Source organism: Nicotiana tabacum, chromosome 1 (genome assembly GCF_000715075.1).
Source record: "Nicotiana tabacum cultivar K326 chromosome 1, ASM71507v2, whole genome shotgun sequence".
NCBI lineage: Eukaryota > Viridiplantae > Streptophyta > Magnoliopsida > Solanales > Solanaceae > Nicotiana > Nicotiana tabacum.
Window position 1 is genome coordinate 139,034,869 of NC_134080.1, and position 144,179 is coordinate 139,179,047.

The 144,179-nt window shown below is 39.2% G+C and overlaps 1 protein-coding gene across 1 annotated transcript; it reads right to left on the reverse strand.

Moving 5' to 3' along the window:
- Positions 1-10,979: 10,979 nt before the first annotated feature.
- Positions 10,980-13,727, reverse strand: LOC142181184 (uncharacterized). The gene is made up of 2 exons (XM_075253759.1): positions 13,091-13,727; positions 10,980-12,028 (listed from the first exon to the last, which is right to left on the reverse strand). Exon 2 carries the CDS (start codon positions 11,984-11,986, stop codon positions 11,051-11,053), a length of 936 nt encoding a protein of 311 aa, XP_075109860.1. The 5' UTR covers positions 11,987-12,028; positions 13,091-13,727; the 3' UTR covers positions 10,980-11,050.
- Positions 13,728-144,179: the final 130,452 nt, after the last annotated feature.

Consider the following 144,179-nt stretch of genomic DNA (forward strand, 5'->3'; position numbering starts at 1 on the left):
GCGCCGGTTTGTTCAGGGCCCTAATTCCTTGATCATTAATAAAGCTTCTACGGCTGCATTGAATTCCGACATGAATTATGGGAAAATGGTAGCATTTGCTTAGGCCACAAAGAACCGTAAATTAAAGAACAGAATGGAGAGAGAGGGTAGTAGCAATGCCCCGCCTACGGGCAATATGGGAGAGTCACTAGATGGGGGAAGATCAGCTTTCAGGGGAGGATTATCAGGGCCTTCCTAGTCTATTGCACAGTCTTCACCCAGTGCACTGCCGTCAGGGCCCAACCAGCAGCAGTGGAGTCGTTTCAGGCCTGGTCAGGGCAGCAGGGTATCCCATCAGTGGGGTTAGTCAGGAGAGAGGCCCCAGCACCAACAAAGGTTCCCGTGCCCTAGGTGCGGGAAGATGCACTCAAGGACTTGCTATCTAGAGTTACCTATATGCTATGGATGTGGGATGAGGGGTCATATTCAGAGACATTGTCGTGCATCCCGCCAGGGAGCGGGTAGGGGCACAACTCAGTCATCTAGCTAGGCAGCTACTACATCTTCAACCCCTTCCACAACTGGAGGTACCCCAGCACCTGCAAGACGTGGTGCAGCTAGGGGTGGTGCGCGGAGTTCAAGAGGACCTAGCTGGTTTTATGCTACGAGTGGTCGCCAGATTGCAGAGGCTTCTCCAGATGTTGTTATAGGTATTCTGACTGTCCAATCTCATGATGTGTATGCACTTATTGACGCTGGTTCCACCTTGTCCTATATTACCCCTTTTGTTGCTATGGGATTCAGGATAGAGCCGGATCAGCTTCATGAGCCCTTTTTGGTGTCTACCCCAGTTGGTAAGTCTATTACAGCGGCTCGGGTTTATAGGGGATGTGTTGTTACAATACGGGGTAGGGATACTGCGGCCGATCTTATTGAGTTAGGGATAGTCTACTTTGATGTAATAATGGGAATGGATTGGCTTTATTCATGCTTTTCCAAACTTGATTGTCGGACTAGAACCATTAGGCTTGAATTTCCTACTGAGCCCGTTATTGAATGGAAGGGAGATAATGTAGTGCCTAGAGGTCGGTTTATTTCCTACTTTAAGGCCGCGAAGATGATCAAGAAGGGGTGTATCTAGCATCTAGTTCAGGTCACGGACACCAATGCCGAGGCGCTTAACCTTGAGTCTGTACCTGTTGTGAATGAATTTTCGGACGTCTTTCCAGATGAACTCCCTGGGATTCCACCGGACAGGGAGATTGATTTTGGGATCGATGTGAGAGCAGGCACACAACCTATATCAATTCCACTTTACAGAATGGCACTAGCAGAATTGAAAGAGCTAAAGGGACAATTGAAGGATTTGCTAGAGAAGGGTTTCATCCGGCCGAGTGTGTCGCCATGGGGCGCACTGGTCTTGTTTGTAAGAAAGAAAGATGGATCGTTGCGGATGTGTATTGACTACCGACAACTCAACAAGGTCACAATCAAAAACAAATATCCTCTGCCAAGAATAGATGACTTATTTGATCAATTGCAAGGTGCTACATGTTTCTCAAAGGTTGACTTGCGGTCCGGGTATCATCAATTGAAGATAAGGGAGCAGTATATTCCAAAGACAGCTTTCAGGACTCGGTATAGGCATTTTGAATTTCTGGTAATGTCTTTTGGGCTAACAAATGCCCCGGCATCTTTCATGGATCTTATGAATCGAGTCTTCAAGCCCTTTCTAGACTCCTTTGTGATAGTGTTTATTGATGATATCCTTGTGTATTCCCAAAGTCGGGAGGACCATGCTGCCCATCTTAGGGCAGTTTTGCAGACTCTTCAGCAACATCAATTGTATGCAAAATTTTCAAAATGTGAATTCTGGTTTGAATCTGTCGCGTTCTTGGGCCATGTCATTTCCAGGGAAGGAATTATGGTTGATCCTCAAAAGATTGTAGCAGTGAAGAATTGGCCTAGACCTACCACTCCAACTGATATTCGTAGTTTCTTAGTCTTGGCTGGGTACTATAGGAGGTTTGTGGAGGGGTTTTCTACTCTTGCCTCTCCATTGAATAAATTGATGCAGAAAGCAGATAAATTCCAGTGGTCTGATGCTTGTGAAAAGAGTTTCCAAGAATTGAAGTCAAGATTGACAACAACACCGGTGTTAGCCTTGCCAGAGGGTACAGAGGGGTTTGTAGTGTATTGCGATGCTTCGAGAGTCAGGCTTGGGTGTGTGTTAATGCAACACAACAAGGTTATAGCATATGCTTCTAGGCAACTCAAGAATCATGAGAAGAACTATCCAACCCATGACTTAGAGCTGGCAGCAATGGTATTTGCGCTAAAGATTTGGCGACATTATTTGTATGGGGTCCATGTGGATGTATTTACGGATCATAAGAGCCTTTAATATATTTTCAAGCAGAAAGAGTTATATCTGAGGCAAAGAAGATGGCTAGAGTTACTCAAGGACTATGACATTGATATTCTCTATCACCCGGGAAAGGCTAATGTTGTGGCAGATTCACTTAGTCAAAAATCCATGTGAAGTTTAGCTCATTTGGAGGCCCATCAGAGGTCGTTGGCCAGGGAGGTTCACCAGTTGGCTAGTTTGGGAGTTTTCCTTGTGGACTCTAATGAAGGAGGGGTAATTGTGCAGAATAGGGCTGAATCATCGCTTGTGGCAGAGGTGAAAGAGAAGCAATTCGTGGATCCGTTGTTAGCACAACTGAAAGAGGGGATTTTCAAACACAAAACCACATCTTTTTCCTTTGGCATGAATGATGGTACCCTACGGTACCAAGACCGCCTATGTGTTCCTGATATCGACGATCTTCAGGAAAGGATCATGGCAGAAGCTCACACTTCCAGGCATTTCGTGCACCCAGGTTCCATGAAAATGTATCATGATCTCAAGGAAATTTATTGGTGGAATAACATGAAGAAAGATGTGGCGAACTTTGTGGTAAAATGTCCGAATTGTCAGCAAGTAAAGGCCGAACACCAAAGGCCCAATGGATTGGCTCAAAGCATAGAAATTCCAATGTGAAAATGGGAGATGATCAACAAGGATTTTGTGGTAGGGTTACCATGCACTCCGCGCAAGTTCGACTCAATTTGGGTGATTGTTGATCGACTCACAAAGTCACTTCTTCCTGCCAGTCAAATCTACCGACACAGCGGAACGGTATGCTCAGTTGTATATCAAAGAAATAGTCAGGTTACATGGCACTCTAGTCTCAATCATTTTAGATCGAGGGGCTCAATTCACAGCCAACTTTTGGAAGAAGTTTCAGCAAGTTTTGGGTATGCAGGTAAATCGTAGCACAGCTTTTCATCCACAAACTGATGGTCAAGCAGAGCGGAAGATTCAGATGCTTGAAGACATGTTGCACGCTTGTACTCTTGATTTCAAGGGTAGTTGGGATGACCATTTGCCACTCATAGAATTTTCTTACAAATATCTTCCACGCTAGTATCCAGATGGCACCATTCGAAGCACTATATGGTAGGAGATGTAGGTCTCCCATTGGGTGGTTCGAGGTTGGAGAAGCCGAATTGATAGGGCCGTGCATCAGGCCATGAAGAAAGTCAAGATTATTAAGGAGAGATTGAAAACTTCTCAGAGTCGCCAAAAATCCTATTCGGATGTGCGTCGCAGAGATTTAGCTAACAACCACTGCACGATAGGAAATGAATAGTTAGTAGTTTTCCTAACACCCTATAGCCTCTCAAATATAAATACAGACGTCTCTGTATCGATCCTTAAGACTCTATTAGGTTTGCCCATGACTTGTGAGACCTACGTGAACCTAGTGCTCTGATACCATGTTGTCACGACCCAAAATCCACTAAGGATCGTGATGGCGCCCAACACCGTTGTCAGGCAAGCCAACGCGGAAGTATTAGTAAATTCTTATTTTACTTACCCAAATCGGTTACAACAATTCTTAATTTGCAATTAAAACAGGTGATGATAAGCAATATGTAATAATAATTATACAATCCAAAAGAACTGTCTACTAATGTATGTGCCAAGACCTGGTGTCATAAGTAGTGGGCAACTAGTACAATGTACAAAAGAATAATACTACCCTACTGTCCGGTATAGAATAGACAGCAAAAGTAAAAAAAGACCCCATCAAGCTGCTGAACGGCACCGGAAAGGAGCAGCTCACCATGGAAGTCTCGGTCTATGAATCAGGGGCGCGCACCAGTCTGATAGCCAGATATACCTGCCTCAGGTCCTGTACAATTAAGTACAGAAGTGTAGTATAATTATATAAACAATATGTACCCCATAAGTATCCCGTCTAATCTCAAAAAAGTAGATATGAGAGGTCGACTTGATACTTACTAAGGTCAAATAATACAATGAAGTGTTACACTAAGCATGGAAATCACAAATAATTAACAGTTTGTAGCAAAAGGTAATATGTCATGTTCTTAACAATTTTACAATTAGCCATTTACATTTCAAATATTTAGCCAGTCAAGTCATGGATAAGATTTCACATAGATATCATGCGCACACTATGCCGAGGTCGACGGCCCGATCCAAAAGAAAATAAACTGTGCACTGCCAGAGGGTCGAATGACGCGAACCATAGATGCATCTATTTATACCGAGGCGATCGACCCAATCCACAAATATCAAATAATATCAAAGAAACACACGAAGGCACATTTATATTCAATTAAATTCATACAAAGGTTCAACAAGTATATATGCTCACTTATATCCCTTTCCAAGCCTCTAGCATATCCTAAGCGATCACATTAGCAAGAAAATATAAAGACATTCACAAATATAGCATGATGTGGGTCCTAGGCTACCCGAACAACTAACCTAATAGCAGCTACGCACGGACTCTTGTCACCTCGTGCGTACGTAGCCCCCACATTTAGTAGCAAATTATTACACCTATGGGGACAATTCCCTCTTACAAGGTTAGAAAGGAGACTTACCTCGCTCTACAGTATACTTCCAATGCCAAGAACGAGCCCAAACCCTCTATTTGGAGCTGAACGATCCAAAACTAGTTAAGTGAGGTAGGAACTAATCAATATAAGCTAACAAGATCGCATTCTAGCTATTTTAGCAATTTCCCAACCCTTAACGCGAGTTTCCTAAAATCCGACCCCAGGCTCACATGCCCGGATTCCGAAATTTTTCGAAGGAAGTTGTTCTCTATAACCTAAGGATCAATAATATATTATTTCTAATTCATTTCATAACCAATTTCATGGTAAAATCTAAGTTTTATTAAAACCCTAGGTCTAGCTCTAACCCCATGATTTTACCTTAATCCTAGTGTTTAATCTACCTAAAACACAAGTGTTAAACTAAGAATAGGTGGGGTAAGCTTACCTCAAGATGCCAAGTAGAAGCCCTCTTCCAAAAGCTCCCAAAATCGCCAATGGAGGAGGGAAAAGTGTCAAAAATGACTTAGAACCCGTACTAAATGAAGCTCACTGCTTCTGCAATTTCCGCTTCTGCGGTCCCACATCTGCGAGAAAGGACCGCATCTGTGAAATGGGCTAAATGGCCTGGGACCGCTTCTGCAGTCTTGAGGCCGCGTCTGCAATTCGAGATCTGCTTCTGCGGTTTGGCCTGGCCTTCCCTGGGCCGCATCTGTGATAGATGGACCGCATCTGCGGTCCACCAACTGCAGGTGCGATTATGACAGAAGCAACAACTTCAGTACTTCTCAAAAATTTCAACTTCACTCGAGCCTCGTCCGATTGACGCTCGGGGCCTCGGGCCCCGTCCGAACATACCGACAAGTCTGAAATCACGAGACGGACTTACTCGAACCTTCGGATTGCCCGAAACAATGCTAAATCTAAGAATAACCCCCTAAAACCAAATGAATCAAACTTATGAACTTCAAGTTCTTAATTTTCCTCTAACGAGCCAAAATGCCCTAATACTACTCGGATTGACACCAAATTTTGCGGGTAAGTCTTAAATTATATTTCGGACCTGAAACCGGACTTCGGAACCAACATACAAGCCCGATAACCATGAAATCAATCATTAATTAGTTTCTTTAAATCTTTAAAACTTCAAATTAATAATTTCTAATAAAAATTTATTACTCGGGCTAGAGACCTCGAAATTCGATTCCGGGTATACGCCCAAGCCCATATTTTTCTACAGACCCTCCGGGACCGTTAAATTACGAATCTGGGTTCGTTTGCTCAGAATGTTGACCAAAGACAAACTTAGCCCTTTTTAAGAAAATCTTAAGGAATCAAATGAGCATATTTTACTCCAAACTCTTCCAAATCCCAAACCAACCACCCCCGCAAGTCATAAATTAGCTAAAACAAGCGCAAGAAGTTTTATTTAAGGAAACGAGGTTCTAAAAGGCAAAACGACCAATCGGGTCGTTACAAAAGCAAACTACGAATTTGAATGATTTTCCTGATCTTTGAGATTATTGTGAAGGCCATAGGTTATGGAAATTATTGAAAAGTATAAGGTATTAATTGATTCTAGTTCTCTGGGCCTTTGTTGCGCTGGAGTTCATTTTAGAAGTCAGATTTAACACAATGAACACTTGACTCATTTCCACTACTAGAATTGTGTTCTTATAACACCAAAAATTACTAAATCAATTAAAACAACATAGTTTCAAGTTTAGCATCACATAATGAATCAATAACAATTGAGCAGGAGGAGTCTATCACTTTAAACCCAGACGAGTACATTGGTGAAACTACAAAATACAACACAAGAGGTACACATTGTTCTTTTCCTAATCGTGTGGCAGCAGAATCACACATCCACCTCATTGAGCTGATTTCTTCATCATAAACCTCTAATAATGCATGCTGATAACGTGTTATAAAATAAAGACTATAAAGTAAAGACAAGTATAGAGAGAAACTGATATATTATTCGAATTCAAACTGATGTACATAATGAACTGAAATCTCTTCTATTTATAGAAGAAAGGAAGCTGCTCTGTAAGCTGCTACTACAAGCTGCTGTGTAAGCTGCTACTACAAGCTGCAGTGTAAGCTACTATAAGCTGTTGTGTAAGCTGCTACTACAAGCTGCTGTGTAAGCTGCTACAAGCTGCTGTGTAAGCTGCTGCTGTACCAAATATGGATAATCTTCTACTGAGAGCAATATTTATCCATAATGGAGTACTGAATGGATAAGCTTATTATACCCGGTATGGATAATCTTCTACCGAGAGCAATATTTATCCATAACGGAGTACTGAATGGATAAGCTTATTATACCCGGTATGGATAATCTTCTACCGGGGGTAATGTTTATCCATAACTGGGTACTGAAAAGATAAGCGTATTATACCCGATATGGATAAACTTCTACTAGGTATAATGTTTATCCATAACCGGGTACCGAAGTGATAAGCTTCTTCAGGAAGCTTATTTCCAATATAGTACTAAATAGATAAACATATTTACGGTGGAGTCCCATATGGATAAGCTTCTTCAGGAAGCTTATTTACAACGGAATACTAAATGAACATCCATAATATAATATATTTATAACACTCCCCCTTGGATGTTCATTAAAAGATAATGTGCCTCATTAAAACCTTACTAGGAAAAACCACGTGGGAAAAAAATCCCAGTGAAGGAAAAATAGTACACATATTTAGTAAGACGCATTGCTAGGTGCCTCATTAAAAACCTTATAAGGAAAACCCCATGGGAAAAACCTTAGTAAGGGAAAAAGAGTGCATCGCGTATTTTACTCCCCCTAATGAAAACCTTGTTTCAAATATTTGAGTCTCCGCATTCCAATCTTGTATACCATCTTCTCAAAAGTTGAAGTTGGCAAAGATTTAGTGAATAAATCTGCTGGATTATTACTTGAACGGATTTGTTGCACATCAATGTCACCACTTTTCTGAAGATCGTGTGTGTAGAACAATTTTGGTGAAATGTGCTTCGTTCTATCTCCTTTTATAAATCCTCCCTTTAATAGTGCTATGCATGAAACATTGTCTCCGTATAATATTGTGGGTCTTTTATCACATTCCAACCCACATGTTTCTCGAATGAATCATTGATCTCAATCATATGCATTCCCTGCTTGCCGGTTTGAAATCGAACTTTATGGGTATCGGATAAATAACCTGCATTACCAATATGATCTGCACCACTTTTGTTAGCATTAGCAAGATAAATAAGTGCACCATCTACACCGAGATAGAGTATTTCAGGACCAAGGAGTTCCTCGTCCTCTTCTGGAGGTCGGAACAAATCCTTATTTACTTCAAGTGATCGAACAACCATTGGTGTACTCAATGGGTGCGCTTTGTCCATGTAAAAGCATTTTAAGACCCTTTCTGTATAGGCAGATTGATGGATAAAGATCCTATCTGCTAAATATTCAATTTGCAGACCAAGACAAAGTTTTGTCTTTCCAAGATCTTTCATCTCAAATTCTTTCTTAAGATATTCAATTGCCTTTTGAAGCTCTTCTGGAGTTCCAACAAGATTTATGTCATCAACATAAACAACAAGTATAACAAATTTTGATGTCATTTTCTTTATAAAAATACATGGACAAATAACATCATTTATGTAACCTTCTTTCAGCAAATATTCACTAAGGCGATTATACCACATGCGCCCAGATTGCTTTAAACCGTACAAAGATCTTTATAATTTGATCGAGTACATTTCTCAAGACTTTGAATTATATGCTTCGGGCATTTTCAATCCTTCAAGGATCTTCATATAGATTTAGCCAAATAAGTCATATAGGTTAAGACTTGTATCTAAATGGTACGACATCTTCAAGGGTCTGGACTGCTAGTCCGATCCTCACAATCGTTTACAATATTGTGCACTATATTGTATTAAATGTATCGTCGACGATCATTTTGTGTCAGTTCCGAAGCGACATAACTTGTGGAGATCTCATCACTTTCTTTATTTTCAGGTACCTGAACTTTTCCGGGAGTTTCATGAAATGTTATGTCGTGGGCTCTTCTAGAGCATATTTCCTCCTCATTATGATCATTTTGATCATTAGCTCCTACTATTTTTCAAGGATTGTTACCTTTGGAACCGATTGGTCTACCACGCTTCATGCGTACAGTAAACTCTATCCTTCAGGGACTTTAATTTTAATAGGAGCATTTGCAGCTGAAATATGATATTTAATTTTAGATCAGCAAATGCTTCTGACATTCGACTTGAATTATCTTCTAAGTGAGGATCATGATAATTCGATTCATATAGCATATTTTTCAACTGCTTATTCCATTCCCCAAATGTTAGAAAAACTAACATATATCCCCAATCATCTTTGGAAAACATATCTTTGTGTATTATGGTAGAGAAATTAATCATATACCACGCAACAAAAGATAGTAAAAATATTTGGTTTCTGATCCTAAACCAATTGTGAAGGGAGGACTTATCATATATTGTTGATCTGATGCATACAAGTGCTGCTATATGCAATTTAGAAAATCTTAGACCAACACATGAAGCTTTGTTCTCATAAGCAATGGTTTAGACATTAATAGGAGGTATTCAATGCTAAACCAGCTTGGATATAAACCAGCATTATCAAGATGAACTGTCTTGATTTCATAATCTGAAAATTATGCTCTTAATCGAGAAAAGCAATTCCAAATGCCAAACTGCAGGTTGACAATAATTACACATGTAACCATCTCATATATGTACCTATAAGTGGTTCACATGAATAGGTGAACGGGCCCATATTCACCTTTTATATATTTCAGAATCAGGGGTCTTAGTCCCAACTTTAGCTGGTATAATCAATTCATTATGAGAACAAGCAACACATGAGAATTCCTGAAGAATCTTCTAGTTCTTTAGTATATGCTTATCTGAATTCTCAAATAGCTCATTTAAAAATGGCAAATGAAAACTTCAAGTTTATCATGTCATGTGTTATCTCTTAGTGGACTCCTGGTTTACTATGGCATAAAATTTTGCTTTAGTAAACTTCTGGTTTACTGTGATACATGATATAGTACAAATTAAAGAATAAGGCGGGTAACTTCTCACATACATATTATTTTACCCCTATGATTGTGGAAACATGAAGATTATCAATCTTCCAATCATTTGTAGTCTCAATATGATAGCCATTTGTATTAGTAAACTTTAGGTTTACTACAACATATGTTTTGACCATAATCATATAATATGAATGACATATTTGTATATAAGCTCTTCAAGAGCCTTCATTTATTATCCACAATCTAATATTTATCTGGCACTACTGATGTCATGTATTCTTTAGGCAAACATTTAGCTTTTCAGGAGTTGTTGATACATTTTGTACTATCAAATATTGCTCAGACACTGCTGGTGTCATGAGAGAAAATTATAATCAAATAAACAATTTAAAACAATTGTTTGAGCACACGAAAACTCATCTTCATAGTATTTTTCCACTTCAGGAGGCAATTTCAATTGTGTTACTTCTTCAGGAGCAAATTTAAAATACGAAATATTGAGTATATATTCTCTTAATTATATTAACTCTTCTGGAGGTGAATTGTAATGTATTCACATCAAGAGCGCGTTCATATTTACTCGACTTATTAGTATTGTCACATTCACTTCAGGGAATGGATTAATATTATCAAAAGTTCTCATCCTTCAGGAAATCGAACATAATTATCTGAATGCGCATTAATCACATCAAATTGTAATGCCTCAACCTCTTTTAAAATATTTACTACTTCAGGAGCAAATCGAGGCGTGCATTTAATATAGAGAATATTTATGTAGCTTATCTTCAATTGTAACCATAGAAAGCCTAAATTATCACTTCTGGTGATCATATGCATATACCACTTCTGGTAGTTAACAAAATATAATTACAATGAGATATACGAAATATAACCACTTCTTGTGGTTGTATATTTCTTGCAAACTCTGCTAGAGTTTAAGTTGATCTAATAATGTTATCCATATTCTTCAAAATGACATAAACAAGATATATTATAGTAAACATCATTATCAAATCATAATTTTTCTTTATGTACAACAATTATATAATCATACTATCTATTAAAAATAACAAAAATTAAAATATTTACATTTCTACAGATTCACCACCGACTACATAACTTGTTTCTCCTTCTGGGAGTGCAAGGTAATCAGTTACATCCAAATGCATGAAGTCTAAATTATCTTCAGAAATAAAATTTGCTTCAGCATTTTTCTCTGTCTTCTTTAGGGAGGCTTGATAAAGCTCAACCAGGTGCTTTGACGTACGACAGGTACATGACCAGTGCCCTTTTTCTCCACATCTATAACATGCATTTTCTGCATTTGGTGCTTGCACCGCTTCATGCTTTTGTTCCTTCCTTTTCCACTGCTGGTGGTGAGGAGTGTTCTTTGGTGCATTATTATTACCATGATTAGAGTTTCTTTCCTGATCACGACCATGACCACGACTGGGGCCACGACATTTTTCACGTTTAGCCTGGTGGAAGTTCGTCTCATTCACTTTAGGAAATGGACAAGAACCAGTAGATCTGCTTTCATGATTTTTCATTAATAGTCCATTATGTTGCTCGGCTATAAGAAGATGTGAGATAAGTTCAGAATACTTTTTAAATCCCATCTCTCGATATTGCTGCTGCAAGAGCATATTCGAGGCATGAAAAGTGGTGAAAGTTTTCTCCAACATATCATGATCAGTAATATTATCACCAAATAACTTCAATTGGGAAATAATTCTGAACATAACAAAATTATACTCACTGATAGATTTAAAATCTTGTAGCCTTAAATGAGTCCAATCATATCGTGCCTGTGGAAGAACGACCATCTTCAGGTGGTCATATCTATCTTTCAAATTATTCCACAGTATGACTGGATCTTTAACAGTAAGATATTTCATTTTCAGGCTCTCATCAAGGTGATGACGTAGGAATATCATTGCTTTGGCACGGTCTTTTTGATGCCTGATTTTTGTCTTTGATGGTGTTTGCCAGACCCATCGCATCAAGATGAATTTCAGCATCAAGCACCCAAGACATGTAGCTTTTGCCCGATATATCCAGGGCTACAAATTCAAATTTAGAAAGATTTGACATTATTTAGGAAAAGAAAGTTCTTACCTCAAATACTTTCAAAATATTTGCTCGAGATGGCAGAGTCTCATGCTGATAACGTGTTATAAAATAAAGACTATAAAGTAAAGACAAGTATAGAGAGAAACTGATATATTATTCGAATTCAAACTGATGTACATAATGAACTGAAATCTCTTCTATTTATAGAAGAAAGGAAGCTGCTCTGTAAGCTGCTACTACAAGCTGCTGTGTAAGCTGCTACTACAAGCTGCAGTGTAAGCTACTATAAGCTGCTGTGTAAGCTACTACTACCATAACGGAGTACTGAATTGATAAGCTTATTATACCCGGTATGAATAATCTTCTACCGAGAGCAATATTTATCCATAATTACTGAAAAGATAATCTTATTATACCCGATATGGATAAACTTCTACTGGGGGTAATGTTTATCTATAACCGGGTACCGAAGTGATAAGCTTCTTCAAGAAGCTTATTTCCAATATAGTACTAAATAGATAAACATATTTACGGTGGAGTCCCATATGGATAAGCTTCTTCAGGAAGCTTATTTACAACGGAGTACTAAATGAACATCCATAATATAATATATTTATAACATATTTCTAAATATTAGAAAAATAATGGAAAGACTATTTTGTCCAGTGTGAACATTATTTTAAAAGGGTAAAAAAGGCGAACGACATTATTTTTCGCAATTGTTTTGTATGATTCTAGATTTATTTAGGTTTCTGTTCTATATATTTTTCAATTTTATTTCGGGATTTTATCTGTATGATTGTAGTGGATATGAAGTCATCGTCTAGTGAGCAAAGATTGGCTTACACAATAATCAGTAATTGATGTCGCATAGCAGAAATTAACTCATATATTACTGAGTATTTGACTCATTTTAAATGAACAAATAACAACACATGATCAAATTAGACCCACTCGGTAAGCAAATAAACATGATGAAACTATGACACGGTATCAAAACAGCTGATATTCATTTATCAATTCAATTAGATGGTTTAAAATGTGAAACATACCTAGAGATGAATATACCAACAACGAATAGCCCAAATAAAGATTAGAATCAGAAGGTCAAGTTCAGTCAACAATCCCAAGCAACAACTAACAGCGAAAATCGACAAGCTGACACCGAGATTTCAATTAACTTGCTATTTGAAAATAGATGTACAAAAGGCAGCGACAGAAGCTTGAAAATGGCCGATAGCTTCCCGTCACATGAACCGAAACTGAGTGTCTGAACCTCGACGGCAAACTCGTTTCAAACTTCAACGCTCCAGACGAACTCTATATTTGAAGCAGAAAATCCGAAATAAAAATAATTTAAATATTTTGTATTTTTTTTTTCATTTATTATTTTTTGAAATTGAAACAGAACTGAAAATAAAATCATTTGTTTCCCCTCTATGAGTGTGTGTGCTCGATCTTTCGGGAGCTCGCCGGCGTCCATGGCTGTTTGGAAACGGCTCAGGGTGCTGTGGGGAGGAGAGGGTGTTTTAACGGAAGCAGCAGCGGCGGGGGTGTGTATGAGAGATGAAGATAAATTGGAGAAGAAGAAGGAACAAAAAGAAAATGGAGAAGAAGAAGAAGGGCTGGGATGCGTCGTTTCTCTGTCTATTTTAAGAGAGGAAGAGTTCTGATCTTTTCTAGGTCTATCCTTTTATTATTTAGGTCTAGGTTTTTAGACTAAAGGGGAAGTGAAAACGGGTCAGGCAGGTCGGTTTGATTTTGGGGCTGGATAGGAAAATTTGGGCTTGATTTGGGTACAAGAACTAGCCCAATATCCAATTAAACCTTTTCTTCAAATTCTTTTTTTTATTTTCTTTTCCTTTTTTTAATTAAGAAAAGCTTAAATTAAACACTAAATTAATCTAACTTATAAAGTTAAACTAATTATCTAATTATAATAATTATAAAAATTACTTGATCCTAAATCAAAAGAGAAAAATCAATAAATCTAAAAATTAAAAGGTAAAAATGTAAAATGAGCTATTTTTGTGATTTTTATTTTTAATACAACAATTAATTAAGTAATTAATCCTAAAAAGTATAAAAACAAAATATAAATGCAATACATGGTATTTTTGTACTTTTCATGATTTTAATAAGAATTAAACGTGCACAAAAATGCAAACAACTAATAAAAATCCTATAAAATGGCAAATAATTGAAAAAAATCTATTTTCTTTGATTTTTTTATAGGAGCAATTCATATAGGGCAAAAATCACGTGCTCATAGTGCTGCGGACGTCGGGCAGCTACCTTGCTAAACTCCAATGACTGTGCCTCTGCTCAACCAATACCAGATACCTGGTGCAGAAATACCTGAATCTGCACACAAGGTGCAGGGAGTAAAGTGAGTACTCCAACTCAGTGAGTAATAATCATTAATAAAGATTGGGTGATAAGAAATCACGAAAAGTGCATCAACATGCTGTATAGAAGCAGCATAAAACTAGTAAGAAAACAATGAAGCTGTGAAATCTCTTAAAGCACCTTAGCTCAGTTTAAACTTCTTAAAAAATTGACTTTTTAACAGTTAAGTAGTTGAATGCAAGGCAATTAAAACAGATAAGCACTGAAAGTTCGCTCATCGGGCACAAATACACAATTAAACAGGTAAATGATTGGCAAATAAGAAAGATAAACACATAAAGGTTTGCCCCTCGGGCACAATGTCAACAAATCCGCCCCTCGGGCACAATGTCAACAAATCCGCCCCTCGGGCAATATCTCAGAACAATACCAGCCCCTCGAGCTATATCTCACATCACAATGGGTACCCGCGCTCACTGGGAGTGTGCAGACTCCTAGAGGGGCCCCTTACGGCCCAAGCGCAATATCAAGCCATCTTGTGGCATCATCACTAGGCTCTCAGCCTCATATCAACAAGCCACCTCGTGGCGTACAAAACTCAGGCCCTCGGCCTCATAATCATAATCAGTGTATCACCGCTGCGGCATGCAGCCCGAGCCAAAAGTATTCTCACAATACAGGCCCTCGGCCTTACTAAGTCAAAATCACATAAGCCACTCGGGCAAGAGTAAAACATGATGCTCAGCCCAAAATATTATTTGAAATATCATTTCAAGTGTTAAAGTAGAGTAAACATGGCTGAGTTTTAAAAATAGTAGAATATAGCATGACTGAGTACAAGTTTAAAGTCAAAACAGTGAGAAAATATCAATAAAAATCCTCGAAGGATTCAAATAGTTGGCACGAGGCCCCAATATGGCATTCAGTCCAAAACATGATGATAGCAAATAGTTTTCAATCAAATACGCAGTAAAACAGTCATTCGGGATGGACTAAGTCGCAATTACCAACAGTGCACGGCCCCAAGATCGTCATCCAGTATGTGTGTCACCTCAATATAGCACGACGATGTGCAATCCGGGGTTTCATACTCTCAGAACATCATTTACAATCATTACTCACCTCGATCCGGTCTAAACTCTAGCTCGAGATGCCTTTTCCCTCACAAATCGACCTCTGAATGCTCCAAATCTAGCCACAATCAGTATATAACCATTAAAATATGCTAAGGGAACAAAGTCCACTCAAAATATCCAATTTACATCAAAAATTCCAAAATTGCTCAAACCCGGCCCCCGTGCCCACGTCTCGGAATCCGATAAAAATCACATAAATAAAATCTTCATTTACTCATGAGTCTACCCATATCAAATTCATCAAAATCCGACCTCAATTGCCCTTTCAAATCCCCTAAAAGAAATCTCAAACTTTTCTTCCATTTTCCCCTAATTTTCACTCTAATTTCTCAAATTAAATGATGAAATTCAAGACAAAATCATGGAATTAAACCAAATATGAGTGAAGATTACTTACCCCAATAGCTCCACTGAAAATCTCCTCAAATTCTACCTTCTCCCGAGCTCTCCAATGGTTTTTATGAAATTGGACTTAAACCCTCGTTTTCAAAATATAATCTGACTGCCCAGGCATTTCTTTATCGCGGACGCGGCATAACCCTCGCGTTCGCAAAGCACACTGCTTCACAGAGCAAAATTCCTTCTAACGAACGCAATAACCTTCTCACGAATGCGAAGCACAACAAACTCAACAGGTCGCGAATGCGACCTCTACTACGCGAACGCGTAGAACAAAAGCATTGGGGACCCAGCTATCCCCCTCCTCTATGCAAACACAACAGGAGACTCGCGAACGCGATGACCAGAGACCACACACCTTCGCGATCGCGGAACCATCTTTGCGAATGCGAAGGCCAACTCCACACCCTCACACCTTAACCCTTTACGAACTCGGGACATGCATCGCGAATGCGAAGGTCAAAAACCTGCAACACCAACAGCAAGGATTCTGTAATTTTTCACAACATGAAATGGTCCTATTGACCACCCGAAACTCACCTGAGGCCCCCGAGACCTCAACTAAAAATGCCAACATATCTCATAACCTCATTCAAACTTGTTCCAACCTTCGGAATGCTCAAAACAAAATCAAAACACCCAATTCGCATCAGATTCAAGCCTAAGAATTCCAAAATCTTCTAAATTACGCTTTTGATAAAAAAACCCAACCAAACCAAAGTCGAGTGACCTAAAAGTTTGCACACGCATAAAAAATGACACAACAAAGCTACTGCAACTTTTGGAATTCCATTCCGACCCCTATATCAAAATCTCACCTATCAACTGGAAAATGCCAAAATCTCAATTTCGCCAATTCAAGCCTAACCTTCCACGTACTTCCAAAATGCATTCCGATCACGTTCCTAAGTCCCAAATCACCTAACGGAGCTAACCAAATCATAAAAAATTCCGATCCGAGATGATATACTAACAAGTCAAATCTTGGTCAAACTTTTCAAGCTTCAAACTGAGAACTGTTCTTCCAAATTCATTCTGATTACCTTGAAAACCAAAACCAACGATTTACATAAGTCATAATCCATCACACGGGGCAAGTCATGCCCGAGAACTGATGAGAAAAGTTCAAAAGCTCAAAACGACCGGTCGGGTCATTACACATACCATAAGTTTCAATACTTAATTTATACTTATATTCCCATAATAAATCCATACATGTAAGTCTAAGAGTGTAGGATTACCTTTTTGGAAGAAGTCTTGCAAAACCCTGGTATCACCAAAATGCTATTGTAACGGTTGTAATCGTTACCATATATATTCTATAGCAACGGATTTTGAACCTTTGCTAGAATAACTGTTACCATAGGCCTATTTTCTAGTAGTGCATCCTGAAAGCTCGGGCTTATGCAAAATGTTGCGAAGGGGGGATAAGTGGCTACAACAGAAATTGGGAGACATTGAAAATATATTTTTAATTTCCTAGAGGCGCTTATTAGAGCAAGCGCTAATTTTTCTAAGTGTGGGTACCGGGTCTTTGCTTCACCTAATGTCCAGCTAACATAGTAAATAGGAAATTGCGTACATTGTTCTTCTCTAAGACACCACTTACTGCGACCTCTGAGACTGCCAAATATAAGTAGAGTTCCTCATCCGCTTTCTGAGTATGAAGCAATGCCGGGCTCGAAAGGTACCACTTTAATTCTTCCTATTAGCCTTTGTATGGCCTTAACGCTGTCCACGACTATGATGTTTTCGATTGCCTTGATTTTATCGGAGTTGATCTCGATTCCACGATTTGATACCATAAAGCCGAGTAATTTGCCTCAACCGACCCCGAATGCATATTTCTCGCGGTTGAGCTTTATGTTATATTGCCTTAATATGTCGAAGGTTTCCTGTAAATGTGTCAAATGGTCCTCTACACACAGGGACGTAACTAGCATATAATCAATATAAACCTTCATTGACTCACCTATTTGTTCTTCGTATATACGGTTCACTAGGCGTTGATAAGTAGCACCAACATTTTTTAGCCCAAAATGTCATTACATTATAGAAATAAGTACCGTACTTAGTGATAAATGAGGTCTTTTACTGATCCTCCGGGTTCATTTGTAAGTGGTTGTACCCGGAGTAGGCATTGAGAAATATGAGGATCTCGTGGTCGGCCGTGGCATCGATATGAAATCGATATTCGGCAGCGGAAAAAAGTCCTTTGGGAATGCTTGTTTAAGTCTTTGTAGTCTACACATATTCTAAGTTTATTCCCCTTCTTGGGGACTACACCTACGTTTGCTAACCACTCGGGATATTTTACTTCCCGGATGGACCTTATTTTGAAAAGTTTGGCTACTTCATCTTTGATGAATGTGTGCTTTACCTCGGACTGTGGCCTTCTCTTTTGCTTTACTGGTTTAAACTTCGGGTCAAAACTCAATAGATGAGTGGTGATCTCCGGTAGGATCCTTGTCATGTCAAGATGGGACCAAGCAAAATAATCCATATTCTTAATAAGGAATTTAACGAGTTTTTACCTAATCTCGGGAGTTAACCCCGTGCCCAGGTATACCTTTCGATTGGGCAGATGCTCAATCCGTATGACTTGCTCCAGCTCTTCGATCGTCAATTTTGTGGCGTCAGAATCATCAGGGATTACGGAGCTTCGAGGTATCATACAATCATCATCCTCGATAATTTCCTGCTATTCCGATCTGGTCGAGGCCGGCGACCGTGGTTGCAATTTCACATCCTATTTTTCCTTTGATTCCGGTCCCTTTGCCGATTTTATTATCGATACCGGTCTTACTTTATCAATTGCAAACATCTCTTTGGTTGTTGGTTGCTCGTCGTACACCATTTTGACTCCTTCCAGTGTTGGGAATTTCAAGACTTGATGAATTGTTGAAGGTACTGCCCTTATATTATGGATCCAAGGTCTTTCGAGCAACACATTGTATCTCATATCTTCTTCGATCATGTGGAACTTCATTTACTTTAACCCGTTGAGCACTCGAGTTGCAGGCACGATCTGATCCTGAAGGCCAAGTTGCTCCACGACCCTCGATCGAATAATATTCGCCGAGCTACCTGGATCAACCAACACACATTTAACTTGAATTTTATTCATAAGCATAGATATTACCAATGTGTCATTGTGAGGCTGTTCGATCCCTTTTGCATCCTTATCGTTGATGTATGTTCTGGTAAGTAGTCCCAGGTACGCTTCTCCCTTGTGATTGTGACTTTGGTGCATTTGGATGTCGGACTCTAAGGGATATCGACCCCACTAACGATCATATGAATCATGTGTTGTGGTTCCTCTTGTTTGTTTTTCCTATTTGCATCCTTATCTCTGAAGTGCTTTTTTGCTCGGTAGCTCAAGAACTCTCGAAGATGACCTTCGTTGAATAAATGAGCTACCTCCTCCCTTAATTATCTGTAGTCCTCGATTCTATGACCATGAGTCCCATGGTACTTGCGCATCTGTTTCGGATTCCTTTGAGATGGATCGGTTTGCAGGGGTTGGGGCCATCTAGTATCCTTAATTCATCCAATGGCTGACACAATAGCTGGAGCATCGATGTTGAAGTTGTATTCTAATAACCGTGGTGCTTCCTTAGGCTCAACGTGTTTATCAAAGCCATTCTTACTCATGGGCCATCGAGAATTTTGACCTTGATCATTCCTTTGATCATTTCTAACAATATTATATCCCAGTCCGTTGTTTCTTCGATCTGCGCTATATGGTTGGTATCGATCTCTGTTCGATAGGGGCTCTCAGTCGATGTCCCTTTGAATCCTTCCTTTGGACCTGTTTGGGTAAAAGAAACCGGATGGAGTTCCCAACTGATCATCCTCAACCCTGATCATTGATTGGTATCGATTATGCACATCGACCCAGGTCACTGCTGGATATTTAATCAAATTCTGCTTTAGTTAACGTGATGCTATCGAACTTCGCTCGTTCAAAGACTGAGTAAAGGCTTGGACAGCCCAATCATCGGTAACTATGGGTAGGTCCAAACATTCCATCTGAAATCGAGATATGAATTCCCTTAGCATTTCATTGTCCTTCTATCTCACTTTGAAGAGGTCCGACCTCCTAGTCGCGACCTTTATTGCTCCGACGTGTGCCTTTACGAACAAATCAGTGAGCATGGCAAAAGAATCGATTGAATTGGGAGGTAAATTGTGGTACCGTATCATTACCCCTTTGATAAAGTTTCTCCAATCTTTTTCAACAAAACGGATTAAATCTCATCATCTTCTAAGTCATTTCCCTTTATTCTGTATGTGTACGAAGTGATGTATTTATTAGGATCGGTGGTCCCGTTGTACTGGGATGTCTGGTATACGGAACTTCTTAGGAATGGGCTTCAGAGCTGCACTTTGAGGAAAAGGCTTCTACACGAACTTCTTCAAATCCAAACCCTTTAGGATCAGGGGTGCCGCCTGTATTTGGTCAACTAGTGAGTTGTACGTTTCAACCTTTTTGTCATTAGCCTCGATTTTCTATTCACCTAATTCTATCCTTTTAGTGAGTTCCTCGAGCATATTCATGTTGGCGATATTGGTTCCTGATCCATTATCATTTTCTACCTTTCATCAGCCCTTGCCGCCTTCATTAACAAGCCCTCGAGCCTCCTTTGCGCTGCCTTCTTCATAGAAGCCGTCGGGTTTACCTGGAAGTGTCTTTCTTGTGCATTTTTTAGTCTTCTTGGTCTATCTGAGTGGTCTTGGTTGGTAGGGTCAGGGTCTTTTGCATTCATATCTAAAAAATTTACGAAAGATTCAAGCTAGGGAAATAGTTGAATTTGCGTTCAATTTGTCCTGCACGGGTTGGACGCTATGTGCAACTCTATGTGATGCATCGAGTTCAATTCTGCTTGGGGCTTGATTTTGATTTTGTAGTTATGCTATCGCGGCCTACTGAGTTTGTAGCATGTCAAATATCATTCGAAGGCTAATTCCACCTTCTTCACCATTTTGTGTGTCCCGATCGACCACTCGGGAGTCTTTGCGGATGCTATTTGTAGGTCCGGTGCCTAAATCTCCACGAATGGTGACATGAGAATTGACATCAATCGGATCTATGGCCTGTGGTGCGTCGGGATTGATAGAAGGTACTCTGTTTCCCGAGGCGACTACGTGCTCGTTTCCACCATGAAGACCAAGGTTGGTGTCAGTGTGAGTGGGTACTGCTTGATAATTTGACATGTTGATTCTTGAAATCAAAAATACTCACAAGAACAAGCGTAAAAGTAGCGTGTGTTACGAAGGTTAAAATATTAAGCAATCACTATTATCCTTATCCCCACGGTGGGCGCCAAACTGTTTACCCTAAAAATCGAGTAAGAATTAAACGTGTAATGTGGTTTTAATGATACGTGATTTCACGTAATACCAATTGATCAATTTAGAGATAAGCGATGAAATTGACAAGAATATAAAACAAATTGATGTTTGGACAGTGTCCTCGAGCTGATGAACCCTCGAGAGCAGTAAATTAAAAACAGTTAAAGAACAATAGAGAATATTATATTGCTTTGATATGTATGAATGTAAGTGTTTACAAATGATGGGGTCCCCTCTTTATATACAAGAATCCTAATTATGGTACAATTCTAATTATGGAAGTAAATCCCATGATTGATACAAATAACCGCCTTTGATTTGATCCGTTCTGAGATTTTCGCCGTGATCTCTGACCGGTTATAGATATTTTGCCTTTCCGTTATTGCGTTCTGCTCGAAGCTGATCACTTATGGTCTTGATTGTCGAGGACCTTGATCTCGATAGGTACCTAGATCTCCGAACTCGCTACCTTGTCTTCGTGCTCAGGCCTGATCCATTACGAGGCTGACCCTCGATGCACTTTTCTGATCTCGAAATAATAACCAAATTAGGCAAGCCCGATTTTACCCCTATACAACCCTCTTTTGAGTTCTTGAAGAAATTTATTTAAGATCAATTATTTTATGTGTAGATTTCATCAATACTAGCGTAGAAATGATGAAATTTCACACCTAGATAATGGGGATTGCTTACCTTGAAGAAGAGAGGGGTTGGTGGTCTTAAGAGAGTGGAGAAGAGCTCCAAAATTCGTCCAAGTGAAGTGGGGAAAATGAACCCCAGAATTGATTTAAAGTAGATGAAACTAGGGCACGTCTACTCTAGCGAAGTGTCCTCACTTCGCTGTCCACTGCATGTAAGGGAATCCGTGTCTGGTCTAGCGAAGCGAGCCTTGCTTCACTGTCCGTCAAAATGACTAGGTGGTCTAACTTTAGTAACTTGATCAAAACTTTTAGTAGGAAAGTCCAAATGACGAACGACTTGATGCGTTAGACACTAGACTCAAAGGGCTACACTCTAGGGGCAAAATTCATGGAAAATATCTTCACATTATGAGAGTTATACCCGTTCAAAAAGTAGGCGTTGTGAAAATTAAGACACATTTTCCACTTAATATTTCCAACTCATTCCAAACAACTTCTTCCCACTCACAAATCTCCTTAATATGATCTGAAACACTTTCCATATGTATTTTCATGTCATAGGTTTCCCTTTGTACTCAAAAACATTATTCCAATTATCGTTGGTGCAGTATAAAGTCTTAAATTATTAGAAACTTGTTACGGGGCCTTACATTCTTCTCCACTTGGGAAAATTCTTCCTCGAATGTTGGATCTTGCCCTTTTCCATCCTTAGAGAGAGTACTTAAGTTTTCTTGCCCCTTATTCATCTTCTTTAGTTTCTCAAACCTTAATCTACTTCTTGAAAACTCCAAAGTCTTATATAATTACAAAGTCATTCTCCTTTATCCTAAACCATCATCTTAGTTATTCATGACTTACTATCAAGCCTTAGTTCTTCAAAATTTAACTAGCTTCCCAATGTTGCAAAACATTTCGGCACAGTTTCCTTTGTATATAGGTCTATCCATCTGTCATAGAGCCACATAAACCAACCCAAGAAACATATCCACATGCCATAGAAGGCATTGCAAGTATACATAGAACTAAGCACACCATTTCTTAGCATTTTATTGTTTTTAACTTGCGTAACTTCTCCAAGCCATGGAGGTGCACATACATGGGCATAAAACATAATACCCAAAAGAAGAGGGCTCCTAATAGTCTTTACATACTATTAATTTGTCCTACAAATAAGCGAGGTTATCTCCTCTTCATAACTTCTTCCGCCTCCTAAGTCGCTTCTTCCACATGTTTTTTCCACTATAACTCCTTGACGAATGAAACTTCCTTGGTTCTCAACTGTCGAAGTCTACAAAAGATGGCAACCAGAACCTCTTTATAGGTGAAACCTTCATTAATTCCAATATTTTCCACAAGGACAACTAATGACGGATCCCCAATACTTGCGACAATAAAGACACATGAAATACAGGAAGCATGGAGGACAACTCTTGACGTAATTCAACCTAATAGGCTAATTGGCAAATCTTCTTAAAGATTTATATGGCCCAATGTATCTTAGACTCAATTTCCCTTTCTTAACAAATCACATAACATTTCCATTGGAAAAATCTTTAGAAAACCCCAATCATTTTCCTCAAACATCAAATCTCTATGTCAAACATCTGAATATAACTTTTGATGACCTTCAACCTTCTTCAACCATTCCTTGACAATCTTGACTTTTTTCATAGCTTAGTGAATGATGTATGGCCCTATCAACTATGTACACCAACTCCAGGACATCCGATGGGAAATCTACATCTCTTGCTATATGAGGCACCACAGAGTGCGACAATAACCCAATATATGATAACATTCTTGACCACAACCTTCATTGGCCCTAGACCCATCAAAATACGTTACTGTAGCCACTCCTTGCCCCAATCATGATTCAATATACAAAATTACATCATTATGAACACTATATTATTTCCCCTGTCATACATGGACGTCCATATTGAAGAGGCAACATAAATATGATCTTATCAAAATATTGAGTTACAAAACATTGCATGTACATACTTTTGAACCAGACGCATAATTAGTGGAACATGTTTATCACATTTCTCTTACATGTGACCTCCTAGAAATTGAGTTCTACAATAATTTCCTTAATAGAGTTCCAACCTTTTGTTATTACGTGCAACTTGCTTATCCAATTTCTCAACGGAGGACTTTACTTGATGGGTTTCTTATAGAACCTTCTATTTCAAATGAATAACATCCTCTAGCTTGTGCACACACCCTCGTAACATTAACTTGCACGACATCATGTCAAATGTAAAGCAACATTATGCTCAAACCATTCTTAGCCACTCTCTTTCCTTGTTATGTGCCGTATAGGATTTAAGCAATCACTCTACTTCCTTTGTGAACATTCTCATGTTCCCTCTTTACTGTTACACACCTCCCAAAGCACATACCAACACCCTTTATATATATCCAATTTTAAAAGAATCACTAGCCCGAACAAGGCCTTTTCTGAAACTTGAGATTCTCCTGAATTCTTCAACAACTTCTTGTTTTCCTTCTAATTCTAAGTTAGTCCACCTGATTTCATCCACGATAAGCAACTCTCCTTATTCCCAGTATTGTAGCTACCAATAGTGTTTCCTGGTATTGCAAATTGAGAGCTATCATGTTAAACATGTCTAGTTCGTAACAACAATTCGTCCTCTCTCAATCTATTTCAAATATTTTTATTTGTCATTTCGGTAGATTGTGTTGTTTTTCCCTTTTTGATCACTCTTTTGGTCTAGACAATATGCCGGTACTGTCTTTTCTTTGTGACTAAGACATTCATTCCTATCCAATTTTGCCCTTAATGCATAATTGATAGCCTTATTGTGTCACACACCTATCTATCTCCCATGAACTTGTAGTATCATTGTGCCTGGTTTATTGAGATTACCATGAAACCACTTCACCACCAGTAGTCTCACTTTCCATTGTAATATATAGGCATGAACTCCCTCTAAATCGTTTAGTTGATATTTAGTGTCAGCCAAGTCAGTTGCATTACGGTTGATCCTTTATACCTTCTATCAACACTAGTGCTCTAGGCGAGTCCACAATTCTGGTACAAACTATTTTGCGATACCATGACCATCTCTATTTATAGATTTTTTTCCAATTCTTCTCGCCTCATTCTTCCTACTTAGTAAATAACTATGAACTCTTGGGTTATTATAGCATCACATTTATTTCTCTCATTCGTTCTACCTTTCTTAAAGCCTTGGAACTTTAGTTAAATCGCAAATCCATGATTAATCCATTATAAAAACTCGCAAACCTTTCAAATTTGATCTATAGTACTTTCTTGGGTTCCATTATCCCTGATCCTCTAATAAGTATAAACCCCTTTATAAACCTTACTCTTAGTTTCTAGGATCGTTGACCTTGTCATTTACATTGCCATGTATGATGAATTTACATTTCTCAATCTTCCCCATTCTTGGTGTTCTAGTGGTCTATCATTAGCATATCTTTTCAGAGAATCACATTATCCCTTACCACCTTTCTAGACAACACTTCTTCAACAAAATATTCAAGCATCACAACTACATCCGGCCTACTCTTTTTTTCAATGTACTTAAGTCGCCTCACCATGGTCCTTCCTTCTCCACTTGGGGTGAATGTTCCAGATTTTAACACAAGTCTTGAATTTAGCAACTTGAGGACATATGTTTCATATCTCCAGTCCTCTTGTATATGATCGACTATTAGGTATATTTAAGCCGCCATAGTATTATCCTCATAAGTGCTCTACTCTTATTCAACCACACAGGCTTAGGATCCAAATTCCTCATGCCAACATATTTTAAGAGTGTAACACAACTTCGTACATTTCTAGAATTCTTATAACATTCATAGTGTAAAGGTCTTCTCATTCCTAGTTCAATTGACCCTCCTTTCATAACTTCTTGTCTCCCCTGAGAGACTTACACTTTCATCATTACTCTCCAGGTCATTCCTTCCATATATCACATGCCTATGTAACAAATTTTCGTTTACACCTTAGGATCATATGCATGGTTCCCACACTATCCACATGTGCTATTTAAGATTAAGTCTCATTTATCAAGTCAATGTCTCTTTGGAGGTGGGTAATTACTTTTAACACTTTTCTCATATAAAGTATGCTCCTGGTACTATGTACTTATCTTATATGTTCATCGCATTCGTTCAACATGATATGTGTGCCGTACCCTTAATATTTAGGCCTTTACTCATTTGTAATGTCATATGACAATAATACTTGGATTAGACAAAAGAGCATTTGAACTTACCTTGAACCTCAATACACGAGTTAGAAGAGAATCTCATAGTCAAGCTCTATAGAACGATCTGGAGTGTTGGAGAAGGGTAACACTCCTAAATGTCCATGTAGCCTCCAACTTATAGATGTGTTCGACAACACACCGATAACAAGGACTCTACTAGATATGACTCCAAGATATCTTAGGACACTTTAAAACCTTAGGCTTTGATACCAACTTTGTCATGCCCTAAACTAGGGGAGCGCGACCGGATCTCAATCGAGATAACTCGGCCAAGCAAGACTGTTAGATTTTCTTCTATACAAACTCATCCATGAATAAAGAGAAAATATATCTCATTAAGTAAACATTGAGGGGATTTCATTAACAACCTCAATTTCCATTTCCATTATTTACACCATTTTTAAGTCTTAAAATACATAGACTTTCATAGCTGAAGTGAAAGAAGTGATTCAAATATATCATGACTAATTTGACTTTCCAAAAACCAATACCCAACCCACACTATGTCTACGGATAATAGATACAAAGAGTACAATGATAGTGCTGACAACAAGGCCCCGACCATACCTTCAACATAATACACGAGGAAAAAAAGAGACATGACCCCAAACTGAAGTGGGGCTCACCAAGTCAACTGGGAAGAGGGTGTACCGCTATCACTAATCAATGCTTCCTTCTATGGAACCAACTGCATCCATTGAAGATGCAGCGCCCCCGGCAAAAAGGACATTATTACATATGGAATAGTATTAATATGAATGAATAAACACCCTCTCAATAGAATGATTAATATTACAAGCAAGAACAATCATAATTTCAGTGAAACCCTCAAACAACATCAAACCACAAGTTAGGAGCAAGACAGTTTTCAAATAATTTTCTATATTTTAAGTTGGGAGATCTTTAGTACCGACATATCACCGTACTTTTATCACAAAGTCCGATCATGACCCGATTAGCTAGGTCGTCTCATTTGAGACATCAACCACAATCACAATCTCTATCACAATTTTAATTACAATTTCTAGAATAATCACCACCATGTATGCGGCATGGCATTCGGTCATGACCCGATCGGCTAGGCGTCTCACTACAATGTCGTGTGAATCGACATCATCCTTTTCTATCAGTCATCTCATCCCAATTAAGAGGAATAATTTCATAACTTTAATCTCATCCCAAATAAGGGGAATAATCACACTCCACTCTTACACTGACATATATAGTTTTGGGGTTAGGCTGTTTCAACCTACCCTTCCTCGGTTACTATCAATATTTCCAAAAACATTTTCTATTTGCATACAAAGGAAACATTTATACAATTAGTTACCTCATAACCTTTCATATCGTATATAGCTTTATTGGTACTTTCAACATCATTATTTCATTTTCTCTCTTGGCCATACATATGATTCTTCTTTCATGGCATAATGGTCGTATTTCATATTCCACACTTTCATTTCTTTACTGTCAAGGACCATCATCATAAACATCAACATACATAATTTTCCGAAGATCACAACTTAAATACAACATATGAACAGTTAAGAGACTTAGGAAATTGAGATTTCTTGCACAACTTGGCTTGATAGATTTCATTTCTAGAAGTCATAACATTTTAATATGCAACCCATACTTTGAACACATTTCCGAAGGAAAACATAAAATGATAAGATAATTCAGAACACATATTGAACATATCTCTTTTGGCAAAAAGCTTATTCGGAATAGTTAATTTATAATGAACAACTTGGAACTTACAAGAACATCGTGGATGTTACACCCCATTTTTTTGTACGTGAGAGTACGTCGTAAGTCAATTGATATAAGATCATAAATAAGATTATATTTGGAAGAAAATAAAGTAATTTAATCTTATTACCTTGGAGGTTACAAATATTTAAGATCATTAATAACGAGTACCAAGAGGGTTGGAAAGCCTAGAAGCTAAACCAATTGAAAAAAATAAGTTTCGTCGAAAGTCGACAAGTTTGGAATATTATAACATGTACTTTGGGGTGTGACTAGGGTTATTATTATTATAAGGAGGTTATTCTATGAGTTATTTTAGTCATATGATAGTCATTTTCTATGTTTTGAAGGCAGGCAAGTTGTGGAACAAAAGTTGGCAAAGCTCATCACAAGTTACATTCATAAATGTGCTGAAATTTAGGACAAATGTAGATGAGCTTTTATCCAAATATACTTGGATTTATGGGGCTATATGCCTACCAAATTGAAGATCTACGAGTCTAGTTTCTAACTTATTAAACCGTTCATCAATACGACATTGGAGTAGAGAGATATTCACATTTTTGCGAGACCGCACAAGCAGCTCCCAATAGGACCCACTTAGGCGGTGGTCGACCTACTTCACTTTATAAACGATTTGGATGCCTATTTTTAACTCATTTTCAACTCAACTTCGTCTACAAACTTCTACTAACCCTTCTAAACAGATAACACAAGGGTTTGAAGTGATTCCAAAGTGATTACACCGTATTTCAACATCAAAACTTAGTTCTAGTGAAGAACAACACCTCTTTGAGGTTGTGTTGTCATTGAGGATTGTTGCGGGCTATGTTTTGCTGAAATTCCAAGTTTTTGCTACTGGATAAGGTGAGTATAACAGCCTACTAATTGTGCTTAAGCTTGCTTGTATGTTGGTTAAGTTATTAGGATGATAAACTACAAGATAATATTTGGATTAGCTTAAGTCACTTCTATAGTGTTGCATTGCCATTGAGGGTTGTTGTAAGCTGAATATAACTTGGATTTTGACTTGAAGTTACTGTAAGAGGTATGTGGATTGTTTTCTTGCATGTGCTTAAGGTTATCTCGATGTTGATTAAGTTAAATGGATGGAGTAGACATAAACTAGTGAATAAAGTTACTAGTTGAAGATAGTTGGAGTTGTGGATTGTTTTCTTAGTTATAAATATATCGTATAAGGATGGAATCATTGATGAATGACTTCATTATCATGTTAATGATACTGTTAAGTTAATGTAAAAAGTCTATAAGGTGTGATATGGGTTATACGAATTCCAATCGGAGATTGCCGCTCGTCGTGAAGTAGTTGTGACTTGTTGTTGTTATATGGTGTCTTGTTATTGATATTTATATGCTGACGAATTTCTATGGTTGTTGTTTTTGGTATATGGTATTGGAGGAGTCCCTTGTTATACGGTAGATGTTGCTCGAATTTACGTAAATGAGCTACTAGCTTAAGTTACAGACTTAGCCTTTGCTCAACACTGATTTTGAATCTCCTTAGATTGATTGAGTTGACTTGTTTGAAGAGTTGCTTGGATGGTATTATGGACTCAATGGGTTTAAGGTATGTTAAGGCATATCTTTCTTTCTTTTGGCATGATCTAAAGTGAAATGAATACGCTATTTCATAACGGATCTACTCCTAGCAACTAAGGTTGTCCATGTTGTTATTTCCTTATAAAACTATTATAAGAAAGTGTGTATGATCCTTGAATCCTACTGAGGTTCATATTGAGTGTATGGATGTCCATAATGTTAATTGAAGGTTCAACGACCTTAAGTCACCCCGAAAGTTTAGAACATAATTCCATGAGTCTAGCATGCATTATATGTATGTATCTATTTTACTCTACAAAGCCACGCTATAGTCGGCCGGGTACGGCACCTATTGTGCAACTACTGATCAATTGGGTTTACCGAACTCCACGTGGCCGGTTACGATTCTACCGAGCCTTATGATGGCCGGGTACATTTTTACCGAGTACTCTCTAAGGTCGGGTATGATATGATGATGATGATTCCCACATAGGCGTATACTTTTAAAAGTTTATGTATATTTGTATTATGCATTTCATATCAGTAGCCCCCAAAGGCACATAGATGTTACAGGTTATATCTCCTCTATCTCTCTTTACATTATTGTTCTTGTTTATGCTTTCATGCCTTACATACTCGGTACTTTATTCATACTGACATCCCTTTTGCCTGGGGACACTGAGTTTCATACCCGCAGGTCCCGATAGACAGGTTGACATTCCTCTTAGTAGGCTATCATCCCAGCGGAAGGTGTTGGTGCACTCCACTTGCTTCAGAGTTAGCTATTTGGTCAGTATGATTTGGACATGTATTGATTGGTATGGGGGCCTTGTCCCGACCTTTATGATTTTATGTACTCTTAGAGGTTTGTAGACAGATGCCAGGTGCATGGATACTTGTATGGCCTTGTCGGCCTATGTTTTGAGTTTACAAATGGTCATGTCAACCTTATAGGCCTGTATATCACATGTATAAGTTTGTATAGCATGTTGGGTTTTCATATGTTGAGTATTCCCTTATGTTTTATTCTTGTTATCTCATGACGGGTTTTCTGGCTCATTTACTCATGATAATATGATAAGAAAGATATGTTACGTTGGTACTCGGTTGAGTAAGGCACCGGGTGCCCGTCACGACCCTTTGGTTTGGGTCGTGACAGAAGTGGTATCAAAGTAGTTCTATCCTAAGGAGTCTACAAGCCGTGTCTAGTAGAGTCTTGTTTATACTAAGAAACTTCAATCTACAATAAGAACATCCAATGGAAACAATATTAGTAGCAAATTCCATAGTTTAGTCCATTTAGACAATTTATCAACCACCTAGTAGACATAAATCTCTACATCTCATAACCCTAGAATTAGTTCATCCAACTACCACCATTTTCCAACAACATATCCCTCCATCGTTCTTAAACAATTTATAACTTCCAACATCACGTGTATGACCATCCATCTACAGCCAACCAACAAAATTCCATTAAATAATCATCTTTCAATCTTTACAATAGTTATGTATTTAAATTGGGAATTTTTGGCTTCCAATCACCATATCCTGACTTCCAATACTTAATTCATACTCATATTCCTATAATAAATCCATACATATAAGTCTAAGGGTGTAGGATTACCTATTTTGAAGAAATCTTGAAAAATCCTATTATGAGTTCATGAAGAAATTTTTTGAAGATCTAAGTATTTTATGTGTAGATTTCATCAATACTAGTGTAGAAATGATGAAATTTCACACCAAGATAATAGGGATTGCTTACCTTGAAGAAGAGAGGGGTTGGTGGTCTTGAGAGAGTGGAGAAGAGCTCCAAATTTCGTCCAAGTGAAGTGGGGAAAATGAACCCCCGAATTAGTTTAAAAAGAGCTGAAACTGGGGCGCGTCTACTCTAGCAAAATGTCCTCACTTCGATGTGTGCTGCATGCAAGGGAATCCACGTCTTGTCTAGCAAATCGAGCCTCGCTTTGTTGTCCACCAAAATAACTGGGTGGTCTGACTTTAGTAATTTGATCATAACTTTTAGTAGGAAAGTCCAAATGATGAACGAATTGATGCGTTAGAAAATACACTCAAAAGGCTACACTCTAGGGTAATTCATGGAAAATATCTTCACATCGTGTGATTTATACCCATTCAATGGTAGGTGTTGTGAAAATTATGACACCTTTTTCAGTTAATATTTCCAACTCATTCCAAACAACTTCTTCCCACACACGAATTTCCTTAATATGATCCGAAACACTTTCCATATGTATTTTCATGTCATAGGTCTCCTTTAGTAGTCAAAAAAATTGTTTCCAATTATCATTGGTGCACTATGAAGTATTAAATCATTGGAAAATTGTTACGGGGCCTTACACATTCAACAAGGGAATATTCACTAGCATTAAATGGGCGACCATTGCAGGGAATATTAGCATTCATGATCCTCCGTTACACATGTGTTAATGCCCCTTTATTATCATTTAAGAGGGGTTTGATCCTAGAATCTTATTTCCCTAGCTAAAGTTATAAATAGCATGCTCGACAGCCATTGTAAAGAAAAAACATTCTATACGAAAAAATGTTATATTCTACTACTTTCGCTCTCAATCAAACAACCTTATTACAATTTATCGTTTCTCTTTGTTACACCCATGTTTTCATACGTGAAAATATTCCATAAGTAAATAGATTAAAGCTCGGAAATGAGATATTACATCCCGCATTTTTTGTACGTTAAAGTTTCGTCTTAAGTTAATTGACGCAAGTTCGGAAATGAGATTTTTTTAAAATTATAAACATTTTATGCTATTTCAAAAATGTAATGAGTAAATTTGTGAGGGTGAGAGGGTAAGCAAATTGAAGAAAATTAATTTCGTCGAAATTTGACATTTTGGGACAAAATACGGCTCGAGCTAAAATACCTGGTATTTATGGACTAGTACCATACAAGGTACCACATGACCATGATAATAAGGTGTATAAGCTGTGTTAAAAGCAAGTTGAGATATTTCTTAACTTTATGGATGATTGAACAATTAATGATTTTCGGTGGGAGATTAGCTAATTAATTACAACAATTGGATAAGTCTACCCTCCCCCCCAACGTGGCTGCCCAAAGGGGCCTTGGTCATGAGTATTAACTCACACAAAAAGATGACAAATTTTTGGAGGGGGTCTTTGCTAAGTTATCACCTAGTGGGGCCCACACTCACTAAGGTAAGACTTCTTAAATTCAACTAAATCCATACAAGAATATGATCATTCACAAAGAAAGTGTACGGTGCAATTTCACAAGAATGATTAAGTCACAATCTTCAAGTCTAATTCACAAGAAACATGAACTAAAGCTAAGGAAAGTGATGAATTTTGCGCAATATTTTCATACAAAGTTACACTGCATAATAGCAACGGGATTTGCAATTCTAAGAGAGCACGGTGCAATCTTTCTCAAGAACAACATATGGATTTTCTCCTACTTCGATCCACCATTATATGTTCTCGCAATCAACGGGTGTTAAAGGGATTGTTAAGAGAATCGATTCAGGTATGTTAAAGTTATCCCTTCTTTATTGTTGGCATGATCTATACGACACTAGCGAAATGAGCAAATGCACAACTTTCATAAATTACTCTATTCGTAGAAATGCTAGAGATGTGTATATTTTTATTCTCCTATGTGTCATATTATTCTATCATCTATTCATGGGTCTAAAAAATACGTAAGTTGGTAAAGTTTATTTCATAATATTAATCAGAGGCATAATGGTCTTATGATGTACCGAGAGATTTTATTAACGTATTTCATATGCATTTCATGTATTTATACATGCACATTGACCCATGACCAGATGGTATTATATATACATATATATATATATATATATATATATATATATATATATATATATATATATATATATATATATATATATGCATATGGGATATGGGAAAGGCTATGGCGTTATATACGCACCACCACTTGATCTGCTAGTATACATTGATGATTTTACCCATAGTGGCCGAGATGATATGATGGGATGCCCTCAGAGGCTTGATGATGTTATGAAAACATGTACCTATACATGACATGACATTCATACGCATATGCATGACACTATAAGTATTTCATGATTTACAGAGTTATCCAGACTTACAGGTTGAGTCATTTACTCCATATTTTTTCCATGTCCGTTATGTACTTATTTATGTGTCTTACATACTCGGTACATTATTCGTATTGATTTCCCTTTTGCTTGGGGACGATGCGTTTCATTCCAGCAGGCCCCAATAGACAGGTCAAGAGCCCTCCAAGTGGGCTATCAGCTCAGTGGAAGATGTTGGTGCGCTCGATTTGTTTCGGAGTTGCTTATTTGGTTAGTATGATTTAGACATGTATTGTTTGGTATGGCAGGACTCTAGGCCTCTACCTTTATGAAAATTATGTATTTTTAGAGGCTTGTAGACAAATGTCATGTATATAAAAGATTGTATGGCCTTGTCGGCCTATGTTCGGTACACGAGTGGTTATTTTGGTCTTATAGGCCCGTACTTCATATGTATAAGTTTGTATTACCTCATGCTTTAATCTAGATCATTTACCTATTATACAATAATATGAAAGATACTTTACGTTGGTACTCGGTTGAGTAAGCTACAGGGTGCCCGTTGTGGTCCATCGATTTGGATCATGACAAAAGTGGTATCAGAGCGGTTCTATCATAGAGAGTCTACAAACCATGTCTAGTAGAGTCTTGTTTATGGGTGTGATGTACACCATACTTATAAGTAGGAGGCTATATGGTATTTAGGACTATCATTCTTTCTTCATACTCTAGACCACATAGTAGAGCTCAGTTGTAAGAACTCAATTTTCTAAACTCTATCTTATTCATAATACGATGATGCCTACATCCAGAAAGATGTTTGGTAAGAGATATGGCTGTGGAAGAGTTGAGTGAAAGGAACTCAATTTTTGCATTATGCTGATGATGATTAAACGTAAGGTCTTCAGTAGATCATATGTGTAAACTCTTTGGTAAGGATCCCTAAGGCAAGAATACTTATCCACTCTTACGGTAAAAAGGAATAACAGAAATGGAAGGTAGACACAAGTTTCATCAAGTAAAAGAAACAAGGTGAAGAAGGGTACGAGGTACCCAGTTAATAAAGATTATCATTATTTAATATTCAGGAAGGGAGATATAAGCATTTTGAGTAACCTTTAACAGTGACAGATGTACGTATAATCGGCTACACCGATCTCAGTTATGCCCTATGGGAGCTAACAAATATAGTTTAAGAGAAGGACGGGTTATCAGGATCCGGCTGGGGTTAGAGTAACCTAAAATGGGAGATGGATTGGTAGAGTTAGTTGACATTTCCGAAGGATAATGTAAACGTGGTAATGGATCTCCTTGTGAGGCACCTAGATGGTGCTCTCTAAAATAGTACAACTAGATATGAGTGCGACAAAGATAGGCACTGGAAGTTTGGAAAGGATAAATATTATCTTAGTATGACTCCCTTCCCTAGTAGAGAGATAATGGTAGGAAACCCGAAGAGCCAGTGGATGGAGCAAAAGGGAGCTAAAATCAAAAGAATATCTTATTGAAGTTTTCCGAATAAATTGATAGCAGAAATAAGAAGAGAGCTAATGAAGAATTAAGAGTAAGATGTGATACATGGATGACAACGGTAGGTCAAAAAGATGACAGTTTTATAGAGTCTATAGTCAAGTAAAGGAAAGGACGAGAGGTGACAGTCCTTGAGACAACAAAAAAGTTAGACCCCAGAATAATAGAAATCAGTATGGGCTGGTGAACTAGATAAACGAAATGTGAATTAGGGACTCAGTGATTGGATAATAGTCGGCATCATGAGAGTTTCAGATTTCATTCCGGCGATAATAGAATGGACAATATAAGAAAATAATTAGAAATTTAGAGAATGGTCATTCAGGAAGACGCTTCCCTAAAGCAAGAAATGTGAGCAAAGTTAAGCTTAAGGGACTATGTGTTCCAGTTACACTAAGTTCCACCTTCGCGAGTTAGGAATTTCATTATCCTTGGTACAGAAGGATTACCGCAAGGCGGGTAAGGGTCATCGATAATGTGAGAAGACACCAATGATGAATAGGTAAAACATCTTTATGTAGATTGTCGTAGCGCTAAATATTAGTACTTCCCGAATGAAGGGAATGTGGAGTGAGGTGGCGTTAAGTCAGAATTAAGGGGTTCTAGTAATTATGGAATGGTAAAGGAAGAATGCGATAAAATGAAAAAGGGATGAGATTGCACTTATTCAAAGCCTACAGATATGCTACGATACAAGAGCATTATGCAAACATGACGTCAAGGAGAGGAAGTAAGGGTTCCTGCCTGAGATGTTATTGATTAATAAGGAGCTAGTGTGAGATTGGAATTGCATAACAAGTGATAATTCTCTTACATTCCTAATCGCCTACACATTGTTCTCTATGGAATCTGACCCCGACTCATAGTTGTGTAAATTATGTTGCATGTGACCGTGTCCATTTACTTTTTAGTAGTGGATTTGGACGTCATCAAAATGGCGCCGTTGCCGGGGAAACATTTGGCATAATTTATGTTATTTGAGAAATAAGCGTAAGTGCTTTGGTCGAGTGCAAAGTTGTGCTTCTCCTCATTCTCAAGAATGGTCTCTAATATGAGCATCATCTTCTCATTATGAGCATTTGAAAGTTCTTCTTGGTTTGGATCAAGTGCCAAAGAAGGATTTTCGGCTTCCACATCTAAGGAAGGTTGTTGGCTATCATTTACTTCCAAGGCTTTTTGGACCTCTAAAGCTCAAGCATTTCTTCCATTTGTGAGTTCAACCTTTCAAGCGCCAAGTTATTTTGGAGACTATTTTCCAAAAGCTCCTCCAAGGCACTCTACTATTTGTTTCCTCCTTCAAGTAGGCATTCTAACATGAGCTTGAACTCTCCATTTTGACCATGCTCATAGAACCTGCCACATGATGGCTTTAGGGAGTACACTCTGTTTCTACATTGATACTTGACTTGTGCCCTTGCCGGGCTTATTCTATTATATGGATATTGTGTACCCTTGCCGAGCTTGTTTTGTTATTACTTATCATGTGCTCTTGCCGAGCGTAGTTGTGAGTAGTTATATATGTGCAGATTACTCACTTTTGTTGTTCTACTTTATTTTTCTTTCTTTCTTTCTTTATTCTTTAGTAGTTTCTAGTTTATGTTATTTTTTCTCCTTTAGTATTAGTTTCTTTTGTTATTTATTTTATTTAGTAGTTTTCATTATTGTATTTTTTGTTTCTTTAATAGTATTACCTTGGGTTTTCTTTATCCTACGATTCTTTCCCGAGAAACATTTCTGTGTTGAACCGAGTGACATTTTCCTATGATGGATAGCGTGACGACTTGCTTAAGGGAATTAGTCTTATTTTTGTTACGTGGAAACTTTTGGATTATTTGGTATTAATAAAATTAGTCTCTTGTATGTGAAATGTGAATTAAAAATACCCCTTCGAATATTGGTTTTAAATTGAAAAAGTAAGTTGCATGGGGAGGAATAATTTTTGTGATAACTTTTTGGCTCTTTTGGTGACTCTTTGACCACTAGTTGACATGATATTGCTCTAAATGCTCTTATGAAAAAGTAAAATTGATCTGTCTTGATTAGTTCATGTGCCATGTGTGTTAGTTTTGTTAAAATAATTCTTGTGTTTACTTATATCATCTAAAACTTGCCCGGTTGGTCTTTCAATGCTAATGTTAATTATGTTTGGTTGGAGGGATGACCTTAGGCATTCTTGGTGATCTTTGAAAAAGCCTCTTTAGCCTTTCAAGCCTACCATTGCATAAATAGTATCACTAGTTTACCCCATTTGAGCCTTTAACCTTTTCTTTGGCCACCTCATTACAAACCTTTACCATTTTCTGAAATAATTCCCTCTTTTGAACCCGTCCCTCCTTGAATATTGAGAATGAGGCTAAAAGCCTAAGTTCGAGGTGTTGCTGTCAAGTTGGAAATTTGTAAGGTTGTACATTGAGTGTAGAAACATAGACCTCAAAGTTGTTCATATGAAATTACTCAAGCTCCAAAAGAAAATAGTTATATAAATAAATACATAAGTAAATAAAATATGTATACATAAATATGGAGTCTTGAGAAAATTAGAGAGGTCCTTTAAGGTGGTTCTATGTTGGTAACTAGATGCCAATATGTCACGACCCGGTTCGCCCTTTGTTAACCATCGTGACGGCACCTAGTCTCTACGACTTGGTAAGCCTAAAATGTAGAAAATAAACCAAATATGTGGAAGGAAAGAAAAACTATTTAAAATAGAAATAGAGTAATAAAACAACATTTAAAAGTGCCACTCGGCATACACAATATTTAACTCTCAAAACTAATACATATGCCCTAAACCCGGAAACCCATGAATCACAAGCTAAGGATACTACATAGTGCTCTAACTCCAGAATAATCTAAAACAAGGTAAATACATAAGGGTTGTAACTACAAGAGAGAATGGAGAGAGACTCTTCGGTCTATGGACGCGGAAGATATACCTCGAAGTCTTCGAAGGGTCGCCTCGCCTCGAGGATGGTAAGTCTGAGTCGAAGTACCGGGATCTGCACATGAAAAACATGCGCAAAAAGGGCATGAATACATCACAGCAGTACTCAGTAAGTGCCAAGCCTAACCTTGGTCGGGTAGTGAAGAGGAAAGTCAGGGCCGTACTGAGGTTAGATAAATATAGAGACGACAGAATAAGATAAACAGTACAATTGAGAATCTCAGTAATAATTTAATACAGTAAAATAAGGAATACAAAAACTGAAACAGAGATAAAGACAAAATACAAGGAAATACCACTCATAACAAGGATGATAACTAGGAATCTCTCAGTATCCTCAATCTATGCCGGGGATCTCTTGGTATCACGAGGATCTCTTGGTATCCTCAATGTATACAAGGGATCTCTTGGTATACTCAATATATATATATATATATATATATATATATATATAAGGGATCTCTTGGTATTCTCAATATATATATATATAAGGTATCTCTTGGTATCCCGCACCTCAGTTCAAATCATAAATACGTACAAGGGATCTCCCGAGGTGCCGTCCCGTAGAACCAAAGTAAAACACGCAGTATTAACACAAGAATACTCAATTAAGCTCAATTTTGTACCAAGTAAATAGGTAATTCTAATTTAACATGCTTCATATAATTAAATTAAGGCAGTTTAAGCAAATAAACAATTAAGTCAATCAGGCATGCTTTTTCTAAGCTAACAGTAGGTTTAAATTGCGAGTAAAATGAAACAGGAAAAAGGAACACAATTGAAATTACTAAAAGAAATTTACAACAATTAGCTCAAGTACGCACTTGTCACCTTACGTACAAGGCATTTCAAATATCAAATATACCAAATCCTAAGGGGAACGTCCCCCACACAAGGTTAGACAAGCCACTTACCTCGAACCGGCTCAATAATCAACCCAAAATCACGCACTTGCCACAAGTACTCGACTTTAAATGGCCCAACTCTATTCAATTCAATTGCATGATGTAAGTAACACTTCAAGTAACTGATTCTACAAGAAATTCTAAGCTAATACGCGAAATTAGGTAAAATGACCAAAACACCCCTTGGGCCCACATCTCAGAATCGGGTAAAATCTTTATTTCCAGAATCCTCATACTATCACGAGTTCATGCATACAAAAATTATCCAAATCTAAGGTCAAGTTCTCAATCAAAAGTCGAATTCTAGGTCTAAGAACTTTCTTCCAACTCTTACCCAATTTTCATCTCCAATCCAAATTTAAATGATGAAACAAACTATAGATTGATGGAATATAACTAGAAAGGGTTAAAGAATTGTTACCCAATAATCTCCTCTTCAATTTCCTCCAAAAATCGCCCTCTCCCGAGCTCCAGATCGAATTTTCAACTTTTGAAACTAAACCCTCGAAATTTCATATTTCTGCCCAGCTATTACCGCATCTGCGGTCAAGGAACCGCATGTACGGCCTCGCTTTTGCGGACCAATGGTCACACCTGCGACCTTTCACTTAAGACTAAATTCTGCTTCTGCGGTAGACCCTCTACACCTGCGGTCTCGCAGGTGCGATACCCTTCACGCACCTGCGGCTCCTGCTGGACCTCCCCAATTCCTCTTCTGCGATCTCTATGCCGCTTCTGCGGCCCCGCACCTGCAGAACCCAACCATAGGTGCCCAGGACCTCTCTAGCAGCTTCAGCTACTACAAAACACTTCCAATTCTTCCGACAACCATCCGAAATCATCCCGAGGTCCCCGGGACCTCAACCAAAAGCACCAACAAATCTAATACCACTGTCCAAACTTATACCAATCCTTAAAACACATAAAACAACATTGAAATGACGAATCAGCCACGGATTCAAGCCTAAAAATCCCAAAACTCTAAAAATACGCTTTCAATCAAAAAGTCTATCAAACCTCATCCAAATGACCCAAACTTTTACACACACATCACATTTAACACTACAGAGCTACTCCAACTTCCGCAATTCCATTCCGACCCTCGGATCAAAATCTCACTATCGAACCGGAAACTTCAAAATTCGACCTTTCGGCATTTCAAGCCTAATTTAGCTACGGACCTCCAAAACACAATCCGGACATGTTCCTATGACGAAAATCTCCCAACGGAGCTAACGGAACCATCAGATTTCTATTCTGAGGCCATTTTCACACTGTTCTGACTACGGTCAACTTTTCAACACATAAGCTCTCATTTAGGGACTAAGTGTCCCAAATCTTTTCGAAATTCAAAACCGAACATCCTGGCAAATCAAAATAGTAAAAATAAATGCGGGGAAAGAAGTTAATAGGGGATCGAGGCGTAAATTCTTAAGACGACCGTCCGGGTTGTCACATCCTCCTACACTTAAACATTTGTTCGTCCTCGAACGAGCATAGAGACATACCTAAAGTAGTGAAAAGGTGAGGTAACGTCTGTGCATATCTTGCTCGGTCTCCCAGGTTGCCTCCTCGACTGGCTGACCCCACCACTAAACCTTCACTGATACAATGTTCTTTGACCTTAGCTTTCTAACCTGCCTGTCCAATATTGCCACTGATTCCTCAACATAGGATAGATCCTTGTCCAACTGGACTGAACTAAAATCCAAGACGTGAGACCGATCACCATGATACCTCCGGAGCATCGAAATATGAAATACCGAATTAACTCCTGCCAATCTGGGAGGTAAGGCAAGCTCATAAGCAACCTCCCCAACACACCTCATTATCTCAAAAGGGACAATGAACCTCGGACTCAACTATCCCTTCTTCTCAAATCTCATAACGCTCTTCATAGGTGAAATCCAAAGCAGAACCCGCTCTCCAACAATATAGGAAAAATCTTGAACCTTCCGGTCCGTGTAGCTCTTCTGTCTGGACTAGGCTATACGGAGTCTATCCTGAATCACCTTGACCTTCTCTAAGGCATCCTGAACCAACTCTGTGCCCAATAATCTAGCCTCACCCGGCTCAAACCAACCCACCGGGGATCTACACCACCTACCATATAAAGCCTCGTACGGTGCCATCTGAATGCTGGACTGATAGCTATTGTTGTAGGCAAACTCCGCCAATGGCAAGAACTGATCCCAAGACCGTCCAAACTCAATCACACACGCGCGAAGCATATCCTCAAGAATCTGAATAGTGCGCTCGGACTGTCCGTCCGTCTGAGGGGTGAAGTGCTATACTCAACTCCACCCGAGTACCCAACTCGTGCTGAACGGCTCTCCAGAACCGTGATGTGAACCGAGTACCTCTATCTGAAATGATGGAAACCGGAATACCATGCAGACGAACAATCTCCTGGATATAGATCTCCGCCAACCGCTCCGACGAATAAGTAGTACACACAGGAATAAAGTGAGAAGACTTGGTCAGCCGATCCATAATCACCCAAATAGCATCGAACTTTCTCAAAGTCCGTGGGAGCCCAACTACAAAGTCCATGGTGATCTGCTCCCACTTTCACTCCGGAATCTCTATCTGCTGAAGCAACCCACCTGACCTCTGGTGCTCATACTTCACCTGCTGATAGTTATGGCACCGAGCTACAAATCCAACTATATCTTTCTTCATCCGCCTCCACTAGTAGTGCTACCTCAAATCCCGATACATCTTCATGACACCTGGATAACTAGAATACCGCGAGCTATGGGCCTCCTCCAGAATCAACTCCCGAAGCCCATCAACATTGGGTACACAAATCCAACCCTACATCGTCAATACATCGTCATCACCAATAGTCACATCTCTAACATCACCTTGCTGAACCTTGTCCTTGAGGACAAGCAAATGAGGGTCATCATACTAACGCTCCCTGACACGATCAAATAAGGAAGATCGAGAAACCACGCAAGCTAGAACCCGACTGGGCTCCAAAAGATCCAATCTCACAAACTGGGTGGCTAAGGCCTGAACATCCATCGCCATAGGCCTCTTCGATGCTAGTAAATAAGCCAAACTCCCCAAACACTCTGCCCGACAACTCAGGGCATCAGCCACCACATTGGCCTTGCCCAGGTTATATAAAATAGTGATATCATAATCCTTCAGCAACTCTAACCATCTCCCCTGGCACAAATTTAGATCCTTTTTATTGAACAGGTGCTGCAAGCTCTGGTAGTCAGTATAAATCTCACAAGGAACCCCGTATAAATAATGGTGCTAGAACATCAGGGCGTGAACAATGGCAGCTAACTCAAGGTCATGGACAGGGTAATTCTTCTCATGTACCTTCAACTGTCTGGACATGTAGGCTATCACCCTACCGTCCTGTATCAACATCACTCCGAGGCCAATCCTCGAGGCATCACAATAAACCCTATAAGACCCCAAACTTGTAGGTAATATCAAAATTAGGGCTGTAGTCAAAGTTGTCTTGAGCTTCTGAAAGCTCGCCTCACACTCCTCCGTCCACTAAAATGGAGCACCCTTTTGGGTCAACCTAGTCGTAGGGGCTGCAATCGATGAAAACCCCTCCACAAAATGATGGTAGTAACCTGCCAAGGGAAACTGCGGATCTCTGTAGCTGAAGATGGTCTGGGCCAACTCTGCACGACCTCTATTTTCTTCGGATCCACCTGAATACCCTCACTCGATACCACGTGGCCTAAGAATGCCACGGAGTCCAACCAAAACTCATATTTTGAGAACTTAGCATATAACTTCTTCTCTCTCAGAGTCTGAAGCACAACCCTCATGTGCTGCTCATGATCTTCCCGACTCCGGGAATACACCAGAATATTATCAATAAAGACAATGACGAACGAGTCAAGATACGGCCAGAACACACTGTGCATCAGATGCATAAAGGCTGTTGGGGCATTGGTCAGCCCAAATGACATGACAAGGAACTCATAATGACCATACAGAGTCTTGAAAGCAGTCTTCGGTATATCTGGCTCCCGAATCTTCAACTCATAGTAACCTGAATGCAAATCAATCTTAGAAAACACCCATGCGCCCGGAAGCTGGTCAAACAGATCATCGAGGCAAAGGATAACAGTTCTTCACTGTAACCTTGTTTAGCTGGCGATAATCAATACACATATGCATAGAACCATCCTTTTTCTTCTAAAAAAGATAGGAGCACCCCAAGGTGATACACTGGGCCGAATAAATCCCTTATCATGCAATTCCTGTAATTGATCCTTCAACTCCTTCAACTCAGGAGGAGCCATATGATATGGAGGAATAGAAATGAGCTGAGTGCCCGGCAACAGATCAATGTCAAAATCAATATCTCTATCAGGCGGCATGCCTGGTAGATCAGCTAGAAACACATCGGGAAAATCCTGTACTACTGGAACTGAATCAACCAAAGGGGTATCAATACTGATATCTCTCACATAATCTAAATACGCGTCACACCCCTTCTCAGCCATACATTGAGCTTTAAGAAAAGAAATAACTCTACTGGGAGTGTGATCTAAAGTACCCCTCTACTCAACACACGGTACACCTGGCATAGCCAGCATCATGGTTTTGGCGTGACAATCAAGAATAGCATGATGGGGCGACAACTAGTCCATGCCCAAGATAATATCAAAATCTACCATGCTGAGCAATAATAAATAGGCTATGGTCTCAAAAACACTAAGAGCAACCAAACACGACCGATAAACGCGGTCCACAACAAGAGAATCTCACACACGAGTAGAAACATAAATAGGGGAACTCAAAGAATCCCGAGGTACACCCAAATGCGGAGCAAAATAAGAAGACACATAAAAGTAAGTGGAGCCTTGATCGAATAGAACCGATGCATCTCTGTGACAAACCAGTATAATACTTGTGATGACAGAATCAGAAGTAATAGCCTCGGTACGGGTAGGGAGGGCATAGTATCTGGCTTGGCCTCCCCCTCTAGGGCGACCTCTACCTCTCTGACCTCCACCTCTAGCTGGCTGAGTAGGTGGGGTAGCAACTGAAGCTGTAACTGTTGATACCCAATTTTTTCCTATGCATTTTATATGTGCAAAATACTTTCAAAATAGTATATATATGCATATATAAGTATTCCCAAGTGTTTTAGTATTTTTTTCTAATTTTTAAATAATTTTTTAAATCAATTTATTGCCCATTTTAGTAGTACAAAAACTAATAATTATTTCCAAAATCATCATTTTGGTGAATAATTTATTTTATTCTTACATTTATACCAAAATATAGCTAAAATAATTTTTTTCACATTTTTAATAAATTTATTTAGCATTTTAAAACTAAATTGCATATAATTGCAATTTTAGCCTACTTTAAGATATAATTGCGTTTATAATTACAAAAATTGATTCCAATATTTTTAATTTAATATTTATATATTATTAATTAATTTATTACCGTTAATTTGTTTTAGAAATCATTTTACTTATTTTTATACAATAAAAAGGGGAAAAGCGGCTATTTAAACACTAGCCCTATTTCATTTCAATTATAGCCCAAATCAACCCCCCAATTAACCCAATTTCAAATCCCCAATTGACCGGCCCAATTTAAATTTAACCCGCCCCTGACCCAACTAATAGAACCCGCCTGACCTTCCCTTTTGATCCAGGTTGTTGATCATTTTGATCAACGACCACGATTTCCCTTTTCCTTTTTAATTCACAAACACCCCCCAACCCTACTTCATTTCTCACCAACCGCTGCCTCTGAACTCTCAAACTCTCTCAAACACTCTCGGACCTTCCCTAACCCTAGCCCCCTCTCACCGTCTTCCACCTTAAACTCACCGGAATCCATAGCTTCTTAGGCCATGTGAGTCTTAAACTCAACTCCCTTTGCTCTTGTACACTTGGTACTTGAAGATTCGGGGTCTGACCTTGAAGGTTATCACTTAGATCTTTGCCGGCTTGAGGTTTCACGGCCATCTCCGGCTTTGCTCCAGCGTATCCTGGTCTTATGAGCCTGTTTATGACTTCTCCGACTCAGATCAGAGACCTTTTCAAAGCCTTTCTCATTCTAGGGTTCTTCTGAAACCCTAACCCTTTGAGGGTTTCTCTGATTTTTCTTAGATATATTATATATCTATGCTCTACTTGAGTTTTCAAACCATTTCCCCAATTTCTTCTTTCAAAAATTATTTTTTTAAGGTCTTTCTTTTTCCGATCTAGGGTTTTCTAAAATGTTTAAGTGATTTCTGTCTTTCCTTTTCCTTTACGTGTACTTGCTCCTACTATGTTCTTGTATTCTGTTACAACCCATATCCACACGCGTTAGTTCATGCCATATATTAGTTAACATAAATCCAAGAAGGAATTACCTTTGAGATGATAAGAAGTTAATCCTATTGGTCTTAAGTGATACAAGGGTGTATAAGGGTGATTAACAAGTATTAGAAGTTAAACGAATCAAGGATGTTGTAACTCGTATTTTCAGGTAAACATAGAGGTTCTTAATACACTCAAGAGGTCATGTATTAAGGTATTTGAATCATATAATATCCGTATCATAAGTCTTGAAGTCAAACGAGTTATGAAACAAAAGTCAACAAACGTTGTCGCAACTTATGTTCATAATTTTACTTAAACACTAGGTCAAATGTTTCTAAGCTTTTCTCCTAATTTACAAGGAATTACGGGGTGATCTACCCATCAAATTAGATATCTATGAGTCTAGTTTCCAACGCATTAAACTGTTTGGTAATACGATCTCGGAGTATAGATATATTCATATTTTGCAAGCCTGCGCGGATTGGTAGATGACAAGTAAGTGCATCACCTACTTGCCAAAATGATAGGACAAAATTAAAAGACCTAAGTCGGCCAAGAGATGACTTTTAAGGTGTTATGAACTCAGTTATTTCATCCATATTTCAGACTCTCAAAACCAAAGTTAACCCCTGCAACTCCTCCCCAAAAATCCCACACAAACCCTAATCGATTTTCCCTCTCTTTCAAGTTCTATTTGAAGGTAAAACCTAGAGTTTGAAGAACCAAGGGAAGGGCTGAGTTATCCAACAAGTAAGGTAAGTTACTGCCATCTTTCATACATTTTTCTCTGCTGTGAATTCATGGTAATTCATTCTATACATGTAAGAAATCACGGGATGGTGATCGGAAGCCGTGAGTTCGAGTAATTCACTTGTAGCGGACTGTTTTGTGTTGGTGTTGGGATGCATGTTTTATTACTGCTTTGTGGAGTTTTGGAGGTGGAAGGGTGTGGAGAAACACCATATATATGTAGGGTTGTGGGATGATAGTTTTTCGTAACATTTCCGCATCATTTGACACAACTACGGTGGTCGTCGTATGTATGATGTAATTAGGTTGTGCATGGACTATTTTGGGAGGCTCAATATGTTTATTATTGATGTTGTTTGGGCTGTTTGGTGTTTTTTTGAATGGTGTGAAGTCATATATATAGGGGAGGTGATGTCCGTTTCAGCGTAAAATAGGTTGTGGTCGATACATAATAGTTATGACGCTTAAATGATAACGATAGTATCGTTTCTCTTATTGTAGGCTAAGGAGTTGTGACAATTGCATAGCTTGAGATTGGGGAAGTATATACAAGGTATGTGAGGCTATCCCTTTCCTTCTTTTGCACGACTCCGATTGTACATAATGTAATGAACGAGCTTCCAAAGATACTCTACTCTTAGAAGCTAGCAGTACTTACATTGCTTTCCCTCTTATGGAATGATTGATGTTAATGTTGCTTCTCTTATTCTTATGTTATCAATGTTGTTGGTACTTCCTGATTCTTATAAGGTTCATAGTGAAGAGTTAGTCCTAATAACGTGTACAGAGGATACTGACCTTACGCCACTCCGAAAGGTTTAGAATGTGATTCCATGAGTCGAGCATGCATTATATATATGTATCTATTTTACTCTACCGAGCCGCGCTATAGTCGGCCGGGTACGACACCTATTGTGCAACCACTGATCAGTTGGGTTTTACCGAGCTCCACGTGGCCGGTTATGATTCTACCGAGCCTTATGACGGCCGGGTACGTTTTTACCGAGCCTATTACGGCTGGGTACGATATGATGATGATGATGCCCACAGAGGCGTATGTTTTAAAAGTTTATATATACATACATATGTATCATGCATTGCATGTCAGTAGCCCTCAGAGGTACTCAGATGTTCCAGGTTGTATATTCTCTATCCCTGCTTACATTATTGTTCGTATTTATGGTTCCCTGCCTTACATACTCAGTACTTTATTCGTACTGACGTCCTTTTGTTTGTGGACGCTGCATGTCGTGCTATAGGCCCTGATAGATAGGCACGTGCAGCTCCCTCACCACAGTAGGTTGTCCAGTTCAGCAGTGATTGGCGAGATCCCTTCTCCGGACATGCCGTGATCTTGGTATGCATTTTGTTATAGACATTATGGGTATGTCGGGGCCCTGTTCCGGCTATGTTGTAGCACTTATGTTCATTTAGAGGCTCATAGACAGGTGTCGACTCATGTATATTTTGGTATGCCTTGTCGGCTGGTTTTTGTTGTATCGTCTTTCATGGTAACGTGGTAGCTCGTACCTTATAAGTAGTTTCTTGATTGTCTGGTCATCCCATGTTATGTATGTTCATACCATCATATTTTATTATTGGTTGTCCATGATCCATGTCTACCATTTATATTGATCTTGTCAACCCTAAAAGATAATAAAAAAAGCTTAGATAAAATGTACATTGGTGCTCGACAAGTATGGTCAGGTGCTAGTCATGGCCCTCCAGTTTGGGTCGTGACATATTCTTCCTTTTACCATGCTCTTGTATGACTATCTTACTGTGTTCTTCTATATGTTCTTTTCTGCTCTAATTTTCTGATGTTTTTGTGTTCTTCTACTGTATTTTCCTACTAAGTTCTTAAATTTCTTTGTTTGCCTTCTACTGAGTCTTGTTTAAGTTCCTTTTAGAAAACTCCTTAAGCATGTTTCTTCTACTATTCCTACCAGTATTTCCATTATGTTCTGTGAATCTCTCTACTGTATTTTTCTACTGCGTTCTTATGTGTGCTTACTACTTTTCTTTTACTGAACTTTGTTTGAGTTCTTCTAAAAGAGCCTCTTAAGCATGTTTCCTCTGCAATTCTTATCAGTATTTTCAATTCTAGCCTCTGAATCCTGCTACTATTTGCATGTTACTTTGCTATCATGTTCTCTCATGAGTTCTGAAAGAAGCATGTTAGAAGCTTCAATTCTCTTCTGAAACCTCTAACATGTCTCGACTTAACTTACTTGCCCTCTCCTTTATGTTTTTTGGTTTGTTCGAACTAGGGCTTTATTTCAAAGACCTCTTAGCTCTTTCAGACTGGTTTTAAACCTCTGAATGATTTTGGATATCTTTGTTTTCATACAATGTTGAACCTTTTCTTTCTACTGATTTTAAAAAGGCATAACAGTTCTTTCTCTTGTAAGCATGTCTGTATGTTTTTATATGTGTGTTGAACCTTTCTTCAATTTTGATTTCTTGTCTGTTAACTGATTTCCTTTCCTTACTTGCGCAAACCGTGTGCTATCAGACTTTTTCCTTAAATAAATCTCTGTGTATTTAACCTTCTTGTACTACTTTGGAAAAGGTTTTGATCAATCTCTTTTCTTAATTATTTTTATGTTTGAAATTAAAATCCCTTAATCAAAGGGAAATTTTTGTAATTGATTTTCAAATCATTCTCGTACCTTATTCTGCTTGCCTTCTACAGTATTAAAGGGAATGACCCTTCTGCACTTTAACACACTCTCAATTCAACACTTTTTTACTACTCAAGTATCATAGTTCTCTAATCATAGCATTCTGACTATTTGCTTGCACTTTGGCTTCACAAGACTACTGCTTTCTTTTCTTGTTTCCCTGAAACTGGTATGTTCTAGTTTGATTTTCAGCCTCATCCCAATGTGTTTATTTTACAGCTTCTACACCCATGTCTGCTCTACTGCCTATGTTTAATGTTAATTAGCATATGTTTCTACTGTGAATCCCTACGCCCCTGTCCCCTTCTATGTGTTTGAGTTGAAGTTCAGAATATGGAAACATCCAAGTTGTTGCTCATGTCTGGACTTGATCTCTTAGGGGATCCTAACTCCCAAACAATGTGGCTAACAGGCTAGTTGGGGTGTGCCGACACTCCAATTGCTAGGTATGACCACTAGCTTATCTTGGCTTTCCCCAAAATCCCCTCTCTGCACTTACACTCTCTCTTAGATTCTAAGTTCTTCCCCCTCCTATGAGACTTGCTTTAGGACCTTGAGCTCCCTCTAAACTTGGACATTTGAGGGCTGGCCCTTCCACACTGCACTATGACTCATATTCTGTAATATACTTGGGTGTGAGCACTGCCCGGAGTCCATTTGAGACTCTCAAGGAGCTCTGATCCTAAGTAAGAGAAAGGCTTTGGATATTTGATCTTTGGAGTTGGTTCATTTCATATTTCAGACTTGGAGTCTGAATTAGGCCCCCCTTGGTTGTACTTTAATTTCTGATGTAATTTGCTTTTCTTATTCATTCTGGGCTGTAATAATTTGTAATAACTTATGGGGTTTTAGTGAAAAGGGGAGGGTAAATAATGCATGCAAAATGGGTAGATATTATATTCATAGGTATTTATTATGCTTCTGCAATCATGTCCTGCTTTCAATTCTGCATTTTCATATAGAAATCCTGTTTATAGGTTCTGCGTTTTCATATAGAAATCCTATTTATAGGTTCTGCATTTTCATATAGAAATCATGTTTACAGGTCCTGCATTTTCATATAGAAACCATGTCTATAAATTTCTACATTTCTGTATTATCTAGAAAACATGTCTATAGGTTCTACATTTCATAACGCTGCATATCATATAGATAACCTGTCTATAGTACTTCTTGAATTCTGCATATGTATCTATCACTAGGCAAACGTGTTCACAGGTTTTAATAACAAACAACATTTTAGATACCATGCCTATAGGACTCCTGCATTTTTATTTCGACTATAAACGTTTTTTTAAAAATCAATAACACTTAGAAAGCATGCCTATAGGAGTAATCAACCGAATCTGAATTGTCTATCTCGCTTATAAGTCTAAAAAAATAGTAGTAAAGTTGCTTAATATTTGCAGAACTTATGTTCCTGCAATTAATAAGCCCTTTTCTTTAAAATCAGTATATTTCTGTTATGCATAGATGTCATGCCTATAGGTTTCACCTAGGCAAGATTTAGGGTAAAGGTTATAACTGCACCAGTCTTTGATAATTACAACCAGCGGGCAAGCCTAATTCGGACTTCTTATCTGAAAATATGTGTTAAATCAGCCTCCTTTAACGTTTTTTTAAGTTTAATTCAGACCATAACCAGTACATGCAAGACATGCTAAACAATCTGTCTTTAAGTTGAGGAGGCTTGTTTGAGCCTTTAAATGTTATGTGTTTTCCCATATCTGCTCTATATGTTTTGTTTGTCGCCCTAGATTTTGTCCTTTAAACCATAAAAGCCCAATCTCCCTTCCTTTTAGGACTAGTAGTCCCAAATGGCTCCGGGCCTGATAGGATTAGGACGGGTAAGAGCATGCAATAGGTAACGAAACTATTCCGCGTTTTAATACCTTAACGGGGTGGGAAAGGGTAGATATGGATATGATGACCGGTGCGCTAATACCACGTGTAACCCCTCTTCTGAGGAGTGATTAACGGGTATTGCATTGATGTGATCCATATTATTTGTAAACCTGGGACTCCCTTCCCTTTACTTGTGTATTTTATTACTTTTCAGAATTTTCAAACTATTTCCTCAAAATTTCAGCTTTCTTTGTTTCTTCAAACTTTAATTTATTTGTAGCCATAATGTGACAATCCCTCATATTTGAAACCTTTATTTTCTTACTAGTTACTTGCAGTTAAAGTCATAATTGTAGCATGGACGGGAACCACACTAGTGGATCCTGAGGGGTGCCTAACACCTTCCCCTCGGGATAATTTCTAGCCCTTACCCACTCTCTGGTTTTCTAGATCAATTCCTTCTTAGTGTCCTAATGCACTTTAATCATTAGGTGACGACTCTTCAATTCAAACCCAATTCCCAGAAAGGGAAAGAGTTGTCCTCCCAAATGTCATAAACCCGATTTCGCGAGAAAAAGGGGGCGCGACAACATGGCGACTCTACTGGGGAAATAATTTTAGGCTTTTACCATTTCAAGCTATTACTGTGACTTTCCCTTTCTTCTGCGCTTTATTTGTTTAATACCTTTAAGCATTTAATCCCTCTTCTACTGCAAAAGCTAACTTGTCTCTTGTTTCTTTCCCTTGTTTCTTTCACTGCTTTCCTTTACTGCACTCCTTTATTACTGTTTTAAATTATTGTAATTATCAATTTATGAACGTGCAAATATGTGACAACATGTTTTAATTATTGCATAAGCATGCTTTCAACATCATATTCCACTCGTGCCAAACAAATACCATAGCAACGCTTATAATGAGTGGTTGCACTCTTCCGATATTATCACCCTTTAAATTCGGCAAAGGCGTATTTGCGGTAAAACCAGTCGATCAACGGTGTAGTCGACGGTTTCGTGACTTTCCCTCTTGAGTTGTCCGCTCAAGGGTACCAGTCTAAAACCCCCATAGAAACCTTACTGTGTTTAATTGTGCATGCATCATGGTCAAACCTAGCCCAGTCAGTTATGTTGTCCGCATAATAACTTTTTAAGATAGCCTTATCCAAAGTCCACTGGGTTTCCCAAAAACCCAAACGGACACTATCACGTTTTGTGTATTCATTTGGAGAATTAAATGCTTTTATGCCAATTATTGGTATTAAATAGTCAAGTCTGGTGTGGGTAAGGGCCTAACCCTTTTGTCTTGCAGAAACATGAGGCACGAAGTCCCCAGATTTGGCATGGTCACAAACATCCACCCAAGGTTGCTAAGCTGGTGGGAGGATCTTTATTCCAGTGATCAGACTCTTGTCCAGAAATACCTAGGAAATCTACCTTCCCTCCTAGAGGTCCAACCCAACAACTAAATCATAGAAGTTGCTACTCTGTTCTGGGATTGTTATAGATCTGTGTTTCGCTTCGGAAAGATTGAGATGATACCCCTACTAGAGGAAATAGGAGGAATGGTTGGTATACCATGTGAGACCCTGGGTTTGTTAATGCCGGAAAATCGCAAGGGTAGAGGTTTTCTCAAAATTATGGGCCTAAAGAAAAATCCAGACTTAACATGTTTGAAGGAGTCCTACATTCCCTTTGATTATTTGTACGAGAGGTACAATCACAGCAAATCCTACCGTACTTATCCGGATGAGTTCGCCCTTACATCGTTGGGGCATATTCACCGAAGGGTCTTTGTCTTCATGTTTTGTTTCTTGGGGATGATAGTGTTTCCAATGAAGAAAGCAAGGATCCACACCAGGCTAGCCATAGTCACTAAAACATTAATGGAGGGAATTGGGGGACAACCATTTAGCATAGTGCCCATGATCATCGCAGAGATATACCGAGCCCTGGAAAAGTGTCAACAAGGAGCCCCACACTTCGAGGGCTGCAACTTGCTACTCCAACTCTGGCTCATGGAGCATCTCCAAAGGGGTGAATATCGGCAAGAGATTCAGCGTAGAGACTGGGACAATCATATAGCCTTCCATCTACCAAGGCGAATGAACTACATGACCAACATGTTTGCTCAGCCAGAAGATGCCAAGTGATGGGTGGAGCTGTTTGAAAATCTGACTGAGGATCAAATACAATGGATGTCTGAGTGGTTTCCTACTGAAGAGTTCATCGCCCGATCTAGGGACTCACCGTTTCTGATACTGATCGGTTTGAGAGGAACCTACGCTTATGTCCCTCTCTGGGTTATGAGACAAGCTGGTAGGAAATAGGTTATACCAAGGGTCGACAAGATGAGTCACTTCTGGGCCGACTTCCAAGCTGATGACAGTCCTTATAAGTGCCAAGCTCAGCATATGTGGCATTGCAAGATCATCATGGGGAGAGATACTATCGAGCCAGACAGATACCATGCTGGCTGCACCCCATACTATTCAGGATTGCTGGAGGACAATCACAATGGTCTGGGCCAACCTGGGTTTGTTCGATGTCACAGAATCATTGATGAAAGGGCTGATGCACAGGTCAAATACAACCAACTGCGCAAGAGGATTCGGGAATGTGAAAGCGAGCACCGTGAGATTCAAGAAGCCCACCAAAAACTGATTGAAGAGTGGAAAGACATGGCTGTCAGTGCCAACAAGCGATTAGGATACCTGGAACGAGGTTTAGTGGAGCTGGAAAGGAAGTTTCTCAAGAGGATTGAGGACTGCCAGAATGCTAAAGGAAACGAGGGTGGACACCTGGCCAGAGCCTACCTGTTGCTGGGACTTCACGAGCTGGTGAAGCTGTTCGATGGAGCCAAAGATGCCGAGTCTGGGGAAGGTCCTTCTGGGACCAAATAGATAGGAATTTACCTTTTCGTTTTATGAATGTAATAAGGCCAATGGCCATTAGTGACATTTTTATCTTCTGTAATTTAGTGTCGTTTTAGGATTCGTCTTATTTTTATCAATAAAATAAGGCATTTAGCATTATAAGTTCTCCAAATCAACTTGTCGCTAGGCCTACCTCGGGCCCAATGAGGCTCCCAAATTAGGACACGACTTACATTCTTGCACTATGTGTTTAAATATTGCAACGTTTCTTTTCATAATCCTCACTGACTTATTGCCTTTTTGTTTTTATTTTTTATTTATTCCCCTCCCCAAGGTTAGTTCGTGCACTATGGCATCATCATCATATTCCACAAGATCCAAGGGCCTTCCACCCACTCCTCCTCCTAGCCCCGTCCAAAATAGGAACAAAGGAAAGAGGGAAGATTTGAACTATACCAGAAAGGAAAACTGAACTGCACGGGTAGAGGTCACTCGTGGTACTCTGGTTCCTTAGGAAAGTGCATCCCAGCTTGAACAAAAGCTGCTGAAATTCCAAGAAGAACTTGATCAGGTCCGGAACTTGGCGAGCTTATCATTTTCCCTCACCACCCCAGATGTCAATTTACCTAATGCTCAGAACCCTACACCTCCACAAAACATCCCAAACCCACAAAACCATCCCGCTCCTCACCACCACTGCAACACTTGTCATACTTCCAACAATACTCCACTGCTCATCCCAGAACCAGTGAACTCCACAAATGACCATTTCCACACTCATAACACCCCCATCTATGTGGAAACCATGTCGCACTCTGCCCAACCCATTTCAAGCACACCCGAGTCTGATGATAAAGACTCACTCATCAGGAGTCTGGCCGAAGAGCTTAAGAAGTTGACTAGCCGAATTCAGGGCGTCGAAGGAAGCAAAGGAATTGAGGGGCTAAACTATGAAGATCTCTGCATACAACCCAATGTTGAACTGCCCGGGGGTACAAACCTCCGAAGTTTGAGATGTTTGATGGTATAGGAGATCCGAGAGTTCATTTGAGAACATACTGCGACAAGCTGGTCGGAGTAGGAAAGGATGAAAGGATCCGCATGAAACTCTTCATGAGGAGTCTGAAGGAAGATGCTCTATCTTGGTACATTCGCCAAGATCCGAAGAAGTGGTCGAACTGGGTAAGCATGGCGTCTGATTTCATGGACAGGTTTAGGTTCAACACAGAAAATGCGCCAGATGTGTTCTACAGAAAATGCGCCAGAAGAAACCCACCGAAACATTCTCCGCAAGTATGCCACTTGCTGGGGGTCAGAAGCTGCCAAAGTCAGGCCTGCAACAGAGGAAGAACAAATGAACAGGTTTTTAGTCCTAGCTCAAGACCCCCAGTACTATGAAAGGTTGATGCTGATTGAAAGCCAGAAATTTTCCGACATCATCAAGCTAGGTGAGAGGATCGAGGAAGGCATCAAAAGTGGTATGGTAACAAACTTTGAGGCTTTGCAGGCTACCAACAAGGCTCTGCAGTATGGTGGCATGACCAAGAAAAGGGACGTGAGCGCCGTGATGGTTGCAGAGTGAACCAAGTCCCCTATCAAATACCAAACCTACCCGATGCCTCCACTCCCATATCAACCTACACCAAATTACCAAGCACCCTCGCCCTCTTACCAAACTCCACCACCTACTTACCAATCACTTCCACCTCCCACATATCAGCCTACTTCACCCAGATATTCCCAAACCGCACATATCTACCAAGCCTACAATACTCAACCCTCTCACTATCAATCACCTCCCACTCGCCAAAACTTTCCTAGACCTCGACCAAATTTCGACCGCAGACCTCCCAAACAATATACCGCTATTTCCAAACCAATTGACCAGCTGTATGAAAGGCTCAAAGCTGCTGGTTATGTCACCCCCATCCCCGCTATAACTCCTGAAAACCCTTCCCAATGGGTCAATCCTAATAAATCATGTGCATACCATTCCGGCATGAAAGGGCATACCATTGATGAATGCCGCTCTCTAAAAGATAAGATCCAGACTCTGATCGATAATAAGATCATTGTAGAAAAGGAGCCTACTCCGAACGTCTACAACAACCCTCTGCCAGATCATGAGGGTGGAGGTGTTCACATGATTGAAATAGAGGATGATTGGGATCCCAAAGGATCAATCTGTTTAATCACAGAAGGTGATGAACCAAAGAAGCCAATAGTCACCCTCAATCCGATTGTAGTTCAGACTCAGCCTTTCGAGGATGCCAAGGTAAACATGTCTGTACCACTTGAGTTTGAAGAACCACCCCCCACAAACATGCCAACACCATTTGAGGTCGAATTTGGGTCTCCGACAAACGCACCTGCACCATTTGAAGTTGCTGTGTTACCTTCCAAAGTACACGTTCCACTCGGAGTAAAAGTGCCCATTCCGGTAGAAATGTCAGCCGTAACACCGTTCCACACAAAGCCCATACCATGGGATTACACGGCCTAGGCAAGAAGAAAAGAGAAAGCCAAGTTCGGGGAAATGTTGCCGCACAGGGTATGACAAAAACCGGTAGAATATACACCCCGAAACATATGGCCGAATCAAGTAAGCAGGCCTCTGGATGACCAACCATCACTGAAGGTAGGCCCGATGACTCTGGAGAAAAATACAAGCAAAGGAGTATTCAGTCATCAATCAGTTGAACAAAACACCGGCATAGATCTCTATCCTAGCTTTGCTACAAAGCTCTGATGCACACAGGAATGCCTTGTTGAAGGTGCTGAGTGAGGCATATGTACCGAGCAACATCACTGGAGGAGAAATGGCAAACATGGTAGGGCAGGTATTGGAGAGTCACAAGATCACTTTTCATGAAGATGAGTTGCCACCAAAAGGGTTGAGTCACAACAAGGCGCTGCACATCACTGTGCAATGCGAGGATTATTTCATCACCAAAATCCGGATTAACGGTGGGTCCATTCTCAATATTTGTCCGTTGGTAACACTCAGAACATTGGGAAAGAGTCTGCATGAGATTAAGTACGGGGCCATCAACGTCAAAGCTTTCAACGGTTCCCAAAGGTCCACTATTGGGGAAATTAGCTTTGTGTTTGAAGATGGGGCCTACTTGGTTTGATGTTGAATTTCAAGTAATAGATGTGCTAGCATCTTACAACTTGTTATTGGGACGGCCGTGGATTCATGCCGCTGGGGCCGTAGCGTCAACACTGCATCAGGCGGTGAAATTTGAGTGGAACCACCAAGAGGTGATTATTCACGACGATTGTAGCAATCCCATATATAGTCACTAAACCATCCCAGCAATTGGAGGAAGGAGAAAGATAGTCGGGGAAACCTATCACCACATCGAGCGAGTCAACACCGTTGACAAAGACAGATGGTGGGACAATAAAATTGAAAGCATATTGAACTGGAGCGGATATGAGCCTGGCAAGGGACTTGGCAAGAACCTCCAAGGAATTGCCAAGCCGATCAAACTGAAGAAACATGGTACCACTTTCGGTCTGGGATACGAGTATACTTGGAAGGAATTCAACAACTAGTCGCCATTATGGCGCGACCCTTACTACCCACTGGAGCAGCCGATACCCCATGTAGAACAGACTTTCTAGCCAGTCGATGTTATATATGGGTCGGAAGAAGAGGAAGCACTGGCGGCAATGAGGGATTTATTCGTGGAAGATTATGACATGGATTACTGTGTCATTTTCAAAGAGGAGGGGGAGGAAGGCCCTTCTATACAAGTCGTAATCCGAGGAGCATGACTCAACAATTGGACCATCAGAACCACCAGAGCCCCGAAAGCCTTGGGGTAGCAAGGCAAAACAAAGCATCATGCACTATCTTTTATATTTACTAGTTGATTTTCCTTTCGCATTTTTGAATTTTCGCAATAAGATCTTCCAATGATCAAAACAGATATGAAATTTATCAAAGCAATTTGGTTTCCTTACAAATCTTACACTTATTATTTTCTCTCATTACTTTACTTATACAACATTACCCTTATCTATCTTGATGAATCAATGGCTGTGACATACAATGAGACAATGCAACAAACAGATACAGATTTAGAGGAAGATGACATACTGGAAGATATTGTTAAAGAGGTTGAAAATTTTAAGAATAGACCTAAGTCCAACCTGGATAAGACCGAGATTGTTAACCTGGTATATGCAGAGCACGTCAGAGAAACGAGAATCAGTGTCCACTTATCGCCATCAGAAAAGAAGGAATACACAGAATTTCTAAGGGAATATGAAGACATATCCGCTTGGTCGTATGATGACATGACTGGCCTGAGTACATCTATTGTGGCTCACAAACTGCCAACTGATCCGACATGTCCACCGGTAAAGCAGAAGCTCAGAAAGTTCAAGCCTGACATGAGTTTGAAAATCAAGGAAGAAGTCACTAAGCAAGTCAAAGCTAAGGTTCTCAGGGTAGTAGAATATCCGACATGGTTAGCCAACATCGTGCCAGTGACGAAGAAGTACGGGAAGGTTAGAGTTTTTGGCGACTACCGGGATCCCAACTGGGCCAGTCCAAATGACAACTTTCCATTGCCAAACATACACATCCTGATTGACAATTGCGCCAAGCACGAGTTGCAATCATTCGTGGATTGTTTTGTTGGGTATCATCAGATCGGGATGGATGAAGAAGACGCTGAGAAAACGGCTTTCATTACGCTGTGGGGAATGTACTGTTACAAGATGATGCCGTTCGGGTTAAAGAATGCTAGGGCCACCTACATGAGTTCCATGACTACCATTTTCCATGATATGATACATAAAGAGATCGAAGTGTATGTAGATGATGTCATCATCAAATCCAAGAAATCCACTAATCACATGGAAGATTTGAGGAGGTTCTTCAATAGACTTAGAAGGTACAACTTGAAGCTGAATGCCGCGAAATGTGCATTTGGGGTTCCTTCCGTAAAACTACTTGGGTTCATTGTGAGTCATCGAGGAATAGAACTGGATCCATCAAAGGTCAAAGCTATTCAAGAATTGCCACCGCCAAAGAACAAGGAAGAAGTAATGAGTTTCTTGGGGAGACTCAACTACATCAGCCGGTTCATAGCTCAATCTACTGTCATCTGTGAGCCAATCTTTAAGATGTTGAAGAAGGACACCGCTACCAAATGGACTGATGACTGCCAGAGGGCCTTCGAGAGAATCAAGGAGTACCTGTCCACACTACCAGTTTTGGTCCCGCCCGAGCCGGGTAGACCCCTATTACTCTACCTTGTAGTGCTAGATGGAGCGTTCGGTTGTGTTCTTGGGCAACATGATGAAACAGGGAGGAAGGAGCAGGCCATCTACTATCTTAGCAAGAAGTTCACCCCTTACGAGGCCCAGTATTCTCTATTAAAATGCACCTGTTGTGCTCTGACTTGGGTAGCTCAGAAGTTGAGGCACTATTTCTGTGCCTATACCACATATCTCATATCAAGGATGGATCCGTTGAAGTATATCTTTCAGAAGCCCATGCCCACTGGCAAGCTAGCCAAGTGGCAAATCCTGCTGAGTGAATTCGACATTATCTACGTAACTCAGAAAGCAATCAAGGGACAGTCTTTGGCAGATCATCTTACCGAGAATCTCGTGGACAGAAAATACGAATCCTTAAAGACGTATTATCCTAATGAAGAGAAATCATTCATGGGAGAAGACATTGCAGAATCCTATGATGGTTGAAAAATGTTTTTCGATGGAGCAAGAAATTTCAAAGGAGTTAGCATAGGAGCAATCCTAGTGTCAGAAATCGGTCAGCATTATCCAGTGTCTGCCAAACTCAGATTCCCTTGCACCAACAACATGGCTGAGTACGAGGCCTGCATCTTGGGACTCAAGATGGCCATTGACATGAACATTCAAGAGTTGCTAGTGATCGGGGATTCAAACTTGCTTATACATCAGGTCCGAGAAGAATGGGTGACCAAGAACTCCAAGATACTCCCTTATCTACATCATGTGCAGGAGTTGAGAAAGAGGTTCACAAAGACAAAGTTCCAGCATATTCCCAGAGTCCAAAATGAGTTTGCCGATACATTGGCTACCCTATCATCCATGATACGGCATCCAGATAAGAATTTCATTGACCCTATTCCAGTAAAGAACTACGATCAGCCAGCTTACTGTGCTCACATCGAAGAAGACGTGGATGGAAAACCTTGGTTCCATGATATCAAAGAATACTTGGCGAAAGGAGAATACCCAGAGCTCGCAAAAGCTATTCAGAAGCGCACGCTTCGGAGGTTATCCAACAATTTCTTTCACAACGAAGGAATCTTGTACAGGAGGACTCCTAATTTGGGATTACTAAGGTGTGTCGACACAAAGGAAGCATCTAAATTACTAGAAGAAATCCATGCTGGGACTTGCGGGCCACATATAAATGACTTTGTCTTAGCCAAGAAGATACTCCGAGCTGGTTATTTTTGGATGACTATGGAAACAGACTGCATCCAGTATGTCTGGAAATGCCACCGCTGTCAGATACATGCATATATGATAAAGGTGCCTCCAAACGAGCTTAATGCAACAAGCTCACCATGGTCGTTTGCCGCTTGGGGAATGGATGTTATCAGACTAATCGAACCTGCCGCATCAAATGGGCACAGGTTCATCCTAGTGGCATTGATTATTTCACCAAATGGGTTGAAGTAGCATCATACAAGGCAGTGACTAAGAAAGTCGTAGCAGACTTTGTCGGCGACCGTATCGTTTGTCGGTTCGGAATTCCAGAATCAATCACTACTGATAATGGTTCCAATCTCAACAGTGACTTGATGAAAGCCATGTGTGAAACCTTCACGATCAAACACAAGAATTCTACAGCCTACAAACCTCAGATGAACGGAGCCGTAGAGGCCACCAATAAGAATATCAAGAAGATACTAAGGAAAATGATAGAGAAGCATAAGTAGTGGCACGAGAAGTTATCATTGGCTTTATTGGGGTATCGCACCACGGTCCGCACATCAACCGGGGCAACCCCCTATATGCTGGTTTACGGTACAGAGGTTGTTTTTCCCGCTGAGGTAGAAATTCCTTCCCTAAGGATCATACATGAAGCTGAACGCGACAATGCAGAATGGGTGAAAAGTCATTACGAACAGCTAGCTCTTATAGACGGAAAGAGAATGAATGCAGTTTGCCACGGTCAGCTTTATCAGAACAGAATGTCCAGAGCCTTCAACAAAAGAGTCAAGCCAAGATAATTCGCACCGGGGTAGCCGGTGCTAAAGAAGATTTTCCTGCATCAGGACGAGGCCAAAAGGAAGTTCTCTCCCAACTGGCAGGGTCCGTACATGGTCCACCGGGTTCTAATAGGAGGAGCCCTCATACTTGCAGAAATGGACGGAGAAGTTTGGCTGAAGCCGATCAATTCAGATGCAGTGAAGCGATACTATATATAACCTTTATGGTTTCCTATATGATGTAATTTGAACTACGCCTGACATGATTCCCGTTTAAGAGGGGATACGTAGGTATCCCTATGGGTTCGGTCACAATTCAATAGAATTTTCATTTCCCCACAATTGGAAACTGGGGGGGACCCTCAAAATTTTGAAGTGATTTCAGCCATTCGCCGCAAGAAGCCGTCAGAAGCAGCTGCCCAGTAAATTGAGGAAGAATTTTGAGGAGGACCCTCAAAATTCTGGAGTAAGAGAGGTTGCAATGTCTTGAACCACATCGCAGTCGTAGGTTGATCTAAAGAAAACAATTCTCGATTATGTAATTATGTTTTATGTTTTACTAAATCATGCATGTCTGTTACCAAAGCTGCTTCGTTCAGCTATGCTACCCCAATGATATGCACATTATCACTAGAACAGAGCCAAGCAGGTCAAGCAGAGCTAGCGGGAATACGAACTAACCTCCCCCCTTTACAAAACTCACTATTTTCTTTGGATGCAGGTACTTGAGTTGCAAAATCATCAAATATACTATATACTCACAAGAATCACATTAGTCGGAAATACTACTCTTAGAACCGTTGCACTTTCTCACAGCTACTATTCGTACGCAGTGTCCCCAACAGACAAAGTATCCCCAGCAGTCGCAATATCGCAATCCGCTATCAGCTAAGAAAATTCTATTATTATTTGCCTTTTTACTTCGTGCATAAGGCTACCATTCTGCCTGCATAAGGCTACCATTCTGAAAGATCACCACCTTCATTTACTTCTTGCATGGTTGAAAGATCGCCACCCTCATTTACTTCTTGCATGGCTAAAAGATCGCCACCTACATTTACTTCTTGCATGGCTGAAAGATCGCCACCTCATTTACATTTGCATGGCTAAAAGATCGCCACCCTACTGCATCTCATGGGCTAAAAGATTGCCAAATTATCCGAGGGAATCATCATTCAGAGGCACCATTTGCATAGCCCGAGAACACCATGCCATGGCCCGATGATCCCTATTAATCTTTTGCATATCATTATTCAAAGGCATTATGGTTCGGAGGCATCATCCTCATAGACCGAGAGCATCATTTCATGGCCCGCGAATCCTTTATTATATGCTTCATGGCCCAGGACATCATGGTCCAAGGACGTCATCCTAACCGTCCAAAGACAGCATTCATGGTCCAACAGGAACTTGCATCATGTTTAAATTTACGCACAATATACACTTGTATTGCTTATTTGCAGGTAAACCGGCGAGCAACAGCCGTCTCAGCAGGAGCAACCCCACTCCAGTTCCCACAGCTCTACCATCCATCCCAACCCGAATATCTCATCCGTTCTTGAAAAATCTCCATCGGCATAGTCCGCCGACGAATCCTAAACTACATATGGCCTGATTCCGGTAAGACCGGGGATATGTAGGTAGCTCAAGAACCAGAGCATGGTCAAGTTCTTCAAACTATTTTGTTCGGTCAAATTGGTCATCACATCTTTACCCGACAACTCTTTCATCTTTCCCGGGTAAAGAAGGGCAGCTGTTGATACCCAATTTTTTCCCTATGCATTTTATATATGCAAAATACTTTCAAAATAGCATAAATATGCATATATAAGTATGCCCAAGTATTTTAGTATTTTTTTCTAATTTTTAAAAGTTTTTTAAATCAATTTATTGCCCATTTTAGCAGTACAAAAACTAATAATTATTACCAAAATCATCATTTTGGTGAATAATTTATTTTACTCTCACATTTATACCAAAATATAGCTAATATAATTTTTTGAACATTTTTATAAACTTATTTAGCATTTTAAAACTAAATTGCATATAATTGCAATTTTAGCCTACTTTAAGATTTAATTGCGTTTATAATTACAAAAATTGATTCCAATATTTTTAATTTAAAATTTATATATTATTAATTAATTTGGTACCTTTAATTTGTTTCAGAAATCATTTTACTTATTTTTATAAAATAAAAAGGGGAAAGCAGCTATTTAAACACTAGCCCTATTTAATTTCAATTATAGCCCAAATCAACCCCCCAATTAACCCAATTTCAAATCACCAATTGACCCGGCCCAATTTCAATTTAACCCACCCCTGACCCAACTAATTTAACCTGCCCGGCCTTCCCTTTTGATCCAGGTCGTTGATCATTTTGATCAACGACCACGATTTCCCCTTTCCCTTTTAATTCACAAACACCCCCCACCCCTACTTCATTTGTCACTAACCGCCACCTCTAAACTCTCAAACTCTCTCAAACACTCTCGAACCTTCCCTAACCCTAGCCCCCTCTCACTGTCTTTCACCTTAAACTCACCGGAATCCATGGCTTCTCAGGCCGTGGGACTCTTAAACTCACCTCCCTTTGCTCTTGTACACTTGGTACTTGAAGATTCGGGGTTTGACCTCGAAGGTTCTCACTCAGATATTTGCCGGCTCGAGGTTTCACAACCATCTCCGTCTTTGCTCCGGCGTATCGTGGTCTTATGAGCTTGTTTTTGACTTTTCCGACTCAGATCTGAGACCTTTTCAAAGCCTTTCTCATTCTAGGGTTCTTCTGAAACCCTAACCCTTCGAGGTTTTCTCCGATTTTTCTTAGATCTGTTATATATCTATGCTCTACTTGAGTTTTCAAACCATTTCCCCAATTTCTTCTTTCAAAAATTATTTTTTTTAAGGTCTTTCTTTTTCGATCTAGGGTTTTCTAAAGTGTTTAAGTGATTTCTGACTTTCCTTTTCCTTTACGTGTACTTGCTCCTACTGTGTTCTTGTATTCTTCCTTTTACCATGCTCTTGTATGACTATCTTACTGTGTTATTCTATATGTACTTTTCTGCTATAATTTTCTGATGTTTTTGTGTTCTTCTACTGTATTTTCCTACTAAGTTCTTAAAGTTCTTTGTTTGCCTTCTACTGAGACCTATTTAAGTTCCTTTTAGAAAACTTCTTAAGCATGTTTCTTCTACTATTCCTACCAGTATTTCCATTATATTCTGTGAATCTCTCTACTGTATTTTTCTACTGCATTCTTAAGTGTGCTTACTACTTTTCTTCTACTGAACTTTATTTGAGTTCTTCTAAAAGAGCCTCTTAAGCATGTTTCCTCTGCTATTCTTATCAGTATTTTCCATTCTATCCTCTGAATCCTGCTACTGTTTGCATGTTAGTTTTCTATCATGTTCTCTCATGAGTTCTGAAAGAAGCATGTTAGAAGTTTCAATTCTCTTCTGAAACCTCTACACATGTCTCGACTTAACTTGCTTGCCCTCTCCTTTATATTTTCTGGTTTGTTCGAACTAGGGCTTTATTTCAAAGACCCCTTAGCTCTTTCAGACTGGTTTTAAACCTCTGAATGAGTTGGATATCTTTGTTTTCATACAATGTTGAACCTTTTCTTTCTACTGATTTTACAAAGGCATCACAGTTCTTTCTTGTTTAAGCATGTGTGTATGCTTTTATATGTGTGTTGAACCTTTCTTCAAAAGGCTTTCCAACTTATGATTGATTCAGAATCTTTTTTTTAGGATTGATTGATCGTTACTGATTTTCCTTAAGTAAAACCTTTCCTCACTTTTCCTGACTTGGTTCATTCGTACAAAGCCTTCAATTTTGATTTCTTGGCTGTTAACTGATTTCTTTTCCTTACTTGCGCAAACCATGTTCTATCAAACTTTTTCCTTAAATAAATTTCTGTGTATTTACCCTTCTTGTACTGCTTTGGAAAAGGTTTTGATCAATCTCTTTCCTTAATTATTTTTATGTTTGAAATTAGAATCCCTTAATCAAAGGGAAATTTTTGTAATTGATTTTCAAATCATTCTCCTACCTTATTTTGCTTGCCTTCTACACTATAGAAGGGCATGAACCTTCTGCACTTTAACACACTTTCAATTTAACACTTTTATACTACTCAAGTATCATAGTTCTCTAATCATAGCATTCTGACTATTTGCTTGCACTTTGGCTTTACAAGACTACTACTTTCTTTTCTTGTTTCCCTGAGACTAGTATGTTCTAGTTTGATTTTTAGCCTCATCCCAATGTGTTCATTTTACTGCTTCTACACCCCTGTCTGCTTTACTGCCTATGTTTAATGTTAATTAGCATATGTTTCTACTGTGAATCCCTACGCCCCTGTCCCCTTCTATGTGTTTGAGTTGAAGTTCAGAATATGGCAACATCCAAGTTGTTGCTCATGTTTGGACTTGATCCCTTAGGGGATCCTAACTGCCAAATAATGTGGCTAACAGGCTGGTTGGGGTGTGCCGACACTCGAATTGTTAGGTATGACCACTAGCTTGTCTTGGCTTTCCCCAAAATCCCCTCTTTGCACTTACACTCTCTCTTAGATTCTATGTTCTGCACCCCTCCTTTAAATGTTATATGTTTTCCCATATCTGCTCTATGTGTTTTTTGTCGCCCTAGATTTTGTCCTTTAAACCATAAAAGCCCAATCTCCCTTGCCTTTAGGACTAGTAGTCCCAAATGCCTCCGGGACTGATAGGATTGGGACGGGTAAGAGCATGCAATAGGTAACAAAACTATTACGCGTTTTAATACCTTAACGGGGAGGGAAAGGGTAGATATGGATATGATGACTGGTGCGCTAATACCACGTGTAACCCCTATTTTGAGGAGTGATTACCGGGTATTGCATTGATGTGATCCATATTGTGAGCACGTGATTTTTGCCTTAACAAAAACTACTCCAAAATAAATCAAAAAATAAAATAAATTTCTTTTACTGTGTAGTTTTTGAATTTGCGTGGTGTTAAATATTTGTGTTATGTCCGTAAATGTTTACTTTGTCATAATAAAATGAAAATTAAAATAAAATACATGTTGCATGCATATAGGATTTAATTATGCATTTGAAAGATAATTTAAATAAAATCACAAAAATATGAATTCGTTCTATTTTTAAATATATTACTGTGTGATTAATGTTTTGACTATGTGTTAAATAGTTGTTATAACGTAATTAATATTTTTGTGTAAGATTAAAATTGTTTTATAATTTTTATTAGGATTTTTTAATGATAAATAATAAAATAAAATAAAATAAATTGTAGAAATAGAATCGGACCTGGATTAAAATCCAGGCCCAAAACTAAATTACCCCCCCTCAGCCCAATCCAGGCAACCCAGGTACCGGTCCAATTCAAACGAGTCAAAACGACATCGTTTGGTCGTAGTTTAGCAGAGACCGTTGGATCAAAGCCAACCAACGGCTGAGATCCCACGAACCTTAACCCACAATCCTTACCCGATCCGATACCCGGTCCAACCCGTCCCCCCAGCTTAAACCAAACGACATCGTTTGGTTAAGTGAGTAAATCCTGACCTTTCATCCTACTAGATCTAACGGTCAGCATCAATCCACCCCACCCCTATATAAGGCCCAAACCCTTACCCCGGCCCCCTAGCCAAACACCCCCCCTCCTTCCCTGTTCATCGTCCCTTCCAAAACTCACCCCTAACCCTAAGCCGCCCTAGGATCCCACCGCCTGAAACCCGGCGGCATCAACGCCGCCGGTCACCAAAATAACACCCTAGAATCCCCTGAACATCCTCTACACAGATCTAACCTTAGTTTCCTTCGAATCAGACCCCAACTCTTCGAATACTAAATCGAAGGTGGGTCTGAAAACTCCAACCTTTCCAATGGCTTCCAAAATAACACCATAGTACCCCCTAGCATGCCTTGTTATGGATCTGATGTTTGTTTGGCTCGAATCAGTTCCGAGCTTCTCGAATCTTCTTTTGAAGATTCGGACCAAACAAGAACAAACTCAGATCTGTTCTAAACTGACACCAAATGACCCCTAGGCTACCCCCACCCGTGTGTCATTGTTGGTTCCCCTCGAACCTACCCAGAAGTGTTCGGATTTAAAATCCAAGATCTGAAACCCTAAATTTCCAATCCTGGCAAAGATTGAGGTTTAATCGACCTTAGTCAAAGTATTTTCAGTAGAAAATACTTCGACTAAGGTCTGTTTGATTTCAAACAAAGTTCAAATCCAAGTTGAGTTGAGTCCGGTTGAATTTGAAGGCTCAGAGGTAATTTTCTGTTGCTTATGTATGTTCTACGTATATTCTATATTCGTTTCATTAGTTTGTTTAATTTTTCATAATTTTCTAGTTAATTTTGTTATACTGTCCCCTACCCGTCTACTTGATTCCAAATGTGAATTGTTTCTGTTAATTGTGATTATGTACAATGTGTGTAATCGACTCGATTAAGTTCGTCGATTAGTTGTATTGTGAATCTTGCTTCTGAAATGATGTTTGTAATACCCTGTTTATCTGTTTAGAGTTGATTATCATCATTGAAATCAGTTAATTAGTTCTTCCCAATTTATTGATTCTTGTTTAATAAATCAGAAAGTTTGTCAATGGTGTGTATATATTGATTTCTGAATCAGTGAGTTTCAGGGCATTGTCAGTATATTGACAATGCTCCTGTGTTTGTTTGATTTTTGTTCAAAGTTAAAGCTCAGTTTACTGAACTCAGTGTAATATGTTGTTATGATGATTGGTTCTGAATTCAGTATGATTCTACAAATGTTGATTAGATGTAATTGTGTTAGGAGGTTACATTCTTAGTCAGGATTTAGTCCAAACTTTAGGATTGGTTGTAGCTGTCTTAAATCAGATTAATAATCAGGCTTATACAGATTTTAAAATCTGTATTGTTAAGATGCTGAATTTAAGGCAGTAATACCAGTAGAAAACAGTAAATCTGGACATTTCTGGGATAAAACAGTAAGGGTAATATGATATAATAGAGGGCTGAAAGTGGTTTGTTGATGGATTTTAATTTAATGAGATAATGGGAAACAAAGGGTAATGGGCTGCTTAAAATCAGGATAAGATCACTTAAAGTATTCAAAAGTAGTTTTAATGGAAAACTTTCTGATTTTAAAAGGAGAAAAGGGTCCATTCAGCACTAGAAGAGTATAGGACAGCCATGTATAAATAGAGGGGAATGGGACTGATTTAGGGGACTCAGACTTTTAAAGAGAGAAAAAAAAAGGGCAGATTTAAAAAAAACAGAAAGGAAAGAGAGGAAGAGAACAAAAAATGAAATAGAAAAGAGAACATTCACACACACACACACACACAACCTGAAACAGATACAAAAGTAGAAACAAAAATCAGAAACAGGAATCTAAAACAGATAGAGGAAAGAAGCTGAAATCTGAAATGTTATTTTTCTAGAATCTATCCGTTGTTTGTTTGTGGATAGTGTTCGGTTTAAATCTGAAATTTTCTCTCAAGTTTCTATCACTGTACATCTGGGTTAACGGGTCTTGTTCGGACTTGCTGTGTTATTGGTACATTCTGCCGGTATTTTGCTGCTGCTATTATCGCTGAAATTTACTCCTTTTACCTTCATTTTCAGGTACATATTCTTAAAACTCATGTTGTGAAGAGCTTCAACATGACAAAATGAAGCTTGAATTGTAATTCTGTCTTCTATTCGCTCAAGTTCATTAGTTTAAATTTCAGCTTTGTTTCGTGTTGGTTTAATAGTAGTATATTTTGACGTAACGGCTGTAAATTAAATGTCATTTCTTGAAGTTGCTCGAAATGTTGTAATAAGGTTAATTTCTAAATTTTCATTAGCGGAAGATATAATTAAATTGTCAAGGTAGGGAATATGGCATGAATGTTGGCCATTATTTAATTTTTTGTTGTTAGCTAAGTAAGGAGTAATGTAGAAGTATCAAGAAAACTACACTAGTAATATCTATTGTTAAATAAGGTAAAAATGGTGTTGGTATTATTTTCATGTATAAGATAGCAGGTATCTATAGAACCATTAGTGGATGGTAAGTTGAGTTGTTATGGCTCATTATGATGTTAAAATGCTATGAATGTTTCAAGACATACAAATATGTTGCATGTAAGGCAATGTTGTTAATCAATTTGTATAATAATTCCCTCTCTTATCAATTTGATGCCTATTTACCATCCTAAATAAATAATTAGGCCTATTAGATTAAAAGCAAGTATATGAGAATAAGATGAGATATACAAATTACAACACTTTACATCAATGACAATTAGAAATAGGACTTGCACTAAATAGAAGTAATAAAAGTTCTTGAAAAATATTCTTCCCTTTATAAATCGTTTTTAATTTCATATACAATTCATTATTGGGCATATAGATATATATGTTGTATTTGCCGAAAATAGTGTTAATCATATTTTTACGCTTTTCTTTGAATTTAAATAGTCTGGCTGAATATAATTTATATCCGGAAATTATAATTGACGGGCAACATTTAATAAATTGCAAGTTCTTTTTCAAGAATTCAAGGGTATCTTAAATGGAGATTTCTCATGATATAATAAACAATCTGGGGAAAAAGGCCATAATACTATTAACAAAGATTTTGCGCAATCAGGGATGCGTTCGCGCACCCTGATTATATTAAAAAAAAAAAAGCAAATTCAGATTATGCGTACGCGCAATTTCGAGCGAATATTTTAATAAAAATAATTTCTCCGCGGATGTCAAAATAATTTCATATAACCCGAGGTGTGCAGTTCATTATCTAAATAAAAAGGGTGATGATGTTCCTGATTTTATTTTAAATTTCGAACATATATTTTTTATAAAATCTATAACATGGACAATTTTATTGTGTACACGTACGTGTGGCACGATCCCCGGTAATTATAAAAAGTATATAATACGAATATACGACGCGCAATTCGTCCATATAATTGTAAACAATAAGTAAAAAGCGGTAGTAAAATCATGCAATAAAAACGTATTTAGTAAAATCAAGATAATTAAGCCAATAATAAAAACAGTTAAGCGACCGTGCTAGAACCACGGAATTCGGAAATGCCTAACACCTTCTTCCGAATTAACAGAATTCCTTATTCAGGATTTCTGGTTCGCGGAATAATAAACAGAGTCATATTCTCCTCGATTCAGAGATTAAAATTGGTGACTTGGGACGCCTTAAAATTCCCAGGTGGCGACTCTGAAATAATTAAATAAATCCCGTTTCGATTGTCCTTCAATTGGAGAAAACTCCCCACGCGCCCCGCGGGCGCGGTAAAAAGGAGGTGCGACAGCTCTGGCGACTCTGCTGGGGACCAACTTGTGTTCCACTGTAACCCAGAACCACTGGTTCAGGGTTTAAAGAATTCGAGCTTAAAATATCTGTGTTAATTGGCTTTATTTATTATATGATTTTCAACTGTTTATATGCTAATATGCTAAATGTTGCTTTTTATCGCTTTAATATTATTTGAATTGTGAATATATACAACTGCTACGAAACCCCCTTCTTTCTGAGTCTTCTGAATTTATGGTGTACACGTGCGCGTGACCCACCTTTCTGTTAAAGTCATACCAAATAAGACGGAGTTGGGACAAGTAACTAGGCCGGGTAGACTTTCGTGCTCCCGGTACGTTGCCCCCGCTTCGGCTCAAACTGTCCGTTTGGGTAAGCCAGGTTTAGAGCAATCAACCTCAGGTTTTACACTTAGAATAACTCAGCCATGTACCGGATCCCTAGTAGGAACGAATATTTGCATCATATGCATTTGGCCTTGGAGACTCAACACAGGGGTTGGGTCTGTCTAGGACAGGTGAACCCGAAACAAAAAGACCAGCATGATGCATCCTACTTGCTACTTGTGCATTCATTTGCCTCGAACATGGTTGTTGACCAGCTTAAACGAAATCATTGTGAGAAGAGAGGAATAAAATGGGTTGTTTTTATTTTTTCTAAAAAAAAAAATTTCAAAAAAAAAAATAGTTTTAAATCTTGAAACAAAGATATTTAATAAATAAAATGATTTTTTTTAGTGTAAAATTTTAAAAAATAAGTTTTGACTTTATTAAAATTAAATTTCAGATACAAAATGAGCACCACACAAAGCCCCTCATCCACGAGTACAGAAGAATTTCTATTTCAGCTTCAAATGTGGTGGTATGATTTAGGCGAAGACGGTCAAAAATGGGTCGTCAAGCATTTGGGAAATCTCATGGACATTATGAAAGTTAAACCCCGTGATGATCTGATTGCGGTGTTAGTAACTTTTTGGTACCCTGTTCACAATGTTTTTCATTTCTCTGACTTCGAGCTGACTCCTACATTAGAGGAGATAGCTGGCTATGCTGGTTTTGACGGAAGTCTAAGAAATCAAAGCTTGATATTCACAAAGGCTCCTTCGGTACATCAATTCTTCGGTCTTCTGAACATCAGCAGTCAAATCAGGAAAAACAATGGCATCAATGGATGTTGTTCCTTCAACTTTTTGTATTCAAGGTTCGGAAAGTCAGATGGGTTCGAAATTCATGAGAAAGGCCTTACTAACAAGCAAAACAAAGACACTTGGCAGATTCACCGTCGCTTTGCCTTCATGGTGGCTTTTCTAGGAGTCATGGTCTTCCCAAACAAAGAGCGAACAATTGATATTCGCACCGCGAAAGTTGTGCAAATCCTCACCACCAAAGAAAATCACACCCTTATCCCCATCATTCTATCAGATATTTATCGGGCTTTGACTTTATGTAAATCAGGAGCAAAAGTCTTCGAAGGATGCAAAATTTTGTTGCAAATGTGGGTGATTAAACATCTCCAACAACAGCCCAAGATCATACAGTATGGGCCAAACAATGATAATTGCATTGAGAGTTATGAGGAAAGAACAAAAAATTATCAGGCTCCAGAAGGAATAGAAGCATGGGTATCTCATCTAAGGTCTTTAACGGCAAATCAAATTGAATGGACTCTGGGATGGCTCCCGATGAGGGAAGTAATACACATGTCAACCTCAAATAGTTATCTACTACTATTGGGATTGAGAAGCATTCAGCCGTATGCGCCACTAAGAGTCCTAAGGCAACTAGGGAGATATCAAATAGTTCCTGATGATGAAGATTTAAGTATGCAAGTAATCGAATTACACCCAGAAGCCACTATTCCCGAGGCTCTACTTCAGCAGATGTGGAATGGATGTCGATACTTGAAAAGTGATACTCAAGTCCCAGACACTACAAAGGGTGAGATAAATCCTGGATATGCAAGGTGGTTTGAAAAACGGTCTCGTGTGGATGATGTACCAGAGCCTGAGCTAAGAAGGCCAACAAAAAGACCCCATGTTCAAAACTTCAATGATAAAATCCAAGAGCGGTTGATCTGGGGAGAAAAGGAAAAAGGGTACAAAGCAACTATCCATACCCTAAAAGAAAATCTGAGAAGCCTCAGTTTGGAGAAAGATTTGCAAGCACAAGAAGCCGAAGGCGAGAAGAAGAGTCTAGCTTGTGAGAATGAAAATCTTCATGCTCGATTCCAAAAAATGAAAGAGTTTCTGAAATGCCAAAGAGGAGCTGGAAATATCAAAAAACCATCGCCAATCTCTTTGAAGGAATGCAAGATTATGATTCCATTCTTGCGGAAAACGAAAGGGCATTGAGCAAAGCAAAAGAAAGGATCCAACAATTAAACGAAGAAGCCAGATCTAATAAGGAACGCCAAGATAGGCAATCCGGAAAAGACAGGGCACAATTCAAGAAGGAAAAAGACCATTGGATGCGATCAGAAGACCAGCTTCGTGCACAACTAGAAGAGGCAAGAAGATGCAACAGAGAACATCAACAAGCAAACCTCGACAGGGAAAGAGCGCAAGCAAGATTAGAGCAGGCCAGACTCCGAGCTCTATTAGAATCAGCTCTAGATCGGGAAAATCGTGTCAGAGATATAGCCACCACTCGCTAGCAGCAATTGCAGAACCAAGTCCAACGTCTCCAGGATTTCAGGGCACAAATCCACGACTTAGCAGTCTACACCTCTCAAAGTTATGTAAACTGCCAAGGAATGGATTATGAAAGGTTTACAGAGCATGCACCCACTTTTGCCCGTCATCTAGCAATGGAGTTGGAAAGGATGTATCGTACGCTGGGAGGTCATCCAGGTCAAGCCCCACATTGAGCAAATAATCTATTAATTTACAACACAAGTGGAAAGTGGGGCACGTTGTGAGGTGTTAAGAATTGTATCTTTTATTTTAATTTAAGTGTGTGTGTTTCAAGCCATTTTCTTAAAGTTTTCAAATGCAATTCCATCTTTGTGTAATGAATAAAAGTGATTGCCTTTAGTCCGAACTACGCAAGGTCTGATTCATGCGGAGGCATGATACGTAGGCAATCTCTATAAGATTCGACCACCACGATAAAAGATATATATAATAAATAAAAGTGAATAACAATAAAAATTTCAAGAAAGCTGGGACGACACAAGCAGCCGAGCAAATGCATAATAGAAAGGGATTATTTGTCTAGGAGCATTGCATCTCAACGTGTGATTATATATGTGTTAAACTCTCAAAACTAACAAGTTTGTTCATTTCCAGAATTCAAGCAGTTAGTTTCTCTAAAGAGTATACTGGCATATTATCACTATCACACAAGATCAAAAGGACCAATACCCGAAAGTATGTCTATCCCAGATGTTGACACAGGTATGGAGCTAGAGGAGATGGATGTCGGGAAAATGAAAGAAGAGATGTTTAAACTCAAGTAGCAAATGGCTGAGATGTACCAAGCCTGGTCTACAGGACAGTTACCTCCATCTTACCCAAATAACCCTGCTCCATCAATGACCCAAACTCAGGATAATATTACCACTGAATTATCCCCAAATTTCCCCATTTACCAGCACTACCGAGGCACCACCTCTCAGACACCGCAGTCTCCACCTCCAAAACCCGTTCCATATTTTCCTCCACCTATGACTCCTGTTTTCGTAGCACCTCCCCCTGCTACATTCCACAAATCTCCTAGTGAGCCTACATTCCAAGCCCAGGACAACCAATATTACCCCCCGGAGCCCACCCTCAAAGCCTCCGAAATCCATTCAACTGCTCCTCGTTTTGATCTCCCAACCGAAATTGACAAACCAGCCAAAAATGCTGAACAAGAAGAGATGTTCAGGAAGGTCAAGAGTCTAGAACAATCGTTCAGAGACATGCGAGGATTAGGTGGGAAAGTCAGTGTAGCATACAAAGATTTGTGCTTATTCCCCAATGTACAATTACCAGTCGGCTTCAAGATGCCCAAATTTGACCTATACAACGGGCACGGCGACCCAGTAGCACACTTAAGGGGTTTCTGTAGCAAGATGCGAGGAGCTGGAGGAAAGGATGAATTATTGATGGCTTACTTCAGTCAAAGTTTAAGCGGATCAGCTTTGGAGTGGTATACACGCCAGGACCATGGGAGATGGTACACTTGGTATGACCTGGCATAGGGATTCGCATACCATTTCCAATACAATCTGGAAATCATCCCAGATCGATTATCTTTGACAAAATTTGAGAAGAAACACAATGAAAGTTTCAGAGAGTATGGTTTTCGGTGGAGAGAACAGACAGCACGAGTGGATCCTCCTATGAAGTAGAATGAAATGGTAGACTACTTCCTCCAAGCCTTGGAACCAACTTACTATGCCCATCTGGTTTCAGCGGTTGGGAAATCATTCAACGAAGTGGTGAAGATGGGAGGTATGGTGGAAGAAGGCCTCAAAACAAATAAAATTATGAGTTATTCAGCAATTAAGGCAACTACTCAAGCTATTCAAGGCGGGGTAGGAGGAATCGGAAGAAAGAAGAGGGAGGAAGCAGCGGTAGTTGATTCAGGAATTTGGCCGAGACCCAGAGGTTCACCGCTTTACTATAATCAACAACGACCTCGCCAATCAGCTTACCACCATGATTCATCCTAACACTACTATCACCCTTCAGAGCCTCATTTTTCCATTAACCATGCTCAAGCATACAATCAGACACCTGTTCACACCAATTGGCGTGCTCATGTCACACCAAATACTTACCCACGAGCCTATCCCGGACCAGGTTTCAGGCCTAGGCCAGCATTCAGGGGAGAAAGGGAACAAAAAAAGAAAACTTACACTCCATTGGGAGAGTCTTACACTAGTCTGTTCCACAGGCTGAGACAGCTAGACATGCTGAGACCAATACAATCCAAGCTACCCAATCCTCCTCCGAAGAATCTGGATTACACCATTAGCTGTGAGTATTGCTCCGGTACACCAGGCCATGATACAGAGAAATGCTGGCATTTGAAAAATGCAATACAAGAGCTGATTGATACTAATAAAATCGAGGTTCAAACCCCCGAAGCTCCAAATATCAATAGAAATCCAATGTCATCCCATCAAGAGGCTAATATGATAGAAATCATACAAGCTGATGGGGAGACAAAGAAGCCGTCACAAACTGTCATGATGATCAAGTCTCATGAAGCCAAATCAGATAAGCAGTTAACAGAGGAGAAGCCGGTAACTAAGCAGAGCAGAAATGGCAATGAATCATCTGTGGTAGTCGAAGAGGGATCATCAAGCAAAGTTACCGCAAAACAAGAAAGGCCGAAACTGATAGTACCAGGGGTTGCTAATAAACCCATTGTATTCGTGAAAGGAGCCCGTATAGATCGGGTTATTATCGCACCTATAATCCAGCTGCCGGTCATCAACAACAAAGCCATCCCATGGAACTATGAACGGGTGACTTTAATGTACAAGGGAAAAGAAGTCAAGGAAGAAGTGTGTGAGGTACAAGGCTTGACTCGTTCGGGAAGATGTTTTACTCCCAAAGAGTTAAGAAAAACTAAAAATAATCCAACGCCAACAAAGAGAGCTGTGACGGAAAAAGAGGCGGAAGAGTTTTTAAGAAAAATGAAACTCCATGATTATTCTGTTGTGGATCAATTAAAGAAGACTCCCGCTCAAATTTCATTGTTGTCATTACTGATCCATTCACAGGAGCACCGTCTGGCTTTGATGAAAATCCTGAATGAAGCTCATGTTCCTGAAAAGATCTCTGTAAATCATTTGGGAAAGATATCCAATAGAATCTTTGAGACAAACAGAATTACATTTGCTGATGATGAATTACCTGTGGAAGGTACCGAGCATAACAGAGCTCTTTACCTCACCGTAAAATGTGAAAACTCCGTAGTAACCCGGGTATTGGTTGACAATGGGCCAAGTGCAAACATATGCCCTCTCTCCACTTTAAGAAAATTAAAAATTAAAGAGGGGAGGATCCAGAAGAATAGTATCTGCGTACGGGGGTTTGACGGTGGAAGCAGAGATTCATTTGGCGACATAGTGTTGGAACTAACTATAGGGCCAGTTGAATTCACAATGGAATTCCAAGTGTTGGACATAATTGTTTCTTACAACTTGTTGTTGGGTCGACCATGGATCCATGCTGCTAAAGCAGTCCCGTCAACACTACATCAGGCTGTCAAGTTTGAATGGGATCATCAAGAAATAGTCGTTCATGGAGAAGAAAGTTTAAATGCTCACAGCAGTACCATTGTACCGGTCGAGGAAACAGAAAATGACCAGGGACCATGGGTATACCAAGTATCCGACACAGTATCGGTAGAGAAAATTCCAGAGGGGAAATACCTTCCGAATCCAAAGATATCCTCTGCATCAGTCATGGTAGCTTATGAAATGTTAAAGAATGGCTTTATACCCGGCAAAGGTCTGGGCTTATCTTTGCAAGGAATTATACAACCAGTATCTCTCCCCGAGAACTGGAGAACATTCGGTTTGGGGTTCATACCCACTGCCAATGACGTGATAAGGGCCAGGAAGTTGAAACACCAAGCATGGGTTCTTCCAAAACTAGTCCCACGTTTGTCAAAGTCTTTTGTCAAGACCTGTGCTAAAAATCGCCCGATAACAACAATTCCTAAATCCCGGGTCAATCCTGAGAAAGAATTAATTGAAAGATTCGAAAAATTGTTTGATGATGTGAATATGTTGGAAAGCGGAGAAAGGTGTAGCAACGCAGAAGTTCAATTCGTTGGGCCAGAAACAAAGCTTAATAATTGGAAAGCCACTCCTCTCCCCATTCGAAAGGAGTCTTGGTAGTTTATTTTGATTTTCTTTCAGTTTGTTTGGGTTACTTCAGGGTTGTAATCCCAAAGCTTATCTTACAGTTTGTTTGAAGTGTGCAAAACCTTGTTATCTTTCATCATCCAATAAAAAGCAGTTTCCTTTTTATTATCATTCCTGATAGTTTTCTTTTCTTTTTCTTCTTTCCTGTACAGTTCCTTTTACACTGGCTCTAGTGATATGGCATGCATGAGGAATCCTCAGCCCAGTCTTAAAAATCAATCTGGTTCCGAAGTAATAATTCAAGAAATATATTGTGATTATGGATCAGAATATGATGAAGATGAGGTTTTTGAAGAGATTAGTAAAGAGTTAATTCACTTTGAGGAAAAAATCAAACCTAACCTGAGTGATACTGAGGACATCAATATAGGGGACACGAGTAATATTCAGGAAACTAAAATAAGTGTCCATCTCCAACCAAAGATCCGAGAAGAGTTAATTAAAGCACTCATAGAATTCAAAGATGTTTTTGCATGGTCGTATGACGACATGCTGGGCCTGAGCACTGATTTAGTGGTTCACAAATTGCCCACCGATCCAACAGTGCCTCCTGTCAAGCAGAGGCTGAGAAAATTCAAGCCTGATATGAGTGTGAGAATTAAGGAAGAAATCACCAAACAATTGGAAGCAAAGGTCATTCGAGTCACTCGATATCCTGTTTGGCTGGCTAATATCGTTCCTGTACCAAAGAAAGACGGCAAAATTAGAGTATGCGTCGACTACCGCAATCTCAACAAAGCAAGTCCAAAGGATAATTTCCCATTACCCAATATCCATATTCTGATCGATAATTGTGCCAAGCATGATATAGGGTCTTTCGTGGATTGTTATGCCGGGTATCATCAAATTCTAATGGATGAAGAAGATGCAGAAAAGACGGCATTCATCACACCATGGGTAACTTATTGCTACCGGGTAATGCCATTCGGTTTAAAGAACGCCGGAGCAACCTATATGAGAGCGATGACCACAGTGTTTCATGATATGATACACAAAGAGATTGAGGTATACGTGGACGATGTGATCATAAAATCAAAGCATCAGGCCGACCACGTTGGGGATTTGAGGAAGTTCTTCTTAAGACTTCGCAGGTACAACCTCAAGCTTAACCCTGCCAAATGCGCATTTGGAGTTCCATCTGGAAAGTTGCTGGGATTCATAGTCAGTCGGCGAGGCATCGAGCTAGATCCATCAAAAATCAAAGCCATCCAAGAATTACCACCTCCAAGAAACAAAACGGAAGTAATGAGTTTGTTGGGAAGGTTAAATTACATCAGCAGGTTTATTGCTCAGCTCACAACAACCTGTGAGCCAATTTTCAAATTGTTAAAAAAGGATGTTGCGGTCAAATGGACCGATGAGTGTCAAAAAGTGTTCGATAAGATAAAAGGGTACTTGTCAAACCCACCCGTGATGGTCCCGCCAGAGCCAGGAAGACCTTTGATTCTTTACTTGATGGTTTTGGAAAATTCATTTGATTGTGTATTGGGGAAACATGACCTCACTGGCAGAAAAGAACAGGCCATCTACTACCTTAGCAAGAAGTTCACAGCTTATGAGGTTAAGTATACTCATCTGGAAAAGACATGTTGCGCCCTAACATGGGTAGCACAAAAATTAAAACACTATTTGTCATCCTACACCACTTACCTCATTTCTCGGTTGGATCCATTAAAATACATTTTTCAAAAGCCTATGCCAACGGGAAGACTTGCAAAGTGGCAGATATTGCTCACAGAATTTGACATCATCTATGTGACTCGAACTGCAATGAAGGCTCAAGCACTGGCCGATCATTTAGCCGAAAACCCGGTCGATGAGGAATATGAGCAGTTGAAAACTTATTTTCCTGATGAAGAAGCAATGCATATCGACGAGGTGGAGCGAATTGAAAAGCCTGGCTGGAAACTTTTCTTCGATGGAGCCGCTAACATGAAAGGAGCGGGATAGGAGCTGTAATCATTTCTGAAACAGGGCATCACTATCCTGTTACGGCTCAATTGCGATTTTATTGCACCAATAATATGGATGAATATGAAGCTTGCATTTTGGGGTTAAGGCTAGCCGCCGACATGGGTATCCGAGAAATCTAGTTATGGGAGATTCGGATCTTTCGGTACATCAAATTCAAGGAGAATGGGAAACCCGAGACTTGAAGCTCATACCATACCGACAATGTCTACATGATCTTCGTCAGCGGTTTCAATCAGTGGAATTCCAACATATTCCAAGAATCCATAATGAGGTTGCCGATGCATTGGCTACCCTGACATCAATGTTGCATCATCCGGACAAAGTTTATGTAGATCCGATACATATTCAAGTCCATGATCAACACGCTTATTGCAATATGGTCGAAGAAGAATTTGATGGTAAACCATGGTTCCACGACATCAAGGAGTATATCAGGATGGGGATATATCCCGCACAAGCCACAGGAGATCAAAAGAGGACCATTAGGCGATTGGCAAATGGATTCTTCTTAAGCGGAGGAGTTTTGTATAAAAGAACACCAGATCTTGGATTATTAAGATGCATAGATGCTAGACAAGCTACAGCTGTCATGTCTGAAGTACATTCTGGAGTTTGCGGACCCCACATGAGTGGATATGTGTTGGCAAAGAAAATCCTCCGAGCTGGTTACTATTGGCTTACCATGGAGCGAGATTGTATCAGTTTTGTGCGCAAGTGTCATCAATGCCAGATACACGGAGATTTGATTCATTCTCCACCATCCGAGTTGCACACAATGTCGGCACCATGGCCCTTCATTGCCTGGGGCATGGATGTGATTGGACCAATTGAGCCGGCAACATCCAATGGGCACAGGTTCATTCTGGTAGCTATTGATTATTTTACCAAATGGGTTGAGGCCAAGACATTCAAATCAGTGACCAAGAAAGCTGTGGTCGATTTTGTCCACTCAAATATCATATGTCGATTCGGAATCCCGAAGGTGATCATCACAGATAACGGTGCTAATCTTAACAGCAACTTAATGAAGGAAGTATGTCAATAATTTAAGATTACACATCGCAACTCTACCCCATATCGGCCCAAGGCGAATGGAGCAGTAGAGGCAGCCAACAAAAACATAAAGAAAATACTTCGGAAAATGGTAGAAGGTTCAAAACAATGGCATGAAAAATTACCATTTGCATTATTGGGATACCGCACTACTGTTCGCACTTCAGTAGGAGCAACTTCTTATTTGTTGGTATATGGCACTGAAGCAGTAATTCCTGCAGAAGTTGAGATTCCTTCCCTTCGGATCATCGCCGAAGCAAAAATTGATAATGATGAATGGGTCAAAACCCGTCTGGAACAGTTAAACTTGATTGATGAAAAACGATTGGCCGCAGTATGTCACGGTCAATTATATCAAAGAAGAATAGCAAGAGCATACAATAAAAAGGTGCGCCCACGGAAGTTCGAAGTGGGTCAACATGTGTTGAAACGTATTCTTCCACATCAGGTTGAGGCAAAAGGCAAATTTGCTCCGAATTGGCAAGGACCATTAATTGTGACCAGAGTATTATCAAATGGTGCACTATGTTTAACAGATATTGAAGGCAAATGCATAGACATGGCAATCAATTCTGACGCGGTAAAGAGATATTACGCATAACTTTTTGAATGTTTGTATTTAGCATTATTTCGAAGATTGGAATGACAAAGGCAATTTATTCTGCTATCCAAACACTGTACCCTTTGTTTACCCTTTGAGCCATACTTGTTTCTTTCCTACCCTCTCTTGGAATCAATAAAAAAAAAAGAAGAAAGTCACTATTACTAGTGAACTACGTTTGACCTGATTCCTCAAAGAAGGATACGTAGGCGCCTCACGGCTCGGTCATAGGATGCACGACATACACAATGTGCACGAAAAGAAACATTAAGAGACCCCAATCAAGAAACTAGGGCAGGAATTGTATTGGAAATAAGAAAAGATTCCAAGAGTTGTAATTTTAAACCCATACCAAAGCTATTTAGCTTTTAATACCTTTTCCATTTCTAACCCCATACCAAAAAGACCTTTCGATCAATCTTAGAAAAATGCTGAGACAAGCAAATGAAGATGGTTCATAACACTCTGATACAAACAAGAAAAGAAAGTAAAAATGAGAGAGTCTTATAGGTGAAAACCCACACGGGCACCATAAGGCGACGGAAGTTGAGAGAAAAGTAAAATGAGAGAGTCTTATTGGTGAAAACCTTAGTAGGCACCATAGAACGAAAAGGAAGTGAGAAATGAACAAATGAGGAAGGATCATCGGTGAAAACTCTTTGAGATATTGCAAGTCCAACAGGTCTGTAAAATGAAAAATGAAGTTGGATTACGGAAATTTTGGGGAAAACAAAAATGAGACAATTGAAAGGAGATTGATTAAAAGACTGAGTTGATTAATCTGAAATGCATACCCTGATCATTGGTGCCAGTAACTCCAATCAGATAAGTTTATTCTTTCTCCAACGGTCATCCAAACTTGGATTTTTCTTTTCATTCTATAATTGTCGAAATCAGCGTGTTTCGTCACTAATAATCTTACTTTTTCTAAAAGCTTTGAGATAAGTTTTATTCCAAACAAATAAGAAGGAATGTCAAGGTATACTACCAAGATTCAAGGTTACATGATGCAAAATACGGCCATGAAAGGCGGGAGATAAAAGATATGGGTGTAAGAAAAGTGAAATCAAAAGTGGATCAGCAAAGTCAGAAGGGACATATGATTACAGTTAAAAGGGTTTGAAGGAAAACATACAGAGGGGAATCCTATAGTCAAGGATCAATTACAAGGACGAAACAGTCTTTTAAACCATTCCAAAGCAATAAAAAGAGACGAAGAGAGGCCTCACCATCAGCAAGAATACCCCAGTTAACCACCCTGCTTTAAACTAACGAAGTTTTCTTTGATTTAAAATAGGGGCAAAGACAATATTTGTGTCAGGAAACATTTACGAAGAAAAGAAGAAGTCAGGCGTCCACCTGGAGAATGAGGATGAGAAGAAGAAGTCAGGCGTCCACCTGGAGAATGAGGATGGAGAATTAAAGAAGTCAGGCGTCCACCTGGAGAATGAGGATGAGAATTAAAGAAGTCAGGCGTCCACCTGGAGAATGAGGATGAGGAAAGAAAAAGTCAGGCGTCCACCTGGAGAATAAGGATGAGAAAAGAAGAAGTCAGGCATCCACCTGGAGAATGAGGATGAAGAATTGAAGAAATCAGGCGTTCACCTGGAGAATGAGGATGAAGAAGTTAAAAAGAAGTCAGGCGTCCACCTGGAGAATGAGGATGAAGAAAGAAAAGAAGCAGTCAAGGCACCCACCTGGAGAACGAGGGAATGCAATTGAAGTGTTGAAATCAAAAGCCCGCTCATATGAAAAAGGAGCACACTTAGAATCAATAAAGCAGAGGAATCCAACAAAATCCCCAGCAAGAAACAACAAGAGTCCCAAACAGATGAAAGAAATACGGGACACAATGAAAAGGAATACGGAATAAGCCAAATGCCCAAGAGTCACCAAGATATCAAGACAACAAGAAACGCAAGGGCATGATCTAGATAAGATTTTTTATAATTCCTGTACCATAATCTAGTTTAGTTTTTGTATTACCTTTGAAGTAAGGTGTAATAAGAAGGTCATCAAGCAGTAAAAACAACACGAAGCAGCAGTAACATCACAGTCCCAAGGTAGTCCCAGCTACCCAAAACTTCCCGAACTACATTGACTTGATTCCTTTATAGCTAAGGATATGTAGGAAACCTTTGAAGCAGAGGTTCGGTCAAATCTTTCAAAAAATGCTTCCACGGAGTATTTGAACGGGCAAAAATCTCTCGTGTCCACTCACTTTATCTTTGCACGAAAACTCTTCGAGTTTCCGCACAAAGAGGGGCAGCTGTGAGCACGTGATTTTTACCTTAACAAAAACTACTCCAAAATAAATCAAAAAATAAAATAAATTTCTTTTACTGTGTAGTTTTTGAATTTGTGTGGTGTTAAATATTGGTGTTATGTCCGTAAATATTTACTTTGTCATAATAAAATGAAAATTAAAATAAAATACATATTGCATGCATATAGGATTTAATTATGCATTTGAAAGATAATTTAAATAAAATCACAAAAATATGCATTTGTTCTATTTTTAAATATGTTACTGTGTGATTAATGTTTTGACTATGTGTTAAATAGTTGTTATAAAGTAATTAATATTTTTGTGTAAGATTAAAATTGTTTTATAATTTTTATTAGGATTTTTAATGATAAATAATAAAATAAAATAAACTAAAATAAATTGTAGAAATAGAATCGGACCTGGATTAAAATCCAGGCCCAAAACTAAATTACCCCCCCCCCTCAGCCCAATCCAGGCAACCCAGGTACCGGTCCAATTCAAACGAGTCAAAACGACATCGTTTGGTCGTAGTTTAGCAGAGACCGTTGGATCAAAGCCAACCAACGGCTGAGATCCCACGAACCTTAACCCACAATCCTTACCCGATCCGATACCCGGTCCAACCCGTCCCCCCAGCTTAAACCAAACGACATCGTTTGGTTAAGTGAGTAAATCCTGACCTTTCATCCTACTAGATCTAACGGTCAGCATCAATCCACCCCACCCCTATATAAGGCCCAAACCCTTACCCCGGCCCCCTAGCCAAACACCCCCCCTCCTTCCCTGTTCATCGTCCCTTCCAAAACTCACCTCTAACCCTAGCCGCCCTAGGATCCCACCGCCTGAAACCCGGCGGCATCAACGCAGCCGGTCACCAAAATAACACCCTAGAATCCCCTGAACATCCTCTACACAGATCTAACCTTAGTTTCCTTCGAATCAGACCCCAACTCTTCGAATACTAAATCGAAGGTGGGTCTGAAAACTCCAACCTTTCCAATGGCTTCCAAAATAACACCATAGTACCCCCTAGCATGCCTTGTTATGGATCTGATGTTTGTTTGGCTCGAATCACTTCCGAGCTTCTCGAATCTTCTTTTGAAGATTCGGACCAAACAAGAACAAACTCAGATCTGTTCTAAACTGACACCAAATGACCCCTAGGCTACCCCCACCCGTGTGTCATTGTTGGTTCCCCTCGAACCTACCCAGAAGTATTCGAATTTAAAATCCAAGATCTGAAACCCTAAATTTCCAATCCTGGCAAAGATTGAGGTTTAATCGACCTTAGTCAAAGTATTTTCAGTAGAAAATACTTCGACTTAGGTCTGTTTGATTTCAAACAAAGTTCAAATCCAAATTGAGTTGAGTCCGGTTGAATTTGAAGGCTCAGAGGTAAATTTCTGTTGCTTATGTATGTTCTACGTGTATTCTATATTCGTTTCATTAGTTTGTTTAATTTTTCATAATTTTCTAGTCAATTTTGTGATACTGTCCCCTACCCGTCTACTTGATTCCAAATGTGAATTGTTTCTGTTAATTGTGATTATGTACAATGTGTGTAATCGACTCGATTAAGTTCGTCGATTAGTTGTATTGTGAATCTTGCTTCTGAAATGATGTTTGTAATACCCTGTTTATCTGTTTAGAGTTGATTATCATCATTGAAATCAGTTAATTAGTTCTTCCCAATTTATTGATTCTTGTTTAATAAATCAGAAAGTTTGTCAATGGTGTGTATATGTTGATTTCTGAATCAGTGAGTTTCAGGGCATTGTCAGTATATTGACAATGCTCCTGTGTTTGTTTGATTTTTGTTCAAAGTTAAAGCTCAGTTTACTGAACTCAGTGTATTATGTTGTTATGATGATTGATTCTGAATTCAGTATGATTCTACAAATGTTGATAGATGTAATTGTGTTAGGAGGTTACATTCTTAGTCAGGATTCAGTCAAAACTTTAGGATTGGTTGTAGCTGTCTTAAATCAGATTAATAATATCTGTATTGTTAAGATGCTGAATTTAAGGCAGTAATACCAGTAGAAAACAGTAAATCTGGACATTTCTGGGATAAAACAGTAAGGGTAATATGATATAATAGAGGGCTGAAAGTGGTTTGTTAATGGATTTTAATTTAATGAGATAATGGGAAACAAAGGGTAATGGGCTGCTTAAAATCAGGATAATATCACTTAAAGTATTCAAAAGTAGTTTTAATGGAAAACTTTCTGATTTTAAAAGGAGAAAAGGGTCCATTCAGCACTAGAAGAGTATATGACAGCCCTGTATAAATAGAGGGGAATGGGGACTGATTTAGGGGACTCAGACTTTTAAAGAGATAAAAAAAAGGGCAGATTTAAAAAAAAACAGAAAGGAAAGAGAGGAAGAGAACAGAAAAAGAAATAGAAAAGAGAACATTCACACACACACACAACCTGAAACAGATACAAAAGCAGAAACAAAAATCAGAAACAGGAATCTAAAACAGATAGAGGAAAGAAGCTGAAATCTGAAATGTTATTTTTCTAGAATCTATCCGTTGTTTGTTTGTGGATAGTGTTCGGTTTAAATCTGAAATTTTCTCTCAAGTTTCTATCACTGTACATCTGGGTTAACGGGTCTTGTTCGGACTTGCTGTGTTACTGGTACATTCTGCCGGTATTTTGCTGCTGCTATTATCGCTGAAATTTACTTCTTTTACCTTCATTTCCAGGTACATATTCTTAAAACTCATGTTGTGAAGAGCTTCAACATGACAAAATGAAGCTTGAATTGTAATTCTGTCTTCTATTCGCTCAAGTTCATTAGTTTAAATTTCAGCTTTGTTTCGTGTTGGTTTAATAGTAGTATATTTTGACGTAACGGCTGTAAATTAAATGTCATTTCTTGAAGTTGCTCGAAATGTTGTAATAAGGTTAATTTCTAAATTTTTATTAGCGGAAGATATAATTAAATTGTCAAGGTAGGGAATATGGCATGAATGTTGGCCATTATTTAATTTTTTGTTGTTAGCTAAGTAAGGAGTAATGTAGAAGTATCAAGAAAACTACACTAGTAATATCTATTGTTAAATAAGGTAAAAATGGTGTTGGTATTATTTTCATGTATAAGATAGCAGGTATCTATAGAACCATTAGTGGATGGTAAGTTGAGTTGTTATGGCTCATTATGATGTTAAAATGCTATGAATGTTTCAAGACATACAAATATGTTGCATGTAAGGCAATGTTGTTAATCAATTTGTATAATAATTCCCTCTCTTATCAATTTGATGCCTATTTACCATCCTAAATAAATAATTAGGCCTATTAGATTAAAAGCAAGTATATGAGAATAAGATGAGATATACAAATTACAACACTTTACATCAATGACAATTAGAAATAGGACTTGCACTAAATAGAAGTAATAAAAGTTCTTGAAAAATATTCTTCCCTTTATAAATCGTTTTTAATTTCATATACAATTCATTATTGGGCATATAGATATATATGTTGTATTTTCCGAAAATAGTGTTAATCATATTTTTACGCTTTTCTTTGAATTTAAATAGTCTGGCTGAATATAATTTATATTCGGAAATTATAATCGACGGGCAACATTTAATAAATTGCAAGTTCTTTTTCAAGAATTCAAGGGTATCTTAAATGGAGATTTCTCATGATATAATAAACAATCTGGGGAAAAAGGCCATAATACTATTAACAAAGATTTTGCGCAATCAGGGATGCGTTCGCGCACCCTGACTATATTAAAAAAAAAGCAAATTCAGATTATGCGTACGCGCAATTTCGAGCGAATATTTTAATAAAAATGATTTCTCCGCGGATGTCAAAATAATTTCATATAACCCGAGGTGTGCAGTTCATTATCTAAATAAAAAGGGTGATGATGTTCCTGATTTTATTTTAAATTTTGAACATATATTTTTTATAAAATCTATAACATGGACAATTTTATTGTGTACACGTACGCGTGGCACGATCCCCGGTAATTATAAAAAGTATATAATACGAATATACGTACGCGTAATTCGTCCATATAATTGTAAACAATAAGTAAAAAGCGGCAGTAAAATCATGCAATAAAAACGTATTTAATAAAATCAAGATAATTAAGCCAATAATAAAAACAGTTAAGCGACCATGCTAGAACCACAGAATTCGGAAATGCCTAACACCTTCTTCCGAATTAACAGAATTCCTTATTCAGGATTTCTGGTTCGCGGAATAATAAACAGAGTCATATTCTCCTCGATTCAGGGATTAAAATTGGTGACTTGGGACGCCTTAAAATTCCCAGGCGGCGACTCTGAAATAATTAAATAAATCCCGTTTCGACTGTCCTTCAATTGGAGAAAACTCCCCACGCACCCCGCGGGCGCGGTAAAAAGGAGGTGCGACACATATTATTTGTAAACCTAGTACTCCCTTCCCTTTACTTGTGTATTTTATTACTTTTCAGAATTTTCAAACTATTTCCTCAAAATTTCAGCTTTCTTTGTTTCTTCAAACTTTAATTTATTTGTAGCCATAATGTGACAATCCCTCATATTTGAAACCTTTGTTTTCTTACTTGTTACTTGCACTTAAAGTCACAATTGTAGCATGGCCAGGAACCATAGTAGTGGATCCTGAGGGGTGCCTAACACCTTCCCCTCAGGATAATTTCTAGCCCTTACCCAATCTCTGGTTTTCTAGATCAATTCCTTCTTAGTGTCTTAATGCACTTTAATCATTAGGTGGCGACTCTTCAATTCAAACCCAATTCCCAGAAAGGGAATGAGTTGTCCTCCCAAATGTCATAAACCCGATTTCGCAAGAAAAAGGGGGCACGACAGTAACCAAAGCCTGAGAACTCTGCAGGGCACGGTGTGACTGAGACGTTTGTGGAGGCGCACTCCTCCCAAGTCTAGGGCAATCCCTCACCACATGGCATGTGTCACCACACTCAAAACAAGCTCTGGGAGGACGTGGTGTCTATGACTGACTCGGGCTAGCTCTGCTGGACTGACCTCTAAAAGCACCCCGCATAGGAGGCGCGTTAGAAATCAGAGGTGCATAATAAGGTTCCTGAGGCCTAGGAGGAGCTGGAATACCACTAGCTGCTGGAAGATATGAATGAACAGGGCGACTTATATTACCCCTACCATGACGACCCCCTGCTGGGGCCCGGGCACCAGAGAAATGGCCCGACTCTCGATACCTCTTGGCCTCCCTCTCCTCTCTCTCCCTAGCATGCATACCCTCAATCCTCCTAGACATGCTCACCACCTGTTGATAAGAAATGTCCATCTCCAACTCACGAGCCATGCTAGACCTGATGCTAGCAATAAACCCCTCAATAAACTGGTGAACCCTCTCGCGAACAATAGAAACCAAGGTTAGGGCATGTCTAGCCAAACTAGTGTAACGAACAGCATACTCTGAGACAGTCATAGTACCCAGGCGCAAATGCTCAAACTCTGCACGCCATGCGTCCCTGAGGCTCTAAGGAATATACTCTCTCAGGAATAGATCTGAAAACTGAGTCCAAGTCAGTGAAGCAGCCTCATCCAGACTGTCTAACTCATAGGTGCGCCACCACTCATAGGCGGCCCCTCGAAGCTGGAAAGTAGTGAAGGAAACCTCGCTCGATCCTGATATACCCATGGTACGGAGAATACGGTAACACTCATCTAGAAATCCCAGAGCATCATCAGATGTTAGACCAATGAATACAGGAGGCTTGTACTTCTTGAACCTCTCAAGCCTCGGTTGCTCATCCTCAAAAGTCGTTGCCTCGTCCTCGGGCTGATCTCGGACTACAGGCTGTACGGGAATAATCTTAAGGACTTGCTCAACATGCACTCGCTGCTCAGGAGTGCGGGCGGCGGGAGTCTGTGCTCCTCCCCCGGCCTGAGACGTAGCTGCAGCAAGGGGAAGCAACCCTGCCTGAGCCAAAGTGGTGTACATGCTCATGAACTGTGCTAGAGTCTTCTGAAGTGCTGGAGTAGTAATAGCAGTAGGCGTATCAGGTGCCTGGACTCCGGCTGGAACTGCTGGTGGTACCTCGGCGACAGCTCGCGCAGGTGCCCTGGCTACACCACATGCGCGTCCTCAGCCTCTACCCCGGCCCTGACCTCTGACGGCTGCAGTAGGGGGCGCGAGAGCCTGATCATCTCGGGTAGAACATGTCCTCACCATCTGTGAGAGAATAGAAGATAGAAGTTTAGAATCGTAATGTCAAATTATCGCACGACAAGGAAATCAATGTAGTGGAAATTTTCCTAACAATTACATAGCCTCTCATAGATAAGTACAGACGTCTCCGTACCAATCAACGAGACTCTAATAAACCGGCTTGTGATTTTGACTCCTATGAACCTAGAGCTATGATACCAACTTGTCACAACCCAGTTCGCCCTCCGTGAACCATCGTGACGACACCTAGTCTCTATGACTAGGTAAGCGTAAAATGCGGAAAATAAACCAAACTTGCGGAAGGAAAGAAAAACAATTTAAAATAGAAATAGAGTAATAAAATAGCATTTAAAAGTGCCGCTCGGCATACACAATATTTAACTCTCAAAACTAATACATATGACCAAAGCCCGGAAACCCATGAATCACATGCTAAGGATACTACATAGTGCTCTAACTCCAGAATAGTCTAAACAAGGTAAATACAGAAGGGCTGTAACTATAAGAGACAATAGAGAGAGACTCCTCAGTCTGCGGACGTGGCAGATATACCTCGAAGTCTTTGAAGGGTCGCCTCACCTCAAGGATGGTAAATTTGAGTCAAAGTACCTGGATCTGCACATGAAAAACATGCGTAGAAAGGGTATGAGTACACCATAACGGTAATCAGTAAGTGCCAAACCCATCCTCGGTCGGTAGTGACGAAGAAAGTCAGGGCCCTACTGAGGTTAGATAAATATAGAGATGACAGAATAAAATAAACAGTACAATTGAGAATCTACAGTAAGAATTTAATACAGAATAATAAGGAATACAATAACTAAAATAGAGATAAAGACAAATACAAGGAAATATCACCCATAACAAGAATGATAACCGAGGATCTCTAAGTATCCTCAATCTATGCCGCGGATCTCTTGGTATCCCGAGGATCTCTTGGTATCCTCAATATATATATACTAGGGATCTCTTGGTATCCCGAAGATCTCTTGGTATCCTCAATATACGTGCCAGGAATCTCTTGGTATCCCGCACCTCAGTTCAAATGATAAATACGTACAGGGGATCTCCTGGGGTGCCGTCCCATAGTCCCAAAGTAAAACACATAGCAGCAACACAAGAATACTCAATTAAACTCAATTTCGTACCAAGTAAACATGTAATGATAATTTAACATGCTTCACATAATTCAATTAAGGCAGTTTAAGAAAATAAACACTTAAGTCAATTCGACATGCTTTTTCTAAGCTAACAGTAGGTTTAAATTGCAAGTAAAATGAAACAGGAAAAAGGAACACAATTGAAATTACTTAAAGAAAATCGGATTTTCAACAATTAGCTCAAGTACGCACTCGTCACCTCACGTACATGGAATTTCAAATATCAAATATACCAAATCCTAAGGGGAAGGTCCCCCACACAAGGTTAGGCAAGCCACTTACCTCGAACCAGCTCAAAATCAACCCGAAACCACGCTCTTGCCACGAGTACTGGACTCCAAATGGCCCAAATCTATTCAATTCAATTGCATAATGTAAATAACACTTCAAGTAACAAATTCTACAAGAAATTCTAAGCTAAAATGTGAAATTAGGTAAAATGACAAAAATTTCCCTTGGGCCCATGTCTCGAAATCGGGTAAAATCTATATTTTTAGAATCCTCATACTCTCATGAGTTCATGCATACAAAAATTATCCAAATCTAAGGTCAAATTCCCAATCAAAAGTCGAATTCTAAGTCTAAGAACTTTCTTCCAACTCTTCCCCAATTTTTATCTCCAATCCAAATTTAAATGATGAAACTAACTATAGATTGATGGAGTATAACTAGAAAGGGTTAAAGAATTGTTACCCAATAATCTCCTCTTCAAATTCCTCCCAAAATCGCCCTCTCCCGAGCTCCAAATCGAATTTCCAACTTTTGAAACTAAACCCTCAAAATTTCATATTGCTGCCCAGCTATTACCGCATCTGCGGTCAAGGGACCGCATCTACGGTGCTGCTTTTGCGGACCAATGGTCGACCTGCGACCTTTCACTTAAGACTCGTTTCCGCTCTGCGGTAGACCCTCCGCACCTGCAGTCTCGCAGGTGCAATACCCTTCACGCACCTGCGGCTCCTGTTGGACCTCCCCAATTACGCTTCTGCAATCTCTCTGCCACTTCTGTGGCTCCGCACCTGCAGAACTCAACCGCAAGTGCGGTTATGACAGATATCAGCAACTTCAGCTGCTACAAACCACTTCCAATTCTTCCGACAACCATCCAAAATCATCCCGAGGTCCTCCGGACCTCAACCAAAAGCACCAATAAATCTAATACCACTGTCCAAACTTATACCAATCCTTAAAACACCTAAAACAACATCAAAACAACAATCAACCATGGATTCAAGCCTAAAAATACCAAAACTCTAAAATTACGATTTCGATTAAAAAGTCTATCAAACCTCGTCCGAACGATCCAAAATTTTGCACACATGTCACATTCAACATTATGGAGGTACTCTAACTTCCGAAATTCCATTTCGACCCTTGGATCAAAATCTCACTATTGAACTGGAAACTTCAAAATTCGACCTTTCGGCATTTCAAGCCTAATTTAGTACGAACCTCTAAGACAATCTGGACACGCCCCTAAGCCTAAAATCACCCAACGGAGCTAACAGAACCATCGGATTTCGATTCTGAGGCCGTCTTCACACTGTTCCGACTACGGTCAACTTTCCAACACTTAAGCTCTCATTTAGGGACTAAGTGTCCCACAACTTTTCGAAACTCAAAATCGAACATCCTGGAAAATCAAAATAGCAGCAAATTAACACGGGAAAAATAGTTAATAGGGGATAGGGGCACAAAATCTTAAGACAACCGGCCGGGTTGTCACACAGTAAGGGCTATGTGGTTTAAAAAGAAACAAAGTGCAAAAAGAAACACAAATGTGAGTAATGCTCAAGGAGGGTATAGTTACTTGTATCCTAGCTCCCTTGTGGGCCCTCATCCTCCTAGCCTATGCCCGCGTACTTCACCAGGGAATACATGAAGACCTACATAGATGCACAAAAAAGCAAGCAGAGTCTTAGGAGAAAATAGCAGCATTTGTTGGCAAACTCGAGACAAACTTTGGCAACTTGGCCAAGGCACATGTAGATCTTCAGTCGGACTTCCAAAAGGAGAAGGTGAAGAATAAGAAGAAGGGAAAGTTTATGATCAAAATTTGGAGAGGCATCAAGGCCATATTTAAATGGGGGCAGCCGGACAGGAAGATACCAGTTGGGGATGACGATGATAGCGAGGAGTATTCCTTCATGTCACATGTTGCTGGTGATGATGCTGATGAGAAAGATGATGATGAGGCAGAGAGTTCATCACGACAATGATTAGCCTTCCTCCCGTAGTCTGCAAGTCTTATACAACCTCAGGGAGACCATCAAACTACTTATAGAACACTTTGTTTATAAATACTACACACTTAGATTTCTTTGAGAAATTATTTACTACTTGAAAATCTAACAATACACACCATAAAACTCCCTCATATTATAATTAAAGGACATAAAAACTAAAGAAAAGAGACTAGAATGAGTGGCAAAATCACCACTCATCATGCCTGCACAAAGGATCATTCCTAGGAAAAGTCTGAGTACCCCGTGAACCGCTATTGCTTCGGCCTTTGGCCTTTTAGGGAGTTTCTTATCCACCCTCCTTATTTTTTTTTTGCTTTTATTTGTGCATTGGGGACACTGCACTCTTTTAAGTGTGGGGTAGAAAAATTTCTCTAGATAATTAGTAGTAGTATGTTAGTAGTAAATTTAACTTCTTATTTTTGTTTTTGTAGTAGTGTAGTATTTTAGTAACTTAAATTTTTTTAAATATGGAAAATCAAAACAAAAAATTGAATTTTTTTGACTTTTCACGGGGATGGTTCACTTAGACAGTTTTCTTGAGGGATTAAAGTCTAATAAAAAACACAAAAAAATTTAAAAAATAGAAAAAGTCCAACAATGTGTCTTTTTATTAGTAGTAATAATAAAAAGGTAGTAATAATCCCCTGTGATTTTTCTTTGTGCCTCAGTTCTTTTTTATGGGATGTAGTTTGAAACAGGAAGTAATATTTTTTTATATTTAGAGTAGATTAGAATTTAGGAAATAAATGGAGGAAGAAAGATGAGATTCCTAGGCGCCTTGACTTGTTTGACAGTAGCATATTTAGGCTTTGGCATGTGTAATATCTTTCCTATGATTTGAAATTATTGATGATGCCTTGCTTGCTTGGATAGCATGTTTTATGATGGCTATGTCTTGTTTTCTTGACTTGTGTTCACTTTGTGCTTAATGCTTAATATCTCGTGGCTCTATGAATACTTGCATTTATTGAGAGTCGGAGTATGACCGTCCTTAGTGAGTCATGTGCCATGTGTGGTGAGATTTTTGTGTGGTCCATGTGTTGTACTTGTGTCTAGAACTTGCTCCGGTATGTAAGTTGAAACGAAATTTTAGGTGATGCTCGATTTGAAGAATAATTTTAGGCTTTCTTTGATCTTTTTGAGCTTATTGCTTACCATAAATAAAACCTATCCCTACTTAACCCTTTTGAGTCTATAGACTTTTATTTGGCACCCACATTACGAGCATATGCCCTTTTGTTCTTAATTGAAACTTTTGATCTTTTAACCTCTTAAAGCACTTTAATTGTGAAATGAGCACTTGAAGAAGTAAGTAGGGAATGTGGGGTGACTTTTGAGTGGAACCAATGAAATAAAGAAGGGTGTACTTATTTCGTAAAATAATACACCACTACCGGAAGATGAAAAAGAAAAAAAAATTCTGAAAAAAGAGAAAAAAATGTAGATGAATAAATATCTTATTTTTTCTTGTGGAGTGCAAATGACGATAGTGCTTAAAGAAAAAGGAAATATTTTTGGAGGTAATATTAATTGTTAAATTGAAGTGGATTGAAGAATTTGCGCTTAAGTTTTTTGGTGAGGTGTTAAAGTGCTTAGGAGGGTGAACTACTATTCCTATATATATCTTACTCGTCCCGTAGTCCACATTACAACTATGAGAAATTCCTAATTTCTTTTAGATCTAGCGAGCTTTCATTAGTAAAGATTTACATTAAGGGCAAGCCCATGGTACCAGTTGTGTGCATGTGACTCTTTGTGAGAGTGAGAGATTTCTTTTATATACAAGTAAATCCTTAAACCAAATTTGATCATGAGATTCGACTCTCTTGTTCTTGTTGTGAGGGCACACGATTTTACGAGATATAGGTAACATTATTAGATTAATCTATGATGTTGGGTGTTCAAGCCACGAGTACATAGTGAAATTGAGTCAGTTTGTGAGGCTAGGATTGTTATGGGCATGTTGTCTTTGTTTGAATATTTTTGAAGTATGGCATAAGTTAAAGGGAAGTGTGTGCTGATTGCATATGCTAGAGTTTAATTGTTGATATAAACCATGCTCATTGGCGTAAAGTGTTCGAAGATAGAGTTATTTGTCGGTTGACTCGAGGACGATCAACGTTTAAGTGTGGGGTGTTGATGTTTGGCTTAAGTATGCATATTTTTACATATATTGTCTCACATTGTGCTCAAGTCCCTTAGATTTTGGATGTATAATATAATGATTTGTGCTAATTTGTGGTATTTCTATGTGTAGCAAACATTCGGATGCGATTTGGGACGAAAGCGCGCGAATTGGAGCAAAAATGGGAAGAAAAGGCAAAAATGCACATTTGAGGGCCACAGGCAGCGTGGGGCGCAACCTGTGGCGCTCAAAATGGAATGCTAAAAAGTTGAGTGTCAGGGCCAGCACCCCACACCGCCATAGATGCTCAAAATATGAACATGTCCTATTTCGATCGTGACTCGGTTATTTTGACCCCAAGACATTCCCAACTCATATAAAAGCCAACCTAAACCTATTTTAAGGAATGGGGAGGATGTTTTTGAGAGGAAACCACAAGCACAGACCCGCCGTGGAGGCCGAATTTCATCGTTTCTTCCATCAAACTTAGTACTTTTTATGTTTCTTTGTATGATTCGTTGTTTTGATACCCTGTCTATGTGGAGTTAAACCTCACATTCTAGGGTTGTGGTTCTTTCATGACTGTTGTTATTAGGATATTGATTTTGCTTTCTTGATTTGCTGTATTAGTTTATCTATTCAATCTTGTGCTTAATTACTTGATTTTTTGATCACCAATTAAATACTATCTATGAATCTAGAATTGAACTCAAAAGTGGAAATTCTAGATTGCATATAGGATTGAGTAGAGCAAGTTCTTGAATCCGGACATCGGGGAATGGATTCGCGATTAGGATAGACATATACCTAATTGCCTTTCTTGGTTGATGTACATGAATTATAAATGTTTTTTTGTTAATTCCAACTCCATAGACATTTAGGCATTAGGTTAACTTGAATAGGCAAGTAATAACTTGACAGATTCTTATGAGCAATGTTAACCCCGTCAACCAATAAACTAGACAAATTACTTAGTCAATTCAATTGAAAAATACAATAGGAATGTTAGATAGCCCATGGCCCTAGATCATTTTTATTATATTGATATCATAAAAATCTCTTTTTCCCTTGTTCAGAGTTCACCATTTATTTTCCTTTATTTTGATTAGTTTAGAATCGAATATTTCTAAGGAGCTAAGTGTACTAAATTATAACAAGTATAGTCTTTCTTGATCTTGACTCCTTTAAAGAACTCCAATGCTATGATGTTGACTTGGAAATCATTAGGAATGCTCATCCGACGTGTATCATCCCCCCCTCGAAAGAAATTCGTCATCGAATTTGGACCTTGCAAAACCAAGAAAGAGGCATACATAATGTAACGACTCGGTCGTCCGTTCTGAGGGTTATAGGCTCATTTCTCCCATCTATGCTTATTTATTTGTTATTCAGATATGTTGAGTTGTATCGAGTTGGTAGGTTTGGATTTGGAGTAGTTTTGGAGTGAAATGAACACTTAGTCTCTTGGTTATAAAGCGAAGTTAGAAAAGTCAACCGGAAGTTGACTTATGAGTAAACGAATTTGAATATGGGTTTTTATGATTCGATTAGCTTCATTGGGTTGTTTTAGATTTAAGAGTGTGTCCAGAATGTAATTTGAAGGTTCGTGGTAGAATGAGGCTTGAATTGGTGAAAGTTGGAAGTTTAGAAGTTCTTAGGCTTGAATTTGAGGTTGATTTGGTGTTTTGGTGTTATTTTGGGTGTTCCAGAGGTTCGACTAAGTTAGGGTAGTAATATATAAGTTGTTGGGATTATTGGTTGAAGTACCGAGGGCAACGGATGAGTTTCGGATAGGTTTGGGTTGTGTTGCGCTCGTTTTTCTTATGTTTCGATGTTGTTTCTTCAAGCATAAATGATATCATATTGAACAAATAGACTTCGATTTCTTTTTTGATTGAAGCATTATCCGTATCGTAATTATGGACCCATATCAAAAAGAATGGTCGAATTTGGATATCGTATGAGGATTTTATGGTAATTTTACTAAGAATTAGATTGCCAGATTTTTCAGATTAATTACGAAATTGCCACTGATGGCGTATTTAAAAATCTGCACTATCTGCAAATATTAAAACCAACATATCTCATTCATTATAAGGTCAAATTGAGTGATTCAAAAGCCTAACATTTCTAGAATTTCACAAAAAACCCATTGGAGGTATAAAAAGCGTGTTTTAGGATTGTTTGGCATGAGAAACGAGGCAGAATAGCTGACAGAAAAATATATAAAATAAGGGTTTGTTCATTCGGTCATATTTTGAATTGGGGAGCTCGGATTTGGGCGATTTTGGAGGCGATTTTCACTATAGGGATTGGGGTAAGTGTTCTCTACTCGATTTTGGTTATATTTCATGAATCCATCTTCGTTTTTGGGATTTGATTGATGATTTCAAAGTGAAATTAAGGCAGTTAGGGCTTGAGTTTTGGAGAGTTTTAGGTAGGAATTTGAGAGACCAAACGGAGTTCGATTTTGAAAAATTTTATATGGTTAGACTCGGGAGAGGACGAGGTTTATTAATCTGCCATTTTTGATTAATTTCGGATTTCTGGCATATTTATGTAGGTTTTATTGTGTAATTTGATTCTTTAGCCTATGTTAATAGTATTATTCAGATTATGGATAGATTCGAAGCTCTTGGAGACTGAGTCGAGGGACGAGGACATTCCGGAGTAGGATTTCACACTGTTAAGGTAAGTAAAAGTTTTAACTCTGGCCTTGAGGGTATAAACCTGGAAAATTTGATATCATGCAATTGCTTGGAGGTGATACCCACGCTAGGTGACAGTCGTGTGGGTGTATACATCAAGCGATTGGGACTTGGTCAGTCCTGTGAGGCTGTGAGGTCTAATAACCATTATCTATGTTTATGCATTTACTTGTAGGTGAACTTGTCTGCCTTCTTGTTAGAGATCATGTTTAGGCTTTATTCACGCTCATATTATTTGTACTTAGTCATAGAAATTATTGTACATGTTTACCTCAGTTTCTATTATTTGCTAATATGTTGTGATACTTGATGTGGGTTGTGTTCCCTTATTTGTTGATGATGGTGAGGCTAGTGAGGTACATGATTGAGTAAGGCCGAGGGCCTGGTTATGAGGATATTAATACCATAGAGCATGAGTTGTTCGCGTAGCACGTGAGTTGGTCGTGCGGGTCCAGGTATTGATACCATAGCGCATGAGTTGTTCGCGTAGCACGTGAGTTGGTCGTGCGGGTCCAAGTATTGATACCATAGCGCGTGAGTTGTCCGCGTAGAATGTGAGTTGACCGTACGGATCCAGGTATTGATATGATGGCACGTAAGTTGTCCGTTCTTAGAGCTTGGGCTTTGGGATCCCCTCCGAAGTCTGTACACACTCCTAGTGAGCGCAAAGTGTTGAGTATATTGAGTGTTGAGTGCTGAGTGCGAGTGATGAGTGATGGAGTGACATTGCTGTTGTGAGCATGTGATTTTTTCCCTATATGAGATACTCCTATAAAATCAAAGAAGATAGATTTTTTTCAATTATTTGCCATTTTTATAGGATTTTTCGTTAATTGTTTGCATTTCTGTGCATGTTTACTTTTATTATAATCATAACAAATGTCAAAAATACCATGCATTGCATTTATTTTTTGTTTCTATATTTTTAGGATTAATTAGTTAATTTTTTGTTTTAATGAAAATGAAAATCACAAAAAATGGCTCATTTTTGCATTTTTTGTTTTTGATTCTTAGATTAGTGATTTTTCTCTTTTAGTTTAGGATCAAGTAATTGTTATAAAATTTATAATTAGATAATTAGCTTAATTTTAAAATTTAGATTAATTTAGGATTTTTAATTTAAAAAAAAATGAAAAATAAAAACAAAGAAAAAGGAAATAAGAAAAGAATTGAGGAAAAGGGATTTGTTTTGAATTTGGGCCATTTTAATACCCAAAACCGTTCCCAAACTTACCCAGGTCCAAGCCCAAATCACCAGCCTACTGTGACGACCCGACCAGTCGTCTCATGAGTTACCGCTCTGTTTCCCCCATTTTCTGCTTCTTATTGCTTTGTATATCGGTTCTATATGTGATCAGGTTGGTTGGTTCGGGTTTAGAAAGGATTTGGTAAGGTTTGAGACACTTAGTCTCTTTTGAGGAAGCTTAAGTTGAAAAAGTCAACCGGATGTTGACTTATGTGTTAGAGGGCTCAGATGTGATCGGATAGCTTCGGGAGTTTATTTGGGACATATGAGTGTGATCGGAATGTGTTTTGGAGGTCCGTACTAGATTTAGGCTTGAATTGGCGAAATTAGAATTTTGGCGTTTTCTGGTTGATAGGTGAGATTTTGATATTGGGGTAAGAATGGAATTCCGAGAGTTGCAGTAGTTCCGCTGTGTCATTTGGGATGTGCGTGCAAAATTTTAGATCATTCGGACGTGGTTTGGTTGGGTTTTTGATCAAAAGCGTAATTTAGAAGTTTTTGGAATTCTTAGGCTTGAATCCGATGTAATTTTGGTGTTTTGATGTTGTTTTGGGTATTCCGGAGGTTGGAACAAGTTTGAATGAGCTTATGGGATATGTTTGCATGTTTGGTTGAGGTCCCGAGGGCCTCGAGTGAGTTTCGGATGGTTGAGAGAACCATTTCAAGTTTAAGGAAGATTGCAAATTTTGGTTTAAGCTATTGCAGGAATTTTGTTCTTCGCGTTCGCGAGTGGACCCTCGCGTTCACGAAGAGTTAAGAAGGGAGGAATCAGTTTTGGCCTTCGCGTTCGTGAGGAGGTCCCACGTTCGCGAAGGATCGGAATGAGAAGCATCGCGTTTGCGAGATGCCTGACCGCGTTCGCAATGGTTGGTGAAGCTGAGGCATCGCATTTGCGATGATGCGGTCGCGTTCGTGAAGGAGAATTTTGGTCAATGGAATTTTTGTGCTTCGTAAACCCGAGGCTTTGACCGCATTCGCGAAGAAGGATTTCTAATTTCTGGGCAGAATGTTTAAAAGGCCATTTTCACGAGTTTTGTCCTAAGTTCACCATTTTTGACTCGGTTTTGAAGCTTTTTGAGAGAGTTTGAAGAGGGAGTCAAGGAGAACTTGTTGTAGGTAAGAAATTTGGACTTAATACTCGATTCTATTGTAATTTCTACCTAATTAAACATGAAATTTGAAGAATTTGAAGCCTAAATTGGGGAGTTAGGGCTTGGAAACTTGAGAGTTTAATCAAGGGATTTGAGGGGCTAATTGTTGTCGGATTTTGGTATTCTTGGTATGTATGAACTCATGGGAGGATAAGGATTACGTTTATGTGATTTTTATCGAGTTTCGAGATGTGGGCCCGTGGGTCGGGTTTGGGCAATTTCGGGATTTTTGGTATAATTTTATTATTTTTGCTCGGGCTTCGATCCTTTAGCGTATGCTAATGTTATGACTCTGATTTTGGGTAGATTCGACGCGAGTTGAGGCCGAGGCGAGAGGCAAAGGCATCGCGGAGTAGTATTTTCATCCGGTTTGAGGTAAGTAACCATTGCAAATCTGGAACTGAGGGTACAAACCCCGGTATTTCGAATTATCTTGATAAATGTGGTGACACACATACTAGGTGACGAGCGTGTGAGCGTGCACCAGTAGGGATTGTGACTTGGTCCATCCCATAGCGACTATTAAGCCGCGTATTTGATTTGAATTCTTGTAATATTCCATATTTTAGACATTTACACAGTATTATGGGTTGTATGCTATGTTTGGGGCCTTGTGCCGACCTATTGAGACCCTTACGGGCATTTTTACTATTTTTCCTCACTCTATTTGTTGAAAGCATATCCTCAGTCACATTTTACCTGTTTATTGTTTAAAACTGGTTTTATCACTGTACTTCTTAAAATGTGAGAACAGTTCGGACTGAGTTCCCTGATTCCTACTGTTATGCCCGAGCGGTTGTGAAGTTAATGACTGAGAGAGGTTGAGGACCTAATGGTATGGATACATACATACAGATATATATTATGGATCAGGCTGCACGCCACAATGGTTATTATGATTATTTCTATTATGAAATATTGTTGAGCCTGAGTGCTGAGAGAAAGTACTGACTGACGCGAGCTGAGACACTAGTGATTGAGAGGCTACCCGAGAGGCCATATTCTGAGTGATACCTTGCCTGAGGGGCCCATTTATGATATTTTCATTGATTTCACTCTTCTTTTAAAATAAGCCTCTATTGAAGAATTGCTAAATAAATGATTTCAAGTATTCCAATTGAAACTGAAGATTTTATGACGGGACTAGTTTTTAAATTGTGGACTTTGATTTGTTATCTATTGTTTATGCCTTTATGTGATTTTAACTGCTCATCACGGCTTTCAGACCTTCTTTACTTTAGTTACTTACTGAATTGGCGTATGTCGCGCCCCATTTTCCCTCTTTGCATCGGAAAATTGGGTTTATGACATTTTGGGTATAGGACAACTCATTCCTTTTGGGAACTAGGTTTTGCATTTGAAGGGTCGCCACCTAAAAATTTAAGGTAAATTAGGACACCTATAAGGTTCATTTCTAAGTTTGGTTGATTACCAGAGATAGGGTAAGGGCTTGAAATTATCCTAAGGGGAAGGTGCTAGGCTCCCCTCAGGATCCACTAGTGTGGTTCCCGACCATATAGTTTTGTGAATTTTGTACAATTAGCATATAGGCGAGTATAGACTCAAATAGTAGGGGATTTAGGTTTAAACACGTACGAGCTTGAAAACAATTATTGAAAGGCGAATTTTGAAAAGGAGTTACAATTCTATAGAGAATATAAAAGGGAGGGGGTCCTAGGTTTATTCATAAAATGGAGCACATCAACGCGATACCCGGTATGACACTCCTCAGAATAGGGGATACACGTGGTATTAGCACACCAATCATCATATCCATATCTACCCTTCCCACCCTATTAAGGTATTAAAGCGAGGATTGGTCTCGACCCCTATTGCATGCTATTACCCGTCTCATTCCTATTAGTCCCGGAGGAATTTAGGACCATTATTCCTATAAGAGGGAAGGATTTTAGGTTGACTCTTGGGTTTTAAAGGTAAAAAAGGCTAATGCGACATACAAAATACGTAGGAATACATATTAGGGGAAGCATATAAACAATTAAGAGGATCATATATACCTCCTCAAATAAAGCACATAAATAGCATGACATAAGCACATCTAGGGTTAGAATTTAAAGGTACTAAGGCAGAGGGTTTTAATTGTTGAAGCAAACCAATTTATTACATAACTCAAATAAGAAGTCTGAATTAGGCCTGCCTACAGGTTGTAGCAGTTGCTAATTAAACAAAGGCGTATTCAATTTTATCGTTATAACCTAAGGCTTGCTTAAGTGTGTATTGGTGAGGTTCTATGAGCATGATGTCTATTACTGATTAGGAATGCAGTAAAGCAGTGGTTAATTTCAAACAGGCGATTTGGACCGTATTGGCATGCTTTCTAAACAGTATTAATAAAAGGAGTAGGTTTTTTAAATTGATTCAGAACAGTACGAGTCAAACTGATTTTTAAACTAGACAGGTTTCAGATCCTATAGGCATGATCTCTATTATTGATGATTTTTAATTCCTATAGATATGATATCTAGTTGAATATGAAATGAAGCAGGCAGGACTTACTTGAAATTCCTATAGGCATGATTTCAATGAAAATTACCGATTTTAATCTTATAGACATGACAACTAATTTCAAAGCTGATTTTAACCTTGTAGACATGACGTCTGATTATAGCCATTTAAATCCTATAGGCACGGTGTCTAAGTGTAAAATTAAAACATGCAGAATTTATTAAAACAGATCCTATAGGCATGTTATCTAAGTGCATGAAAGTAAAGCATGCAAAACTTGAATTAAAACAGAATAGATCCTATAGGCATGTTCTCTACCCTTCTAATAGCTAAACATGCATAGTTACCCATCCTTTTTTACTAGCCAACCCCCAATATTTGTTACAAATTATTTCAGATCAAAATGACTGAATTACATCAGAAAAAGTGTAAAATAAGAAGTTACAACCATAGGAAGCCTGATTCTGACTTCCTCTCTGAGTTATGGAATAAACCACCTCAAATGCTGTTGTTGTTTCAAAGCCTTCTCATATTTGGGTGTGTCAGAGGTCCCTAAGGGTCTTAAGGGACCCCAAGCAGTGCTTACACCCAGGTTGCATAACCAGACAGAGATGAGTGCAGTGTGGAAGGGCCAGCCCTTATATGTCCAAGTTCAGAGGGAGCTCAAGGGTCCCAAGGCAAGGCTCACACAAGAGGGATAGAACCTAAGTTTTAAGAATACAGAGGAAGTGTAGAACATAGTTGAAAGAGATCTATTTGAAAATAGTAAATGGTAAAGGGGATTTGAAAACAGTAGTAGTAAAACTCAAACTACACAGAATCAGCAGTTACATAAAGGGGTCAGGGGTTTTGGGAATACATTGCATGAAGCATGTGACCCCTAGAAAGAGTCAGGTTTGGTCATGCACAACAATAGATGATGCTAGCATGCCCACAAACCATCCAGAGAACACAAACACATAGAGGGGATATGGGGGTTTGGGCTTCTTACACATAGGAGAGCATTAATTTAAAAAGGGGGCAGGGAACATATTTCACATGCTAGTAATGTAACTTTATTGCAGAAACATAAGTAGAAGTAGACAAACATGAGAGAAGTTGGAACAATTACAGAAACATGTTGTTGTTGATGCTTGAAAATTAACTAGGACATATCAGTAAAGAGGCAAAGTGCAGGAAGAAAAAGTAAGCAAATTTCCACAGCCTAGCCTTGGCTTTCAGCCGTCTAGACAAAGCAGTAGCACAAGTAGCAATAGAGAAAAGAGAGAGTTTTGAGTGAAGTGTGTGTTCTTGAAATCAAATTGTTTGTGTCTTTAAAAGAAAAGAGGGTGGGTATTTATAGTTTTGAAAACAGGTTAAGAATAAGGTAATAAATAAAGTCTTAACACAAATATGAAAACAATCGCAAGTCAGAATCAATTACCACAAGTGACTCCCATTAATTAAGGAATCACTGTTTAACGGGTAGCAGCAGGTCTAATAAAGGAAGGAAAATCAGTTTGGAAACAGATTGATTATTGCCATAAAAGGGGCAGTAAAAGCATGCAGTAAACAATCAAGTCTAAGTACAAAAATATACTTATTTTGGGAAAGGATTCAGCAAGGTAAACATCATATTAATGGGAAAGGAATCAATTAATTTTAAACAGGCGAGTGAAATTAGGGGTCATAAAAGAAAAGCTTTTGAATCAGTCACAAGTCCAAGATCAATCAAGGAAGAAACATGATTCTGCACTTCAGTATATAAATAGAGTGAACAGAAGCATCAGACATGTGAGGCCAAGCACATTGGCAAAATAAACAACATACAATAGTAGCAGAAATAAGCATAGGATTCAGTAGTGAACAAAGTTAGATAGTCAGGGCTCACACATATAGCCAAAGTGAAGAAGAGAGTCAAAACAAGTAAAGGTATCATAGTAACAAATGAGGAAACATTTTGAGAATTTAGGGTTTCAACAATAGTCGAGTTAAAAAGATAGTGAAACTCAGAATCAGATAAGTCACATAAAAGAAAAGAGAGTCTGAAACAAGGAACCTTTAATCGACTCAAGTATACATTCAAACAAGCAGTTTCAGACCAAAAGACCCAGGGTTTTCCACAATAATCAAGTTTAAAATATGCTAAAACTCAGAATCAAATATGTCAAGCAAGAACGAAGAACTTAATCGAACAAGTACCCATTTAAACATGCAGTTTTAGAACTCGGATGAGACAAAAAGGGAACTAGGGTTTTAACATGCTGACTCAAGTAGAAAGAAATCATAACAAGTAGTTTGAACATAGTAAAATCATAAAACAACATCACGAATCAGAGAAGAGAATTTTTAAAAGAGAGGTTAAGAGAAACCCTAATCGGAGAAATGAAGAGTCATTTTGAAAGAAAATTTGAAGAACCTTCGAGAAAACACTTAAGAAACTCATAACAAGTATTAATAAAAAAACTAGCCCTAGGCACTTGCCTATTGGATTGCCAAAAAAAAAACAAAAGTACAGATCTAAAGTAGACCTAAAAGAAACTTGAAAGATCCTAAAGATTAGGGTTTCAGAAAACCCAGAAAAGGTGAGAAAGACTGAAAGTTTCCGATCTAACCAGGAAAGTCAAGGATCTGCCTTGAAAGGCCATGAATGGCCAAAGAAAGGTTATGGATGGCCGGAGAAAGGCCCTGAACTGAAGTCAAGCAAGGACTGGACCTGATCCCTTCGAGGCCAGGCCATGAAACAACAGAAACAAACACCCAGGAGCTATAAGAGGCTGATATATGTCTCGGATGACCATGTGAGGCCATGGATTAGGCAGGGGTTGAGATGGATTAGGGCGGTGTTAGATGGCGGAGGCTAGGGTTCATGAGAGATTTCAAAGTGAGTTGAGAGAGAAGAAGGATTCAAGGGAGACGTTTGGTGAAGAATGAGGTAGTGTAAGGGGTCTTTTAGGTTTAATTATGGAAGGGCAGATAGTGGCCGTTGATCAAAATGATCAACGGCTATGATTAAAAGGGTTAGGTGGGGAATCCGGGTTGGGTTGTTTAAATTGGGTTAGGGGTCAGGTTTGAGTTGCAATTGGGCTGTGAAATTAGGTCTGATTTGGGGCTCAATTTAGGCTGAAATTGAAAGCCAATATGGCTAGATTTTAAATAATAATTTTTCCCTATTCATTTTATAAAAAATAGTAAATTAATTTTTGAAAACAAATTAATAGAAATAAAATGATTTATAACATATAATTAACAATTTTAAAAAATAGGACTTGATTTTTGTGAATATAAACGCGATTAAGTCTTAAAAGAGGCTAATATTGCAATTACGTGCAATTTGGTTTAAAAAATACTAAATAAATTTTTAAAAATATGCAAAAATTACCTTAGCTAAATTTTAGCATAAATATAAAATTACAATAAATTAATTACCAAAATAATAATATTGGAAATAATTATTGGATTTTTATGGATAAAAGAGTGAAATAAATTGATTTAAAAACCTTTTAAAAATTATGGAAAAATAATTAAACACTTGGATATGCTCACATATGCATATATATGCCATTTTGAAGTTATTTTGCATATTGAAAAAAATATATAGGAAACAAATTGGGTATCAACAGCTGCCTCTCTTTACCTGGGAAGGATGAAAGAGTTGTCAGGTAAAGATATGATAGCCAATTTTGACCGAGCGAAATAGTTTGAAGAAGATAGGCCACACCCTAGCTTCTGAGCTGCCTACATATCCCTAGTTTTACGGGAATCAGGCCATACATAGTTCAAGATCCATCGGTGGAGTATGCCGATGAGACTTTTCAAGAACGGAAGTGGTATCTAGGGCCGAGTGATTGGCAGGTTTAAGGGAATGTTTAGGTTCGACATGGCTGCGGAAACTGGAGTGGGATCGCTCATGCCGGGATGGTAGTTGCTCGCCAGTTTACATGCAATTAGAAGCAATAGATGCGTAGATCGTGCATAAATTTAAACATGATGCAAATTCTCGTCGGACCATGAAATGCTGCTCTCGGGCTATGAGGATGATGCCTCCGATCCATGATTCCTTTAAATAATGATATGCCAAAGATTAAAAGGGGATCCTCAGGCCATCACATGGTGTTCTCGGGCTATAAAGATGGTGCCTCCAAACGATGACGCGTTCGGATAATTTGGCAATCTTTCAGCCCATGAGATGCAGTATGTGGCGATCTTTCAGCCCATGAGATGCAGTATGTGGCGATCTTTCAGACCATGAGATGTAGTATGTGGCGATCTTTCAGCCATGCGGATGCAGAATGTGGCGATCTTTCAGCCCATGCGATGCAGTATGTGGCGATCTTTCAGCACATGCAATGTAGTATGAGGCTATCTTTCAGCCGTGAGATTAAGGCAGATGGAGATAGAGCTTAACCTCGGAAGGCAGAATGGTAGCCTTATGCAATGCGAAATGCAGATGGAGGTAGAGCTTAACCTTGGAAGGCAGAATGGTAGCCTTATGCAATGCGAAATGCAGATAGAGACAACGTTTAGTCTTGGAAGGCAGAATGGTAGCCTTATTCAATGCAAATGCGGATGGAGTCATCATTTAGTCTCGGAAGGCAGAATGGTAACCTTATGCAATGCAAATACAGATGGAGGTAGAGCTTAACCTCGGAAGGCAGAATGGTAGCCTTATGCAATGCAAAATTCAGATGGAGACAGCGTTTAGTCTCAGAAGGCAGAATGGTAGCCTTATGCAATGCAAAAATGCAGATGGAGACAGCGTTTAATCTCGGAAGGTAGAATGGTAGCCTTATGCAATGCAAAAATGCATATGGAGACAGCGTTTAGTCTCGGAAGGCAGAATTGTAGCCTTATGCAAGAAATAAAATGGCAAATGGTAGAAGAGCTTTCTTAGCTGATAGCAGATTACGACATTGGGATTGCTTGGGACATTGTGACATACGGAATATCACTGGTGTGTGCGGATAGCAAATGTTGGTAAGTTCAAAGGTTCTGAGAGTTGTATTCCTGAATAATGTTTGTCCCATGGGTGTATAGTATGTTTGATGATTTCGCAGTCCAAGTGCATGCATCCAAAGAAAAATCGTGAGTTTTGTAAAAGGAGAGGTTAGTTCGTATCACCGCTTGCTTTGCTTGACCTGCTCGACTTTGATCTAGTAATACTGTATGTATCATTGGGGTAGCGTTGCTAAACAAAGCAATTTCAATAATATGCATGATTTTGTAAAAATACGACATAATAGTTTTTTTAGATAAATCGACGACTGTGATGTGGTTCGGGACATTGAAACCTCTCTTGCTATGGAATTTTGAGGGTACTCCTCAAAATTCTACCCTAGTTTGATGGGTTGACGCTTCTGACTATTGCTTGCGGCGATTGGCTGAAATTACTTTGGAATTTTAAGGGTCCTCCTCAAAATTCTACCCAAGTTTCCAATTGCGGGGGGAGATGAAATTTTGATTGAATTGTGACCAAACCTATAGGGCTGCCTACGTATCCCCTCTTAAATGGGGATCAGGTCAGGCATAGTTCAATTTACATCATATAAAGAAAATATGAAGGTTACACATAGTAACGCTTGACTACATCTGAGTTAATTGGCTTTGGCCAGACTTCTCCGTCCATCTCTGCAAATATGAGGGCTCCTTCTGTCAGAACTCGGTGAACCATGTATGGACCCTGCCATTTGGGAGAGAATTTCCCCTTGGCTTCATCTTGATGCGGAATTTTTTTTTCAACACCAGCTGCCCCGGTGTGAACTACCTCGACTTGACTCTTTTGTTGAAGGCTCTGGACATTCTTTTCTGGTAGTGTCGACTATGGCAGACTACATTCATTCTCTTTCCGTCTATAAGGGCTAGTTTCTCATAACGACTTTTTACGCACTCTATGTCGTCGAGCTCAACTTCTTGTATGATCCTTAGGGAAGGAATTTCTACTTCACCGGGAATGACAGCCTCTGTACCATAAACCAGCATATAGGGGGTTGCCGCGGTTGATGTGCGGACTGTGGTGCGATACCCCCAATAGAGCAAATGATAACTTCTCGTGCCACTGTTTATGCTTTTCTATCATTTTCCTTAATATTTTCTTGATATTCTTGTTGGTGGCTACTACATCTCTATTCATTTGAGACTACAGGCTGTGGAATTCTTGTGTCTGATCTTAAAAGTTTCACATATATATTTCATCAAGTCACTATTGAGGTTGGAGATATTATCAGTAATGATCAACTCTGGAATCCCGAATCGACAAGCAATGTGGTCACGGACAAAGTCTGCCACGACTTTCTTAGTTACTGCTCTGTAAGATGTTGCTTCTACCCACTTGGTGAAATAGTCGATGGCTACTAAGATAAACATGTGTCCATTGGAGGCGGCAGGCTCGATTGGTCCAATAACGTCCATTCCCCAGGCGGAGAATGGCCACAGTGAGCTTGTTGCATTAAGCTCATTTGGAGGTACCTTTATCATGTCTGCATGTATCTGACAGTGGTGGCATTTCCAAACATACTGGATGCAGTCTATTTCCATATTCATCCAAAAGTAACCAGCCCGGAGTATCTTCTTTTCTAAGAAAAACCGTTCATATGTGGATCGCAGGTCCCAATATGAATTTCCTCTAGTAGCTTGGATGCTTCTTTCGCGTCAACGCACCTTAATAGTCCCAACCCAGGAGTCCTCCTATATAGGATTCCTCCACTATGAAAGAAATTGTTGGACAATCTCCGAAGTGTGCGTTTCTGAGTAGGATTTGGAAGTTCTGGGTACTCTCCTTTTGCCAAATATTCCTTGATGTCATGAAACCAAGGCTTTCCATCTGCTTACTCTTCAACATGGGCACAATAAACTGGCTGATCATGGATCTTTACTGGAATGAGATCAATGAAATTCTTGTCTGGATGTTGTATCATTGATGATAAGGTAGCCAATGCATCGACGAACTCATTCTGGACTCTGGGAACATGTTCGAACTTCGTCTTCGTGAACCTCTTCCTCAATTCCTGTACCTGATGCAAATACAGGAGTAACTTGGAGTTCTTTGTTGCCCATTCTTCTCGTACATGATATATAAGCAAGTCTGAATCTCCAATTACTAGTAGCTCTTGAATATTCATGTCAATGGACATTTTGAGCCCTAGGATGCAAGCTTCATACTCGGCCATATTGTTGGTGCATGGGAACCTGACTTTGGCGGACACCGGATAATGTTGACCGATTTTTGATACTAGGACTGCTCCTATGCCAACTCCTTTGAAATTCGCTGCTCCATCGAAAAACATTCTCCAACCGTCATAGGGTTCTGCAATGTCTTCTCCTATGAATGATACCTCTTCATCAGGAAAATTTTTGTATTCTCCATCCACGGGATTCTCAGCAAGGTGGTCTGCCAGTGCTTGTCCCATGACTGCTTTTTGAGTTACATAAATAATGTTGAACTCACTCAACATGATTTTCCACTTGGCTAGCTTGCTAGTGGGCATGGGCTTCTGAAAGATGTACTTCAAAGGATCCATCCTTGATATGAGATATGTAGTATATGCACAGAAGCAGTGCCTCAGCTTCTGAGCCACCCAAGTTAAAGCATAACAGGTGTGCTCTAATAGAGAATACCAGGCCTCATACGGGGTGAACTTCTTACTGAGAGAATATATGGCCTGCTCCTTCCTCCCTATTTCATCATGCTGCCCCAGAATGCAACCGAAAGCTCCATCCAATACTGAAGGTAGAGTAATAAGGGTCTACCTAGCTCAGGAAGGACCAAGCCTGGTAGTGTTGACAAGTACTCCTTGATTCTATCGAAGGCCTTTTGTCAGTCATCACTCCATTTGGTAGCGGCGTCCTTCTTCAACATCTTAAAGATTGGCTCACAGATAACTATAGACCGTGCTATGAACCGGCTGATGTAGTTAAGTATTCCCAAGAAACTCATCACATCATTCTTGTTCTTTGGTGGTGGCAATTCTCGAATAGCTTTGACTTTTGATGGATCCAGTTCTATTCCTCGGCAACTCACAATAAACCCAAGCAATTTTCCAGAAGGAACCCCAAATGCGCACTTCATAGGATTCAGTTTCAGGTTGTACCTTTGCAATCTATTGAAGAACTTCCTCAAATCTTCCATATGATCAGTGGCCTTCTTGGACTTGATGATGACATCATCTACATATACCTCAATCTCCTTGTGTATCATATCATAGAAAATGGTAGTCATGGCCCTTATGTAGGTGGCCCCTATATTCTTCAGGCCGAACGACATCATCTCATAACAGTACATTTCCCACGACGTAATGAAAGCTATTTTCTCAGCATCTTTGTCATCCATCCATATCTGATGATAACCAGCGAAACAATCTACAAATGACTGAAACTCATGCTTGGCGCAATTGTCAATTACGATGTGTATGTTCGGCAAAGGAAAGTCATATTTGGGACTGACCCAGTTTAGATCCCGGTAGTCGACGCAGACTCTGACCTTCCCATCCTTCTTTGGCACTGGCACAATGTTGGCTAACCATGTCGGGTAGTATACTACCTTGAGAACCTTATCTTTGACCTGTTTGGGGACTTCTTCCTTGATTTTCAGACTCATATCAGGATTGAACTTTCTGAGCTTTTGCTTTACCGGTGGGCACATTGGATCGGTTGGCAATTTATGAGCCACAATAGATGTACTTAGACCTGTCATGTCATCATACGACCAGACGAATATGTTCTCATATTCCTTTAGAAATTCTATGTATTCCTTCTTTTCTGATGGCGATAAGTGAACGCTGATTCGTGTTTCCTTGACGTTTTCTGCATCTCCCAAGTTAACAATTTTTGTCTCGTCCAGGTTGGAATTAGGTTTATTCTCAAAGTTCTCAACTTCTTTTACAATCTCATCTGGTATGTCATCTTCCTCTTAATCAATGTCCATTTGTTGCGTTGTCTCATTGCATGTCACAGTCATCGGTTCATCAAGATAAGTAATAGTAATGTTGTATAAGTAAAGTAATGAGAAAAAAATAACATGAGTGTTGATTCATAAGAAAAATCAAAATGCTTTGATAAATTGCATAACTATTTTGAACATTGGATATCTTATTGTGGGAATTGAAAAATGCAAAAATAAAATCATTTAGTAAATAAAATGGTGCATGATGCTTTTTTTAGCCTTGCTACCCCGAGGCTCGCCGGGCTTTGGTTGTCCTGATAGTCTACTTATTGAGGCGTGCCCCTCTGCTCACAGCCTGTATGGAAGGGAATTCCTCCCCCTCCTCCTCGAGAACAACACAACAGTCCATTTCATTGTCTTCTAGGAACAAGTTCTTCACCGCTGCCAGTGCTTCTTCTTCGTCTGACCCATAAATAATGTTGGCCTATTGGAAAGTCTACTCCAAATACGGTATTGGCTGCTCTAGTGGATAGTAAGGACCACGCCATGGTGGTGACCAGTTGTTGAACTCCTCCCAGGTGTAATCATATCCCAGACCGAAAGTAGTGTCATGCTTCTTGAGTTTTATAGGCTTAGAGATTCCTTGGAGGTTCTTGCCGAGCCCTAAGATGAACTCAAACAACCCCCCCCCCAAATTGGTATCAGAGCTATGAAAAATAAATATTTATATTAAGAAGCAAATCATGAAAAATAACACTGACATTAATAGTACAAACCCGCAAAACAGTGAAACAATCAAAATAACTAAGAAATCGCATAAAATTAGGAAGAAACTAAAGAAACTATATATAGAATATGAATACTTAAGTATCACAAAAATAAACAAAGCTAGGCTGTCCAAATTAATCGATATAATATCTAAAACAGAATATAAATATGTTTGTTATCTAAAGGATAAAAGATGAATAAAGAAGAATTCGCATTAGAAGAGAAAACATATGAGAATCCAGAAGGATTAAAAATAACAATAATATTTTCTAACTTAGGAAGAAGATATAAAAAAATAGGAAATAACCTAAACTTAATGTTAGAAAAAGAAACTGTAAAACTAGAGGATAGTTTAACCGCCATGGTTAGAATAACAAAAGAAAACGAAGAAATAGATAGAAAACGAGAGATTAAAGAAATACAACAGCAAGCTAAAGAAAAAATACAACAGATAGAGGAAGTGAAAAACACTAAAATAACAGAATTAGAAAAAGAATTAGAGATGCTAAAACAGATGTATGCAAATAAACTAAAAGAAAAGGAAAAATGTAAAGAAGAAGAAGAAGAACTAAACTAACAAATGAGATAGAAAGATTCAAATTACAGTTAGAAGAAGTACAGGAGAGTCCATCAAAAATAAGTATAAACGAAATAAATGACCAAAGTGATAAAGACACAGAACTAGGAGAAAACTATTCAGAAACAAGTGAAACATACACAGAACTTATAGAAAAAACAGAAAAGATAAAAATAAACCCAGAAATAAATACAGGAGATATGAACGAAGATAAACCAAGCATATCAGGAATAAAAAATCCAAAACAATTAAACCCAACCTATTACAGAGTAAGTTATGATGCATATGACAGAAACAAAACATTATGGGATAAAAGGTTAAATAAGAAATGGGCACCAAGACAGATAACTGAACAATATAATTTTTTAGATCTAGATTGTGTAGCAGATATAAATAAAACAATACAATTATGGATGGGATATATCTCAAAACAACTAATAGATAATAAAATAACAATAACGGAAACACCAGGATATATAGAAAGAACATTAATAGGAACTGTAAAATTATGGTTACAAAATTTATCAAGTGAAAGCTTAGACACATTAAGGAGTAATAAAAAACTTGACGGTACAACTACAACAACAGTTACAGATATATTAAATAAATATGAAATAGCAATAAGAAATGAATTTAGTAGTATGACAACAGAAGTAGAAGAACAAAATAAAGAAAAAATTACAAATAGAAATTTAATGACAAAATTAGCAATATGTAATATGTGTTATATAGATGAATATACTTGTGCATTTAGAGACTATTATTATAAAGGAACATATAGTCCAGATGAAAGTAAAGAGATAAGAAAATTATATTTTACAAAATTACCAGAACCCTTTAGCTCAAAAATAATAAAAAGTTGGAACGAAGCAGGACTAGCAGATACATTAGGAGTAAGGATAAAATTTCTACAAAACTGGTTTATAGAATTATGTGAAAAATATAAAGAAAACATGAAAATGGAAAAAATATTAGTAAAAAATTTGGCATGTTGCAAAAGTAGAATAGCACCCCAATTTGGCTGCACAGATAAATATTACAAAAAAGAAGGAAAGAAAAAGAAATTTAAATCAAAATATTCAAAGTATAAATATAGGAAACCAAGAAGAAGATATTATGTAAAAAATTATAAACATAAAAAACCATATAGGAAAAAGAAAAAACTAACAGAATGTACTTGCTATAATTGTGGAAAGCTAGGACACTTAGCCAAAGATTGTAAATTACCAAAAAACCCAAAGAAGAAACAAATTACCGAAATATTGATAGATAATGATAAATATACACAAGTAGAATATGTAGATTATGAATTAAGCAGTGAAGACAGCATATATGAGATATCAGAAAACGAGTTCTCTGAAAATGAAATAAACAAGGATATAGAAGAGTCAGATGAAGAAAATTATGACTGAAAAAGATATACAAATTATACAACAAGAAGAACACCAAGATGAACAATCTTCAGAACAAAAAATAATATTTGACGCTAATATATTTGAACAAATAAAAGGAAAAGAATTGGATCTAAGTATAGACAAAATATTAGAAGTACCAACAATAAAGAATTGGTTTAAAAGACAAAAAGAAGAATACTATGTAGTAAGCCAAAGAGAACATATAATAGATTGTAAATACATCAAAGGTAAAGCACAAATACCAATTTTAAATAAAAGACTACTAAATAAAGAAATACAAGATATAAAAGCAAAAAATCCAATAAAATATGTACACTTAGGAGGAACGGAGATCCTAATAAAAGCATGTTTTAGGGAAGGAATAGATACCCCTATAGAAATATACTTGGCAGATGATAGGATTGTACAACCTATAGAAAAGAGTATAATAAGTGCTGTAAGAGGTAACTTAATATACCAAAAATTTAAATTTATAGTAAGTGCTAACTATTCAGTAGCAGTAGATGATAAAAATATAGATAAATCATTAGTATTATACTGGAAAATGTCTGGAATAGAATTAGCACCAGGAAGTAAAATATTCACAGCAAGATGTAAAAATCTATATGTCTTAACAACGAAACATAAGATAACAGCTAAAAATAAAATAAATAAAATAAAAATAGAAAATCCATTCGAAAGAATAGTATCAGTTATAGACAACAATGATTACAGTTATACAGAAATAGACATGGATGAAGATTTAGAAATAGTAAAAGAAAGATTAAGCACATCAAAACGAATAAATAATGAAATGCCAGAAACATCATCAAGAAGTACATCAAGAAGTACATCAAAAAGAATAAATTATACCACTCCACAAAAATTAATAGAACAAAAAATAGAAGAAATAAACCCACATCATTATTATATAACAGGAATAATGGACCAAAGAAAATATTTAATACTAATAAATACAGGGCAGGAAGAGAATTATGTTATAAGAGAACTAATACCAGAACAAGAGATAGTAACAATAGAACAACAAAATTCAGAACTACCAAAAGCGTTAAGAAAAAACGAAGAAACAACTGAAAAAGAATTAATTATTGGAGGAATACCAATATTAATAAATTTTAAAATATATCAAGGAGATAAAAATATTACACTAGGGATAAAATGGTTAGAAAAAGTCAAACCATATAAATTAGAAGATAGGCAATTAACAATAAGTTATGAAAATAAGAAAATAATAATAAAAAGAACTTTGATATAATGCCAAAGATATACATACTTTCCAAAATAATAGTAGAAGGATATTATAATAGATATTATACACCTATGGTGGATACAGGAGCAGAAGCTAATATGTGTAGACATAATTGTTTACCAGAAAGTAAATGGGAAAAGCTAAAAAACCCCATAGTAGTAACAAGATTTAATAATGAAGGTAGTATGATAACATATAAAGCAAGAAATATAAAAATACAAATATGGGATAAAATATTAACCATAGAAGAAATATATAGTTACGAATTCACAAATAAAGATATATTATTAGGAATGCCATTTTTAGATAAATTATACCCACATATTATAACAAAAACACATTGGTGGTTTACTACCCCGTGTAAACAAAAATTAGGAGCAAAAAGAGTAAATAATAAAGTAAGAAAAACAACACCCTGGATTAAAGGAAGTGAAAAGATTACCCAAAAATTAGAAAATATAATACAAAGTAACCATAATATAGAGATAATCATTTTCTCAATAAATAAGATAAAACCACTACAAGATAAACTAGAATTACTATATAATGATAATCCACTCCAAGGATGGGAAAAACATCAAACAAAAATAAAGATTGAACTAATAGATGAAAATAGCATAATAACACAAAAACCTTTAAAATACAATTTTAATGATTTAACAGAATTTAAAATGCATATAAAAGAATTATTAGATAATAACTACATACAAGAAAGTAATAGTAAACATACTAGCCCAGCATTTATAGTAAATAAGCATAGTGAACAAAAAAGAGGAAAAAGTCGTATGGTTATAGATTATAGAAACTTAAATGCAAAAACAAAAACATATAATTATCCGATACCAAATAAAATACTAAAAATTAGACAAATACAAGGATATAACTATTTTAGTAAATTTGACTGTAAATCATGATTTTACCATTTAAAACTAGAAGATGAATCTAAAAAGTTAACAGCATTCACAGTACCACAAGGATTTTACGAATGGAACGTATTACCTTTTGGATATAAAAATGCACCAGGTAGGTATCAACATTTTATGGATAATTACTTCAACCAATTAGAAAATTGTATAATATATATAGATGATATATTGCTATATTCTAGAACAGAGAACGAACATATTAAACTACTAGAAAAATTCATACACATTGTAGAAATATCAGGAATAAGTTTAAGTAAAAAGAAAGCAGAAGTAATGAAAAATCAAATAGAATTTTTAGGTATACAAATAGATAAAAACGGAATAATAATGCAAACCCATGTAGTACAAAAGATAATTAACTTGAATGAAACACTTGATACAAAAAAGAAGTTACAATCATTTTTAGGATTGGTTAACCAAGTAAGAGAATATATTCCTAAATTAGCAGAAAACTTAAAACCATTACAGAAAAAATTAAAAAAGGACATAGAATATCATTTTGACGAAAAAGATAAAATACATATACAGAAGATAAAAAATATGTGTAAAAAATTACCAAAACTATATTTTCCAGATGAAAAGAAACAATTTACATATATTGTAGAAACTGATTCTAGTGATCACAGCTACGGAGGAGTTCTAAAATATAAATATGATAATGAAAAAATTGAACACCATTGTAGATATTATTCCGGATCATACACGGAACCACAATTAAAATGGGAAATAAATAGGAAAGAACTATTTGGATTATATAAATGTTTGTTAGCATTTGAGCCATATATTGTTTATAACAAATTTATAGTAAGAACAGATAATACACAAGTAAAATGGTGGATAACTCGGAAAGTACAGGATTCAGTAACTACAAAGGAAATAAGGAGACTTGTATTAAATATACAAAATTTTACATTTACAATTGAAGTAATACGAACTGACAAGAATGTTATTGCAGACTACCTATCAAGACAAAGGTACCCAAACAGATGAAAGCCAAGAATCAAAAGACATATTTACAATCCTTACTACTCTATCCTTACAGATGGAGAGTATGGGAAAAAGATTACAACAGCTAGAAAGTCAGCAGCATGACTATAAAAATGCGGAGCTAAGTCAATCGGAAGACTCTAAACTTCCAGAGGTAGAAAGAGACGTTGGGAAACTCCAAAAAACCCATAACACAGTTGCTTTATATACAGCTGCAGGTACAAGCAAACAAGTTAGCAAAAAGCCACATATCAATGTAAACCTAAATACCGTATTTGATAAGCCATTTACATCAAAAAAGCCAAGAGAAGCAATAGTTATAGCCCCACAAACTTCAACCTATGCTAATAGCCTACACCACAACAAAAAGGTATATAACCATATTACTCAAACATATATTGAGAATATATATAAAATCCAGACATTTCTGAACCTAAACCCTAGATCAACAACTACTACAGATCCAACACAAGATTATGTAACCCAAAAACTACAGGGATATAATAGGCTTATAGCCCAGCCAAAAACAAAAGCAAACCTAGTAAAAACATGTTACAACTACGGACTACTCAGCACAGTATATACCCATGACGGAGAAGAAATAATTGGAATACCAGAGCTATACAAAGCATTTGTCACCTTCAAGAGAATTACAAAAGGCAACCTATTCTTCATCAAATTCTATACAGCACCAGCGGAAATACTATATGATGAAATAAAACCCATAATACAGGTGATAAAAATAGGACTAACACGAGATATGATAATACCGGAAGAGATAGAGAAACAACCGGAGATACAGAAAATGGAGATACCAAGTTTCTATGCTAATAAAATAATAATTGGTATAACAACTATTATTCAAGAACTAGCTAACAATTATCTACAAGGAAATGCTATCTGGAGCTACTATTCCAGAGACCAATTGATGATATATGCCAACTCGAAGGAACTACGCCAAAGAGATATGGATGAAGTCCAGAAATGGATTTTATCATTATTAAAACCAGAAATGCAACCAACTACCAGAGCATTGAAAAAAGAATTTATTTCAAACGAGTTATTAACAAGATACTGCAAACTAGTAGGACACAAATATCCAGACCACATATGTTCAAAGTGCAACGGAGATGATAACTATGTACCAGAAGTCCAACTAGAATGAAGGTATCAACAAGAAGACAAAAGAAGAAGACAACTACTGGAAACATATAATGTAAAGTAAATAGTACTAGTCGCATTCATGAACAGTAAAGGTCGTTCATGAATAGTAAGAGTCATAAAGTAAATAGTATATGTCATAATCATGAACAGTAAAGGTCGTTCATGAATAGTAAGAGTCATAAAGTAAATAGTATATGTCATAATCATGAACAGTAAAGGTCGTTCATGAATAGTAGGAGTCATTTGTAAACAGTAAGAGTCGTTTTAATTTTCTTTATATAGAATGTAAATCTGAGGAAGGAGGACATCCTCAGACATCCTCACCCTTACCTTCTCTCTCTAATATTCTCTCTTATCTTCTCTCTTGTAAGAAATATCTGAGTTAATTACAAGTATCTAAAACAGCTATGGAGCATTCAAACGAGTTACAAAACCAGGTAAGTTTATTTATAATCATGTTTAACTAAACTCTTATATTCCTTATAATCTCTTAAATATCATAATTGTTTATCATGTTATAGTACTGTTATAAAGAACATCTTGAGAAAGTTTGCCTGTCTAATAATGCTGAGAGTAGTTAAGCCCAGACTATGCCATCCTAAAGTGGAAACCAGTAGGCAAGGAAGCCGTTTAGGGGAGTACACAGAGTTGAGGCGCTGTTAGGGTAAATGATTGAAGCATGAAAAACATGGTAGTGACCAGAAAAGATTGTTCAGTATAACTTATTAAAATATGATAAACTCTATGATAAACAAAGAGGTTAGAGGGAATATGTTTAGTAAACACATGATAAGGATAAATAATAAATCTAAATGAACAACCACACGTATTTATTAGAAGAAAATATTGACTACAAAATACTTATGTTATATATCTTTAAGAGACTTAATAACGATGTTAAAAGAAAAATTTACGATATTTTAGTTACTTTTGAAATACTATATGTAATGGAACAAGCATTTACAGAACTAATTGTATCACATGAAATAGATATATTAGATCTATATGAACTAGATTTATATTCAGACTAATGATCACATATCAAATTAATAAAATCTTTTTATAAATGAAACATAACACTTTTCATTATATAAGATTCTATAATACCCAGAAATGGAAACTTCTTAAAAACCTCAGTAACATAAATAGAAAAATAGATTGTGTTAAATACAATATTAAAACCTGCAAAGATATTATTAGATATAATAAATTACGTAATAAAGCTTTATTAACTATAGAAAATGAAATTGAATTTTATGAAGATAAACTTGAAAGTTATCAACACAGAAAAGAAATAACACTGAGAAATATAGAAACCATGGATATATGTATCAACAGGTATACATCTCAGTATTAATATGAACAAATCAAAAATTGATAGTTACAAATATTTTAAGTACTGGTTAGAAATTCTAAAACATATAAATATGTCAAAAATAATATTAGAAAAAAATATAGAAGAATATCAAAAAACTAAAGATATTAAATACTTAGAATACACACTTGAAAATATAAAAGAAATTTCAAGGTTAGCTACAGATAATCATGAAAAAGCATTTAATTCCACAACTACATAAAAAAGATCCTATGAAAAATAAGATGAACTCAAACAACCCCCCCCCCAAATTGGTATCAGAGCTATGAAAAATAAACATTTATATTAAGAAGCAAATCATGTAAGATGCTGGCATGTCTGTCATCTGGAAATCGACATCGAACCATGTCGGTCCCATTTGCAAGCATAGAACAATCTCGCCAATGCTGGACCTCTGAGAACCATCGAAGGCTTTCACACCGATTGCCCCATCCTTTATCTCGTGCAGTCTAACTTCTTAAGTGTTACCAGTGGACAAATGTTGAGACTGGAACCTCCATCGATCAGGATTCTGGTGATAAAATAGTCCTTGCATTGCACGGGATATGCAGTGCCTTGTTGTGACCCAAAGCTTTAGGTGGCAGCTCGTCCTCATGAAAGATGATCTTATGGCTCTCCAGCACTTGTCCTACCACGTTAGCCATTTCCCTGCTAATGATGTTGCTTGGTACATATGCTTCACTCAGCACCTTTAGCAGAGCATTCTTGTGTGACTCAGAATTTTGTAACAAAGCAAGAATGGAGATTTGCGCTGGTGTTTTGTTCAATTGGTCGATGACAGAGTATTCCTTGGCTTGTATATTTCTCCAAAGGTCATCTGGACCTGTTTTAATGATGGGTGGCCAGCTGGAGGTCTACTTGCTTGACTCAGCTAGATGTTCAGGGGTATAGACTCTACCATTTCTTGTCATACCCTATGCTGCAATAGTCTCTTCGAACCTGACCTTGCTTTTCCTCCTCGCCTCGGCTGTATAATCCCAGGGTACAGCCTTTGTATGGAATGGTGTCATGGTCGACATTGCCATTGGGATCGGCGTGGCTATCCTTACTCCGAATGGAGCATGTGCTTTGGGTGGTAAAACTGCAACTTCAAATGGTGTCGGTGCATTTGCCGGAGACACGAATTTGACCTCAATTGGTGTTGGTGTCTTAGGGGACAATGTTGCTTCAAATTCAAGTGGTACAGTCAAGTTCACCTCGGCATCCTCAGATGGTTGAATCTGGACTATGATTGGATTGAGAGTAACTATTAGCTTCTTTGGGTCATCACCTTCTACAATCAATCAATTGATCTATCGGGATCCCAATCATCCTCTATTTCAATCATGTGGATACCTCCACCCTTATGGTCTGGTAGGGGGTTGTTGCAGACATTTGGAGCATGTTCCTTTGCCATAATAATCTTGTTATCAATTAAAGTCTGGATCTTGTCTTTCAAGGAACGACATTCATCGATGTTGTGCCCTTTCATGCCGGAGAGGTATGCACATGATTTGTTTGGGTTAAACCACTGAGAAGGGTTCTCAAGGGTTGCAACAGGGATAGGGGTGAAATAACCAGCAGCTTTGAGTCTCTCATAAAACTGGTCAATGGGTTCAACAATGGTCGTATATTGTTTTGAAGGTCTGTAATCAAAATTAGGTCGGGGTCTAGGGAAGTTTTGGTGTGCTGGAGGTGATTGATAGTGGGATGGTTGAGCATTGTAGGTTTGGTAGACATGAGCGGGTTGGGAATATCTAGGTGAAGTAAGTTGATATGTGGGAGGTGGAGGTGATTGATAAGTGGGTGGTGGAGCTATATAGAAGGGTGAGGGTGCTTGGTAGTTCAGAGTGGGCTGATATGTGAGTAGAGATGTTGGATAAGTTTGGTATTTGATAGGGGATTTGGTCCTTTTTACAACCATTACGACCCTCACATCCCTTTTCTTGGACACACCACCGGATTGTAAGGCCTTATTTGTAGCTTGCAAGGCCTCAAAGTTTGTAACCATACCGCTTTTGATACCCTCTTCAATTCTTTCACCTAGTTTGATAATTTCGGAAAATTTGTGGATTTCAATCATCATTAGTCATTCATAGTATTGTGGGTCTTGGGCTCAGACAAAGAATTTGTTCATCTGTTCCTCCTCTAAGGCAGGTCTGACCTTAGCAACTTCGGACCTCCAGCGAGTAGCATTCTCATGAAACATTTTTGTAGGTTTTCCTTTAGATTTTAAATATAGAACACATCCAGCGCATTCTATGTGTTAAACCTGAACCTGTCCATAAAGTCGGACGCCATGCTTACCCAACTTGACCACTTCTTTGGATCTTGGCTGATGTACCAGGACAATGCATCTCCTTTCAAACTCCTCATAAACAGCTTCTTGCGGATTCTCTCGCCTTTCCCTACTCTAACTAGCTTGTCACAGTAAGTCCTCAAATGGACCCTTGGATCACCTATACCGTAAAATATTTCGAACTTCGGAGGTTTTTACCCCTCGGGCAGTTTGACATCGGGTTGTATGCAAAGATCTTTATAGTTCAGCCCTTCGATTCCTTTGCTTCCTTCAATGCCCTGGATCCGGCTAGTTAATTTCTTAAGCTCTTCAGCCAGGTTTTTGATAAGCATATCCTTTTCATCAGACTTAGGTGTGCTCGAAATAGGTTGGGTGGAGTGTGGCATGATCTCCACATAGATAAGGGTGTTATGGTGGGTGTGAAAGTGGTCGTTTGTAGAGTTTTAGGTTTCTGGGATGAGTAGTGGAGTATTGTTTGGGGTATGGCAGGTGTTGCATTGGTTCTTTGGTGGAACAGTGTGATGGTAAGAAGCAATATGATTCTATTGCTTTGGGATGTTTTGAGGAGGTGTAGGGTTTTGAGTATTGGGGAAATTGATATCTAGGGTGCTGAGGGAAAATGATAGGCTTGCCAGATTCCGAACCTGATCGAGCTCTTCTTGGATTTTTAGCAGTTTTTGTTCAAGTTGGGATACATTTTCCTGAGTACCATGGCCATTGGTGGCCTCTACCCGCTCAGCTGAATTCTCCTTTCTAATGTTGTTCAAATCTTCCATCTTGCCTTTGTTCTTGTTTTTGACAGGACTAAGAGGAGGAGTGGGTGGAGGACCCCTGTATCTCATGGAATAGGATGATGTTGCCAGACTGCACGAACTAACCTTTGGGGAGGGGAATAATAAAAACAAAAACAAAGAATAAAACAAAAAGGTAACCAAGTTAGTGAGGATCATAAAAAGTATTGCAATAATTAAACACATAGTGCGGGAATGTAAATCGTGTCCTAATTTGGGGACCTGTTTGTGCCCGAGGTAGGCCTAGTGAAAAATTGTTTTGGAGAACTTAGAATGCTAAATGCCTCATTTTATTTATAAAAAGTAGACGAATCCCAAATTGACACTAAATAAACAGGAAATAAAAAGTCACTAATGGTCGTTGGCCTTATTACAATTTATAAAGCAAAAAGATAAACTCCTATCTACTTGGTCCCTGAAGGACCTTCCCTAGATTCAGCATCCTTGCCTCTGTCGAATAGCTTCCCCAAATCGCGAAGTCCCAGCAACAGGTATGCTCTGACTAGGTGTCCGCCTTCGCTTCCTTCAGCATTTTGACAATCTTCGACCCTTTTGAGAAACTTTCTCTCCAATTCCACTATGCCTCACTCCAAGTATCCTAGTCGCTTATTGGCACTGACAGCCATGTCCTTCTATTCCTCAATAAGCTTCTGGTTGGACTCTTGTATCTCGCGGTGCTCTCTTTCGCATTCTCATATCCTTTTGCATAGTTGGTTGTATTTGACCTGTGCCTCGGCCCTTTCATCTATAATCCTGTGACCTCGAGCAAACCATGACTGGCCCAGACCATCATGATTGTCTTCCAACCAACCTGAGTAAAAAGGAGCATAACCAGCATGATACCGGTCTGGCTCGATGGTATCTCTCCCCATTATGATCTTGCAGTGCCATATGTGCTGAGCTTGGCACTTGTAAGGACTATCATCATTCTGGAAGTCAGCCCGGAAATGACTCATCTTGTCGACCCTTGGTATAACCTGCTTCTTACCTGCTTGCCTCATAACTCAGAGAGGGACGTAAGAGTATGTTTTTCTCAGACCGATTAGTATCAGGAAAGGTGCATCTCTGGATCGGGCGATGAATTCCTCGGTCAGAAACCACTCGAACATCCATTGGACCCATTCCTCAATCAGATTATCAAATAGCTCAACCCATCCTTTGGCATCCTCCAGCTGAGCGAACATATTGGGTATGTAATTCATTCGCTTTGGATGATGGAAAGCGATGTGATCATCCCAATCCCTTCATTGAATCTCTTGTCGATATTCGCCCTTTTGGAGATGCTCCATGAGCCAGAGTTGAAGTAATAAACTGTAGCCTTCAAAGTGTTTTGCTCCTCGTTGACACTTCTCCAAGGCTCGATATATATCTGCAATGATCATGGGCACGATGCTGAATGGTTGCCCACCAATCCCCTCCATTAGGGTCTTAGTTACCATAGCCAGTCTGGTATAGATTCTTGCTTTCTTCATTGGGAATACAATCAGGCCCAGAAAATAAAACAAGAAAATGAAAACCCTACGATGGATGTTCCCCAAGGATGTGATGGCAAATTCGTTAAGGTAGGTACGGTAAGATTTGCTGTGACCGTACATTTCATACAAGTAGTCAAAAGGGATATAGGATTTCTTTAGATATGTCAATTCTGGATTTTTCTTGAAACCCATCATTTTGAGAAAACCCCTGCCTTTGCGGTTCTCAGGCATCAGCAGACCCGGAGTTCCCACACTAGACTGGCCAATCCTCCTATCTCCTCTAGCAAGGGTGTCATTTCAATGTCTCCAAAGCGGAACACAGCCCTTTCGCAATCCCAAAACAGCTTGGCAGCTTCTATGATCATATTGTTAGGTTGGATATCCAGGAGGGAAGGTAGGTTTCCCAGATACTTTCTAATGAGAGTTTGATCACTAGAGTGAAGATCTTTCCACCAGCTTAGCAGTCTTGGGTGGATGTTGGTGAACTATGCCGAATATAGGGACTTTATACCTCATATTTCTGCAAGACAAATAAGGTTAGGCCCTTACCCCCACCAGACTCGACTATTTAATACCAACAATTAGCATGAAGCATTTAGTTCTCCAAATAAATGCACAGAACGTGGTGATTTCTATTTGGGTTTAGGAAAACCCAATGGACTTTGGACAAGGCTATCTTAAAGGATCATTATGTGGATAACATAACTGACCTGGTTAGGTTTGACCATAATGCATGCACAATTTGAACAGAGTAAGGTTTCTATGGTGTTTTAGACTAGTACAACTCAAGGGGGAAGGCACGGAACCGTCTACTGCACCGATGATCGACTGGTTTTACTGTAAATATGCCTTTCCGAATTTAGGAGATACTGTTATAAGAAGAGCGCAACCACTCTTTATAAGCGTTGCAGTGGTATTTGTTTGGCATGAGTGGAGTATGATGTTGAGCATGATTATTCAACAATTAAAGTCACGTTGGAATGTATTTGCACGTTAAGGAAGCGATAAAAATACAACAATTTTGTAATTTAAAGCGGCAATAAAGGAAAGAAACGAAGAAGATATGTAAGTTTTACTTTTTGAAAAGAAAGTAAGTGCTTAAAGGAATTAAACAAGTAATGCACATAAGGGAGGGTACAAATTCACAAGAACAATCTGAAGTGGTAAAAGCCTAATATTGTCACGACCCAAACTAGAGGGCCATGACTAGCACCCGACCATACTTGCCGAGCACCAACGTACATTTCATCTAACCTTCATTATTATCTTTTAGGGCTGACGGGATCAATATAAATGGTAGACCTGGATCATGGACAACCAACAATAAAATATGACGGCATGAACATACATAGCAGGGGATGACCAGACAATCAAGAAACTACATATAAGATATGAGCTACCACGCTACCATGAAAGACTATATAACAAAAACCAGCCGACAAGGCATACCAAACTATACATGAGTCGACACTTGTCTATGAGCCTCTAAATGAACATAAGTGCTGCAACATAGTCGGAACAGGGCCCCGACATACCCATAATGTCTATAACAAAAATGCATACCAAGACCAAGGCAAGTTCGGAGAAGGGATCTCGCCAATCACCGCTGAACTGGACAGCCTACTGTGGTGGGGGAGCTGCACCTGCCTGTCTATCAGGACCTGCAGCACGACATGCAGCGTCCACAAATAAAAGGACGTCAGTACAAATAAAGTACTGAGTATGTAAGGCAGGGAACCATAAATACGATCAGTAATGTAAGCAAGGATAGAGAATATACAACCTGTAACATCTTAGTACCTCTGAGGACTACTTACATGAAATGCATGATACATATGTATAAATACATAAACCTTTAAAACATTCTCCTCTGTGGGCATCATCATCATCATATCGTACCCGGCCATAATAGGCTCGGTAAAAAAATGTACCCGGCCATCATAAGGCTCGGTAGAATCGTACCCGGCCACGTGGAGCTCGGTAAAACCCAACTGATCAGTGGTTGCACAATAGGTGCCGTACCCGGCCAACTATAGCGTGGCTCGGTAGAGTAAAATAGATACATATATATAATGCATGCTCGACTCATGGAATCACATTCTAAACCTTTCGGAGTGACGTAAGGTCGGTATCCTCTGTACACGTTATTAGGACTAACTCTTCACTATGAACCTTATAAGAATCAGGAAGTACCAACAACATTGATAATATAAGAATAAGAGAAGCAACATTTACATCAATCGTTCCACAAGAGGGAAAACAATGTAAGTACTACTAGCTTCTAAGAGTAGAGTATCTTGGAAGCTCGTTCATTACATTATGTACAATCGGAGTCGTGCAAAAGAAGGAAAGGGATAGCCTCACATACCTTGTATATACTTCCCCAATATCAAGCTATGCAATTGTCAAAACTCCTTAGTCTACAATAAGAGAAACGATACTATCGTTATCATTTAAGCGTCATAACTATTATGTATCGACCACAACCTATTTTACGATGAAACGGACAACACCTACCCTATATATATGACCTCACACCATTCAAAACAGTCACCAAACAGCCCAAACAACATCAATAATAAACATATTGAGCCTCCCAAAATAGTCCACACACAGCCTAATCACTCCATACATACGACGACCACCGTAGTCGTGTCAATCAACCTGAAAATGTTACGAATAAATACCAGCCCATAACCCTACATATATATTATGTTTCTACACATCCTTCCTCCTCCAAAACTCCACAAAACAGTAGTAAAACACGCAGCCCAATAGCAACGCAAAACAGTCCACAAAACAATAACATTACTACCATGCCTTTCGATATATATTTCACAAGTTCTAGCTTCAATGGCTTAGCCGCAACTTGGATAATCTTAAATACATATAGAGTAAGAGGTTCCTTACCTTTATACAGAAAGAAAAACTCCAATTTGACCTTAAATTTCCATAAAATATCCCTCCAATGCTGCCACAACAACAAAAAAGCGAAACTAGCGATCAATTAGTATTTTTCGGCACTAGAATCACTTTAGAAAGATTGAAATCACATAGGATTGATATTAAGAACATGAGGGAGTATTTACAAAACATAAACCCTTTAACACAACCTCCCACACGAGCTGAAACGACACAAAAATGAGCAACAACAAGAAGAACAAGAGACTTACTAGCGCCACGGAATTCCCGACACTTGATTTGTGTTGTTTGCCCTTTTTGGGTCTTGAATCTTGAGAGAACCTTAAGAGGATGTTCCTAGGGTTATAAGGTCTGAAAATAGTGAGAAGAAATGACTTAAAACGGGTTGGAGGCATCCTATATAGGTCCAAATATCTTAAACCGCCTTAGTGGACCCCATAAAGAGGTGCTTGGCGCAGACACGCGAAAATGCGTATATCTCTCTACTCCGAGATAGTATCGATGAACGGTTTAATGCGTTGGAAACTAAACTCATAGATCATTAATTTGGTTGGTAGATCACCCCGTAATTACTTGTAAATTAGGAGAAAAGATTAGAAACATTTGACCTAATGTTTAAGTAAAATTATGAACCTAAGTTGCGACAACTTTTGTTGACTTTTGTTTCATAACTCGTTTGACTTCAAGACTTATGATACGGATATTATATGATTAAAATACCTTAATACATGACCTCTTGAGTGTATTAAGCACCGCTAGATTTACCTAAAAATACGAGTTACAACATCCTTGATTCATTTAACTTCTAATACTTGTTAATCACCCTTATACACTCTTGTATCACTTAAGACCAATAGGATTGACTTCTTATCATCTCAAAGATAATTCCTTCTTGGATTTATGTTAACTAATATATGACATGAACTAACACATGTGGATATGGGTTGTAACAAATATCCCCAGCAGAGTCGCCATGCTGTCGTGCCCCCCTTTTCCCTCTTTGCATCGGAAAATCAGGTTTATGACATTTTGGGTATAGGAAAACTCATTCCTTCTAGGAACTGGGTTTTGCATTTGAAGAGTCTCCACCTAATGATTTAAGGTGCATTAGGACATCTACAGGGTTCATTTCTAAGTTTGTTTGATAACCAGAGATAGGGTAAGGGCTTGAAATTATCCTAAGAGGAAGGTGTTAGGCACCCCTCAAGATCCACTAGTGGGGTTCCCGGCCAGATAGTTTTGTGAATTTTGTACAATTAGCATATAGACGAGTATAGGCTTAAATAGTAGGGGATTTAGGTTTAAACACGTAAGAGCTTGAAAACAATTATTAAAAGGCAAATTTTGAAAAGGAGTTACAATTCTACAAATACTTGAGAATATAAAAGGGAGGGTGTCCTAGGTTTATTCATAATATAGATCACATCAATGCGATATCCGGTATGACACTCCTCAGAAGAGGGGATACGCGTGGTATTAGCGCACCGGTCATCATATACATATCTACCCTTCCCACACCATTAAGGCATTAAAGCGCGGATTGGTCTCGACCCCTATTGCATGCTATTACCCATCCCATTCCTATCAGTCCCGGAGGAATTTAGGACCACTATTCCTATAAGAGGGAAGGATTTTAGGTTGACTCTTGGGTTTTAAAGGTAAAAAAGGTTAAGGCGACATACAAAACACGTAGGACTGCATATTAGGGGAAACATATAAACAATTAAGAGGCTCATATATACCTCCTCAAATAAAGCACATAAATAGCATGACTTAAGTACATCTAGGGTCAGAATTTAAAGGTACTAAGACAGAGGGTTCTAATTGTTGAAGCAGACCAATTTATTACATAACTCAGATAAGTAGTCCGAATCAGGCTTGCCTGCTGGTTGTAGCAGTTGGTAATTAAACAAAGGCGGATTCAATTTTATCGTTATCACCTAGGGCTTGCCTAAGTGTGTATTGGTGAGGCCCTATGAGCATGATGTCTATTATTGATTAGGAATGCAGTAAAGAAGTGGTTAATTTAAAACAGGCGATTTGGACCTTATAGGCATGCTTTCTAAACCATATTAATAAAAGGAGTAGGATGTTTAAACTGATTCAGAATAGTACGAGTCAAACTGATTTTGAAACTAGACTAGTTTCAGATCCTATAGGCATGATCTCTATTATTGCTAATTTTTAATTCCTATAGACATGATATCTAGTTGAACGTGAAATGAAGCAGGAAGGACTTACTTGAAATTCCTATAGGCATGATTTCTATGAAAAATACTGATTTTAATCTTATAGACATGACAACTAATTTCGAAGCTGATTTTAACCTTGTAGACATGACATCTAATTATAGCCATTTAAATCCGATAGGCATGTTATTTAAGTGCGAGAAAGTAAAGCATGAAGAACTTGAATTAAAACAAAACAGATCCTATAGCCATGTTCTCTACCCTTCTAATAGCTAAACATGCATAGTTACCCAACCCTTTTTACTAGCCAGCCCCCATATTTGTTACAAATTATTTCAAACCAAAATGATTGAATTACATCAGAAAAAGTGTAAAATAAGAAGTTACAACCATAGAAAGCCTGATTCTGACTTCCTCTCTGAGTTATGGAATAAACCACCTCAAATGCCAAGGATGTTCAAAGCCTTTCTCAGACTTGGGTGTGTCAAAGTTCCCTAAAGGTCTCAAGGGACCCCGGGCAGTGCTTACACCTAGGTTGCATAACCAGACAGAGATGAGTGCAGTGTGGAAGGGCCAACCCTTATGTGTCCAAGTTCGGAGGGAGCTCAAAGGTCCCAACGTAAGGCTCACACAAGAGGGACAAAACCAAAGTTCTAAGAATATAGAGGAAGTGCAGAACACAGTTGAAAGAGATCTATTTGAAAATAGTAAATGGTAAAAGGGATTTGAAAACAGTAGTAGTAAAACTCAAACTACACAGAATCAACAGTTACACAAAGGGGTCAGGGGTTTTGGGAATACATTGCGTGAAGCATATGACCCCCAGAAAGGGTCAGGTTTGGTCATGCACGTCAATAGATGATGATGATGCATTCACATTGAGGGAAATTGTTAGTCCCAATTGATGCTTGTTGAGGTTACTTTAGGATAAGCAGGAATTACGTGGGTGTTGTCCATTGAGGGGCATGTCTCATTTTATTTGCTTGAGGACAAGCAAAGGGTTAAGTTTGGGGGAGTTGATAACTGTGATTTTTACATGTTTTATACCCATTCTTACCTAAGCTTTGTGCATTAACTGCTATAAATTTTTCCCAAAATGATTACAAGTTGCGCTTGATTGCAGGTTTGAACGACAAGATGACAAATACCAAAGATCGGCTAAAAAAGGAGTGAAATCTGCCAAGTGTCAAAAGACAACTGAAAGGGGGAACAAAATGACCTGTGCAATCCGCACTGTTTTGTCACGCGGCCGCACAGGAGAGTTCAGAGGATGGGCATTTTCAAGGTCAACCTGCGTGGTCCGCACTGTTTTGCCACGCGGCCGTGCAGGAAAGTTCAGAGGCCATGCCATTATTAAGTCAAGATGCACGGTCCGCGCCCCTTTTTACACGTTCCGCGCCTAAGAGTGTCAGAGACCCAATCATTCAAGGCAAAAGCCCACGCAGCCGTACACCTAATCAGTACGGTCCGCGTGGATGAAGTTCATGCGGCCGCGCGTCACATTTGTGCGGTCCGCATCCCCAGTGCCAGAAGCAAGATATGAAGACCCAAAACCCTATGCGGCTGCACGTCATTTGTGCGCGGTCCACGCCAGACCCTCAGGGGTATTTTTTTCCGGTTTTTCCTGTGTAGTATAAATAGAACATTTTACTTTTTAGGATCAGTTTTTTTGGGAGTTTTGGTTTCGTATCAGATAGCAGCTGAACTCGAGATTTCATGGTTTTAGCCTATTTTGGGCAATTTCTTCTAGTATTAACGTGAAATTGAGTAGATTAACATTGTATTTAAATATTATGTCAATTTCATCTACTATTTCTTCAATTTCTGTTTCTATTATGGCTAGCTAAACCCATTAGCTAGGGTTGTGGCTCAACCCTAGTGTGGGTAATTAACGGGTGTGATTGTTTAGTGCATGAATGATGTTGGGTATTTGTTATTTGGATTAATCTTATGTTTTCATTAAGATTTTGTGGTTGCAAACACTAAGTCTAGCTTAGTGAGTCTTGACTCTTCTTGAGAAAGAGAGTCTATGACCCTAAGATTAATTCCAACAAGGAATTGGGATGGACCCATGAGAATGGTAGTCCCAATTAACGGGTTAAACCTCGAGAGAGTAATTACCCAACTTGAACAATAAGTTGTTTGGGCAAATTGGCCTACCCAATTGGTCTCGAGAGAGTCAATGGGGAAAAATCACTCTCTCTACCGAGAGGTGTGAGAGTGGGCGCAAAAGTGCAACGGTTATAGCATAAGTCCCATATTCATCATTCTTACATTAGGAATCTCTACCCGTTAGTTGACCACCTAGATGCATGCGACGACCCTAGTGCCTTTCTCTATATTGCGTACAACTTAGAATCAATATCTTAGCCTAACTTAGCTTTAAATTTGTAGTTGCTATATTGTAGTTGATAATCAAAAGAAAACCAAAAATGTTAGAAGATCAATTAGGAGCTAAAACATAGTCCTAGACCATACAAACACTCAACTCCAAATTGAAGCTCCCTGTGGAAAATTGACCCCGATACCGCTATTGGGTAAAAGTATTAGCGCCCACTCTTCCTTAGGTTGAGTCCGCTGCGATCACTTTTGGCGCCGTTGCCGGGGAACTTTACGGTGTTGACTATTTGTGTAGCTAGTATTGTGTTTTGCTTCTCTTTCCTTCTTATTTACTGACTTTGTTTGTGTTGATCAATCAGGTACAATGGCTCGTAATGCAAATGACCCTCTCGGCAATGTGATAGCAGGGGAGGAGGTAGAGGATCTACAACAAGATGAGGTCTTACCTCAACTCCCACAGAGAGGCCGGCATGTCAATATAAATGCAAATGAGAACAACAACATTCCAGACCTTCCTCTGGCACCACCGAGAGTGGTTCCCAGAGTTATACCAAATCAAGGATACGCCGGTGCTATTGTTCCTCCCCGAATCCGGGCGGGGAACTTTCAAATCACAAATGTTATGCTGACCTTGCTCGAGCAAAGAGGTTATTTCACGGGTGCCTCCAATCAAAATGCCAACAAGCACTTGAAGGGGTTCATAGACACATGTTGGGGTAGCAAGCAGACAAACATGTCCGAGGATGCGTTGAGATTGAGGCTTTTCCCATTTTCTCTTCGGGGTAAAGCATTGGATTGGTTAGAAAGGCTCCCCTATCATTCTATTACAACATGGGATGAATTGGCGGACAAATTTATTGCCAAGTTCTTCTCTCCAAGTCACATGGCAGCTCTTCGGGATGAAATTCTAGCTTTCAAGCAAGAGCCAACAGAACCTTTGCATGAGATATGGGAAAGATATAGAACAATGGTGAAAGAGTTCCCTAATAACGACATGACCGAAGCTATGATTCAACAAACCTTTTATCGGGGCATCAACACCACAAATCAATGCATTGTGAACCAATTGGCCGGAGGGAACTTTATGAAACTTTCTTACCAAGAGGCATGTGATGTACTTGATGAAATGGCCGACACCTCTTCGGCATGGCAAAGCCGAGAAAATGTGCCCCAAGGTGACCCCACGGTCATCCATTTACACAAGTAATTGCACGATCATGGCCAAGCTATAGCCGAGCTTACAACAACTATGAATCAATTGGCAAAGGCGCAATTGCAACAAGTCCAAAACCCGCGCCAAGTCAACGCAATGGAAGGTGTTTCTATGTTGAAAAGGAGGCAAAGAGGACAACAACCTCAAGGTAATTGTGAACAATATGACAACAACAATGATGGTAGTGGATATTCGAATGAAGGTTTTGATGACCAAAGTGAGGAAGTCCAATATGTCAACAACTATCAAGGGAATAGAGGTAATCAAGGGAATCAACAATGGAGACCCCAAGGTAATTGGGGCAATCAACAAGGTGGCAATTGGAATTACAACAACAATCAAGGAGGCAATTGGGGGAACAATAATTCGGGGAATCAAGGTAATTGGAACGGGAACAACAATTGGAACAACAACAATGGTGGTCAAGGTGGTTGGAACAACAATGGTGGACAAGGTAATAGGGGGCAAGGCTTTCAAAGGCCCCCAATGTATCAACAACCCAATAACCCGCCTCCCTTTCCCTCTCAAGGTCCGAGTTCGTCCAGAAGCGAGATGGGGAGAATTGAAAGCATGTTCGAGCAAATGATGAAAAAGAACCAAGAATCCGAGGCCCAATTAGCTTCGCATAACACATCTATCTGGAACTTGGAAGTGCAATTAGGCCAAATCTCTCAGTTTTTAAATACTCGCCCAAAGGGTGCTCTACCAAGTGATACGGTAGTAAACCCCAAGGGTGGGCACAATAATCATGTGATGGCAGCGACAACGCGAAGTGGAAGAGGCGGTGATGTGCATGCCTCAAGAGGAAACCAAGTTGCGGTAGATGAAGATGAGTTACGAAATGATGAGATCCCGTTGGTAGTTGAGGATGTTGTTGAACAAAGTGCAAGTGATGATGTGAGAATTGAAATTGATGAGGGTGAGGAGGAGACTCAAGAGGTCGTGAACCCGTCTAGTGAACACGTCATTGATATGCCCGAACCAGTGGTGCCAAAAGCCAAGGCACCCTTGCCTAGACCTAATCCGCCCTATCCTCAATAGTTGGTCAGGCAAAAGGGTGACAACCAATTTAAGAAATTCATTGAAATGATGAAGAGTTTGACTATCAACGTGCCTTTGGTGGAGGCACTCGAGCAAATGCCGGGATACACAAAGTTCATGAAAGATTTAGTTACAAAAAAGAGATCAATGGAGTGTGAGACAATCAAGATGACCCATCAAGTGAGCGCAATTGTGCATTCTATGGCTCCGAAACTTGAGGATCCCGGTGCATTCACTATCCCATGTACCATTGGAAGTGCCGACTTTGCAAAAGCCCTTTGTGACTTGGGGGCAAGTATCAATTTAATGCCATATTCGGTCTTCAAGACCTTGGGAATCGGACAACCTCGTCCAACTTCTATGAGGCTTCAAATGGCGGACCGGTCAATGAAGCGGCCTTTGGGAATTATTGATGATGTCCTTGTTCGTGTTGATAAGTTCATATTACCGGCCGATTTCGTGATCTTGGATTGCGAAGTGGATTTTGAGGTGCCTATCATTCTTGGAAGGCCCTTCCTAGTTACGTGGAAGGCCTTGGTTGATGTGGAAGCAGGAGAATTGACCTTCCGTGTTGGTGATGAAAAGGTGGTGTTCCACATATGCAAATCAATGAGGCAACCAAATAGCACCGAGGTGTGCTCGTTTGTTGACATTGTCACGGCGGTGATAGTGGATGACACAAGCGCAATGGAAAATGTTGAGGACCCACTTGAGGCCGTGATATTGAACATGGATGTTGATGATGATGCTAAAAGGGTGGAGTGTGTGAACGCATTACATGGCATGGGCTCGTATTCTTATGAACCGAGAAAGTTATCTCTTGATCTTGAAAACCACAAAACTCCACCCACCAAGCCATCTATTGAGGAGCCACCGGTGGTGGAGTTGAAACCACTTCCTCCTCACCTCAGGTATGAATTTCTTGGTCCTAATTTCACTTTGCTGGTTATTCTTTCTTCTTGCTTGACTAACGTGCAGGTTGACGCCACTTTGGCGGTTCTTCAAAAGCGCAAGCAGGCGATTGGATGGACCTTGGCGGATATTCGGGGTATTAGCCCCGCGTTTTGCATGCACAAGATAATATTGGAGGAGGATGCTAGGCCGTTTCTTGAACATCAAAGGAGACTCAATGAGGCCATGCAAGAGGTGGTCAAAAAGGAAGTCATCAAGTGGCTTGACGCCGGTGTGGTGTATCCAATTTCTGACAGTTCGTGGACTTCTTCGGTACAAGTTGTGACAAAGAAGGGAGGAATGACGCTGGTGACCAATGACAACAATGAACTTATTCCGACTCGTACTGTGATGGGTTGGAGGGTATGCATGGACTACCGGAAGTTGAACAAGGTTACTAGAAAGGATCATTTCCCATTGCCGTTCTTGGACCAAATGCTTGATCGTCTTGCGGGCCGGGCTTTCTATTGTTTTTTGGATGGGTATTCAGGCTATAACCAAATTCTCATTGCCCCGGAAGACCAAGAAAAGACAACCTTCACATGTCCTTATGGCACATTCGCCTTCTCTCGAATGCCATTTGGATTATGTAATGCACCGGCGACCTTCCAACGATGTATGATGGCAATCTTCACCGACATGGTGGAGGACATATTGGAGGTCTTCATGGATGATTTTAGTGTGTTTGGGGACTCATTTGGTGATTGCTTGCAAAACTTGGATCGTGTGTTGGCCCGATGCTAAGACACAAAATTGGTTTTCAATTGGGAGAAATGCCATTTTATGGTAGAAAAAGGAATTGTCTTGGGTCACAAAATTTCAAAAAGATGAATTGAGGTTGATAAGGCAAAAATTAATGTTATCTCAAGGCTCCCTCCCCCTACTTCTGTCAAAGGGGTGAGGAGTTTTCTTGGACACATGGGTTTTTACCGAAGATTCATCAAAGACTTTTCTAAGGTAGTTAACCAGTTGTGTAAATTGCTAGAGAAAGATGCCAAATATGTGTTCGATGAGAGATGTATGGAGGCTTTCAAGCTTCTAAAGCACAAGTTGACGACTACCCCCATCATTACCGCACCAAATTGGAGCTTGCCCTTTGAGCTCATGTGCGATGCTAGTGATGTTGCGGTGGGGGCGGTCTTGGGCCAAAGAATCAACAAAATGTTCCATCCGGTGTACTACGCAAGTAAGACAATGAATGAAGCTCAAAGGAACTACACGGTCACCGAGAAGGAATTGCTTGCCATTGTTTTTGCCATGGAGAAGTTTTGCCCACACCTTATGGGGGCCAAAGTGATTATTCATACCGATCATGCCGCCCTTAGGTACTTGATGACGAAGAAAGACTCGAAAGCGAGGTTAATGAGATGGGTGCTTCTTCTTCAAGAATTTGATTTGAAGATTGTTGATAGAAAGGGTAGTGAAAATCAAGTGTCGGACCACTTGTCTCGATTGGAGGAGGAAGGGAGGCCTTTGGACGACCTTGAGATAAATGAAGCTTTTCCGGATGAACAACTCCTCTCGGTTTCAATGCTAGACATGCCATGGTTTGCCGACATTGCCAATTATCTTGTTACCGGTGTGATTCCGTATGAGCTCTCTTCTAAACCAAAGGAAGAAGCTCAAGAGGGATTGTTTGGACTATTATTGGGATGAGTCGAATCTTTTCAAAATTTGCACCGATGGTGTAATTCCCCAGTGTGTTCCCGAAGAAGAGCAATTGAGTATTGTGGAAGCTTGTCACTCTTCTCCCTATGGTGGCCATCATGGCGGGGTGAGGACGGCGTCTAAAGTGTTGAGTTGTGGTTTCTATTGGCCTTCTTTGTTCAAGGATGCCGGTGACTTTGTGAAAAGATGTGATGAATGCCAACGTGCCGGAGGGATTTCGAAGAAAGATAAGATGCCCCTTAACACGATTCTAGAGGTTGACATTTTTTATGTTTGGGGGATAGACTTTATGGGACCATTCGTAAGTTCTTGTGGCAACACCTACATCTTGGTAGCAGTTGATTATGTGTTGAAATGGGTTGAGGCCATAGCTTTGCCAAATAATGAAGCTCAAAGTGTGGTGGCATTCTTGAAAAAGAGTATCTTCACGAGGTTTGGCACTCCACGTGCTATCATCAGTGACGGGGGTTCTCATTTTTGCAATCGGGATTTTGACTCTTTGCTAGCCAAGTATGGGGTAAATCACATGGTGACCACTCCATATCATCCTCAAGCGAGTGGTCAAGTTGAGGTGTCCAACCGTGAGATCAAGAGTATTTTGTCCAAGACTGTCAATGCAAATAGGACCGACTGGTCGAAGAAATTGGATGATGCTCTTTGGGCTTATCGTACAGCTTTCAAGACTCCGATTGGTATGTCGCTGTATCAGTTGGTGTTTGGGAAGGCTTGTCATCTTCTGGTAGAATCAGAACATAAGGCTATGTGGGCCCTGAAAAAGTTGAACTTAGAATGGGATGTCGCGGCAAATCTCCGGGTTGAGCAATTAAATGAACTTGATGAATTTAGGTTTCATGCTTACTCCGGCTCGTCCTTGTATAAGGACAAGATGAAGTACCTTCACGACAAGTATGCCCGAGGGAAGGAATTCAACATTTGTGACATGGTTCTTCTTTTCAACTCCCAGTTGAGGTTATTTCCGGGCAAGCTGAAGTCTAAGTGGATCGGCCCATTCGAAGTGGTTGGTGTAACTCCCTTTAATGCCATTGATCTCAAAAATAAGAATGGTGAAGTTTTCTGGGTCAATGGGCATCGTGTCAAGCACTATTTAGGAAAGATTGATGACAGCCACGTGGTGGCACTTATTCATTTGAAATGATTGTGATGGTAACACGCGTCGTGCCGCGATGTTAAATTAGGCGCTTCTTGGGAGGCAACCCATGTCTTTTTCTTTTTCTTTGTTTTTCTGTTGTAGAGTAGGATTTTTGAGCTGATAATTTGTGAAGTGTTGCAGGGATAATGTTGAACCAGTGCAGGGCAAAATGTGCAAAAAAAAAATGGTCAGTCTCTGAATATGGCCTACGCGGCCGCGCAGCAAAACAATGCGGTCCGCGTAGCTGTGAGCAGCTGAAAGGCTAAGACCCAGAAGACCCAGCGCGGCCGCGTGACATTTCTGTGCGGTCCACGCTAGAGGACCAAGAATTGCATGCTCTCTAACAAAGTCCCACACGGTCGCACACCAAAACAGTGCGGTCCGCATGGATTGAACAACAAAACTGAAAGATGCAAAATCCAGCGCGGTCCGCGTCCATTTCTGTGCGACCACGTTGGTAGTTGGGTACTGGGTCCCAGGGCTTTTCTATAAATAGAGGCCTTGGGCCTCGTTTTAACCTTTTCGCCAATTTTACACCTGAGCTCCAATTTTCATTGTTCATCAACATTAATTGGGCACATAGTTGAAATCTTATTAATCCCTGGAAACAACTCTCATTCATTTCAACCATAGTCTAATTTTTGTTTTGTTTAATTGCTTTCTACTAGTGTAACTTCTTACTTTCGTCTTTTTCTTCTTTATTTAATTGTTAGATTAGATTTTTGTGTTTTTTTGTTTAAATCATGGGCATGGAATCTTGTTAAATAACTAAGTAGGGACACTTAGGACCCAAAAAGGTGAACAAAAATTGGATTTAATTGAACAAACACCCAGCTCAGTTAAATTAGCACTACGCGGCCGCACAACATTTGTTCGCGGTCCGCGTGACTCTGTATAAGAGATGATGAACCTTTTTGCGCGGACCGCGTATCATTTCTATGCGGTCCGCGTGAGCCCAGTACGGCCGCTGTCCAAAACAGTGCGGACCGCGTGTGAAGAGTTCAGAGAGGTCAACATTTTGGCATTTCACCTTTGCGGACCAAGTACCATTTTTGTGCGGTCCACGCTGAACCAACGCGGCCACGTACCATTTCTGTGCGGACCACGTCGGTTTATTCAGAGAGTTATGTGTTGGTGTTAGTATACTGCGCGGACCGCGTGCCTTTTGGTGCGGTCTCCGCCCCCTCTGCTTGTGTAATTGTGTCTGCACTCTTTTCATTCAACTGAACTGTCCACTTCACCTTATGTGCTTCTACTAACAATGTTAGACATGTATTCCTTGCAGACAATGGCTAAAAAATGAGCGGGCAAAGAAATACAACCTGGGAGAGGGGGTTCCTCCCGAGGAGGGAAAAGCAGGCAGATTGTGAAACTCACTCCTCAAACCAGGGAATTGATAAAGACAACCCAGAAGACAATCCGCGAAGCTGATAGAGTTGCATCTCATTCCACGGGGAGTGAGTATGCACCTTCACGGAGTATTACCTCGGAGTCTGCCCCCACCCACATGTCCACTTCATTTCAGCTCCGTGATTCCCCTTCCCCAGATCATGATAATGTAGCCTCCTCCAAGAAGTCGGTTAATGTCATCTCGGACTCGTCTAATGAGTCTGTAGCAAGAGAAGAAGAGCAATACTCCACATCTCCCACAGCTTCATTATCAGGGGAGAGTGGAGGATATGCTGAGGGAGGTGAGCCACAGGTCGGGGGGATTGAGCGACTAGAAGGGCAGGCAGGTTTGTTAGTGAGGTTGATTTCCACAGATTTCGAGAGTGGTGGTCCAGAAGGAAACTTATTCCGGAGAGGAAGTTCATAGATATCGATCTTGTGCCTCTCAACCCTCATGTGCAAGCACAATTCCGCACTAGGGAGGGTTGGGGCTTCTTCAAAGAACGTGTTGAAATGGCGAATGAGCATATGGTAAAGGAGTTCTACAGCAATGTTCACCATATAGTTCGGGACTCCAAAGTAACTAAAGTGAGGGACAAGATAGTTGTGTTTGATGGCAAATTGTTGAATGAATTCCTGGGGTTCGGAGAAGAGGATGAATCGCAATATTTAGAAAAGCTAGCAATGAAAGAGGAGGTTCGTCCTTGGTTGGCTGAGCACTTGGCAGCCCCGGGTACAGTCCCAGTCTGGTTGAAAGCACAAGAAAAGATTTTTAGGAACACCCTGAACTTTGAAGCCAAAGGGTGGTTGACTTTCGTGTGTAGTCGACTTGACCCGTCTACATATGATCACTCCATTCCCCTCCCTCGTGTTGTCTTGGTAGCATCTATTATGCGGGTTTCCCTCTGAATGTGGGTAATATTATGTCGAGAGTGATTTCTACAGTTGGTAATGAGACCCAAACAAACTACCCCTTCCCAAACACACTCTCTTTGTACTTCAGAGAATTGAAAGTGAAGAAAAAGAAATATGATGTCAAGGTACCTCCGGTGGCCCCGTACTCATAGTATAGTCAGCAGGGTCCAGACAACCCGAAGAGGGGCAAGAAGAATGTGGCATCCACTTCCACCGCACCTGGCCAGTCTGAGGAGCCAGCAGTCATTGAGCAGCCCAGTGAGCCTTCCACCATTCCTGATACTGATGAGGCATTGCCTCCAGGTCCGTCGTTAGCAGCTGGTCCTTCTATTGCAGCTGACCCGGTAGTCCCTCCATCAAAGACTCACCGGTTCACCGCAAACCAGCTCACCCACTCCCTTGCCAGTTTGAACAACTGGATGTCAGCTGCGACATCCAAGTTGTCCACATTGACCACTGTTGTACAGGCACAGGGAGCGCCAATTACTGTTGAGATTCCTTCCTCCATTGAGGAGGCACTGAAGAAGATCCTGGCCAACCAGGAAAAGATGATGGCGACGCAGGATGCCTTGACTAAGGCGGTTGGGGAACATGGCAAAGCATTGGAGAAATTGGCTCAGGAGCACAAGAAGCTGAGGAAGCAGAAGGCTTCCAAAGAGTCAGTGACACAGTTAAGAGTGGATGTGGACAAGCTCATGGCGGATCAGTTGCCACTTGACCTACTATTTGGGGACCCGGCTATAGAGCCAGCAGCTGCACAGGTACAGGAGGAGGAGAAGAGGCTGAGGAAGAAGAGGAAATGCCCTAGCACTAAGGGAGTTGTGATTGAGGTAGCACTAGTTCAGGAGAATCCCTCCACTGCCCTACCAGTTGATAAGCCAGTTCTTGAGCAGGCACCTGTCCCAGCAGCACAGCAGCAGTAGGCCGGGGACCAGTCTGAAGTCCCCGCCAGTACAGAGGACTTAGGAGCCATTGACCAGCAGAGGGTGATGGATGAGGCTTGAGGGGCCTTTCTATATTCTTTATTTCATTTTTGTGCTTATTTTGATAGTTAGCATTGGGGACAATGCTAGCTTTTATTCGTGGGGGTGTGGCCCTACTATTTGAATTGACTGTTGGATTACTGTATATAATCTTTTAGTTTCTGCACATTCGTAGTTGTATATGGCTTGTATATAACTGTTCATTCTAGATGCTCTCAAATTCTATGTATATATTCATTCTCCCTGGTTGTATATCTACTCCCCTTTTGTACATATTCATTCGGTTTTCATTTTGGTTTTCTATTTTTTGTTAAAATTTTTCATTTTAGTTGCAAAGTTAGCCTCGTAGCCTTTTTGTTTTGTTTTGGTGTTTGCAATAAGCCCTTGGTTTTCTTAATGCCACGGTTATTTCCAAGGGTAGATGTTGTGCTAACCGGGTGGCTCTTCCCAATGATAGATGGCGTGACAACCTTCTTAAGGGTTTGAGTCCGTTTTTGATTTTTTTTTTATTTTCAAGTTTTTGTAGTTAAGGGTACCTCAGGCAAAGCTTCACTTGGGCCTAGCACATTTGCCTTTGGTCCTATGGTCAAAGACATTATGTTGTGTTTAGGATGGTGAAAGTTGTGTCCTTGAGACTCTTGTGTTGACCAAACAATCATCGTGTGGTCATTTTGGACCATTGTGTGCTTGAATCATATCTAAGGTCGTTGTGGGCCCCCGACTCCGTCTTTGGCAATCCTTGAGTGTGTGTAGTGAGAATTCGAATCGTGAGCCCAAGTACCGAGCCGATGGTCTAGAACTTGCCCTGAATGTCTGTTGAGGCAAAACCGTAGGTGGAACTTGACTTGAGACGTGATTATAGGCTCTCCTTGATCCAAAACGCAAAATTTGAACAATTTCCGTAACCTACCAATAAAATAATCCCTAGTTCAACCCTTTGGAGCCTTAAACCTTTTTCGTTCATGAACCAAGCTACAAGCCTATACCCGTTCTTAACGAGACCCTCTCTTGGCACCCAAATCTTCCCTTGAGTAAATGGCAAATGTCTAAGTTTGGGGGGGAGAGACAAGAAAGGCATCAATGTTGTAAAAAGGCGCAAAAGCAAAAGAAAAGCAAGGCGATGAAAAAGAGAAAAAGACAAAAAGAAAGATAAAAATGAATAAGAACCAAAAAGGGAATCCAAGGACAACAAAAAAAGTGAAAAAGGTGTGGAAAATTGGTAAAAAGGAGAAAGGGTTTGAATTGCAAAAGAAAGAGTGATAATGTGTCTCTCTAACCCCTTAAAAGAAGTGAATTACTCAATTGAGTCAAGAAAGTGTGCCAAAATAAATTCAAAGAAGTGTTTAGGGGAAGATTGAACCCATTTGAACAAAAACACGTCCTACCTCTACCCAAAGCCTTCACAATGACTCCTCAAAAGCCCTATATAATCTTGAATTGAAGGAAGCCTACATTAGTGGATACTTACATAAGGGGCAAGCATATTGTACTTAGAGCCGGACTTAGAGCCTTTTCTTTATGAGAGATGAGAGAGAAGTCCATTCACCTCGATTTGTGTGCAAAAACTCTGAAAAGGTGAGGTTCACTTAGGGAAAGTCGAGGATGTGTAAGTTTGGGTTCCACAATGACCAAAGAAATTGAGAAAGGTTCCTTGATGAAATATGTCAACTCTTGATGCTCTTGTGTCACACTTGAACCACAAGCTTTCAAAGTTTAAATGTGTTAATGATGCATTCGCATTGATGACAATTGTTAGTCCCAATTGATGCTTGTTGAGGTTACTTTAGGATAAGCAGGAATTACGTGGGTGTTGTCCATTGAGGGTAGGTCTCATTTTATTTGCTTGAGGACAAGCAAAGGGTTAAGTTTGGGGGAGTTGATAACTGTGATTTTTACATGTTTTATACCCATTCTTAACTAAGATTTGTGCATTAACTGCTATATATTTATCCCAAAATGCTTACAAGTTGCGCTTAATTGCAGGTTTGAACGACAAGATGACAAATACCAAAGATCGGCTCAAAAAGGAGTGAAATCTGCCAAGTGTCAAAAGACAGCTGAAAGGGGGAACAAAATGACCTGTGCGGTCTGCACTGTTTTTTCACGCGGCCGCACAGGAGAGTTCAGAGGATGGGCATTTTCAAGGTCAACCTGCGCGGTCCGCACTGTTTTGCCACGCGTCCGCGCAGGAAAGTTCAGAGGCCATGCCATTTTTAAGTCAAGATGCGCGGTCCGCCCCTTTTCACGCTGTCCGCGCCTAAGAGTGTCAGAGACCCAATCATTCAAGGCAAAAGCCCATGCGGCCGCACACCTAATCAGTGTGGTCCGCGTGGATGAAGTTCACGCGGCCGCGCGTCACATTTGTGTGGTCTGCGTCCCCAGTTCCAGAAGCAAGATATGAAGACCCAAAACCCTACGCGGTCACGCGTCATTTGTGCGCGGTCCGCGCCAGACCCTCAGGGGTATTTTTGTCCGGTTTTTCCTATGTAGTATAAATAGAACATTTTACTTTTTAAAATTAGTTTTTTTGGGAGTTTTGGTTTCGTATCAGATAGCAGCTGAACTCGAGATTTCATGGTTTTAGCCTATTTTGGGCAATTTCTTCTAGTATTAACGTGGAATTGAGTAGATTAACATTGTATTTAATTATTATGTCAATTTCATCTACTGTTTCTTCAATTTCTATTTCTATTATGGCTAGCTAAACCCATTAGCTAGAGTTGTGGCCTCAACCCTAGTGTGGGTAATTAATAGGTGTGATTGTTTAGTGCATGAATGATGTTGGGTATTTGTTATTTGGATTAATCTTATGTTTTCATTAAGATTTGGTGGTTGCAAACACTAAGTCTAGCTTAGTGAGTCTTGACTCTTCTTGAGAAAGAGAGTCTATGACCCTAAGATTAATTCCAACAAGGAATTGGAATGGACCCATGAGAATGGTAGTCCCAATTAACGGGTTAAACCTCGAGAGAGTAATTACCCAACTTGAACCATAAGTTGCTTGGGCAAATTGGCCTACCCAATTGGTCTCGAGACAGTCAATTGGGCAAAATCACTCTCTCTACCGAGAGGTGTGAGAGTGGGTGCAAAAGTGCAACGGTTATAGCATAAGTCCCATATTCATCATTCTTGCATTAGGAATCTCTACCTGTTAGTTGACCACCTAGATGCATGCCACGACCCTAGTGCCTTTCTCTATATTGCATACAACTTAGAATCAATATCTTAGCCTAACTTAGCTTTAAATTTGTAGCTTCTATATTGTAGTTGATAATCAAAAGAAAACCAAAAATGTTAGAAGATCAATTAGGAGCTAAAACATAGTCCTAGACCATACAAACACTCAACTCTAAATTGAAGCTCCCTATGGAAAATTGACCTCGATACCACTATTGGGTAAAAGTATTAGTGCCCACTCTTCCTTAGGTTGAGTCTGCTGCGATCAATGGCATGCCCACAAAGCAGCCAGAGAACAAAAACACATAGAGGAGATGTGGGGTTTGGGCTTCATACA

What these genes read in the sequence shown, in the direction of transcription:
- LOC142181184 (XM_075253759.1), bottom strand. Translation starts at nt 11,986, where the DNA reads ATGCTGAAATTCATCTTGATGCGATGGGTCTGGCAAACACCATCAAAG.